The following is a 130,172-nucleotide window of genomic DNA, read 5'->3' on the forward strand; positions in this document are numbered from 1 at the left end:
GCGTGCGTGTCAACACTTGGTGGATGGTGTTGAGGCCAACATTGTGAGGATATGTTGGTGTGAGATCATGGAATAATTATACAGTGGTGTGACTTTGTTTCTGGATGTGGAATATGTATACAAATGGTGTGGATTGTATGCATTGGATTTTAGATTTGATTTATATTTGGCATGGAAATAACTATTTATAAGGTTTATTTCCTTGGTGCGGATATATATATATATTATGGATAAATATCTGTTTAATGATATTTCATTTTATCGTACTATGGTTGGTTTATATGTGCTAACCCTTGCATGTTTCCATGTGGTTTGGACTGTGATGATCTCACTATGTGGGGGAGCAGATCAGGTGTGAGGCTTGGGACAGCAAGAAGTCTACTGATAGCTGCTTTGAGAAGTAGCTAGGTTTAGAGCTTGACCAGCACCTAGGGTGTCTTATATGATGTTATTATGGGATTACTGTATAATTTTACTAAGACTGACTCTGATATAATTATGTTTGATATTATGAAGACAAATGTTTACACTCTAGCGTAGCTGGCTTTTGCTCTATTTTCTATATTATATATCATTTTATTTTAGTTGGTTATTTTGTGACGGCCTAGGGCGGGTCGTTACAAGTTTCGTACACCTATTAAATTCATTATGAGCTATGCCTCCTATTCTTATTGTAGGATCCAAAATTTTAAAATAGTTTGATTATTTTTATAAAAATTAATATATTTTTTTGTCTAATTATTAATTTTTTTATATATAAAAGAACTCTTATTAAAATGCATGTGTTGAGTTCAACAAGTAAGTTGAATTCATTTAATTGTTGTCTCTTGAAATAAAAAAGTCTCATTTTTTGTTTTTGAATTACAAAATCTTTACAAACACACATTAATTCAGTGTCTTATTAATTAATTTAAGGATAGTTGTAGAAAGAAATCGAAATTTAATATATATATATATATATATATATATATAGAGAGAGAGAGAGAAAAGTTTAAACGATATTGATGTAATTTTTATTAAGTGTTATACCGTTCAATAACTTTAAATTAAATGTGAATTTTGTAAATTCAACCGTTAGATTGAAAGTTCTTTACTCTTAGATTATATATACAAAATTTTATATTAATTCAAGATGATTTGATACTTCATTCTTATAAAACAAAATTGACGTAATATATTTATTTCAAAATATACTAAAATATGAATACTTTGATTACCCTCAAGTTGTTGTTCAATTTTAATAAAATTTGATATACACATATAAAGTGATATGAATTTTCAATCTAACAGTTAGATTTACAAAATTCACATTTAATTTAAAGTTATTGAGCAGTGTAACACTTAGTAAAAGTTACATCGGTATTGTTTGAACCCTTCTCATATATATATATTAATAAAAAAATTAACTTTTCTTGATATGTGTGAATTAATTATTTGAGCCTATAGTTATCAGTTATTCGAAGTTTCTCAGCAAAATTTATAAAATAAATGCAATAAAAAAAATTGTAAGCCAGGTAAACATGGGATTGACGTAAATGCGATTTTTAAATAGTCAATAACATTTATGTTCTCTATATGTATTTTTGCTTTTTAATTGACATTGGAGACCTTAATTTATTAGAATGCTTCTTCTAAACATATAAAAATTGGATGCATTAATCGTGCATTTAATGATTTCAGACGTTGTCATTAAAATTGCAAGCGTTGTTTTTATTCCTTTGGAGATGATAAATGATCAAAATTAAATAGATAAAAATTCTCATTCATGTATATATGTGCCGGACTAACTTTAACTATGGGATATACCGTCATATCTACTCTTGTTTTAGAGTGCGTTAAGAGCGTAGTGATTTCAAAGTTCGATGCCAATGTTTTTATCTCATTTTATTCGACCATAGAGAAATAATTAATAATCTTAAGATAAAATAGTCAATGATCTCCAAACTTGACATATTGTCATCATATTAGCGTATGATCTTAGAACAATCTTAATTTGTATATCTTTTAAATTTCAATCACGTGAATATAGTCACTTTTTTTTATTTAAATTTTTGTACACAACACATTAACATTTAACATTCTTATTCTTATTTTTCTCTTCTTTAAAATCTAAAACAACATTAATTACTATTTTTTTAGTTATCTCTTTATCTCTCCATGATTCTTAAATATTTTCCTGAAAAAATGATAATTGAGGTCATAAGAACAAATTAAAAAGTCTAGGAATGTGATTTAAAATGTATTTAGATATAAGTTAGAAATATTTTGGATTTTTTTAATTAAAAATAAATAGTATTTTTTAATTAAAAAATTCTGAAAAAAGTTATATTCAAACACGGTCTTGTATATAAAGCCAGCTCATCCGTCCTTCCCCTTACGTGTGCAATATGAGGATTTATTTTACTTTGCAGCGTATTCAACCCATTAAACATGCAACTCCGATCCACCTCTCTTTTTATTCATTCATCCAAGTACTTTTTGCAGCCACACTCATTTCCCTCAAAACTCCTTTCAAACATTTCTTCTCTCCCTTTCTCTCCTTGGACCCTCACTAGCTACCTTCTCTAGAACCATCAATTGTTAAGGGCGACACTTCCTTAATTTCTCACCACCACACAGCTACCACCCTTTTACGCGGCGAGATATCGCTACTTTATTTAATAATCGGTGCATACGTTTAAAGCCATCAGAGAATCAACCTAGTTTATTCATTTTCTCATTCAAAGCCTTAGACTTTTAGTCCACTCATAAACCTTACATTAGAAAGAACAAAAACCGAAGCATCCCTCCCCATAGTGTTTTGTAGCCATGGATTCCAATTCCAACCAAAACACCACATTATTCACAAATGTTGTTAACAACACTGGGAACATGGGAACATATGATCAACACAACAACACCATCATCCTCCATGATCACCATCATGATCACCGCCAAATTCCAATGGGTGTTAGTGTTAACGTTAACTACCCCCACCACATGCAACCCTCATCCTCGTCCAACGTGGCACCCTCTTCTTCAAGCAACAACTTTCTGAGCGACGTGTTAGGGATCCATTTCGAAGAGGAGGAAGAGGGTGAAGAAGAGTTAGGAGCCATGAAGGAAATGATGTACAAAATGGCAGCGATGCAACCCGTCGACATAGACCCCGCAAGCGTGAGAAAACCAAAGAGACGAAACGTGCGCATAAGCGAGGACCCTCAGAGCGTGGCTGCGAGACACAGGCGCGAGAGGATCAGCGAGAAGATCCGCATCCTCCAAAGACTCGTCCCTGGTGGAACCAAAATGGACACTGCTTCCATGCTCGATGAAGCCATTCGCTATGTCAAGTTCTTGAAGAGGCAAATTAGGTTGCTCCAATCACCACCGCCACCACACTCACAACTCTTACCAGTACCACCTTCAATTAATACTAGTGATTGCCCTTTTGCACCAATTTTATTCAACGATTCCTCCACCAGAGGCCTTGGCAATGACGCTGATTATTCGATCCGGTTTGAGCAATCATGAGGTAATTAATTACTAATTACTGATGGTTTTGTGGCTAAGTATTTATTAGAGTAATTAATAGGGTCGATATATATGTGCGTAATGTTTATGTAGGTTGATGATTATTAGTGTACATGAAAAAAAGTATAATAAGAAAAAAGGGGAAAGGATTCAAGTGTAAGAGGTTGGTGGAGTATTGTATATTCAGGGAAACGTAAGCAATTCTTTTGGCCAAACGTATCCTACCTTTTTTATTTATTTATTTTTTCTCTTTAACCGCATCATAATTTGGATGTTTGACTTTTTGGTTAAATTTCAAGATATTTTCGCAAGCTTTTGGTTTTGATAGTTGGAGATTACATATATGATTAAAATATAATATATAAATAAAAAAATTCTCATTTTATAAACATATAATAAAATTGAATTAAGTTTAATTATAATTATGACTAATTTTTGGTTCAAGATTTAGACATATGTAAAACTTTTTGCTTTTCTTCGACACTTAAAAAAAATTGCTAATTAATGAGACAGATTTTCCTCTCTAATACAATATGAGGTAGTGAGTTTATTAATTTCTCTTATACCTGTATTTATTCATACTGAATATCAGTGCCGTATTTGTATTCATGCAGCTAGCTAGCATAGCGTGTGAGGGGAAAGGTTGGTTAGGATATTGTTGACTAAACTGGCTGAGGAATAATCATAACGGTAGGGTTGGATTACGTACATATCCTTATTTGTAAGGTATATATATATAAAGAATGGAATAATGTATGTGCTGTTTGGGAGTTAGCAGGAAAGTTTGTTTGGTTTACTCCCTTCACTGAATAATTTAAACTGTGACGTGAGAAATTATTGAAATAATGGAACACCCATCTGTGCTCATAAATTCGCTTTCTCCTTTTCTCACTTTCTCCATATATGTTATCTTACTGCCCTTCCTCCCTCTCTCTCTCTCTTGCATATTTACACACCATGTTATATGAAAATCAGACTCATCATTGAGTTGATATTAGTTCACGATTTAAAGTTTCGATTGTGATTAAGCCACGGTACTGATGACGGTGAATTTGGCAACCTTCTTGTATCTTGTATTTAAGGTCCGAGGTTTGTGTACCCTACCAAAAATATCTTGATCTAAGTTGGTCACTTTGTTGAAAATTTATTTACTTAGTCTTCATAAGACTTGTTTGACTTAGGTAACCATCTACATACTAATTATGTCATAAAGTATCGATAGTGAATAATCATGTTGGTGTTTGATTGTTAGTCTCTTTTGAGCAAATTGTCTATTTCCTCTAGAACGACTATCTAAACCCTCCTTTGTATTAATTGGATTAATATTGCGTTCAAATACCTACATTGGAAGTTAGGTTGAGATCAATTTGATCAAGCATTGATAAGCATGTCGATATTTGACTGACATGTAATAGATGAGTTATCTTCATAAATACATAGGTTGACCAGTAAAATACAGAGTAAGTTACTATGAGATTTTTTGGGACTATTTCTAAAATCTTAAGATTAATTTACATGTTTATACAACCTAGAATTAGGATTGAGATGCAATAGGTTGCACTATTTTAAATGTTCTAGATTTAAATTGCCACAAGATTATTCTAAACAAAATCTTTCATACCAAAACACATATTATATGAAATAAAAAATAATAGACTTAAATACATTTTTAATTAGTCTTGATAAAATGAGTGATTTTTAATTTTAATTCATATAATTTTTAAAATTTTTTTTATCTTTCTAAAATTTGTAAAAATCTTTGTAAAATGAGCAAAAATTGGTTATAGTCCTTATATAATATATATATATATATATATATATATACTTTTATTTATACTTTTTTATATTTTTTATATTTTTATATTTATACTTTTTGTCCCTAAAATATATAAATAACATTTATTTTAAAGATTTATAAAAATTTTAAAAAGTATCATATACATTAAGTATGATATAGTTGTGGATACCACTTAGGATGATTAATTGACTTTTTAATATACACATAAGTAATTAAAAGTAATTACATGAAAGTAGGAACTAAAAAACATGATTTTAAATTTTAAAGAATTAAAAATAAATTTTTTTTTACAAAAACCAAAATCAAAACTTATACATTTTATAAAGATTAATATATATATATAGAAAGAAAGAGAGAGTCAAAATAATAATTAAAAATTAAATAATAATAATAAATTATAAGCCAACTTTTACAAATTTTCTCTTTATTATCATCTTTAGATATTGGATGGATAACGTACATAAAACAAAATCTACAAACAAATAACATGGATTGACAAAGTTTTTTTTTTAATAAACAAAATTTAAACCAATTCTTCATTATCAGTTTCATACTTTTATACCGACTTTCTGTATCTTTTCTTATCGGTGTAGGTATTATCATTCATGGATCGGTTTTTTCAAAAAACCGATCCAAACCAAACCGAACCGTTTTATAAAAGTGGATCGGTTAACCGATCTATTTTTTATAAAGTGGATCGGTTTGGTTTTTTTAAAATATAGATCGGTTTTTTTTTAAATTGGATCGGTTCGGTGCGGTGCAGTTATCCACTTTTTTACTCATATATGGATCAGTTTTTTTAGAAAACCAAACCGAACCGAACTGATCCACTTTGTAAAAATGGATCGGATAACTGAACCGGTTTTATAAAATGGTTCGGTTTGGATTTTTTTTCAAAATGGATCGGATTTTTCAATATGGATCGGATCGGTTATGGATCAGTTCGGATCAATTTGGATTTTTTGCACACCCTTAGACATCAACAAGGTTTTTAATAATATCTCGGATAGTGATTTTTATAAACAATGTATTAGTTTTTATTTTATTTTAAATGAAACTTATTATCTCGCCTTACTCGATATTTACATTATACTTTTACAAATCTTATTTAAAAATGGTGAGATTTTATAAATAACATACCAATTTTCTTTTTTTATTTATACTACACTTTTTTAACAATAAAACTCAAAAAAGATGTTTAGCGGTTATTTTAATTTATTATGATTAATGGGTATTTTAATTTAATCTATTTTTCAGATCTTGTATTTCTTTCCGCCGTTTGTGTTCATCGTTGGCAGACCTTGAACTAAGAAAATAATGTTTTTATTTATTTATTTATTCATAAGCATCGATACTTATTTAAGAGATTATGTTTATTTTTAAACAACTCAATATGTGATTTCACCAAACTCCTATTAATAGGAGTCGCTAATAAACAACTATTTTTGTTAATAAGATACCACATTAATTAGCACTTTACACTAGAAATTCCCTAGACTTTTGATCGAGTATTCAATGAAAATGTCAATCTATATACTTCAATTTTTTCAACATAAATTTATACATACAGATAACGTTTCCAGACTTTTCGTTGTTGAAATTTACGTCGACCAAATTCTTTAAATTTATTTTATTACACTAACAATTTATATTTAAAAATTAAATACAATACTACAAAAAATGTTATATATAGTGATATATAAAAAGTGTTATTATAGATACAATATATATATATATATATATATATATATATATATATTAACATATAGTTACATATAATTTTGGTATTGATTTTGAATGAGATTTAATAACATATTTTGTGTGTCATTATAGTCTATACTTTCACTTTTTAACAATAAATCAATATATATTATATTTATTGTATAAATAAAAATAATTTTTAGTGATACATATTGTATTACTATAAGATATATATCATTATATAACGATTTTTTTGTAATACAATAATTTTAATAAATAACTGAAATATTCCAGCTGTTTATTGTAAAACTGCAGGGATCCAAATTTATATATGTTTTGTTGGCATGTATGCAGAATTTATAATATTATAATTTAATCAATAATTTATATCTATATTTTTTTTCCAACTAAAACAAAAGACTAACGGAGGTAAAAAGAGAAAGTCTATATATTTATAATCTATAATATATATATATATATAAATCTATAATATATATAAAAATATAATATGATTTAAAATATATAGTTTTATTTGGACAATCTTACTTTTATAACAACTTTCAAGTATTTTTTTCGATATTTCTCTTTCACTATTTTTTATTTAATTTAATTTATATATATATATATATATTTTGTCTAACTAATTAATAATCACCTATATATATATATTTTTAAAATAAAACGTGTCTCTCCCTCACTAGTCTACAATAAAAGGGATAATCATTTTTTATGTACACAATTTATACCCAATTTTTACTCCTTAATCGCTATGTAAAATTCTATTATTTATAGCATAATGGTTTGGTCGAGTCTGAGAAAGCCCTATCGGGTTAAAGAGAAAATCCACCCCTCGTATTCAGAAAATTAACTTAATTTGTACACGTATATAACTCCTTTTTAAATTCTTGCTTTCATAATTAAACTGCGGAAGAGATCCCAAGTATATTATTCTACTCTTACAATAACAAATGCTTCACAGATATTATATATATCTTGTTTATAATATGATTTACCTCGAGAAAAGAACTTCTAGCTAAATATTTTAACTCAGGAGAGACTAATATTTATTAGAGAATGAGCTTGATGTAATGGGTAAGGATTCAAATCTTAGAAATAACTCTTCTGCTTGTGGGAATATGACCAACAATTCTATATCTTTTTATATCTAGATAAACACATTTATCTTATTTATTAAACCTTTAATTTATATAATTAAAAAGTCTCACTTCATTTTGTTGTGCACAATAAATTTACACACGTGTCTATATTAAAGTTAAACCATTATAAATTTGTTTTTAATTATCGATCTCAAACTAATAAAACTTATGTGTGTTATATAAATTTATGTTATTTTTTTTAAGATGCAAGACTTTATTTATATTTTAAATATTTTTGTTATATTTATGTTGCCTTATCGGTTATATAACTGATGTATAAATTCAACCACCCAACACAAAACGTGGATTATTTCATTACTAGAATTTCTCTTATTACATGCGACTTTTTTTGGGAATTTTTCATAAAAATTCGTAAAAAATGTTGTTTTTGCAAATTTTCTTGCAAAATTTTATCTGCAGGTAATACCTTCGTGGATAATATTTTTTTTGCGAATTTTAAAATTCATAGAAAATTTTCTTGCGAAATTTCTTGCAAAAAAAATTCGCAGGAAACTTTCTTGCGAATTTTTTCGCAAAAAATTTTGCAGGAATATTTTTCACAAAAAAATTAAAGAAATTACTATAAATTCTATCAATAATTTTTCAACTTTCAAATGCTCATAATGAATTCATCCGAAACATTTGTTTTCATGCTTCTAACATGTGATACATAATCTTTTAAATTCTAAGATTGTAGATTATAAGTCTAATACTCAACCATATAAATCAACTTATAAGGTAAGTGTTGCCCCAACTTATATACTTTTTAATTGCTTTATTTTCAATCGATTTGGGACTTGAATTTTTTTAAAATATTAACTTATAAATTTAAATATATTTTTTTATTTTTCCTGCGGATTAAAATTTGCAAGAAAATCCGCAGGAAAAGTTACTTGCAAAATTTTTCTACCATTTAGTAAACATTACTTGCGAATTTATTTTTACAAGAAAATCTGCAAAAAACAAAATAAAATTCTTACAATATTTTCTTCAAATTTTTACCATGGAATTTTTTTTTATGATTATTAAAATTGTAACAAAATTTATAAGAAATATCTGTAAATTATTTTTCGCAAATAAATTCGCAAAAAATTTATGCGAATATTTTTTTGTAGGAAAATTCGCAAAAACTTTCTGCGAATATTTTTTTACCAGAAAATTCGCAAAAAATTTCTGCGAATATTTTTTTTCAAGAAAATGACACTTTTCTAGTAGTGTTTGGAAACTGTCGTTATACAGAAAAATTAATCATTTTCTTTTCCTTATAATTTTTTTCCTTTTAATATATTTCCCTTGTGTAAAACCATCATGTGTTCTAATAAAAAAGCAATTATGTTTCCTTGTATTAAACTATCATGTTTTAAAGCATATTGTTTTCTTGTATTTCCTTATATATTAAACCATCATACGGAATAGACTGAAAGAATAATACTAATGATAAATATGTCTTAAAATTTGAGCTTAACTAATAACAATAACAAGAATAGTAAGCCTAAGGTAATAGCTTCTGCTCTTGGAAACTAAAATGCATTTAATTCCCATTTCCATATATCAGTAAAATGTATGACGTTGATCCATTTCATTATTATACTGAATCACATGGCCATGACATAGGCAATATATAGTTTGAGTCATTTACGCATTTTCAATTAATATGCTTCTATTAATTAGTACATAAATACAAAAGTGGCTGTTACGGGCTATCAGGTACTTCTTTTTGTTGATTGGGGCGCATGTGCTTCCTCTCTTTCAACTCGTGTATGTGTATAGAACTCTGTTTATTTCTTTCAACTTATTATCAATGGTTACTTTTTCAGAAATTAATATGATGAAGTGAATAATATACTCCGTATTTGTGTATTTAAAAAAACGCTTGATTAATGTTGGAAATATTTTAATGGAAGTAGAAAAGAAGTTTAAAGAATAAAAACATGAAAACCAACTTATCCACCTCCTTTCTTGAAAATAAAAAACATGATAATATGAAAGTTATTTTGTTTCTTAGAATGTTTTATGGATGAGAATAAATTTTTTAATCTTGTAACAAATAGAAAAACACATTTCCTCTCTCTATGTATATAGTAATATAAGTTGGGCTAAAATCTTATTTTGGTCTCTTATATTAATTGTTTGTTTCAATTTAGTCTCACTTTTATTTTTAGTTTCAATTTGGTCTCAAACTAATTAATTGGTTTCAATTTAGTTCTAAATTAATTAATTGGTTTCAATGTGGGACTTCCATCCAAATTATTTAAACGGAGTTAACTTTTGGCCACGTGGATGTCACGTAGATGCATACGTGGATGACAATTTTTTTGAAAATACCTGGACCCAGAACGGCCCGTTCTGAAACCAGAACAGGCCATTCTAAAACCAGAACGGGCCGTTCTAGTTGCACTTTTGGTGTGTTAGTTTTGCAACTGAAAGGGGCCGTTCCAGATGCAAAAATTAACACACCACCAGTGCAGCAGAACGGGCCGTTCTGGATTCAGAACGTCCCGTTCTAAAACTGAGAATATAATATTCTTGACTTAATTGTGTTTTTGATTGCTCAAGTATTATAATTATGCAATTTTGATCTCACAATTTTTAATTGAACAATTTTAATCTCTCACAATTTTAAAAGATTACAGTTATGTAATTTTAGTCTCACAATTTTTAATTGAACAATTTTAATCTCTCAAATATCATAATTGTGCAATTTTAGTCTTTCTCATTAAAAAATTAATAATTTTAAAATATTATAATATATATATATATATATATATATATAATGTTTTAAAACTATATAATTATTTGCTTATTTAAATTAACGTATATTATAATTTTTTTAATGTATCAAATGATATATTTATTATTACTAAATAAATAAAATTTATATATTATTAGTATTTTAATATTATTGATAAATTAATATCAATAATATTTTTACTATATTTATAAATAAACTAATAATTTGATAAATATATCTTAATATATATTAATATACTTTTACAAAAATATAAATATATAAGATCAGATATATATTTTTAATTAATATACTTATATTTTTGTAAAAGTATATTAATATATAACAAGTTATATTTATCAAATTATTATTTTATCTATAATAATATTAATAATATTATTGATATAATATCGAAAATTATAATATACGTTAATTTGAATAGATAAATAATTTTTTAATTTTAAAACATTATATATATATATATATATATATATTAAAATTATTAATTTTTAATGGGAGAAACTAAAATCGTACTATTATGATATTCGAGGGACTAAATTAAAAATTGAAGGACCAAAATCGCGCAATTGCAATTCTTTAAGGACTAAAATTACCCAATTAAAATCTTGGGGATCAAAACTGCACAATTGTAATACTTGAGGGATAAAAAATGCAATTAAACCAATATTCTTTATTAATTTTATTAAAAAATATAATAATTTTGAAAAATATTTTTTTATGGTAAAAATTTTAAAATTACTTATTTTTATAAAATACAATTATCTTATAAATAGAGTAATAATTTTTTCTTTTTCTCTTTCTGTTTGAAGAAATATTTAAGTACCACTTTATAATTTTTTACAACTTATTTAAAATTAGAGGAATAAAATGATAAAAATTAATAAGATAAACATAATAAAATAAAATATAAAAAAATATTAATATATTTATTTTATTAGATATAACAACATAATTAAAATATAATTAATAATATATATTTTATAAAATTATTAATATTTTATATATAAAAAAGGATGAAACCGGAACGGCCTGTTCTGAAACCGGAACAGGCCGTTCTGGTTGCACTTTTGGTGTGTTAATTTTGCACCTGGAACGGGCCATTCCGGATGCAAAATTAACGCACCAAAAGTGCAACCAGAACGGCCCGTTCCGAAATCGGAACGGGCCGTTCTGGGTCCAGGTGTTTTCAAAAAAATTGTCATCCACGTGGCATCCACGTATGCATCTATATGACATCCACGTGGCCAAAAGTTAACTCCGTTTAAATAATTTGGATGGAAGTCCCTCATTGAAACCAATTAATTAATTTGAGACTAAATTGAAACTAATTAATTAGTTTGGGACCAAATTGAAACCAAAAATAAAAGTGGGACTAAATTGAAATAAACAATTAATATAAGGGACCAAAATAAGATTTTAGCCTATAAGTTGAACCAAATATACTCTCAATATTTTAGGCTTAATACGTACTTAATGCCAATGTATAGAGTTTAAATTTTAGTTTACATATGAGAAGTTTGAGTTCGAAGTATAAAATCTTTGTCACATTTAGTATGTGTTTCTGCTTTCATTCTACATATGCATTTTGTTAGGGTGTTCCTACACAAGAAGTTCATGAACTATTCTTTCTTCATGAATATATTTTTGGAAGCTTGAATTTGTTAACTTTGTACCCTTATCACTCCTTATTTTCTTCATGTTCATATTAAATTGCCTCTTGACCATATTGCAAAAATATGAGTATATACAAAGTCTCAACTTTGTGTCTTGTTAGATAAACCCATCTTACTCTTGAATGGTCATCCACGATAGCGAGAAAATAATGTGATCTATTATGTAAAACACTTTTATACTTTCCCTTTAGATCACAATGTATAACATGAAAAAGTGTCTTAACTTTATTATTGCTAAGGTTAAAGGAAAGTTTACATTGTTTGGATTTATGACAAATGTCATGACATTCATCTTTATTTAAACTAAAACAACATTTAACCAAATCAAATTTTTTTGAAGATTTTGAAACGAGGGATGTCCCAATCTTGATTGTCAAAGACCAACCATGATTATCTGGACAATAGTGAAAGAAATGTTTTTTGTTAGTCCTCTGAGTATGTAAATCCCTTCACGCAAATCATCTAATCCAATCATCTTCTTTGTGGTCTAGTCCTACAATATGCAATGATTTTCATCATATATCAATGTGCAATTTGAATCATGTTCTAACTTATGCACAAAACTTAAAAATTATAGCTAAATTGAGGTACAAATAAAACATTTTTCAACTTGATATTTTTATCAAGATCAATACATCCCATGCTTTCTACTAAAAAAAAAAATTCCTTGCGGACACTATTACATAGAAAGGTTTGTCAATCTTGTGTACTACCTTCAAGAGTGAAAATAATGGTGTCATGTGGTGTGAAGTTCCACTATCCAACACCCATTCAATTTCTCTTAAATTTTGTATAATAATATGCCATGTTCATGTTAGGTTCTTTCTCCACCATACACAACATGCACCATAACTAGTGAATTCTTGGTGCATTGATTTGTGCAAAATGTTTCTCAAGATCGAACTAGATGCCCTTTACCATTAAAGTGTGTGAGATGCTACCATGCAAACTGTTAGGTCCCTTGTTTGAGGGGATGATTGTTGGAATACAAACAAGTCCCACATCGATAAAATAAGAGAAAAAATAATAACTTATAAAGCACACACATACTCCAATATGTTAGAGAGACCTTTTGGGTGATGACCAAAAGCAAAACCGTGAGGGCTTAGTCTCAAAGCAGACAATATTTCATCATTGTGGAGTATGCTTGTGTAATAACCTTATAAAAATAACCTCATAAAATATTCCCTCATATAAATAACATAAAATAACCCATTAGAGTCGCCTGGTTGGATGCGGTAACAACTCTGATAACTCATAACATATAATGTGATATATAAAGATAGATTCCACTACATGAAAGGTGTTAGGTCCCTTGTTTGAGGGGAGGATTGTTAGGATACAAACAAGTCTCACATCCACTACATGAAAGGTGTTAGGTCCCTTGTTTGAGGGGAGGATTGTTAGGATACAAACAAGTCCCACATCGATAAAATAAGAGAAAAAATAATAACTTATAAAGCACACACATACTCCAATGTTAGAGAGACCTTTTGGATGATGACCAAAAGCAAAACTGTGAGGGCTTAAGCTCAAAGCGGACAATATCTCATCATTGTGGAGTATGCTTATGTAATAACCTTATAAAAATAACCTCATAAAATATTCCTTCAGACAAACACCATAAAATAACTCTAACACAGACTTGGATCAACAACATTTATGACCTATGTCATTGCCATTGAGTTTGCCTTCTCCCAATTTGGGTAGCCCCCTAATTTGATCGTTGGTTTCTTGGTAGACCCATCTATGAATCCAAGCTTCATCTTTGCATGCAATGCAGTCTTCATCACACGAGCCCATGCCTTGTAGTTGGATCCTTTCAGAACTATTGCAACAAGAGGCGTCCTTGGTTGTCAAAGAACAAGGTAGAATACTGGATTTTGAGTGAGATTAGATGATTGTTTGTCATCATTGGAGGCACGATCCTTATCAATTTTATCCTGTAACTATCGACCTTCTTTGATGCTATAAAGAAATTCAATCTAATCATTTGATTTCTTGGATATCAATTACAATGATGAGATGTGTCGTAACCGGGATCACGACGGGATGACGCTAACATTTCTTTTCTAATGGAGTCGCCACCAATATTTTATTTCAAGGGAAAAACATTGGAAAACCCTTTAAAAGATAATCTTTAAAATTAAAGTTGGGTTCGGGAGTCGATTACGTGTAGGGAAGGTATTAGCACCCTACAACGCCCGTAAAAACAGTACCTTTAATTAATTGTGCAAAATTATATAAATTTATAAACATTTATTTTATTCCTCAAAAAGGTGTATACATATATATATATATATATATCTTTTTTTTTTTTAATATGAGAGATGTTTCTTTTGTATATTTTTTAATTAAAATAACATCATAAGGATTTAGGTTAGCAAATGACTAATCAATAAACCCTCCCAATAACATGAAAGATAGAACTGCTATTCAATCAAATGCTATTGATCTTTATTTGTTGATAATAAAAGATTTACATGATATTAAAGGGTAGAAATGCTACTCAATTAATATCATTAATCATAAAAATAATGTATACGTAAAGCAAAATTATGTTTATATTTTTATATTTTTATCTAAAGGAATAAATTTTGCATAAGGATTCAAGTTAGCAAATGGCTAATCAATAAATCCCTCCAATAACGTTAAAAATAGAAGTGTTACTTAATTAACGTTATTGTTTGCAACATATCTTCATTTTTTTTAAAAAGAACAAATTTGTTAAAGAGAGTTTAAGCTAGCAAATGACTAGTCATTAAACTCCTAGGACCTAATAATGTTAAAGATAAAAATGTTATTCACTTAACATTATTATTGGTCGTATATTAAATATTTTTATAAATAATAATCTTAAAGGAAAAAAATCATATTCACTATGTACAAACAATAAACAAAAATAAATAAATAAATAAACAAAAAATAAATGAAAAAATAAAATAAACAAATAAATAAAAGAAAGAAGAAAAAAAGAGTTAAGAAAAGAACGATACCAAATGAGATAAATCTTCGAATATGATGATCAAGAAGGTGCTTTTTGACTACTTTTCACACTACAGAGGTGTCTTACAGATCTCAAGAAATACAAAAGAGAGGGAGGAGAGAGAGAAAAAAAATTCGAGCTCTAAAGAGTACTGGACGAAATTTTTCGGGGCCTGAAAATTGTGCCCAACGCGTCTATTTATAGACCTCAGACCTGACCAGAACGGCCCGTTCCGAAATCGGAACGGGCCGTTCTGGATCATACCGTTACAAGCAAAATGTGACTCTGGAACGACCCGTTCTAAAATCAGAACGGGCCGTTCTAAACGTGCAACGGGCCGTTCTGAAATTTGGAACGGCCCGTTCCACGTAAGGAATTTTAGATCCTTTCAGTCACTTAGAACGGCCCGTTCCCATCTTAGAACGGCCCGTTCTAAATTAGGGTTGTTGTGTTTTTTTCTAGCGTGGAACTGCCCGTTCCGAATTTGGAACGGCCCGTTCTGGGTTACAAACTTTTGTTTTTTTTTCACTCTTTTTTTTTTTCAAACTGTCTTGTTGTCATAAGGTGTAGCCTACATACTTTGGGAGCTCCTCCTTTTCATAATAGATGTGCATTTCATTATTTTTGTGAGGCTGGATAAAATTTATTGTTCACAAGATGTCTTTTATAATTAGAAATAACTAAAATATAAACTATCCTAACAACAAAGCTAACAAACTATCCTAATTGAAAATATCTTTTCTGTTAATATAAAGCTAATATAAAACACAACAAATTATCCTAATAGAAATAAGTAATGAAATCCAATGTTATCAAAATTATCATCTATTAATTACTGAATCAAATCAAGTTAAACCAAGTTCAACTCGAATAAACTCATTTCTAGGTTAATTATGAATTTTATGATTTGTAGGGCTTCTTCAATAATTATTCATAATGCATCCAATTTCGGGTTCAAGGATCATCCTTGTTTGGCCTCTTAGTCCAAAAAGAAAAAAATGTACCTATTCAACATCAAAGTTATGATTAGGACATTTTTTTTAAAAAATAAAGATTTATACTTTTCCCATGCGTCGAGCAAGTCTTAACCTTTTTTATTTTTATTTTTTATTTTTATAATTATTATTAATGAAAGTTAGAGATTAATTGGCCTTTCCTATAGAGAAAGAGAGTGAGGGAAGGAGCAAGAGATGAATCGAGTAATCAATCCATCCTAGGTAGTAATGACTATATGCTGTTAAGTTTGGAGTCACTCCTTAGCATCATCCCTCGAAGTGAAGGGAAATAGCCTTATCTTAAAGTTCTTATCAAGTATGTCTTGAAACTTCACTATCTCACAATTCTCTAATAAGTTGATGTGAGTATTAGGATCAATGCAACTTCTTTTAAAATTTTTAGATTCTTCTGGAGAATAAGGACGGATCTTCCGCAGGGATATCTATCGTGATACAGTAACTTGAAACAATCATTAAACCTTTCCATAGTTTCTTTAGTTGGTCGACTATGACCTATGAATAATTGATCTCTCAAATAATTCACACACTTTCATTAGTGGAAGATGAATTATTTGCACAATATCCTTATCTACCTTTTGGCAGCACTAAGTAGCTTTTAGCCAAATAAGTGGGCAAGCGTTAAGTAAAACATGCAAATTAACCTATATAATGCCTAAATTATTTATCTACAATTGTATATAAAAGTTATATATATATATATATATATATATATATATATATATATATATATATATATATACCCACGAGATAAATTATAATTAAATAATAATATACTATTTTTTTTACTATTATGCACAGTATTTACTCTAAAAAAAATTATATTGAGTTATCAAGAAGATCAATAATAATCACGTCATTGAATAAGGTCTTCTCACTACAAGAAATGTTATATATAGTGACATACAAAAAATGTCACTATAGGTACAATATATGTAGGTATATGTCTATTTGATATATAGTTACACACAATTTTAGTGTTGATTTTGAATGAGATTTAACAACATATTTTGTGTGTCACTATAGTCTATACCCACACTTTTTAATAATATTCCAACATATATTATAGTTATTGTGTAGGTAAAAGTAATTTTAAGTGATATGTATAGTGTCATTATAGGGTATGTCACTATATGACAATTTTGTTGTAGTGTCTAACGGTGGGGATACTTTTTTCTTCTATTTATTTTCTCACTATTTTTATGGGATGTACTATTTATCCATTAACTCTAATGTTAGACATGAATTAAATTCCAATACTTAGCCATTTTGTATTTTAAATTATATTGTGCATTTTTTTATAGTAAAATGATATTTGACCATTAAAATCGGCCTAGTATAATAATTTTTGAGGTTGAAAAATAATTGCATAATAGTCCTTAAATCGACGAATAGTACCATTTACAATAGGGTTTAGATGCAAATATATGTAAAGATAATATTTAGGACACAATTTTTCTTGAAGGCAATTATACTGCATTTATTTATAGCATATGTATATAGTTTATAATCGTTGTGTTTATTTTTATTATTTTTAATTAAATAAAAGTCAGTCAACCCTTTTTAAATAATTTAATTATAACATTTATTTTTAAAATAATATCGTACTTTGCACGGAATAATTAACATACAGTTCTATTCAAATTCTATAAACGCTATATTTTTTTTATCTATAAAATGTTGTCCTTGTTATTTCAACTTTCCATCACTAAATTGACTCTAAAAGAAAGTGTTTTTAGTTAAACGTATTCAATGGCAATATTCTCAAGTTCTTATATAACAGTTAACATATGTTTTTTTATTGTTTGATATTCGAAGCTGCGTTTGTTAGATTACATCCAAAATGTTTTTTTTTTAATAATGAATAAATTGTGTACTAATATGAAACTGAAAATTTGTGCATGAGAAATATAATATATTAGTCCAGTCTCTTAAATAATTTTTAATATCTCGAAACATTAGTTCATGATTTTTGTCTAAGATACCCTAGTGCATTAAAAAATAATATATTAAAACACGTTTTTTTTTTTTTTGCAGTACTGAACTGATTTCGGAACTAAAAGAATGTTTAAATTTGTAAAAAAAAATTATAAGAGAAAGAGAATATTGCAAATTTTTAACATTTACTCAAATTTTGGTCATAAAAATAAATACGTTAAGAAAACTATTTAAATTAAATTCAAATAGACTAATACATTTATGTCCAATATATTATACCAAGAACATAACAAGATATATAGTAGCCAAACTCAACACCAGAGATATACCATGATTTGCATAACAAAGTGGAAGCTATACTCAAATGCATGCACCTACCAATCGAGATTATCTATAATCCCCATTGCCACATCACAGATATGCTTCAAACCATCTTCTCTACGAGCAAGATCAAGAGGATAAACCAAACCAGGATAGCGTTTGAAAGCGTTGTGACAAGCATTTGGGTAATCTTTGGCTGCAAGAATGTGCATGTAAGCATAGTCATAAGCCTCATTAGCCAAATCCTGCACCGAAGCTTGGAGTGCATCCCCAGCATAACTGTACTTATCTGCACACTCCTTGAGGACCCTTTTCAAGGTTGTGTTGTTGGTGGGGCTAAGAACCTTAGAAGACAAGTAGGAAGAAGTGGAGGTGGCATTTGTCATTCCAATCCCAATCATGATCATAGCTAGGCCCTTAGGGTCTGCGTTGGGGCTGGTTGGATCAGATTTGAGGGAAGAGAAGCATAGATTGTAGAACTTGGTGTTCTTGCAAGTTCTCTTGATCAAACTAGCATCTCCATTCACTAATGCACGTGGATGAGGGTGTGCTAGAAAGAGGAGAAATAGGAAGAAGATCTTAGAAGCCATTATAGAGTACAAGAGGGTGTTGGTGTGGTGTCCTGATGAGATATTTTGAGGCAAGGGGTGAAAACTGAAAGGGAAGGAGACACTTCAAAGCATATAGAAAAGTGGGGTAGGGGGACATGAGAGTCGACCTAATACTTTCATATTCGATTCTCATCAATATTAAAATAATGCTTGGCTAACAAAAATTATGTCTATGAACACATATTAGTTATTAATTGTTAATTTTGAAACATTGTATATATCACGTCAATGTAAAAAAGAAATATTGAAAAGTGGGGCAATAAAGTCAAGAAGCAGAGTTTTATGGTTCCTTTTCTTCTTAAGATCTCATTTAGATATGATTTGCCTTGTATTTCACATTACTTTATTCTTTAGGTTTGTAAGGGTCAAGGGGACATGAAATTATGGCAATATTTTATGTGGGGCTAGTAGAGGTATGTAGCATATAACAGATGTACACGGTTTGATCAAGTGTCACATGATAAACTCTGTTCATGAAAGAATCTCGCCTACTAGGACACTGTTTTTGGTTGTAAATATAATTTTTTTGGGGGCTAGCCTTAAGTTGTTTAAACGAGTTGGCTTTTTCCTCTTGTATTTACTACTCTGTGAGAGATTCAAGGGTTTATTTGGAAGGTAGAAAGTATGCTACTCATAATGTTTTCCTTGTCTGCTAGCAAACATTTGATAGGCTAGAGTCACGGGTCATAAACTAACAAGAATATAGACTCTCAATCCCATATAAGCATGGTCTGAAACCTTCCTGCTTTGGCAATTGGAAAATTTTGGACAGTCACAACAGTGCATTCGCCACTGGAAGAAACTTTTCCTTCTAATTATTGAGCTATTTTTACAGATGTAAAAAGTAACAAAGCTTTTGTTTGTTTGGTGTTAAAAACTGAACATAAAGCTATTGGACCCATGGAATTAGTTATTTGACTCACAAAAATAGCTGCTGATTGGCAAGCAAATAAGCTAAAAGTATGCATCATTAGTCCACAATTATAACTAGCTTTTTCGGAACCTTCGACCAAAAATATTTTATCATGACAGCTGGAAAATCTCAATTTCAAAAAACTTGAAAGTTCAATTTCCAATTCTGCAATAATATTTGCATAGAAAGCAGTAATCAAATCATAATAAGTAAGAATAGGATCGGATGAGATTTTTAATAGGCTTTTTCAACATAAAAATTATCAACTTCATAGAATATATACTTGCAGAAAAATACAACAATACGCGAGTAGCTTGTTTTAAACGCATGAGATTTACAAGATACAGTAACTTCCCTATGAAATTTAAAGCAACGCTTACACATGTTTTGTTACAGTGACCACAGCTACATACATGATCAAGTATATTTTATTTTATTTCAAACACGGTAGTTATTTTAAATAAATTTTATGCACTCATGCGGATTATGCAACGCAGGCTCTCTCCTTTAAGCATGTATTCAAAGGCTTTGTTGATTTCTGTGAAAGGTACTTCATGGGTGATAAATTTCTCCAGTTCAAGTTCCTGTTACATTTGAAAAGATTCAGAAGAAAACGAGTAAGCTTCCAAGTGAGGAGCAGTGGCAAAAGGTTGACATTAAATTTCAGGAGATAAAATTAAAGAAAAGAATAGGAAGTTTCCCAGCGATAAGCAAGGAAAATTTTTAAGTGTCTAATTCAAACAAAGTGCCATAATAAAAGCAACTTTTCACATAGAAATTGCTACCAACTTTGCAATTTTTCCTGCATGTTTTGACTAAAGAAACACTCTTAATTGTAGTCGAGCATTAACCACGATGACAAGATATGCATGAAAAAAAATTGGAATTACTGAGATTGATCAGGTGACAATGTGACTAGTAACATGCTGTCATGATTATGTTGGTTTTCAGTCAAATAAACCAAATTTCATACCCCTTACAATCTCATAATCTTGACTAAAGTGTGTGTATGCATATAAAATAAAAGTGAGTCACCAGTTCCAAATTCAAACATTATTCTCATTAATCATGTAACCGACTAACCTTGTTCATGTACATCTCCACCACTGATGGGAGGTCAGAACGTGGTTTATAGTTACCGAAGAAAGTACCCTTGAGAGTCTTTTCGTTCAAGACATTAATTGGATGAGTTTTGAAAGCATCATCTTTATTTGGCACACCAACAAGTACAGCAACACCCCATCCCTGTAAAGTTATTCAGAAGAAGTCAGAATGGGAATTGAAGAATTTTGCATCTGAAGACATGCATTGATGCACTGCAGTTATAATCATGGAAAACCAAATTACTAGAGAAGAATCATGTGGAACTTTACATCATGCACGCATTCAAATGCAGAGATCATAGCACTGACACTTCCAGTACACTCAACACTTCGGTCTACTCCCCCACCAGTCATTTCAGCAATCACCTGAAATGAATTGAACAATTCAAGTGAGTGTAAAAGCTATGTATAAATTCATGACTAGTCAGATAATATTACAGGTGAGACAAACCTCTTGAACTGGCTTGTCATAATCTTTTGGATTCACAAACTCAGTAACTCCAAACTTCTTAGCTGTAGACAAGAATAAGCACATTCAGAACATAACTAATGCAGAGCTATTAACAGATTTATCAGGATCGTCAATGGAAAGATGATTATGGTTGCTTAAGAACAACAAATTTGGATAAATAGCTTAATTAAGCATTTATTTGATATATTCTTATTACGTATGAATCCATCAAGCTTACTAGAATAAGCTAAAGGATCTTTTAGAAAGATTATTAGCAACTTTCATAAGTTCAAATAAACTCCTCCAAGTGCATATATATGTGTATGTATGCGTGCAAGGTTTTTAACTGTTTCCTTCACCTTCAGTAAATCTCTTAGAATTCAAGTCAACCCCAATTATCCTGGAAGCACCAGCAAGTCTAGCTCCCTCAGCAGCCTATAGAAAATGTAAAAGCAAAAAAAGTGAATAAGCAATAATAAATGCACCAAATTTTCATTTTATTTATGAAGAGACAACTCACAGCAAGACCAACGGCTCCCAATCCAAATACAGCCACTGATGAACCTTTGCTTGGTTTTGCAACATTCAATGTAGCACCAAGACCTTCAATATTAAAACCAATGACATTGTTAGTGTGTATGGATTATAGTTAGAAAGTTACGTTGAATTGTACTTAACTTTCAAAACTAATGGTAGAAAAAAAAAAAAAAAAAAAAAAAGGCAGTAGCCTTCTTGTTTTTTATTTTTTATTTTTGACACCGCCTTCTTGTTTTTTATTCAACTGCGGTTTCCTTGCAATTCACATTCAGCAAAATAGAAAAAAAAATTTGTCAAACATATAGATGTTGCGTTTGAGATTAGCTAACTGTGGTTACAAAATGCAAACCTGTAACCAAAAACAGTCTTAATTGAAAGAGAAATTCCTCAATTGACCAAAAAGAGCAGAATACAACCAACTATTCTAACCTGTTGAGATTCCACAGCTCAAAACACAAACTTTGTCAAGTGGTGCACCAGGGTTGATTTTGGCAACACAGCCGACATGGACTACAGTGTATTCACTGAAGGTGGAAGTTCCAACAAAGTGGTATATTGGTTGTCCATTGATTGAAAACCTCGACTTGCCATCATTCAGCATCACTCCACGGTCAGTGTTGATCCTTAGGAGGTCACACATGTTACTTTCCTCTGATTTGCAATGGTTACATTCCTTGCACTCCCCAGTGAAGACCGGAAGCACATGATCACCAGGCTTAAGATCTGTCACACCCTCACCAACACTTTCCACAATTCTGAAAGCAAAGAAGAAAACATAAGACTTATTATTACCTACATTGTACAATTAACATTGAAATCAAGAATCTGTTTCGATAAACTTCTCAAAAAGTAGTTTTAAGAGAGAAAATTAAGAAAAAAAATGAAATACGATTTCTATAAACTAAAATTGCAGAAACTTTCTCTGCTTAACTTTTTTAAAACCTTATTTTTAACTCATGCATCAATTAGTTTTAGTTTATGAAGAAGATTATCATAATTTTTCTTCCTATTTTTTTTTTCTTCTAGAAGTGCTTATGGAGAAACTTATTTAAACTCACTCTAAGAAATAAGTTTTTCAAATGGAAATTGTGCATACCCGCCTGCTTCATGACCAAATATCCTTGGAAATAAAGGTGTCTGTCCCTGCAAAATATTAAATTTGACAATTTCAGCATATGTTCAACTATGGTCTAGAGAACTAGTAGTAATTAGAAACTAGGAACATTGATTACCTTGGCTTCCCAGAAGTAGACATCAGTGTGACATAGTGAGGTGAACAAGATCTTGATACGAACCTCATTTGCCTGTGGTGGAGCCACCTCAACTTCCTCTATCACCAATGGCTTTCCAGCTTCCCATGCAACCGCAGCTGCCGAACATAACATTAAGTCAGCTTACGTATGGTCAAGATTCTAAGTTAAAATCGCATGACTTTTTTTAGTGATGGGATAACCCATTTTAAGTAACTTCTAATATGAGAGCACTACTATACTACTATCTAGCTATAAGAGACTAAAGAAGACTATTTAATCTAAGGTGAATGGTCATCAATCTCATCATCAAAAGTTACATAAAGGTCACATTATGTGAATTATGAAGAAGCAGATAAGGCCAATGCATGCAAATGAAGAAAGTTGATATTTGCATGGCTCAAGCCTATAAAGCGAAGACATAAAAGGGTATAGGCACAAAATCTGGATAAGCAATTGATGGGATACCTTAGTTGGACCCTTTATGCAGTAAAAAGAAAAAGAGCAACAAAAACATAAAGACTAAAACCGATGCAACAGTTACAATTAGCAAATACCTTTGCAGCGTATGACCTTTCCAGCAGTGGTTGAAACCATTTTCTTTGCTTTTGAACACCTTGATTGACTTTTTTATTTGTAATCACTCACACGAACACAAAAGTACTTTTCTCTTTTTGCTGTGAAGAAATGGGTTGGTTCCTGTGGAGTATATATAGTGCAACAATGAAGAAGATTTGTCATGTCCGAGGTTTAAAATTATCAAACTTGTACAAGTAAGAAAAACCATGGAATCCACTGGTTTTGGTTCCCTTCACTAACAACCCAAGCAGCGGCGCCTTCGGTCTTTCTAATTCCTAGTTTCTGGTTTCTGGTGATTGAGCTTTTTGCAACATGTTATATATAATAATAAAGCAAATTGCATATAGCGTACAACTTCCGAAATTTCAATTCTGCAGGCCTCAATTGAAAAAGTCAACCAGGTTGTCATGGGGCCTAACAGAATAACATAAACATTAGATCAAGTTGTACGGCCGAATGTTGTTAACTGAAGTTATAGTTGACTTTTACTATGCGAAAGATACAAAACTAAAGAAAATGTTTATTAGATACAGATAAGACAAAAACACAGATGAACACCCCAAAAAAAAAAAAACAAAATCTTTTATCAGTGGGCCAAGACCGGTCCAACACATTGTTATGCCTAAACAAATTTTAAAGTGTGTTTTTTTCAATATTAATAATAATATTTTTTTATTAAAAAATGAAAATATCTTAGAGACAGGCCTTAAAAAAAAAGAATTACATTTTTATATCTTTTAGATATAACCTTTTTAGAGTGAGTTTTTAAGAATACAAAAAATGATTTTTAAATTATGAGCCTTAGAAAAATTATATAAATATTAATATAAAATATCTTTTTAAAGAGAACCTAAAACAAGGACTTTTTTTGCATTATACTTGGATTGACCCTATTAGTTGTAGGTGAAAAAAATGAGGGAAAAAGATAAATACAAACAAAAAGAAAAAAATAAGAATAAAATAAGAATCGCTACAAGAAAAACATAAATTTTAGACTAGAGATAAAATCATAATAATAAATATAAATGAAAAATAATCCTCACCATGTATATAAGTTAATCCTGAACTTTGTGAGACACTATTATAGTAATCCTAACATGCAAAAAATGTCAAATTAATCCTTAGGTTTTCTTTTTGTTACCCATCTTAGTTTTTATTGTCACTCAAATGTTAACATTGTCAGTTAACTTACCAAAATGATAATGAAATACATATTAAAATAGTATTAAAGGATTATCCAAATAATTACAATTATTTTAATTTCTAACATATACACCTTATTAGTGAGACTTGAATCTAGATCCTTTATGTAGTTAAAACAACTTTAACCACTAAATTGCCATGTTCATTTAATCAATAACTTACAAATTTTATTTATATATAATATACGATGCATTAAATATAAATTTTATTCAAATTTCATTAAACCTCTAAAGTTTGAATCTCTTTATATATGATAAGTTGCATTTAAAAAAAAAAATATATCTTGAACTCATACATAATCAAATTATAAATATTAGGGTAATAGTATTTTCACTTTAGTTTATTACACTAATGATATTCAACAATTTTATATTACAAAAGGTAAAAATATATAAAGAAAAATGAAATTTTATTTATTTTATTTTTATTTTCAATTTTTTATTGATAATTATCAATATTTTATTGTATTTAATTTTACGAACCATAATGTTTGAATTGTCAAAGAAATCATAAGAAAATATTTGTTTGATTTTTTTTTTCACAATCTTAAAAATAGGATGATTTCAATTGGAACTTAGAAAGAATAAAAAATTATAATATTTGAGAAGTATAGTTGGTAATTAATTAGTGTTTATAAATATTAATATTTTTTTATTTTGATCTATTCTAATATTCACACCATTAAATAATAAATAAATTTATTTAAGTTGAATTAACGTGAGAAAGTTAATAATGAAATAAATATAATATTTTCTAATTAAGATAAAAAAGAAAGTCATGTTTAGAAAAGTAAAATTAGTTTTTTTTAACCTTACCTTTGGGCCTTCATAAACCAAATCAACAAGTAAATTAGAGTAACATTATTGACTTAAAATTCTATTTAAGTATTATAATAATTTTGATAATGGATCAATTGAGTATCTCTAAATGGAATTGTATTCAACCATCCACAACAAGTAAATAACCAAAAACATACAAATGGTTAACAATGTACCATTGTGTACCGACTGAGGGTTGTTTAGGCAAATGTTTTGGACACATCCTACATTTGTGTAGGCCTCAGATGATCAACTCCCATGGGGGATGTGACTTAACATAGAGACCATCACATAGGAGCATATCACCAATTATCTATCATAATTAACCAAAGAATAAGGCAAAGTTAACCGGACAAAATCATCATGTCATTTGAGTGATGGACTGGGATATACCCATTCTTTATTTGTCTTAGTGAAATCAAGGTTCAAAATTCAATGATGACCCATGAAAAATGTTAGAATAGAAATAATTCTTCTGGATCCCACTTAAAAATTATTTCTCACCCTTGATACAAAGAAATGACGAAGAAATTAATGAACGAGTATTCTCTCTCCAGTGATATTAATTTATAATAAACATTATTTTAAATAATATAACTATATTACAATTAATATTTATAATAAATAAATATCATTACATAATTATTTTTTATTTTAAAATTTCAAATTTATAGCTTACTGTCAAATTATTTTAAATTATAATTTATAATTAAATTTTAAATAAATTTTAAGTATTATTTACTCATAATAACAAATATTAATTTTATTCTAATATAATTTCTTTCCTTTCTATCCATTCAAACCATAACTACACAATAATATTTTTCTTTTATTTCTCACATATTTTCTTTAAACCAAACACACTAATCTGTACTTTATTTCTTACTTATTTCTACTCACCTATTTCTCTTTCCTTTAGTTCTTTCCACTTTATTTTTTACCTATTTCTTTCCTCACAACCAAACATAACCTTAATAATTATGATTATACTTAGATCCGTAAAAGAGTGTCTAATAATTGTCAAAACTCTTCAATCTTTATCTTTAGATTGATAATTATATTTGTAAAAGAAATTCTAATATTTAAGTTAATAAATGGTAAAATTGTTTATATATTCTCAAGAATAAACGTATTTTATAAAGGTAAAATATGTAAAAGTATAAATAAAAGAGAAAATGTTACTATTAATCATAAAATATTAAAAAAAAATTCAAAACTTTTAATAAAAGTGGAACATTACTATCTATTAGATTTGATCATGGAGTAATGCATGAGTCCCAGCATGTGGAGGACTATTCGGATTGCAAGATGCAACAAGAAAAATCGCTAATGAGATCCATTTGAGAAACACAAACAACAATCAAAATGACCTACAATAAGAACAACAAGAAGCAACACTGCAATCACTACTAAGATGAGATGATAGAAACTACTCTCAAAAGAAGAAAAGAACGAAACTGTTCTAAAAATTTTCCTACAGGTCTTTAATCTCCTTTAAAAAAAAGAAAAAAAGAAAAAAAGACAAATCAACAAAATCAAATATTTACTGACTCATTGGATGTCCACCGGTACCCTTTGTAATTGCCTTGAAATGTTTAATTCTATAATATAAATCATCACTCCATTTTTAGCAACAAGATACTTTATTCTTACTTCCTATTATTTTCACCACATTTTATTACTAATCCTCAAGTTTATCTTTTAATGAAAATATTATTATATTCCCATAAGCGCCGAACGCAATTCATTTTGAAATATTATTCTTTTGCCGTTGGGCTTTGCTAACAAATAACAAATGGAAAACATAGCCTGTTCATTTGTTGTTGAAAAATATATAAAAATCCAGAGGGAGTGTACTGTACACACTAATCTGGAAACAAACAATTTAAATACATTGGTGTTTGACGTTATTTCATTAGTGAATGTGGTGTGAGGATGTTGCTGAATGCTGATACTGTCGCCCCGAGAATTTGATAATATCAACATCTCAACTCATAATATCTATAATAGTTAACGTGTGTTTTTATCTTAGAATTCGAAAAATAAAATAAAATAGAAAAGGTTAAAGTTAAAATCTCTCAACTAACTTCTTAAAAGTTTTATTTAGTTTTCATCAATTATTTTTTTAAAAGTTTATTTTCTTAAAATCATATTTGACTTAACTTTCTTTTTAAGAAAAGAAGAAATAATCCAAAAGAAACATTACTTAAAGGCGTTACTAACTCTTAAAAAAGACTCGGGCAATTCCCAATATAAACATCTTTAGTAAACAATTAACACACTGCAGTTTTACACCTCATAGATGTGTCATTAACCAATTATTGAATTGATTTTTAACTACTTGTAGTTTTATTTTTATTTTTATCATTTGCTGCAAAATATCTAACAATTTTGTAAATGATTAACTTATAAAAAAAACTTTACTGATTATTTTTAATAAGATTCTTCTCTTAATTATTAACTTTCATTCACAATGTTGAATTTAAGACTTTAATAAAGAAATTTAAGCTTATTTTTACTCACACCAACTACACGGTGATTAACTATTTGCAATTATTTAGTTAATACAATAATTAATTTGAAAAAAAATAATTAGAAAACATTTGAAGTATAAGTATTTTGCACAATGAGACATATTTGCAACACATTCTCTACATAATTGTGATTTTCAAAAAAAAATAAAATTATTTATTATGTATTAAAAGGATATGTTACTAATATTTCTCTTCGTACAATTTTCTAATTATAAATTGTCACATATAATAAAATTATTTACTTTTATAATAGTTATTTTAATAGTCATTTAAGATTATTTTTAATTGACAATATAAAAGTCCTTAATTAAACTCTTTAAAAATAAACGATCACAGAATAATTAAACTCGCATGTTTGGAGTGATAATACAATGCCAAAGAGGAGTGGGTGCAGTACTTTCAGTGAGACGCATCGACTCATTGCAGAGCTGCAGAGGCAAAAGACCCTTGCAGACAGTTACACAAGGCATGGCAAAGAATCAAGAATGCAGACAAGACACTGCTCACAATCCTCAAATAAAAATGAGTAAGATGTGGGGCTAACTGCTATCTGTTGTGCAGAGTTGGTGATGAAAAAAGTGTTAGGACCATGTAGCTGAATGTGGGTCCAAAATGAACAGTTTGCACCTCAACTGCCCAAGTCCATTATGTTACGTAGCACATTATGTGCTAGAAACAATAGGAAGGTTCAGAGTGAGAATGCTGATGTGGCAGGCAGGATGTGAAGGAGTGTGTGACTTGTATGATGGGATTTGTTATATAGAAAATTTGGGAGAAGAGGGAGAGTATCCAATGGAATCAAATGGTTTGTTATAAGCACAGAAATTGGATTCTCTGAAGGAGCTTAGCTCCATGACAGTAGGAATATTCATTCCACTGTAATTCTTGTTTCCAGAAATAACACTGACCTAATTTTCCATAATTAAGTTGTTTTCTTCTTTAATTGTCACTGATATTTTGGTTCGTATCAAAACGCATGAAAAGGAAAGGCGGACAACAATATTAACCCTTCAATTTATCATTAAAGACTACGATCACAGAGTAACAATTATATAGAAACATTTGAGAAAATTGATAAATTTACAATTGTCTCGATAAAGTGTCCATGTGATAAATTACAATATTGGCAATGAATTTCAATTAACAGCTCAGGCTAAACCCTCAGAGCTCCATCTGTGGAAAAAAAAAAAGCTCGTTCACAAAATTGAATGATTATCAAGAACCTTCATCTTGTTCGAAAGTGTATCAATCTTCATATTGATAATATCCATTCCAAGTTGATATTCATGCTGATAAAGAGCTGTTGGCAAAGGGAGGGATAGCATCCTGATGGTGCAGCTTCCCAACGAAAAGGGTGGCATGAAATTTACAATGCAAATTAGATCAGAGGAGAAAAACAAAAGTAATTAGTTTGCCCCATTGTTGCTATTTCTGTGACATAATTGATGTTTGTATTCTTTTCCCAATAGATGTACCTGTCAACGGCAATTAAAGATAAATAAAGCATGCTGTCACATTACTCATCATTATCCCCATTACTCACCACAACCAAAACCAACATTACGATCACCGGAGTTGAATAGTTGAAGATGGAATATGATAAAATAACTACAAACCTGTAGATCAAATTTAGTTCTCTCAAAGAAAATGGCTTGCCATCAAAAGTTGTGGCTTTTCTTTCTCTTCTTCAATCACCCTTGAAGTTTCTTCCTTAATGTTTTCAATTTTTTTATCCCAGATATCATCTACTAGTTTCCAAGTTTCATCACTAACAATTTGCGTCTGCAGTAAAAAGAAGGAAAAATGAAATAGCACAAATCAGTTGTATGACAAATTGCGGCAGCCTATATTAAATAAGGTTTTGACACATACCTCTGTAGGACGAGGTGCACCAAAGGTTGAAAACCCAACATTGCCTGGTGCAAATGTAACCCTTCCAGGGAGACTGATCCCATGGATTCCCCATCGTCCAGCATAAACCAGTGCTCCATATTCATCAACTGGACTGACAGGAGGCTAAACAAGACCCAGGAAAAAAATAGAACCTCCAAAGATTATCATTTATTCAATCAAGAAGGATAATATTAAAAAAAAAAAAAAGGAAAAGGAAAAGTTCTGTGTACAGCCTACCATACTGAAAATATAAGTTTGTAACGCTTAAAAAATACAAAAATGACTTACAAGCACGCATATAACAACGTCAATGACAGACTACTGATAAAACAGGACAACACGCTCCACTTTAGTTTAAGATCTAACCTGAGCTACATGAGGAGCACTCTTATAAATGTCCCATATCTCCTCAGCTTGGATTTTTCCCTTTTCAAGCAAAATATCTGCAAAACAAGTAAGCATGTAGCAATTTAGCTGTGCACCTCTTGATGAAAAATTATCAATAAATGCTAATTTATTGTACAGTTAAACTTAAATCCTAAAAGCATGTCTTAATTATCATGAACTAATCTAAATAATTCCCAGAAGGGATAGTTCATTTGTTAACAAAAAACTCACAAGAGAACCTGACCTGTGATCGTCTCAACTGCTAAATGATATTCTTTTAGCACAGATGAGCACTTCTCAGTAGCATAACGCATATACTCATCTCGAAGCGCTTCAAGCTTCACTGCAAGCTGTAGAAAACTCTTCAACATAAGTTGTGACACAAGTATAACACTTCTCCAAAGGGAAAGAATATGTATTGAAGCACAAGCTGTTAGATCCAACACACATACATTGGGCACAAGATCACTGTAGCTTTTGTAATATGCTTTCCCAAAAGCAGTCATTCCTGTCTGCAGAATTAAAAGCTCTGCACGCCTTGAAGCTTCTAATGTTGCCTTTGCAGAGATCCAACACAAGTTGTCAATCCCAAACATCTCCTCCTCAATCACTCTTGCTACAAATAAATTTCAATAAGCAAAAAAGCTTAATAACCAAAGTAAAAATCTTAAATAATCATATATGTGATTAGCTAAATAAAGTTCTTTGCATTCTTCCGTTAAAGTGTATAAACAATACAAATTTAAGTTTACATCAAAGAACCTTGCCTCTGTCGGTTTTCATGACCAGAAAAATTTATTTTACATTGGAAGTTCACATGTTGAAATCCACTGCTAGGATCTTTTACAAGAAATGAAATGTTTAAAGAACGAAATTTAAATGACGAAAAACTCAAAAATCAAATTACTATCAGATTTCAAATAAGACTTTCCAAAATGACATGAAACTCAAACAACTTACGAGCACAAGCACGCACTATAGAGTTTACATAATCTGATTTCCTTGCAAAAACCTGGCCAGAAACTTCAGTATAACGCATATTTGGCTGGCTGCGGATAGAATTTATATCAGTCTGCAAAAAATAAACACAGTGACACAGTTGAAATAATCATATATCCACATTCCACACACACATGGAACTTGTTAAACAACATTGAGAACAGTGACCTCAACAAAAGGACGGTGAGGCTCGGGAAAATAACATGCAAGAACAGCAACAGCTGCTTCTCTGTATGCCAATCTCAGTTTCAATTCTTCAGGAATTTCAGTACTATCCTCTTGACCTGTTTCAAATGTTCCCTTTTGCTGCAAATCCATAAGATTTATCAGACAGTATAAAATTGCACCAATGATGATCGAAAATGTCATAAGAAATAATATTTTTGCCCAGCCAGAACGATGCTAAGAAACCACCAACCCTTTTTAATGCCTCAAGCAGCTCATCTCGCCCAATGTAGTCCAAATCCTTCCTGGCTGTCAAAATTCCAGCTTCATTCCTGTCATTTAATTCATGCTAACATCAGCCTATAATCATTTGACAGATTGGTAAAGCAAAATCCCCTGGAGATTACTTACAGTATATTTTGTAGCTCAGCCCCAGTAAAATCTTCTGTCTGTTCTGCAATTTCCTTAAGTAGAGTCTCCTTTTCCTCCTCAGAGCGAAAAAATTTATTCCTAGCATGCACCTAGTGTGCATCATAAAAAAATAAAAATAAAAAGAGAAGGGGAATTAAAGATGATGAAATACTGGAGGAAAACAGGATCTCAACAAATAACATTTGTGGGGGTAAAGTAAAATACCTTCAAAATGGCAAATCTTCCATCTTCTGATGGCAAACCAACTCTAATGATTTTGTCAAAACGACCCTTCCTCAATAAAGCAGGATCAAGAATATCCAATCTATTTGTGGCACCTATCACGAGCACCTGAAATTCAAAAACAGTATATCAAATAACATCTTTATGATCCCCAAACCAATTAAAAACTTACCTGTGCTGTAGAAACTTTGAATCCATCCATCTCAGTTAGTATCTGAAGTAAGCCCTGTTCCCTTTCAGCACCTCCCTATATAATGTAATTCCATAGGTTTCATTAGAAAGGACGAGAGAACTAGGAAGCAAGAAAAGAAAAAAGCCATGTCCTAGCCTAAAGAAAATAATGTACAGGTTCTGCAGGGAATGTTTATCAATAATATGCATGACATAAATTCATCAGGATAGCCCTAGACGACCAAGAAAAGGTCTTTAATTTGCATTGGATGAAATTCCAATTTCATTAAGTTGCTAGCTAATAAAATAAATTCGGTACCTTCTAAAACATGTCTACATTCAAAATCCACTGTACTCCAGCCAATATAAATGTCACAAATCTGAATGTGCAAGAATATGTAGTTTTCTTTTCTTTTTACTCATCATGCTGATGATCCCGAGAAGTTGGGGTTTATTACACTGTTAATAAACTGTAAATTTATTGAATAGTATTACTGTATTAGTTGTAACTGAGTCATAGGTTCTTGGTACTTATTAGCTGAACTAAGGAGATGGTTCCTCTTGTAATATATAGTACATAGTATAAATAGTACCTGTGTGGACTGATTAACTCAGGTTTACCTCAAACCCTCTTCTAATTCTACATGGAATCGATGGTTTAATGATTCTTTACAATGTTAATTCACTGTTGGTTTCAATGCTTTATTTCCATAGCATTTTACAACAATCATCATGTGCTCATAACCCAGTCAGGCACGACTGAATGGCATAGCCAAAAGGAAAAATCAACATCTAGTTGAAACAGCTCAAACCTTGCTCTTTCATTTCAAGATACCATTTCTCTGGGGCCATGCCATCCCTACTATATGCAATCTCATCAATTGTATGTCATCATCATCATCCAAAACCAGGTGCCTATGATTCTATTGTCCCCAAAGCAGGACCTCTATTCTCTTCCTCTCTACGTCTTCAGATGCACTTGTTTTGCCCATGTGGTAACTCCAGTAAGAAAAAATTGGTCATGAAATCCCCAGTGTCATTTCTCGGACAATCTCAATTGCAAAATGGCTACAAGTGCTACTATCAAGACCTCCTATATATATTGGATTTGCTATTATTAGCTTTTCTGAGACTTATCCTTTCTTCTCATGTACATCAGATATACATCATGACAATGATATTATGCTCTTGGTTGGTCACTCTTACTTTCAAATTAGTGCCACACTTGTCTCAACTCCTGTGCTGTTCACATTCATTTCACTGGAAACTACATCCACAACACTTGGTACCATCCATAAACCAAGCTGATCAAGTAATCATCCCTACTACTTCTGTGTAAAGTACATGGTCTTTTTAAAAGGGCATCCATTACAAGGGATTTGATACATTTATGTCTTTTATTCCTTCTAGTATGCTTTTTCTTCTTTTATTTTAACAAATATTCTATTCTTCTTTCCATTTGTATTCTCATTCTCTTTCCATTTGCATTCTCCTTCTCTGTCTTAATAAATTTCTTCTTTTGTCCAAAAAGATAAGCCTCAGGAAAATTGATAATATCTTATCGGCCATTAGAACTTCAACAATTTTAAGTTAATTCAAGCATTAATGTTAAAACAGAAACATAAAAGCTAAAGTAGTTTGCTTATTTTCCATAACTTTATAGATTTCGGAGTACAAAAAGCAGTGCAAAAGTAGTTCATATCTTACTCCGCCAATATCAGGTCCTCCACGCTTGCTACCAATAGCATCTATCTCATCTATAAAGATTATAGAAGGCGAAAATGATCTTGCATTTCCAAAAAGGTCTTTAACACGGGCTGCAGCAACCCCTACAAACATCTGGGGAGAAATGACAGATTAAATTAGCTAATTCCATTTAAATTTAAAGTTCCAAATTAATCAAGTAAAAACAAAAAATACAACAATCCTTATAAATGCAACATTGCACATTTCATGGGTACATGTCATTGTACATTCCATTCATTTAGACAAAAAGAATATTGTTGAAGCACATGGTGTAGATACAAATAGTTAGTACACTAATTAGTGACATTTATATCATTATCTGTGTGTACCTGTTTATTGATTGAAAGAGGAATAATGTAGATCCCATATTAATGATATGTTAAGGTCTCCTTTTAACCATGTTAAATTTTAGAATAAACACATTATGGTCTTCTAAAGACACAAGTGTCATTAATTTGGTCCTTAATAATAAATACATCAAAACAGACTTTTAATATCAATTTCTGCTACAGTCCAATTTGAAGGACCAATTTGATATAAAAATAGACAAGTAATGACCATTTTAACATATTATTATTAAAGAACCAAAACAAAAACATTGGCTTTTTGGAGGACTAAAATTAGTGTTTAATCTAAATTCTTATCTACAAGCCCATTCTTTGAAAAATTTAATGACTTTGGATTTAGATATTGAACAAAAAAATATTCCAAAATTCCAATTCTTTAAAACTTCTGTTCAATGCATATGAATTATGAACATGTTTGGAGAAGTGGCAGAACCTCTACAAAATCCGTGCCATTAGCTGCAAAAAAAGGCAACCCTGCTTCACCTGCAATGGCTTTAGCCAGTAGAGTTTTACCAGTTCCAGGAGGCCCATGAAGAAGTACCCCTTTTGGACAATAAATTCCTTTGTCTTGAAACTCCTCATCATTCTTTAAAATTCGGACAATCTCTTGTAGTTCTTTCTTTATATATTCCTGGCCAGCAAAATCATCAAATGTAACACCAGTTCTTTCTTCTGCTGATATAAATTTAGCCCTGAGGGGAAAGCATAATAATTAGATTCTGGGTGTAAAGAGATTGGTTGCCAAAATCTTTTTCTTTTCTTTTTATTTGAAGAAAGTGCACTTAAAAATTTCTACAATATTACTTAATCCATCGTCATGAACCATTCACCACAAAACCACATTTCTTATAATGTATAAGGTTTGCAAAACTATACGTGCACACACACACATATATATATATATATATAAGGGAGAGATCTACTTATTTCAAAGAGTAACTCTTAGTAGCGTTACTTTATTCAATAACTCATGGTTTATAATATATTAAATTTCAATGATCAAAGCATTAAATTAAAATTTCTCAATAAATAGATCAAGTCTACAATTTTTTGCAAAATTTGAAAACTATACAATACTTCGTCACATAAATTCAAATTAACATATATGTTTTTAAATATCATAAAGATGAAGCAAAGGCCCAAAACACAACAATATCAGCTACAGCAGTGTTCCATATATCCAGTGAAAAAGAAATAATAAACAAAAATGGTTAGACAAATCCAAGCTGGGGAGGCACAAGTTTTTGCCTCTATGTTTCCCATACAATATCTAAAAGAGATTTGGCAAGGAAAAATTCAATCCTTGAAAGTTTAATTGAAAAGTAGATCTTCTCTAAATAATTTATGCAATACAGTAGAACTAAAGCTGAGCTACATGTTTCCAGTCAAGCAGTTTCAAAGTATTTTGGATGTAAACAGTAAGTAGCTATGTTTTGCAGACTAATTCAAACATGGATATGATTTATGGAACAAACATAAAGTTGTAGATAATTTTCTGACAGCAACAGTAAGTAGCCTAGCTCCTCTTTAGCTACGAAAACTTAAAAGGCAAAGGGAATTGATGATAGATTCTACTAGAATTTCAATTTTTGAAAAAAAAGAAGGAAAATATGTGAATATCATATTTTCCTTCCCCACAATTTGATTCTAAATCTCTAATAACAAACTCCCTAACCCAAAAGCATTAGCTGACTGAATAAGGCCAAAGAATGAGGAATATTCTCTAGCAAATCTTAATTATAAGTTGAATGACATGTATCAACCAGCTAAAACTCATAATAAATGGCATAAATGAAATTCCCAACAACTCACAGCAAATATATGGAAAAATTCTCCACTTACCGACTCTGGCCTAGAGATCCAAGTGAACGACTTTTGAGCGGCTGCCTAGTTTGTTGGGTAGGAGTTCCCAAATCACAAGGTATCAACTTCGCATATATTGGTCTCATTAAATTATCAATCCACACATAAAAACCAACAGCCAGAGCAAGACGCATAGACCATATGACTGCAGTTGCAACAGTTGAGTATATTTCAGCAGGTACGGCATCCACATTAATGACATCAACATTTACAATTTGTTGATGTAGCTTTCTCCAAACATCATTCCAACAGTCAATTGGCATTCGATTAACTGGATGACGCCGAAAAATAATATCCTTAGGATTGCCTGCAGTTCCTGATGGTTTACCATTTTTGTAATATGGTAGAATAACTGCAGAAACATGGAAACGAATATTGAGCAAAACAACATTTCAAACACACTGACCATTTTACGTAGTTGAGCTGAAATCAATAGCATGGACCACAGTGAGAATACAATTTTTTTGTGAATTGCTGTCTAAGGAGAACATATTGTAAAATGGATAAAATGCCAAATAGCACATGCTTTCAGAAGTATACATTGCCCATCATGAAATTTATGTAACCATCAAACCCTCACAAAACAGTTTTATTAGTCTAAATAAATGAGACAAATGCTCTACAACAGTGAACCAACTCAATCTGTCAAAACTGTCACTAGAGCATTACAACAGTCAACAAAGAATTACATTCTCTCTTTCTCCTCCTCAAAACAAATACATTGCCACCAGAGCATTACTTTTACCCAGTTCTTGCCACTGCAGACACCAAAAGAAAAGTGCACATCAAGGAACAACTGATATTATTATGCCATTCTGGGGTTTATTTTGCTGACACCTCCTTTTCTACTTTTTTTTTTTTTTATAGGTGTAGAAATGGCAAAATCATATCCCCTCATCTTCATTACTTAATTCACAATAGATAGAGCTAGATTTTCTCAGCAGACAACGATGCATCATGCCCAAAAATGACAATAAACATAAAGTTAATTTCATCAACCAACTAACATGTGCAACCCAACATTAAGAACTTCACATAACGCAACAAAGCAAACTCAGAAGAGACAATAATGCAAAAATAATATAAACCGGAGTCTTCTCTATTCTCTTTCAGCTAAACTTCTAAAGTAAGCACCACATAATCCTCATTAACTATCATAAGATCCTCCTATAATATATCCGCATCAGCAAGCCAATAATCAACTAAATCCCACTAAACATCTTCCTAACAACTAGCCATCTAGTTTTGTTTCAAGCATAACATAGGCTCTGTTTGGATACACCTCTTCATAAACACTTATCAGAGAAGAAAATAAGAAGGTAAAATAAATTGAACTTCTCTCATAAGTTAAAATCAACTCATGCACTTAATTTTTATAAATGCTCTTTTATCTTAGTAAGTTTTCCAAAAGCCAAAGTATATAAAGTGATTTTTACTATTGAAAAAAAGTTTAATTCATTTTATCTTCTTATATTCTTCCCTTACCAGACCTTCTTTTTTTTTTGGTTCATCGAAATTTCAATGACTGCACCAGTAACTGAACTTAAGACCTTGTACATACTACTGCAATCTCCCACCAATAGACTGAACCCACTGGTTTTCCCTTAGGAGACCTTATAGATTAAGTTTATCCAAACATAACTATAGTCCATAAAGAAAAATCCCCACCTGATATTGTTTGACCGTAATTAGAGTACTCCATGAACTGGACATTATTGGAGTCAAGAAGCCTCACAAAATCACTGAAGTCTATCCTGTGTGAATTTTCAGGATCCCACTCAGTTCCCTTCAGCTTTCCACGCAAAGTCAACAAAGCTCTGCTCCATGAAGAAGCCATCACAAGCTGCCTCTCTAACTGCACGTTCGCCTTCTTGTCAAACTCTTCCAACTCACTCATCCGTTTCCTTTCAACCTCCTTCAGTTTCTGCACACAGTTCACTCTTCTCATCAACTCATGCGTGGAAAACAAACATTGCATTGCGCCAACGAAAAATACGCTACCAATTACCAAACAAAATATACTGAATTATCGGTTTCTAGAATATCATTAGATTATTCTCTTTTCCTTCATTTATTTACTTTTTTGACGAACCTCGAATAGTTGAACGGATTCGGCGTCTTGTTGTTGGTCTGGGCTGGGAGTGGTTGAGTCCGAAAGAGAATTGGAAGCTACGATTCTGAGTTTGCATCGGTTTTTGAAGTTGCGAGGGGGGAATGTGTACGTAGTGGTGAGAAAGCGAGGTGAAGAGTGGGGAAATTGGGGGAAAGAGGTTTTGGGAGGGAATAAGGGTTTTGGGATGGTGTTTGCGATTTGAGAATTCATGATGATAAAGAACAGAGAAAGAGTTTCAAGTTTTGGCTACGCTCGTCTCATCTCTTCTGTTTAGTAAACACTAAACAGTGTCCCAATAGCAGTGTGGTTAATGTTTATCACCTTCCTTTCTTGCATTTCAAGTTCATGTTGGGGGTTTAAGGAAAGAGAATAGTATTGATATTATTATCCTTTTTTCTACTTGTTTTTAGCATAAATAAATAAATTTAATTTGTCTAATAAATAACCTGGGAGAAAAATCTTATTTGATTGAAAAAAAATATAAAGAAACACAGTTAAAAGTATAAATGAAATTTTCAATTTTTTTCTTTTTGATTTTTATTTAAAAAATGTTAATTTCAGTTTTTATCTCATTCAAAATAAGTGTTTCTTTATAAATATGATGATATATATTTTAATGATGATTTTTTTTACGATAAAAAATTTACAATCTGAATATAAGATAATTATGTTATATTTAGATATAAGAGTTACTCAATATAACTTTAATGGTACGTTTGGTGAGAGAAAAACAATTAGAATGAGTGGAAATAGGGCATAGAAAAATATGATGAATGGAAATGGTGATATATAAAGGAAATTATTTTTTTAGAACATTTAGTTTAAGAGAATTAAAAAATGGGAAAGAATAAACAATTGAAGATGATTTTTTTTTTTGAAAATCGTTTCTGTCTAACAATTTAATAATTGGCAAAGAAAAAATAAAAAAATGTAGGATTCTAGCTTCTACAAAATGTGTCTCATAAGGATGAAAATTGTTAGTCCTATTTCATTCAAAAAGATAAATATTGAACTAAATACAAGTTTAATTGGTCAATTTAGTAGTAGAGAATTAAAATAATATGTATAAAATTTTAAGTTTGAATCATATTATTATTTTTATTATTTATATTTTTATGATAAAAAACACATTTACTCTCTTGTTATCTCAATCTTTCACCTTGATTTAATATTTGAATGCACTTAAGTAACTAGTCTCAATTTCTTGATAATAAATCCTATTATTATTAATAAGAGTTCTAATTTCTTAAATGATCTCACTAAGCACTCATACATTAAGTTCAAGATTCTCAAGAATACACAAAATTCATTAAAGTTTCATATCTATTCAGAGTGTAACTCCATTGAAGAATTCTAAGAACTCAAAAAATTATCTCTCACTAAGACACAAGAACAAAGAATTTTAAAAAAAAAATTGTTAAAATTCATACAAAATCTTCACAAAAAAAAAAAAAAAATGGTCTCAAAGCACATTTATAAGTTGAAAGATTCAAGTCATTCTTCAACATTGAGATTCCATCACTAGGTACAAACATATTTGAAAACCTCTCACTAGATGTTCATTTCATTATTGTACGTTTTTATAATTTAAAATGATTATGATAATTCTGTCAATTAGAAGTAATTATCAATTCCTCGTTAAGTATAAAAACACGAGATGTCTTATAATTTGGCGATGAGCTTGTGGCTTAGAAATTAAAGTATTTTCTCTATTTTTCTTCTTTTTTTTATCCATTTTGTAAGTATTTAAACAAAATGTAATTTCTAGCTATAATTAATACTTATAATACTTACTAAGTTATGCTAATTCTAATATTTGTGTGATATTGTTATTATTTTATTATCTGTTTTTAATTCCCTAGTTGGTTGACATCATGCAATAGTTGGGAAACCAAAATCAAGTAGCAATTTAATTAGAAACAAAGATAACATGTTTCAGCATGAATTTATCTCCAATAGTAATTATTCTCCCATTTGTTGCAAAAGTCTTTATGCCATTAGGGTGGGGCTCAATATCTCTATTTTTTGTCATGCATATACAGCAGACAAGGGTGCTAGTCATGTGGTAAGAAACACTTGTGTTGATAACCCATGGATTTTTACCAGTTTATCCACCACTTGTCCTAATTTTATGTGTGCAAATAGTATTCAAGAGAGTGCTCTAGTGTTTTGGATTCAACCCTAGTAATGTCCTATTAGCTCATCGTCGTCTTTTACATCATTCAATTTCGCTTCTATAAAGTGTTTACGCGATGTTTGTCTTTGCTCCATTTCCTCCTCCCTTACCTGAGCCACCTGGTTGATGATGCATAACCTTGCCACGTCTAGAACCATGACCTTTAGTTCTCACCCCCACCAATATAGGTAATCTACCCGTTGAAAACAAGAGTTAACATCGTGCCCGAGTCATTTACAAATTACAATGCATGAAAGGTCCTCTATCAACTACCAACATGTCATTGGCAGAGTAAAACTAAACTAAAATCCTTTATACAATACTTCAAAGTGAAATCATGATACTAGTGCTCAGAATGGAAAAGTTCAGAAGAAAAATTTTCATTCAGTCATGTTTACGGTAGAGATTAATTCAGAAAAATTGAAACATATTTTGACCTAATAATAACAAAGTAACTCATTTTTGAATGATATAAATAAAATCATTCTCGCCTCTTTTTATATCCTCGGCCTTACCTAGATACTAGTGTTCATAGTGAAATCATGATAAAATAAAATATATTATATCTATGAATTAAAATATAATGTCGTCGTACAAATCATGAACAATCTAACAATAAAGAAGTAATTCGTTTCTATTGTTTTATGAAGTAAGAAATGCTAAATAAAGAGAATTGTTGGCTAAGCTGCCAACACCATGTGTTTGTGATCAAGGGTATAGCTATAGGGCACAGACAAACCAAGATCGCCGGAAACGGCTAATTAGAATTACAGTTTATAAAACCCAATTTACATATTAACCGGTCCCTCCAAAAATTCTAGATTGAAACTGCAGTTTGTTTTGTCGTCATGTTATTTCCAGTTTGCTTCTAGAACCACATATACACTCAGGATATGGATTTTCATAGAAGGACTCTTCAGTCCTAAATCGTGCTCGGCCTTTAATTCCTGGTAGGGAACCGTGCCTTTTCCTTGGAGCTCCTTGCCTACGTATAATCATGAAAAATAAGTAAATTCTTCGATTTTGATAACTGGGAAAATGAAGTCAACCAAGGGGAAAAAACACGTATGCAGATTACATGGAAAGAATAATTACATATTAAAGGGAAAAATAGGTAATAGACTTCAATATAAGAAAAATGTAGTTTGTAACCAGTTTTAACTTCTAACCATCATGTCATCCGATAATTAGAAAATAAGGTCACTATCAGGAACCTAAGCGAGCGGAATCTAATGAAGGGCCTACCTGCATAAACATAAATTAAGGTTATGCAAGAAAGTAACCTGTTCTTGTGCATTCGCTGCACCATATGTGACAGTTCCTTTCCTTCTTCTAGCTCTCCAGTTCCCAACATATCAAAAATTCCAACAAGTCCTTTCCTGAAGATCAAATGAATAAGTAAAAGGGAGAGAGAGAGAGAGACAGAGAGATAATGAGGAACCAAAATTGGAAAAAGGTATTTTCTCTTGGTCATCCAGTATGTAAATTATCAGAAATTCAAGTATTTCTCTACAGAAACAAGTGAAATCCAGAATGAAACAGTAGATCATTCAAACTTTCAAGGCATATTAAACACCGTCATCGCATCTCGTTAGCATGGTGCACCAGTATGATACATATGAAAACATATTAAAAGATAATGGAAGAAACAGACACAACAATAACCACACCTTTTCTCACCATGTGGGATTAGCTACATGAATCAAATGACGCCATAATGTCTCTTGTGAATCATGTCTATGGATAATCATGAACCTTTAAATCCATCTTAGTGGTTTTTTCTTATATTTTTTGCTGTCTCTTTATTGATAGGATAACGTCCATCAGATCTACTGTATTTAGTTGAGCTTTCTACAGGTCTTCTTTACACATGCCTAAAGCTGAGATTCTATCATTTTTTTTATAATAAATACTACGCTGTTACTACCCAAATTGCTCTCCAATACATTCTCATTCCTAATCCCATTTTTTCTAGTATGCCCACTCATCAAATACAACATTCTCAACTATACTTCACCTCTACATGTAGAACCAATAATATTTATAGATTCAGCATTGAATCAACATAACTGGAAGGAAAGGAAAGGGAATGAAGGACCCCTATCAACTTTTATCACAATTCAAGTCGATAAGAAAACTTGAGGAAAAGCTAAATACAATTCTGGGACGATATTTTTCTCCTTTTTTGGATTAGTGATACAGTGATACTTAAATACAAAACATTGAAAGAAAAATTACACAACATTTTGGCAAGCATGGGAAATAGAAGAAAAGAAAGAAAACAAGACTAAATACCTAGAGGTGCTTCAAACGTATCAACAGCCCAGAAAAAAACTACTACTACTACAACTTCTTGAATTCAATACCTGTCTGGGTTGATTGTCTTGCGGTGACCTAAGAATCTGCGGTGTCCCTCAACTGCTCTTGCCATATTTCCTGAATATGACGGAACAAATACATCACTCTCTACACAGATTATGTAATCAAGTGCAGCAGTTTGAGATGCATGATTGGCGAAAGCTTTCAGCTCTTCAGGAGTTGCAAGGGATTCCTGTTATCATTTACCAATCAATTAATCAGGCTGTCATTGCACCTCACTAACAGATTATGCACTATTGGACTACTTGTTGACGCAGTTAGGCAAATAAAATGATTACAAACCTTAAAGATTAGATTAGGGAAGCGGGATGAGAGCTCTGAAAGATGAGCATTACCACCATAGATCTCTCCTGCTGCAATGTATATTGGTGTTGAAGGGGGATAGCCAAGAGCATGAAGAAAAATGCCCACCTCCTTTGGAGTCAGCGGACAAAATCCTCCAATTCTCTGTTCTGTTGAATTTATCTTTTTAACTTTCCAATAATTTGTGTTCTCCCTAGAAGAATTGGAACATTTTTTTAAGAGGATCAGTAAACTGATTAAATACTTATAGACACACTCATATATATATATATATATATATATATTATCTCTTTCAAACACATGGTAGCAGATACAGAATAAATATCCCCCCTCACCTCAAAATTCTAAGCTCTTCAGATTCAGCATCTGTCAGACCATATGCACAACCAGTAAAAGACAGCATATCTTTCTCATATCTCAGATGGAGAGCAATATATCTTCCTCCGCGTGATCTCAGACGATCCACCAACCTCTGTTTTGTAACCGTCATGTATGCTCAGAACCTAATTTAACAGGAAGCCCCATGTAGACATTCTTAAATGCATCAAAAGTGAAAAGGGCATCTCAAACCTGGGATCATATGCATCATTTTCTAGCATGATGTACAGAAATATTGGACTCAAAACTTTCAAGGTTTTCAACCTAACAACTTTGCAACATTCAAAATATTTTAAAAATTCAAGTTTATACTCTAATACTTCTAATACTATATCATAAAAGTGTCTATTGATATAAAAAATTTCCCACAAAATCTTAAAAACTAATATTTAATTTTTCATGCCTGTGTGCCATCAAGCAAATCCTCTTAAATCAAAACTTACCTATTTGTCCACTATTTCCCACAAATATGAAAATAACTTATTTTAGACATGAAAGCAATAATAGACCGGATCCTATCTCTCTCTTTCACCTTTTAAAGTCCAACCTATTGCCTTTATTTAGATTTTTTAGTTATTTAGGCACAAATTGAAAGGAAAATTCACATTCCATTTCAATTTGTATCCTTTCACATGCGTTTTCTTTCTCTTTTTTTTTTCCCTTTTTTTGCATTCTCTCTAAATTTCTTCATTAAGTATGCCACAATTTATTTGGTATTATAATTTAATAAAGAAAAAAATCACATGGAAATTGAAACAGTTATTGCCTCTTTAATCTCCAGTCCATTATTTTATCAGTTCCTAAATCATGATATGCTGTACACATAATATTTTTACTAGATTTAGGATGCTGGAAATTGCACCACCAAAAAAAAAAAGTCAAACCTTTCCTAAATTCTCTATAGGAGGAGAAAATCGAAGTGCATGATACATAGCACGGCATCTCAATCTCTGTATGTCCAGAGGAAGATCGTTGTTTGCAAGTCGAGAATCTGATTTTGCAACATGTATCACCTGGAAGTCCAAAACATTATTTGTTCAATACATTGACTATGAAATAAGATCCATAGCCAAAAAGTGAATTTTATTGATCATACAAACACAATGACAAATATGAAAATCACTTGCTGAGCATGAACCTATATTAGAAATCCCCTTCACTGAGAACTGAGAAGAGTTATTGAGTTTTTACACTCCCCCCACAAGTGAGCAATCAAAAACTTGTCAGCAGGAAATCTAATGGTCTTCAAAGCCTAAAACAAACATCTTTAAAAAAAATAGTAAAGGATGGGCATTCTATATCCTTCAAATATGATTGAACTCCCACATAAAATATGTAGCACAGCATTATCTAACTAAATATTTTCAATATATGACCCTTAAACCTCACCAAGGTTTTGTCCTGATTGCTTGGGTTGGGTATAACTGAATTCTTGTAATAACACTGCAATGCCCATATTCTTACTGATGACATTAAGCTGCCATCCTATTTTCTCCCCTTCCCCTTTTTTTCTTTAGGTTTTTGTATTGGCTATATTAAAAAAAGAAAGAAATTCAGTCATACTGCAACTTTCATAATTGGCCGTCTAGCACTATTCAGAATCAGATACAATAAAATTGAAGCACTAATATTATAAAGAAATTAGTTAGAGGTATTTCATTGGTCACTATCTGCAAGACTCCAGAATCAGTTATGGATATGGTTTGATACAATTAAGATTATCTTGATTTTTTAATTTTTATCCTGGTGTTCTATTTTATGATGATGTTCTATTTTCCATCTTTTGATGTTCCTGTTAAACTATATTGTGGTAAGTGGCAACGGAACATGGTTTGAGTACAAAGCAAATGCATTTTGACATTCAAGCCATAATTCACTCGTTTCTCTATAATCATAAGCCTGCATCTTGCATTTTGATCATTGGAAGTAACTTCTCCATTTTCTATTTCTCTGGTTAACAGCATTAAATACTTTCCCATTACAACTAATTTTACAGATTGCTAATTTGATATTAAGCAAAAAAGCTGTTAGTTCATAGAAAGTTTTACGATGAAACCTTCTGCAGAAAATGAAAACCACAAGAAGTTGAAGATCATATAGGAAAAGCTTGAGTACCTGATAGTCATTCCATAACCTGGACATCTCTTCATAGTAACCAACCCCAGACCAGGAAGTAAAGTGTTTCCTGGCTCGGGGGACTCCTTCCAAGTTTTTGGGAAGCTCCTTAACAATCCTGACATCGCCTTTCATGGATTCGATGAAGTGAAGTTCATCAAATATATCTGAAAATACACTGCACACATACCCAATAGGAAAAAAAATTGAAAAAGGATTCAAATACAATACATACTTAAAAATACAGTATAGCCAGTAATACCTTGAGTCTTTCCAGAATGAACGTTTATCCAATTGCGGTATGACTAAAGTTGCATTCATTATATGTGCCACGGCCACCATGTCTGATATCTATAAGAAAAAGGAATGATTACACACAATGAAAATATTATAAAAAAAATTAAGTAGAACCACAATTGGCTTCACACAAAGTGACTACCAATCGTAGAGAAGGTGCCATCAATGCAAACTGAAATCATTATCATAAGACAAAACAAAACTTGAACTGCATTTCACCATATCCAATTCATCATATTTAGCAAACACAATGAAACGATGAAATATTGCAGGAATGGGGAAAAAGTCAAAATGTTCAGAATTGCCAAAAGGAACCGAATAATGAAAAAAGACAAGAAAATAAACATTATATTTCCAGTATTCGATGACAAAAGACATAACTCAAAACCCTACAGATACAAGAAATTTAAAATAGTAACTTGTGTCCTGAAGTTTGAAACTGTAATTGGATGTAAATACTAAAACTTGACTATACATGCAGTTACAAGCATAAGAGCATGGATTTAGCTATTATATAGGAGTTACAGGACAGTTCAAGTGAGGAAGAAGTAACTTACACCAGTTCGCATTTGATTTAGTCCACCATTACTTCTCACAGTCAAATAGCGATCAAATCCGTGAGCAGCTGATGAGATAAAAGTGTGAAACATATTTAAGAGAAAGGGAGAGAGACAAGTATGCACAAGACAATGACAGAGACACTATGCAGTGGTTGACAAACAACCAATTATAGAAGTGGCAGAAAAAAACCTTAAATAAACAGTGTGGAACCAAGTGAAAGAAGAAAATTCAACAAACAGATTATTACAAGAATAGAAGTAAGCATCTGAAACCTTTGTATTTAGTAGTTGGCTTGACACATTGGTGTAAGCTATGATTGAACGGAGACTCCCAAAGTTGCTTATAGTGCACATGTAACTCTGGCACCTGTAGCAATATGCAACAAAATGCAGTAGTTCTTGAGTGTGAAAAAGGGAGAAAAAAAAAAAACAAAGTGAAGCCTGAACTCCCAGTGTGCTAGTTAATATAGATAGAACCAACAAGACTTGCTGATACCATTCCAAGAATAGAAATCAATACTCTTGAATATGTAAGCAAACAACTACTTGGCACACATTTTAGTACCTACAATACTTTTTTGAGAGAGAAAAAATATTGGAAGAATTGGATAAAGAAAAGAAAATGACTAGCATAGATGCCTATAAATTATCAAAACTATTAAATTCCACAACTGCAAAAATTCTCTTCTCTGCACAGAAAATTTCCACAGCAGACTGTTGTTCTTTCTCTCATTTGTTGGATGTAGAAATTCACTAGACAAAATAACGAATCCAGTTCAATTTATGCAAATCAGCATCTGATTTGGATCTCTAACAGTAAAGTGAATCAGATCAGAGGATCAATAAGGATTCAGGAAAACCAATAATTCCCTCCACATCCCTAACTCTGAATCAATTTAATTGAATTGAAAACAATGGAAAGAATAGACAAGGGAATAGCACGTACCTGATGAGGTTTAGATTGCTGAGAAAGCAAAGGGTATGGTGGATCTTCGTCAACACTAATGTTCCTCATGTAGAAAAAGAACACGAAGATGGAGAAAGCAAATATGAACATGATGTAGAAAGTGATAACACTGGGAGATAGCTTTCTAGCATGAAATCTACCAGTAAAGGGGCTGCTAGAGATGTATGAGCCTCTGCTCATCTCTGCCCTCACCTTTTTCTTTAACTAAAGTGATAAACCTGCATCTGTATGAATCAAGTCTTACAAGGTTATTACTGTTCAGTAAAAAAGAACAAATAAAAACTATATCATGCTTAAAAGTGATATGATCACTAATTGTCAATGATGAACTTTCCTAGTAATATGCAGGAGCAAATGATCATTTTGACCCCAATTATTACTGGTAGGTGTACATTATTCTTTAACTTATTAACCAATTAGCTATATTGATTCAACCATTAGCTCATCAATTTAAGTTGATGACCCAGCCAATGACATCTTAATTGTTGGTGTGACACTTTATGGTTGATAAGGAGTTATCTAGGGGTGCACACAAGGTTGTGGAAAAACAATGTTGAAACCAATCAAAACACTACAATTCTGTTAGGTTTGGTTTTGGAAATTTTCATGTTCAATATGAACTTAACCAATGGGAACAAAATCAGATTCGTCTGGATTTGTTTTTTGGCTTGCCTTTTTTTTTTTTTTTTTTGCAGATTTCATATAAACTAGAAGTGTGTGTTTGTGTATATGAAAAATTACAAAATAAAAGACATGAATTGTCTATTAAGACAAACACTCACATCTTGAAGGACATTAAAATGAGAAAATTAATCCATCAATATTCAAAAGCTCCATGACACTTGGTTAATGATTACTAAGAGTATTTCCACTATGAAGCCATCAAATTGAGAACACAAAGGCAAGACAAAAAGAAAAATAAGAGATAAGATATTTAGAAGAAATTTACTCTTGCCAAATTGCCAATAAATAACACAGGAATCTTACCATACTCATCAATCCTCACATTACAAGAAGAAAACAACAGCAATGGAGTAAATCCGTAAAAGAGATTAACACTTGCCCAACAAAATCACCAATCATCCTATCCTACATGCAGTCCCAAAACAGCAAAAACCTCAGCTACTTTTAATACTGATAAGCTAAACCAGTAACTAAGCATACATGGAACTCGCTCCATTGTCCACACCTGAACTCAAACACATAAACATCATTTGAACATGTCAAGACAGAGTGAGTTGCAGGGCTCATTTCATGATTCAGATTTTTTTTATTTTTTTTTATTTTTTACTTCATAAGAACAAAATCATACAGCAATAAAACATGAATCAAACAAATGCGGAACACCGAAACCAACAGCTTCATAAAGTAAAGAGCAACTACAAACGGATAAAATACAAATACATCCTGCACCATCCAATGATACTATAACGCCTCAAATCCATTACTTCAAATACGTATGTTCCCAAAAGGAACTACAAGAGAACATGTTTTAATTATTAGCAACAAGCGTATTTTCATCTCTGTAACACGCATAAATCGAGACACATTTACTCACCGATTGCGAATTGTCGGCAGTGGCAGAGATATTCCTCCTCTTATTTCGGTTGCTCTTTCTCCTGAAAAATAGAGAAAATCACTCATCAGTACAAAGAACACAATTAAATTGACAATGGAGCCATGCCACCGAATAAAGACGACGAAGAAATCACCTGTGCAGAAAAGTTGAGATGACCTAAACAAAGGTAATATAGGGTTTGGAGCTTGGAGTTTGCGGTTAGATTCACAAGTGAGGAGAAGTGAATTACGAATGAAATGAAATTGAACAAGGTCAGATAGATTCAGATCTGATTTTGAGCAGGGCGATGCAAAGAGATACAAAAGCAGAAAAACACTTGTAATAGGTAATTCTGATGTGATTGTCCATTTACGCTTATAACCCGTTTACTCCAACCCACGCGAATTTTGTGGAGTAGTTCGGTTCACATGGTTGAGTGGTTCGTGGTTTAAATCGGAAACATGGTTGCACCATACCGCGATTAATTAGTTGAATACCAGTGAAAGTGAGGGTGCCTCGACACAAAATAAAAAAAAAAATTTTTAAAAAAATTAAAATTAAGAAATTAAGAAAGTGTGTGGTTTAATTTTATAATAGTGGAATAGTTAAATAAATTAAATAAAGATAAAAAGGTAATTAAGTAAATAAGTTAAGGGATAAAAAGGGAATGTAAACACTAAATAAGATATCCTTTATTAATGTTATATTATTGTTATAGATATACAAATGATAAATTTTATTTTACATGTAGTTAATATAATTAAATTTAATTATATGTATAATATAATAATATATAGTTATCAATATGCCAACACGTCGTTGGTAAAGGTCTTCAATCCTATTTTATTTTTTAACGTACTTTGTCTTTATTTTTACATTTTTAAAAAATTTCTTAAAAGATTATTCATCCTTAAATTACTCTAAATCAATCATATAACTATTGAGTTATTAAGAGAAGAGCTATATCAAAAAATAAATGTATATTATTTGTTTAAGTAGTACAAATTTATTCATTTAGGTTATTCTTAACCGTATAGTCTCTCACTTGTACAATTTATAGATCCTCTCATTTTGATGTGTCTGAGATGTTACAAAAATATATAATTTTATGTTACAATATAAATCAATTATCATGAATCCAAAAATATAATTTATGTATTTAAAAATATCTACTTATTCAAAATTTAAATATAATTCATATACTCAAAAATATTTAAATACATAATTTATTTTAATTTTAGTTATATATAATAAACATTTAATTTATGCATCATACATACTAAAATACTAATTTATTATAAAAAAAATGGAAAGGAAGAAACACTACACATTCTAATTTAAATACAATTGTGTATCATAAATCCAAATTCTGTACAAATTATTATAATAGGATAAATTTATTTGATTTTATTGAAAAATAAACTTAATTAATCAACTATTTTATCTCTAACAGTTTTTTTTTCCTCAAAATTCAATATCAATTAAATATAACACAACTTATTTATTTTTAAATTCTACAAATACTTTTGTCCACTACCTAATGTATACTAGTTTCATACATTTTATGAATAGACTTATAACTTCATGAAATATTACAACTTTAATTTTATTAGTCAACTAGATGTCTTTTTAGGTATGGACTAATTATTTTCTAGTCATGCCTTGCTAAACTATTTTAACAATCATCATTTTTGGTTAGTTTGTCAAGGATAAGAGTAAAGACTTCTTGATTTCCAACTAGGTTAAGACATCTTTGAAAGAGGATGCTTAAGTATTAGCCTTCTTGAAGTTGGAGCATAAGGTTGTAGAGTGAGGTACCTATAGTGAGTGAGTTCCTTGAAATATTTCCTAAGGATATGTATAGTCTACCACCCAAGTGTGAGATGGAGTTAATCTTGCATAGACGTAGTAGCAAGAATCAAATCCATATTTATAGCACCTTATAGGATATCTCTTTGTAGAGTTAATTGAGCTTAAGAAGAAGTTAGAAGAGTTGTTAGAGAAACATTTTGTGAGACCTAGTGTATCAACTTGAGGAGCGTCAATCCTTTTAGTAACTAAAGAAGAAAGATGGGAATATAATTATTGTCAACTGAACAAGGTGACGATTAAGAACGAACATCCTTTGCCTAGAAAAGATGACCTTGTGGACTAGTTTGTGAGAGTTTGTGTGTTCGGTAAGATAGACCCTAGATTAGGTTATCACCCAAATAAAACCAATGTGAAAGTTGATGCCTTAAGAAATATTTGCATGTGTCAAACATGGTGGTTAGGGAAATGGATTTGATTGTAGAGTTTAGAGATATGAGTTTAGCATGCAAGATCACTCTTACTGGAGTGAGACTAGGTTTAATTTGTTGAGAGTAACGAGTGAGCTATTAGTTGAGATTAGAGAAGGTCAAAATATTGGCCAATTCTTGATTACTAGAGTAGAGGCTAAATAACAAGGAAAGGATGGTGAGTTTAATTGAGTTTACTCACTTCATCTTTGTCAACCTTAGGCTTATTTTATTTGATTTTTCTTAAATAAATTTATTTAATTAACTATTTTATAACTAACAATTTTTTCTAAAAAAATAAATGCCAATTAAATATAACAAAGTTTAATTATTTTTAAAATTTAATAGATAATTTTATCCACTAAATACTTAACCGCGTGCATTTACAGGGTAATTGTTTATGAATATATGTAAAAACATATAAATTTATACAACTTTTCATTAACATATTATACCTTCATGTAATGATACAACTTTTCATTAACTTTGAAAACTCTCGCAATAAATGTGGTTAATTCGATTATATGAATTCAATTTTCTCTTCTACCACAACACCAAAAATGATTTTTTGTGGCAATTTTTATGTTATTTAGTGACCATACAAATGATCATTAATATCTTTACCAGCAATTAGATTATGGTCGTTGTATTTGGGGTCGGTAAAACTATTAGCGACATTTAAAGTGAGTGTTGGTAAAGACCTTTTAAATGGCCGGGAAAAATAAAAACATTTAATGACAATTCTAGTGACAATTTTAATGGCCACTAAAAGTAATTTTGTTAAATAATAGATTCTTATATATGTAAAAAAAATTGTTTAAAAATACAATTGAATTTCATTAGATAAAATAATTTATTTTGATAGCTTATTAATACTCAATTAATTAAATTCAATTAAATAAAATTATTTTTAGTCCAAAACTAATCAGCTGAAAAGAGGAAGGCCAAGTTGTTAATGTCCATCTTCACTGTATTGGTAGTTATAACTACATTTTTTTCTGAACGATTCAGGGACATAAACACAACAAAAGATGGCAAGGATTTGAAGACAGGATTGTAATGACGCCCAGGAAAAGATGGCAAGCCCAATAAAACCCAACCAACCAACTTGTATTATCGAGAGGACCCAAATTGTGCAATAAACTTGTAATGACGAATGATTAATTGCTATTGAAAGGGACATACCTTCTTTCATGTTTTTTTTAAGTGTTCTTTTAACAAATTCGAACATTGTTTTTCATGTTGCTGGAGTAGGATTATGTACCATCCCAGATTTTTTTAAAAAAAAAATATGAATCCACTAAGTTGGGATAGACGAGGAGGACATAAAGCATTATCCTCATTGTGTCTCACTTTACCTAATCGGACTAGTATCACAATAAGTCTTGGTAAGAGTCCTAATGTTCCAACACAGTAACAAACTTCACCAAGCTGTTTTTGTGCTGAAGAGACAATTGCATACTGTTGAAAATATAACACAACCAAGAAGATATCCGAAGTGACATCTAAGCAAAATAGCAAGGTGCAAAAACATGCAGCAAACATCTAGAAATCTGCATGGTGGGAAAGAAAGTTGAACTATGCAATTTCTACCTTTCAAGAGAACAAGGAAAACTGCAGGTAGTTTCAATCAACAGGGACTTCAACATCCATTTTTAGATCAAATAATCACCATTCATGGATAAATTGGCAATTGCCTTTGCTGATAGTATGCGAACAGCTTCATCATTATCTTTTCTAGTAAGCTTGAGCAAGGAAGTGAGGTCATCAACTTGAACCATATTGGTTTTGTTAACCTCTACATATTATAATAAATCAAATTACTATACAAAAAAAATTAAATACTCAAAAGAGAAGCAACAAGATTTTTTTAAAACCTGTTTCCACTATAACAATTGGAATTTTAGTTGATTGTGATTCTACAAATCCAAACAAAAAGGTTGAGAAATTACAAGAAGACATGGGCCAAACCTGTTTTCACAGTTGCAGTAGATTTTGTAGGTAATTGTGATTCTACAAATCCAAAAAGACAAATATGTAAGCTATAAAATAGAAAAAAAAAATTTAGATAAGATTGAAACAATAAACAAAAAGCAGTAAAAAATTACCATGAGTACCAAAGGGCATATGTGGCATTTCTGGTGCTTTTTCCTGGCCAATATTAGTACCAAAGACCTAATTAAGACATAAGAAAATAAAATTTTTTACAATCAAAATTTGAAAAAAAAAATTGTTTAAAAGCATTTGAATCATACCTGTCCAAATGAGCTTCCATTGAACTTTTGAGGCATAGATAGCTCCATTGGAAAATGTTTATACATGAATTTTCTAATGAAAGATAGTTCTGAAAGTAACATATCTTGATTTTGTTTCATCAAATTCATTTCTTCATCATGTTTTTCCTTTAACATCCTCACCTCTTGCTCTAATCTTTGTACTACCTCATTAGATATATTATCAGCAAAAGTACTTCCTATGGAAGATTTAGAACCCCACAACAAAGAAGGTGTTGGACCAAGCCCTAAGCCACGAACATAGCCACTTCTTTCAGCCCCCAATACTTGGGAATACACATCTCCTTCCCAAGCAACACTACCAATAGGTTTTTCATTAGATGCTTCACTATTGTTCAATTTTTCTTGCATCACATCCTATGTAAGCAAGTTTGAAGTTATTGTATACTCACAATTAATATAAAAATATTCAAAATAATTCAAATGGCATATATAATATATAACAAGTATAAAAATTGCATAAAAAATCTAACCACTATTTTTGCAGACACTTCATCCAATGGTCTTCCATCTTTACGTTTCTTATGAGTTAATATAAAGATTTCTTCCCTTGTAGGCTCCATCCCATCTATGGCCTAATAGGATTAAGTTGATGTCAAATAAATTCTCAAGACAAATGTAACAATACTATAATTTGTAAATTATCCACAAATACCTTTTCAGCCATTAAGGTTCTAATACTTTTGGATCCTCCAGTGTGAGGCATCTTTTGCTTTGTCCTATTATTTATATTTGCCTGGCTACGCTTCTGTTATTAAAATACACAATAACATCATATAATATATTTATAAAAAAATAAAGAGAAATATAAACTATGTGTTGGTCTTTTCTAAAGTTGTTACCTTTCCTTTATCAGAAAGCCAATAAGAGACAAGACCAGTCCATTGGTCCCTTGGTATACGAGTTGGTCTACTTTTAATCAAGGCATCTCTAGTCTTATACCTTGTCATGTACTGTAGACCCCTAAAATTGTCCGGGTCGGAAATAAAGCTAGAAGGCTCTCAAAGACTGAAGGAAGATCAGCCAGAAGGACTCCTGGAAGGCCCTAGGAGGGTTCTCTGTAGGTCTAGAGGTCTTAGGATAGCAAAAATAAGAAAAGTGGGAGGAATGAAGCTCAATACGGCCTCCCAGAGGATCACTACGGCCGTATTGAGTATTTTGAACTGCAATACGGCCGCGGCGAACTCAGTACGCCCGTATTGAAGTCTTTGAACTTCAATACGGCCGTACTGAATTCAATACGGCCGTATTGAAGTTCAAAAACTTCAATACGCCCGTATTGACCCCAGGGGCCGTACTGCGCCTCATTCCTATAAATATGACGTCAATTTGACGTCATTTGACACTTTTACACTGAGTTTTAACCCTCTTCTTGAGGATTCTGGGTTTTTTTGAGCAGTGCTCTGCCTGGAAATCACTCGGAGAGTTGATCCGACGAAGTTTTTGAGTTCTGAGCATTTTGCTTGAGTCTCGAACTAAGTCGAAGGGAAATCCATCGGATTTCCAAAGTCAAAAATTTTATAGGAGGGAGCGAGCGGTCTTGTAGAGGGAGGGAACGCCAAAACGCTTCCCAATTTCTGTCAAGATATATAAGAAAGCACGCTTCAAAGGTTTATCTCTTTAAAGTCCCTTCTTTTACCGCTTTCTGTGTGTACATATTTAAACTGTCATCATGTAGATAGTTAATTTGTAATTGTTTAGAATAAATAGGGGTAATTTAGTAATTTCACACTATTATTTTTAGAAATAATCTGTCATAGGGAACCCGAAAGGGGCGCTGTGGGGTGCTAACACCTTCCCCACGCGTAACCGACTCCCTTACCCGACTCTGGTTGTAATGGCCGAAGTCGATTTTTGAATCGATTGCCTTAAACCTCTTTTTCCAATGTTTTGAGTAAAACATTGGTGGCGACTCCATGAACCCTTTTACTACGAAAACAACTAATCCATGGAGGGTCCCGCTTGGGATTAACATGGATTGGTGAGACATTTAATAAATAAATTGGATAAGATCGACAAGGTCTCAGTTTGAGAACAAGTCGTTCTAATAATCCAATACATTTTCAAAACTAAAATAAAAGCGAGCTCGACCGTCTTCGCGACCGCCGAGGCCCGTTTGGGCCGGTGGCGACACTCAGTAGTTTCAAAGGGTTGAGCAATTTGGTCCTAGGGGTGCATCTCAGACATGGGGGTTCAAACGCTCAGTAGTTTCAAAAGGGCTCAGCCCTGAAGTTACTTCACAATAAAGAATTCTCCAAATCACTCAGCCCTTTGGGAATGGCTCAATGGTTCCCTCTCTCTCTTCCATACTCTATTTTAATTTTCAACACATATATATATATAAGGATTTTGGGTAGGAAACAGAGGAGTAACACAGGGAGAAAAGAGCAAGAGTTGAAGAATGATTTCGAGGTCCAAGAGCTAGTTGGGAATGGGGGTTCTAAGGGTTCCTATCTTTTTCTATACCCATTATCTATGGTTTATAGATTGGTTTTCTTCATAATGAGGAGTTGATCTTCTTTTGTAGTTGGGATTAAATGTAATCATCAAACTCTTATGTATTCCTTTTGATCCATATATATATAATGATCTGTTATTTAGTATTAGTAATTTTGATTCTATTCTTAATGTTGAGATAAATTGATCACTTATTTTTTATCTTTGATTTGGATTTCGATTGGAAAACACTTTCTAAATCTAGTTTCGAATCAAATCACCTAATAGTTTCAAAGGCTAGGAATAGATTTGGAACTATTTGTTGAAACAATTCTTACTCATCATATAAGGTCTCCGACTTAATAAAGTGAGGAATCATTTATTAAGTTTGACTCCTTAGAATTTCAAAATTCAAGGAATTGATTTAGAATGAACTTAGTGAATTCAATGATATCGGATAATAGAAGTTAAACATGAAGGAATCATAGGAATGCATAAGAGTGAGATAGAAACTTAATCCCAACGACTTTACATATTGACATTTCTCTATTTTAGAAATTTTAAGTGTTTCTTAGTGTTTGAACCATCTTTGTTAATGAAAATTTCATGAATTAATTTATTGCAACTTTTACCTTAACAAGTATTAACAATAATCCGTTAAATCACAATTATCTTTCAAGTCCTTGAGGTTTGACAACCCTTACTTCCTTATATTATAGAGACTTGGTACGCTTGTCTCAAAATCTTAACAAGAACCCTGTCTCAGGTGTGAGTTATCTATGGGGTAGTGATAAGTGTATAATTAGTATGATGAAATATCAATTTGAGATACTTATCTAGCATAATTTTTGTATATACGTGATATAATTTTGGAAAATACACATGGAATCAAAGAAGGGCTCTTAAATTAAGTTATTACAAGGAGTGATGAGTCTTTTAATCAGATTTTTCTCTTATTTTGTAGCTTTTAAGGGCTGAGCACTTTCAAGCCAGAGAGCTTAGCAAGTGCAGCAGAGGAGAGGCGCTTAGCCGTCTCCAAGCACTGAGCAGTTTTGGCCTTGGAAGAATGAGTACTCTCTACCTCATAGGTGCTCAGCGGTTTTGAAGCGCTCAGCCCTTTTGGATTGCTTAAGAATGAAGGACTCTTTCAGGCGCTCAACGGATAAAAAGGGCTCAGCCCTTTGGATTACTTCATCTTCAATCTGCTCAGCCGTTTCCAAGCGCTGGGCGGTTCCTTCTCTTTCCTGCCTACTTTGTTTTTATTCCAGCAACTATAAAAGGGCAGAGGAGAGAGAAATTGAGTGACAGATGTTACACGAAGAGAAGAACAGAGACGGAGAAAGAAAACAGAGCACCTTGGAGCTCGTGGGAACGCATTTCTTGGGCTGATCTTTTTCTTCTACCTTTCCTCTTATTATTTTGTGCTTTCTTCTTCTATGGAGAGCTAAAGCTCTAGGGTTGGGATTAATGTAATCATCAAACTCCTTTGTATTCCTTTTTGATTCATATACATATTACATCTATTACTTAATGTCAGTGATTTGTATTCTATTCTTAATGCTTTGATAAACTGATCATTTATCTTTGATCTTGGATTTAGAATTTGGTTGGAAAGCATTTTCTAAATCTAGATTTGAAACAAATCACCTATTAGTTTTGAAAGCCAGGGATGGTTTTGAAATTAATAGTTGCAACAAGTTCTGATTCTTAATGCAAGACATTTAACTAAATGAAGTGAGGAATCATTCATTGAGTTAAATATCTTAGAATTTCTTATGCCAAGGCATTGGGTCTGGACGAATATAGAGAACTCAATGGCAATGAGTAATGGAATCATTTGCAAGAATCAATAGGAATACATAGAAGGGAGATTGATGAAATTTAATCCCAACTGTTCATCATATCTGTTTTCTTAAATTTAATCTGATTTTGGTTACTTAAGTTAAATCACTGCTCATATTAAATATTTGACATGTGTGAATACTCAAACTTTGAAATTACACGTAACAATTAGTATAATAGAAATCAAGATCTACTTCACAAGTCCTTAAGGATCAACAACCTTTTACTATATTACAGAAAATTAGGTGCGCTTGCTCAGAAAACCAACAGGTAGCAGGATTAACCTTCAATCCCGTTGTTTGTATTTGAATGCATATAGGATTAAACCCAAAATTAATTGTGTATGTACTATGAATCTATCATTCCCTTGCCTCTTAATTATGTTGTTATGATGTAATTATGTTTATGATTTGTGATATTGTCTCTATTTGTAAATCTTCATTGTTTGTGAATTCCCAATTTGTAATTTTGTTTCTCATCCATAGAATTGCCTATGAGTGTGAATCGATACGTGTATGTGGGTTTTCGGGAGAATCCTAATAATTAAAATACAAATCAAATTATTGGAGGAACAATTATGATTAGGTAACCCTTTTTCTAAAAATGAGTTTGTGAGAATTGTAGAACTTGATGTGAGTATAATTAATGAATTATGCAAAAGTTTCATTTATGATACCATGGCGGACGCCACTCGGGGGCCACTAAGCATGGGGTGTGACAAAAGAGCTTGGATCTTTGTGGCAATCGCACCAGGCGTGGGGAGGTACGCGTCAAGCATGAGAGTCAAAAAGTGCTCTCGGTGGTGTTAACATCGAGCATGATAGTTCTCATGTCAAGTGAGATCTCCATGAGACTCCCTGTCGTTAACTTGTTGGGCGGGGACAAACCACACAGGACATAATTCTTCTAAAGGCTTTTGACCTCGACTATGTCAAGCATAGGATAACCTATGTCGGCCCTACCCCATGCCTGAAACTACAATGTTTACACTTGTTTAGGAAATGTGAATAACTTTGATAGAAAAAATATTATGACCTAATTGAGTATGATAAGTCTATTAGATGTATTTGAGAATATTATAATGGAAGAGAAATTCAAGAGATGTGTTCTTTAGGACTTTTAAGCATGTTGAAAGAAAATTTTGAAACATCTTTATTGAGCTTCACTATTATATGATATATTTACTAATCATGGGTCCTTTATTTTTCATGTAAGTACTACAATACATGAAATTAAACTAAACTCAACAAAAAAATTGCAATCCCATTTATTGAAAGTTAAGTGACAATGACTCATAAAAGATACTTTCTAATGTAAGTTAAGAGTTCGATTGATGTCGTTAACAATAGTCTCAATATCCATTTTGACTTTTTAACAATCCTGCGTAGTACAATTCATATTCACCCTTCCAATGGTACGAAAATTCATTTTTCAGCATCTCCTCATCATTTAAAATATATTTGTAATCTTACAATAAACATTAATCAATTTAATCAATTCAAACACACTTAATATTACTATTGTCATTTGTTTGAAGAAATGGCCATATATTCCACGTTTTGGCAACTTAGATAAGGAGTAGAATATTAAAATTTGAGAGATTTGAAAACAATAAAACTTTTGCTCAAAAACTACTAATTAATAACTACAAGTTATATATATATCATACCTTAAGTCATGTATTGACCTGGCTTTTATACCCAGTAACAAACACAATTGCATCAAACTTCTTTTCTTCATTATTTTCAAAGGTGGCCTTGTTTTCCTCATTGTTTTCCTCGATTCTTGCTATAGAAGAAGAAATTACCTATTCAGAGTACAAATTAATGAGAAGAAAAATCTAGAAATAATCCCCATAATTAAAAAAAGTGACATAATGTAAAACTTTCTTAAAATAATATAAAGTTCAATAAGTTTATACTTTATCATGAGAAAATTTTGTTTTCGCTTATTCATAGCATTTTCAAGAATATTTTATTTTCAAAAATGTAAATATATATATATATATATATATATATATATATATATATATTCTCTTTTATTATATAAATGTAACGATTGCATGAATTAATGGTTATAACTTATAAGTACCTTAAGTGTTCCGTTCTTAATCTCTGCAATAGTTCCGACATCAATAACTGGAGACCTTCCGGTAACATCCTTAAGATAGAACGGTCCTTTTTTGGGATGATAAATTCCGTAATTAGATAGATCGCCATATTCTGTATTTGCCAAAAAAGGTAAAGATAGTGTCCACAATATTCACGGTAAATGCTTCAACAAACGATACCTGGATGGATCAATTTTTTGGTGAGGACATGAACCTACCAATTAAATTAATTACAAACATTTTTCATTTTATTCTAAAGGTAATTATTTAATCTATATATGGTATTTATAAAAAAAATTTAAGAAAATTACCGGGTTTCGAATAACAATAGAAGTTTTTGTACCAGAATCTTGGAGATCATAAGCAATCTCCATGCCAGAGTTTCCGCAACCAACTACCAAAACTTCTTTAGATTCATATTTTGAACCCGATTTGTAGTATTTGGAGTGCATTATCTCTCCTTCAAAGCTTCCTAGTCCTGGCACATTAGGAATATAGCCTTCACTGTAGAGAGGGTTCTTGAGTGTTCTTTGCTTCTATCCTCTACTTGATCATACTCTGCAGACTCAACAAAACGAGAGTAGAGAGGGTTTATGCTGAAAAGTGCAATGTATCATGTCTATGTATTGAAGAAAATTTGCTTTGCATAGGAATAATGTTGGGGCTGAGGGTGGGTGAGGCATGAGAGGCAAAGCTAGCCAAACGAAAGTTTACTCTATCATAAGTATTTTTTCTCCAAAGAGAGGCACTACAATTCTCTTAATTTCTCAAGTGTTACGTGAGAGATACACTTTTGTGATAAGCATGCTGAAATTGCAAGCCCACCAGGACCTCCCCTATAATTACCACTTTTGCCAATTCCTCCATTTTCTTGATCTATTTACTCACGATATTTCAAGCACCAGCACTGGCTTATTTCCAGACCAATAAATTTGGCTTGCGAACTTCATGTTATATATGTGTCGATGGTCGTTTACGTGCATGCAAGTGATGCAATGGTTTATGAACCAATGCCATTTTTCTTTTCTTCTTGTTCGTGCTTCATTATCTTAGAAAAAATACCATATATATGCGGACATATACGCATAGTTAATTTTAGGGATTGGTAAAATCAATGAATAACATGGTAACTATTAGCATTTGTACTTTAATTAGAGGTCAATGCATATAATTGAATTAATCTTCTTTTATATATTAACGCTTTACATGACCTTTTCTTTTTTGTAATTATTGAAGATTCATTTTATTCATCTTATATATTGATTATTTTTTTTTCAAAGTGACTTATTTTGCCTACATCAATACATCACCCCTCGATTGAATGAATCTTAGATTTTATCATTAATTTGTACACTACAACAAAAAATATCATTAACGACTATTATTTAGTGACAATAAGACAATTGCCTCTATATCATTTTTAATTAAAGTTTTTAGTGGCCAATAAAAATTAGTCGGTAAAAAACTTTATTTATAGTGACAATTTTTAAAAATTACCATTAATATTAATTTTTATTTTACATAAGACAAAGCTTATGGCCTCAACAACAAGCTAATGGGAGGATGTATCTACCCCCTACTTATTTTACAATGTCATTGGAGGAAAAGAAGTTGTTCTTTGAAGTACTTCAAAATGCTAAGTTTCCACATGGTTATGCATCTAACATCTCACGTTGCATTCGTAAACGAAACATTTCAGGGTTGAAAACTCATGATTGCCATGTGCTAATGCAAGAACTTCTTCCTCTAGCTTTGCGAGGAACAATAGATCAAAAGGTGAGTTCTGTTTTGATTGAACTGTGCACATTTTTTCGGGTGCTTTGCAGTAAAGTACTCAAAGTTGAAGATTTAAACTTACTTGAAGAAAAAATTGCATTAACACTATGTAATATGGAGAAACTCTTCCTCCCATCTTTTTTTACAATTATGGTACATTTGGTTATTCACTTGGCAACTGAAGCGAAAATCGCAGGGCCGGTACATTATTGATGGATGTACCCAATTGAAAGGTAGGAAGAATCACATCAAGTATTATTTTATAAAAAGTTTTAAATTGTAGGCTACTAACATTATTTTATGCCATAGGTACTTGTGTACTTTAAAATCATATGTTCGTAATCGTGCATGTCCAGAAGGTTCAATAGCAGAAGCATATCTTGCAAATGAGTGTTTGACATTTTGCTCTCGATATTTGGAAGGTGGATATTCAAGGTATTATTGGTCAAGAAAGAGTAAAAATGAGATTGAACATCAAGGTGATAAAGTAGAAAGTTGTCTTTTCCCTACCATTGGGCAACCATATGGTAAAGTAGAAGTATTTTTGTTGGATGATAAAACATGGTTGCAAGCGCATCGATATGTGCTCTTCAATTGTGAATCCAATATTGTTGAAAATTACAAAAAGTGAGTAGTATATATTTATCTTTGTTATATATATCTTTGTTTGATAACAATATTGATATAAGTTACTTGTGTAGTGACCACATAAATGAGATCAAAAGATCAAATCATAAGCGCCGCCTTACACAACATCAAGTTGATCATATCCATTTTAATTCATTTCATGATTGGTTCAAGGAGAAAGTAAGTAGTAATATTTAATTATTTATTAATGTAGATTAATTAATACGGATATTTATGTTTGTGTGTGTGTGTATATATATAAATACTACTTAATGGTTAGGTTAAGGAGTTGGAGCTTGTATTTGATGTCCAAAATGATCTATAAGCCCTTGCACAAGGTCCAAGTTACATTGCAAGAAGATTCAAAGCATTTGATATAAATAATGGGTATCGATTTCGAACAAAACAATATGAAGAGGGCATGAAGACCCAAAATAGTGGTGTCATGGTTGTTTCAAAGACACAGAGTTATGCAAGTACAAGTGATAATGCTCCGAAGTCCACATATATCACTTATTATGGTAGATTGAATGATATTGTGGAGTTGAATTACTTTGATGAATTTAAGGTTGTTTTATTTAGATGTGATTGGGTTGATGTAACCCAAGGTAGAGGAGTCAAGGAAGATGGGTTTGGTTTCACACTTGTGAACTTCTCACATTTAATACACTCTGGTGATCGGGAAAGTCATGAACCTTTTGTATTTGCAGGCCAAGCTCAACAAGTAATATTTGTTCAAGATCCTCATGATCATCAATGGTTTATTCCTAGACAAATAAAACCTCGAGACATTTTTGACATGGGACATAAAAGGAGTATAGTGTTTGAGTTATCAATGCATAATGATGTTGATGACTTGGCTTTGTTGGAAAAAATTTGTGACTTAGAACATGATAATAATGATTGGGTAAGAAATGGAGTTGATGGGACAATACTTGAAATAGGTGTACATTCTAACCTTCCTTCAAATGAGGTTGAAGACAAAAATAAAGAAGGGAGTGATAGTGAATCTGATAGTGATTCTGAATAATATAGGTATTACTATCATTATATATCTTTAAATTTTTATCCTTATATATTAATGTTATCATTTACTTTTTATTTTATCCATTCTTTAATTGATTATATGTTATTTAACATATTATTATCTTAATTTTTTATAGGTCACGTCTAATTGAAAAATAACTTTGGTTGTTGCAACATTCATTTTTGGCAAGTTATAAACAATAAAGGCAAGTTCATCATGCTACCTTTTTGGCAAGTCATATACATATCAATTTTGATATATACTAACTTTGTTCTTGTAAATCAAATATGGTTTATTGTTTATCATTTACAGGGAATACATTTTTATATCACAATGCCTAGAAAAAATAATCTTAGACTTGTAGATAGACATTATGATGAAGTGGAGCCTTATATAGAGCAATTAATGAACACCCCAAATTGTTGTGAACCCAAGTCAAATGGATTGAAAAATTCAGGTAGCATTGATGTTGAGCAAAATGATGAATCAGGTTGTAATGAATAATTGTTTTATAATATTATTTTTCTTTAGTTAAGCCATGACATTTAAATACTTTTATGTTAGGTTCTTTGGAGACAAGGAAGGTTCGTGGGCCTACTTTATTAAAAGATATATGGAATATGCCTCATGGGAAGACAATTGATGTCCAATTCAATAATCGTAACCAAGCCATAGGAAAAGAGGGTCGAAAGCTTGCTAGCTTTCTTGGCATTATAGCTAGAAATCCAAAATTAACACCTTTAAACATAGATGATTGGAGAAGTTTTGATCAAGATCAAAAAAAGAAATTGGTGGAGCTTGTGAGGGTATGAAATAACTATTCTCATTAGTTTTTAATATAATTTTATTTTATTTTATTTTTTGCTTGTTTTACATAACCTTGTAACTACTTCTGTGTTATTTATGTAGAGGAAATTCTCAATCGCCGCACGTGGTGAAGATTTTGTAAAAAAATCACTAGGGAAGAAATGGAAAAATTACAAATGTGAACTAAGGTGTATGTACATGTCGCCACCGGCCCGAAACGGGCTTTCGGCATTCGCGAAGGATGGTTGGACTCTTTTATTTGTTTAAAAATATGGATTGCTAGAATGACTTATTCTCAAACTGAGACCTTGTCAAACGAGCAATTTTATTAAAAGGCTCACCAATCCATGTTAATCCCAAGCGGGACCCTCCATGGATTAGCGGTTTTCATAAAAAGGAAGGGTTCATGAAGTCGCCACCAATGTTTTACTCAAAACATTGGAAAAAGAGGTTTAAGGCAATCGATTCAAAAATCGACTTCGGCCATTACAACCAGAGTCGGGTACGGAAGTCGGTTACGCGTGGGGAAGGTGTTAGCACCCCACAGCGCCCCTTTCGGGTTCCCTATGACAGATTATTTAAAAATAATAGTGCGAAATTACTAAATTACCCCTATTTATTCTAAGCAATTATAAATTAACTATCTACATGATGACAGTTTAAATATGTACACACAGAAAGCGGTAAAAGAAGGGACTTTAAAGAGATAAACCTTTGAAGCGTGCTTTCTTATATATCTTGACAGAAATTAGGAAGCGTTTTGGCGTTCCCTCCCTCTACAAGACCGCTCGCTGCCTCCTATAAAATTTTAACTATGGAAATCCGGAGGATTTCCCTTCGACTAGGTTCGAGACTCAAGCAAATGGCTCGTGACTCAAGAACTTCGTCGGATCAACTCTCCGAGTGATTTTTAGGCAGAGCACTGCTCAAAAAAACCCAGAATACTCAAGAAGAGGGTTAAAACTCAGTGTAAAAGTGTGGAATGACGTCCAATTGACGTCATATTTATAGGGATGAGGCGCAATACGGCCTCTGGGGGTCAATACGGTCCGTATTGAAGTTTTGAACTACAATACGGCCGTATTGAATTCAGTACGGCCGTATTGAAGTTCAAAAAACCTCAATACGGCCGTATTGAGTTCAGTGCAGCCGTATTGAAGTTCAGTGCAGCCGTATTGAGTTCAGTGCAGCCGTATTGAAGTTCAGAAACTTCAATACGGCCGTATTGAGTTCAGTGCGGCCGTATTGTAGTTTAAAATGTTCAATACAGCCGTACTGAACTTTTGGGAGGCCGTATTGGGCTTCATTCCCTCCACTTTCTTATTTTTTGCTACTCTAAGACCTCTAAACCTACGAATAATCATCCTAGGGTCTTCCAGGGTCTTCCAGGAGTCCTTCCGGCTGACTTTCCTTTGGTCTTCGAGAGTCTTCAAGCTTTATTTCCGACCCGGACAATTTTAGGGGTCTACACTGAGTTGTTTGGTTCTCTTGATCCATTGATGCTTGCAACCATGAAAGCGCTCAACCCTTTTAAAGGGCTAAGTTGTTTGGTTCCTGATTTCTTAAAATTCTTAACTTCCAAGACCTACAACACAAGGAACAAAACATCACTAATAAAAACCATCAACTCTCAACAAAATAACTTAATCACTATACAATAAGTGATACTATTAAGATGAATAAAAGTAAGGGATAAGTTGAAGATTTTCTATTAAAACCAAGATGAATAAGTGTTAACTTAAACATGAAATTCAAGTAAAATCCACATTTATTAGTTCTCACTCTCTGTTACCTTAATGGATGTTAAACTCCATATGTGAATATCCAAGGTCGTCTCAAATAGCCTCTAGTTCTTCCTCCTCGATGAGAAGTAAGAAGATCAAAACCCCCTAAAAGTAGAGCTTTTAGTGCTAAATATTTTTCTCGCACTCTAGACATTCTTTGGACGATCCAAACATTGAAAATAAAGAATAACATCTTATGAACTTACTATCCAAATTTAGTCTAATTCAACGACGAACAAATCTCTGATTACAATTAGAAAATCGTTGTCTAGTCTTATGTTTTGTTGTTGTTCTCTCTCAATGATGAGTCACACTCTTCTCTTTAGAATACAAAGATGCATATTAATGATGAGAGACAATCCTAGACTGTTAATAAATCCATAGGGAACACTAACCCATAACTCTCGTATAACCCATCAATAAAACATGTTGAATCTACCATAAGATATTCCTCTTTTAAAAACTCAATTATCTATAATAATTAACTAGAAAATATTTTTTTTATCACATAACACTCATAATTATAAAATAACCCAAGTAATTATTTAAAATTGTATAGATAAATACATAAGATAATATATCTTCAAATAAAATAATTTTGTAATCTTTATTTTTCTTATCTAAAAATATTTTTATCTATAAAATCTCTCAATTAATCAAAATCATAATATATAATCAAAATACGTTAAAATAAATAAAATAAATTTATATATAATAATTAATATAATATATAATTTCACAAACTTTTCTTTAATTAATAATAACAGTTATAAATATTTGAAAAACCTTTAATGTAATTATAAAATCTATTTGCCGAATGATGCGTCCAGACTAACAACTATAACTTTTGATCTAATGTTAAGTGCTTAATAGTCCCACCTCGTGTGTGTTCAAAATATTTATTTTATTTTAATCTAAGAATTGTTATTTTTATATTCTTATTTTAATAAGTATTGTCACATGAATCACACACACACACACACATATATATATATATATATATATATATATATAGTGGAGGGTTCAAACGATACTGGTGTAACTTTTACTAAGTGTTACACCGCTCAATAATTTTATATTAAATGAGAATTTTGTAAATCCAACCGTTAGATTAAAAATTCATATCACTTTATATATGTATATCAATTTTTTTTAAAATTGAACAACAACTTAAGGGTAATCAAAGTGTTCATATTTTAGTATATTTTTAAATAAATATATTACGTCAATTTTATTTTATTAGAATGAAGTATCAAATCATCTTGGATTAATATAAAATTTTGTATATATGATCTAAGAGTAAATAACTTTCAATCTAACGGTTGAATTTATAAAATTCTTATTTAATATAAAGTTATTGAGCGGCGTAATACTTAGTAAAAGTTACACCGATATCGTTTGAACTTTTCGTATATATATATATATATGTGTGTGTCGCATGTATTATCATTACAATATTGAGACACTTTTACTATTTTCGTAATTAACTTCTTTAGAAATTGATTGAATCTCATGTATATATAATTAAGTGAAGTAATAATTAAGTATTTGCGAAGAGTTTAGGACCATTCTTTCCATCTCGGAAAAGTTAAACCCATATTAAAGTAATCTTCTTAATTAAAATAAATAAATTTCTTATAGTCAGGTTAGTTTTTATGTTATATTTTACTTTTAATCTTGCCTTTTCACGTTTCTCAAATATCAACGAAAATAATAAAGCAATATTGTCAGTATTGAAATGTTTTCTTCAAGGCTAGTTTAATTTCTTATTATATACGTTATCCTTTAAAGTATTGTTTTTAAAGAATATATTCAATAACAATAAAAGATATAGTGCAAGTACGGCTAGAAGAGTGTAACCTTTTTAAAAAATCAAAGGAAAGATATAAAAATGTGCAAATAATTAAAAAATATATATATGGGATTCTATCGGTGGCGGTTTGCGAGCGATAATTCGAGACTCTCTTTTCAGAGAGTATTAAAAAAATTATTTACTTTATATATTTAGATAAATAAATAACATAGAAAATTTATTAAAAAAATTAATCACTAATTATTAATCAATGATATTGATGCTTCTACTTAAAAAAAAACTACTTATAATTTTGTAAAAAAGGTTACTAGAAAAATAAATCCACGATGTTTGTCATATAAAAAATGATTTATTATTAACTTATTTTATCTTATTTTTATCAGCATATGAAAATCTCTCTCAATATTAATTAATGTAATGTCATAAATACAGTTGACTTAAATTTTCTCGTTGTTACTTTATCTTTAATTTATTTATATTATCTAACATTTTATGTTTCAAAATCAAATCCTAAACATTCACTTGTTAGTGCAAGTAGGATAAAAAAATACATGCATTTATAAATAAAATTTGTCATAAATAATAAATGAATAATCTAAATAAATACATCCGAATAATAGATATTAATATTTTTTTTTATCTATTTATAAACAGGATGAGATAAGTATGATAGTATCTATATTCGTTAAATAATATTACTTAAATATTCATATTTTAATCTTATATTTTTATATTATTTTTAATTTTTTAAACAAATTATCATTAATTATATTCAAAAAATAATATCAGTTGTTTATATTCAATATTTCTATATACTTAACATCAAATATAAACTTACAGTTATTTATAATTTTTTAATTTTTAAATTAATTCATAAATATCCATGAATATCTACAAATATTTATAAAATTTGTAAATACCTACTAAATGGATACCCATGTAAGTATGAAACGGGTACAAGACAAATTTTTATCTGACAGAATAGATATAATTATTCTACTACCCGCTCCACAGAACACCATTGCCATCTTAGTTGGAAACTCTTTTAATTATGATCCATAACTATTATTAAAAAAATTGTTTTTTCATTATAAAGAGTTCTATTAAAATTTATTTATTTTATATCATGAAGACTATAAAATTCACATAGAACATACTTGGATCAAAGCCTAGAATGGCATTTAAGAACTTTTCTACTAAAAAATATTCTTAATTTTTAGTTGAAAAACTCTTAAAAATCCTTATAAACCGTATCCAAATTAATAGAGTCATTATAGAAATGACTATGTGAATTTAATTTACAAAAGTTTAAGGTCTATAAAATTAAGAAAAAATTCATATAAAAATATAATATAGATTAGTCATTTTCATCATCATACTAAAAGTATATATATAGTATATAATTATAAACTATACCATTAACTTAAGTATACAAGATCAAAAAATTTATTTGTTAATTGACACACATGACAAATTTGTTGATAAAAAATTATCAAAATTATAGTGTATATAACTTATGTATTTGGGTAGTTTGGTTTTGTTGTAATAGTCTTTGCTTTTGGATTAGGGTAATTAATTTGAGTCACTGATCACGTCGTTTCTTTGGTAATATCTTCTACTTTTGTCTCGAGTTAACTGTCTTAGGATCTCTTTTGAAATTGGTTTAGATAGAATCATGCTACGTAACATGAGTTGTTCTACTAGGACACCTAAGGAGAGCCACATTATCCAATTGATTGACATCTTCTAGCATTGGGGTTTGTTAATTGTAATATTGATGGTGTAGCTCTTGGTTATCTTAATCATTTGGCTAATAGGGGTATCTTTCGTGATCATCATGGTGCCTTCATCAATGGTTTCTCCTTAGGACCACTCTTCATGCAGAGCTCATTGTAGTCATGATGACAATTCATTGTAGTTATCTAATAATGAACATATTGTTCCTTGGGATCTTTGGAATAATTGATGTCATACTTTAACCATTGTTTCTAGAATGGGGTTTTATGCTTCCCATATTTTTCGAGAAAGGAATGTTTGTGTTGATACTTTAACTTCTTTTGATTTGTTGCATAGAGAGTCTTTTATTTGGTGGGATCCTCGTAGGTTTTATTAGAAGGTCTTTTTTTGTAACCGTAATGATTTGCCTTTTCTTCATTTTGCTTGATTTTCTTGTGAGTTTTTGGTTTAATCCCCCATATTTGTATCATTTTATCCTTTTTTAATATCATATGGATTTGCGACAAATCATTGCTAGACCTAAGAGTATTAAGGTTGTTGAGATGTTTAGTGTATATAGTGATGTTTGCTAGCCTTATCTTTATTTTAAAAAAATCTTATGAAATATGATTATATCCCATTAGTGGGTAAAAAACATTTCATACTTTTTTTTTTTTTTTTAATATTCAAGTTAGTAGAGGTAGTGAGCGGTTACTAATAATTTTTTTAAAACAGATTATAGAGACTTTTTTCATCTTTATATTAATTATTATTATTAATGATTAAAATTGTAATTAATAATGCCTACATCAAAATAAAAAATTTTCTTTTATATATAAGTATTGATATACTTTATGATGATTTTTTTTAAATAACTTTTAGTATGACGAAGAAAATGCTTAATTTATATTATATTGTTTATATCAATTTTCCCTTGATTCTATATACCTTATATTACAGTAAAATTCTCATAGTCATTTCTTCTAAACGCAGTCTTTTACAAAACATATTTAATCAATATAACAAGGAGTCATTCTTTGAATATCAGAAAAGCCAAACCCATATTAATAAAGTAATATTCTTAGTGACAAATAACTCCGGAAAAATGGAAATTTCTAAATAGTATATGTATTAGTAATTCTATAAATTAGTGTGGTCTCTTATCTTTTAGAAACATTGAAGAGTAGAATAAAAAGATCCATAATGGGTGAGGTGCAGGAAATAGGTGAGATGAAGAAGGACTTTACCAAAAATACCATTGGAAGGTCTGAAACCAAAGCCAGACTTGCCGTTTTGGAACTTGCCCACATAATGAGTGTCCCTATGTCCCTCATTACTGTCCTTAGATTTAAGGTACCCGAAGCCATAATGCAAGATGGTTCCAACACTCCCCTCACCGCCGCCGAAATCCTCTCCCGCATCCGTCCCCACGGCGGCGCCGACGCCGAGAACCTCCAGCGCCTCCTCCGGTTGCTGACCAGCTATGACATCTTCGATGAGCACTTGAGCAGCAGTGGCCAAAGGAAATACTCCCTCACTCATATCGGAAAATCTCTCGCCGACGATGACCAAGGTCTATCCTATGCATATTACATGCTCCAACACCACCAGGTTAGTTTTTGTTTTATTTTTTACTTTTTATCATGCCTTTTCATGTTTCTTATAACAACCAAAATAATACAGCAATATAATATTGTTAACGAATAACGAAAATATTAGAGCAATGTTAATTTGTACTGCATTCTTTACTGAAAACTCAATGTAATTGTTTATAAGATTTTTTTATATAAATAAACTAACCAATAATAAAAGATCATGAAGAGTATTTTATTTTATTTTGGACAGGAGTATTTTTAACTCTTTTTTTATTATTATTATAGAAACCTATCTATTTTATCAATTACCAATTCTGTTTATTAAGAGTCTAGCTAACCACTTTAATTTAATGGAAATTATCTTTTCAATCATGTTTTTTCTATTCAAACCTGCAACTCAAATTTTGCTTAAAAAATACAAACTCGTCACTCATATCAATAGCATCAAAATCATGAAAGATTTGTTTAGAAGAGTGTAATTACTTCTCAAAAACAAAAAAGAAGAGTGTAATTAATTATACACATTTAAGAAAAATGAATGATTTGAGAAAATGTAAGTAATTAATAATGGTGTTAACAACACATTTCGTTTTGACATAATCTGTTATTGATTAAAATTTATTTAAAATTATAAAATTATAAGTGAGACTTATTAAATATGTAGTATTTTTATATTTTTTTAATAAATTTAATATATAATAAAAAAGTGTGTTAAAAATATGTGGGTAATATTTTGAATAATTAACAATGAGATTTTATATTATTTGTCCGTAAAAATTTAAGCAGCCAACCGCTGTGGTTCGTCCACTTGGCAAGTTACAATTAATGACATGCACAAGTTTGAGTGAACTTGGATGCAACTATTCATGAACGGTTACCATAATCTTAAAAAGAGAGAAGAACAAAAAAATATCGTAGTTTTTGGCTAAATCCACGTACAGGATGCTATGATGCGAGCATGGCCATTGGTGGGGGAAGCAGTGGAGGATACAAGTGTGGAACCATTTGAAAAGATAAATGGCGAGGCACCAATAGATTACTACTCTAAGAGGCCAGATGAGGTGAACTTGTTTCATAAATCCTTGAGTGGGATGTGTGTACCCTTCATGAGGGAACTGCTTCAAGTTTATGACGGCTTCCAAGGAGTGGAAACCCTAGTTGATGTTGCTGGCAATAATGGAGTCACTCTTCGCATGATTATGGACAAATACCCTAACGTGCTCAAGGGCATCAACTTTGACCTCCCAGGAATGGTGGCTGCTGCACCGGAGATTCCAGGTATACCTATGCCACTAGCTATATAGATTTTGGAGGTTTAGATGCTTTTATAATCTCTGAAAATGTTACCATTTGTGATCTTAGTTTCTATAACAATTTAGTTATCTTAATTCTTGTATTTTATAAAATGTTTTAAGTTTAGTCTCATTGCATATGTTTGTAGTTTTTAAAGAGAGACTAAAATATAAATCGTTAATTTTGTTAATTAAATAGAAAGCTAAAAATATTTTTTTTATTTATAAAAATTAAAATAAATTTAAAGATCAAATGAAAATATATTCAGCCTTACTTTGAGTCATTGCTATTTTGGAACGCATGCGGTTGTATTGTCCAATTATTCAAAAGTAAAAAAAAAATTAACAACTCATATCATACCTAATTATTTTTATTTTTTTCATGTACGAATATAAAAAAATACACTTTTAATATATTATTAATTAATGTAGGCGTAACACATGTTGGTGGTAACGCGTTTGAATCTGTTCCCTCCGGAGGAGATGCTATCTTCGTCAAGGTGCCTTTCTCAATTCACATCTCGAAAATATATTTGAGCCAACTGTTGACAAGCTATGCCTAGCTAGTAAAAAAATAAAATAAAATGTATTATTTGAAAAATGAAAATTTTGATAAATGTTATTTTCTTTTAATTTAAAAAAATTAAAGCTTCAATCGCCGAATACTTTCATTTATTTAAAAAATGATTTTTAGGAGTAAAAGTCATTATTTCTTCTTCTTCTTCAATAATTACCTTATATGTTAGGAAGGTCTACAGTAGAAATTATTTATCTTTTACGGAAGATGATGAAAATGTGCCAAAGTAACGAAAAAAACTTGCATATAATTTTTTATTAATTTGGAAAAAAGCTTCATGTAGCAAGAGAAGTGTTGTGGACGAGTTTAATTTGGAGAAGAAAGGTGTTTAAGTTATGCAAGACATTATGAAGAGATAATTACTAGTATGATGAGAATTTGTTGCTCCTGTGCTCCTTGTATGTATTGCATTTTATAACTTGGGTTGTTAAGTCCGTGCATGTGAATCTCATTAATGTTTCAATGAACATAGGATATATTTCTTAACTAATGTAGAATATCACATCCTACGTTAATTAAATTGACGATCAATGTAGAATAAGATATTTTACATGGGATAAATAACATTTTATGTAGTAATATGTAATTTTTACACTAATGAAACAAGATGACAAAAATTGACAAAAATATTAGAAGTTATTTGTGAATATTGTAACATCTAAATTCAAAGACAAGTTATAATAATAATAATAAATCAAAGACAATAAGTTTTATCGTACTACTATATGTTATACTAATAAAAATATAAAAAAAAAAAAAACCAAAGACAATATGTAGCTGACCTTATTACCTAGTGAGTAAGACTTAATATTAATATAAATTTTCAAAATTTTAAGGCTCTATAGTCAATACTCCAAGATATTTCTACTACCCAAAAATCCAACTTCAACTGATGATCTATTGTAAAATTTAATACGAGAAATTTCAATACGTCAATGTGATATATATATTCTTTGTGTCTTGATTGAACTTGCAGTGGGCATTTTTAACATGGACAGACGAGGAATCCGCGCTAGTGTTTCAAAATTCTTATAAGGCACTTCCAAAGAACGGAAAAATGATTGTTTGCGAACCAGTGCTGCCAGAGCTTACAGATGAGAGTCACCGAACAAGAGCATTGCTTAGTGCTGACATATTCATAATGACAATGTATAGAACAAAGGGCAAGCACAGGACTGTACAACAATTTGAACAGCTTGGCATTGCTGCTGGTTTTTCTCATTTTCGTGCCTTCTATGTTGATGCTTATTTGGTTATACTTGAGTTTCACAAATGAGAAAGGTAAGCTTCCAAGTGTGATGTTATAATAATTATCTGCTGAAACCATGAATGGTGGGGAAAAATAATTAGGAACAATAGTATTCTGACATTTGTTGAGATTGTTCCTTGTGTCAATAAATCTTCCTCGTAATAAATTTGGAACTAGCTCGCTTCTTTTTCTTTTTAATTAAGTTGTACTCATATATATATATATATATATATATATATATATATATATATATATATATATATATATATATATATATTTATAATAATAAGTTGGAGTAGAAGGGTATCCCTACTCCAATTACATCAAATGTTGTTCATGAAAGCGCCGCTTCGTCTCTTCCAACCCCTGCACAACATTATATCTCTCCCAGTAGATCTAGTAAAAAAAAAAAAAAAAAAAGACAAACTAATCTTAAAAAATAAAAATAAAACAAACGACACAAACAAATAAGGAATGAAGAGTGGCAATATCATGCTTATGAAAATCGGATAGGTCGGTCGAATCGGTCTTAGCCAGTAAATTAAGGTCCTTATTATCCGCTTAGATTAGTTCATAAAACTGTTTTGCAATGAATGGTGTAGAACTAATCAAACTAGTTTGAATCATATTTTTAGTCTTTAAATTCTAATTTAAATATTTTTGATAAAAGTAAAATAAATATATATTTAATAAAAAATATATATTAGAACAAATTATTTTACTACTTTTCTTATAAATACAACTTATTCATTTATGTAAATTTGCAGTTTTTAATATCTTTATTTTTTATATATATAATTCATATTATATTAATTTAAAATTATTTATTACAGATATAAATTTGTTATTATTAACTGATATTGTTATATTTTATTAAAATTTAATCTTAAATATTATATTATATTTAATTTTAAAGTTCACGTATACATTTAAAAACTTATAAATAATATTTTTATTTAATTTTTAATTTAATAAAATTATAATATTATATTTATTTAATATTATTTTTTGTAATAATAATTATTTTATTAATATTAATTTGATTATTGTTTAACAATTGAACCATTAAATTTTGAATCAATGCTTAGACTTATTTAGTTTTTGTACCAACTTGATTGAGTTGGCAAAGTTTTATCAATTTCGTTCCAAAAAATAATGTTGATAAGTCACATCGACTTATCATAGTCACGTCATCTCTTGAGTCACCTCGTCACATCAGTCAAAAGGTAGATCATTCTCCAACTAACGAGATAAAGAGATAAGTAAGCGATCTTATCTTAACTAATAAAAATATCTGCATATGAAAGAAAAATCCTAATTCATTACAAAATACGTGTATTATATATACGAGACACTCATATCTACAAAAATTAACTTAAGTATTGGAGTCTCTTTTACAGGTACGTACCACTCCCAACTCAGAGTGACCAACTTGTGAAACAGAGGAGGCTTACCAATCTCATCAAAGAGGTCGTTCCTAGACCAATCTCAGATAAGAACAGTTTTAAAAACATTGGATGGCAATGTAAAGACAAAAATGTGAGAAAGGATGGTGGAGATGAGCACGCCGACGCTGAAGCTAATTAAAGACGAATGAGGTATGACATTGAAGGAGGCAGGAGGATGGAAGAGATAGAAGAAGTTGGTCAACAACAAAAGAAGACAAAGGTGTGTGAAAAGAACAATGAGTGAATCACATTTCTATGTTGTTGTAATTTTAACCAAGGTAAAATAGAACATCTACAGTGGTTAACGTAGAAATATTGGTCAGGTGGCATTCGACATAGAAAACTTCGTTAACATTTCAAAGATGTTATAGCACCGTTTTTTACGTCGGGTGCTAAAGAACTCGCATAGAATATGTCACATGGTATTGCACTAGGGTATGATCATGTTCATGTGTGAAAGAAGTTTTCACTTAGATAAATTTCACTATTTCGCCTGTGGCATGGAAAGCCATGAAGCTCCTCGTTGAACCTCCCGAGTCCTATCGTGGTGGCCATGGAGCTCTATCCCTCGTCAAGCCTCTTGTCGCGACAACCATGAAGCTCTGCTCAGGTCCTCAAGGAAGATGCAAAGAAGAAAGAGAAAGTTGGAGTGGCTCAAAATAATTTTGGGACTCACTCGCATGTTTTGCTTTTAAATTCTACATTCCAATATTAATTTCTTTGTTCTTTCTTGTTCTGATAGTGGCGATGGTAACTAACGACCTCCACCATAATTTAAAGTATTCATCTATTTTAGAATGGAAAATTAAAGAAATCAAAATGTAAAAACAAACTATTCTTTGGTTAATTTATTTTCTGTTTTAATAACTACAGTATTAGTTTTTTTTTCTTTTTTAATAACGTACACACACGTGTATATATATATATATATATATATATATATATATATATATATATATATATATATATATATATATATATATATATATATATATATATATATATATATATATATATATATATATATATGAGTTATAATTACACCGGTATAATTTTTATTAAGTATTACACTGCTTAATAATTTTATATTAATTGTAAATTTTGTAAATCCAATCGTTAGATTGAAAGTTCATATCACTTTATACGTATATATCAAATTTTGTTAAAATTGAACAAAAACTTAAAGGTAATCAAAGTGTTCATATTTTAGTATATTTTGAAATGAATATATTACGTCAATTTTGTTTTATAAAAATGAAGTATCAAATCATCTTGGTTTAATATAAAATTTTGTATATATGATCTAAGAGATATGAACTTTCAATCTAATGGTTGAATTTATAAAATTCGTATTTAATATAAAGTTATTGAAGGGTGTAATATTTGGTAAAAATTACACCGATATAATTATATATAATCCCCTTCATATATATATATATAGATAAACTAATAAGTTGGAGTACAAGGGTATCCCCACTCCAATTACATCAAATTGAGTGCAGTAAGAAAACACAGAATTTTACTTAAACTCATACAATGACATGGTATATATTTCTAGTGTAGTTTTAATTAATTCACAATCAACACCTATTTGATTAAGTCAATTACCTCGTGAAAATTTAAATATGTAGACTTGGAACATACTCATACTTGTTTCTTTTATTTATTAATATATATATATATATATATATATATATATATATATATATATATATATATAATTTAACGTTTTTAGATTGTTCATATAAATCTCATCTCAATTCAACCTAATTGATCAAATTAATTCAATGTTCTTTGAGTTGCAAATCAAATTTTAGTGTTAAAAATTAAGGATAATAAAGTAGTCATTAATTACTTACGATCAGTTAGCCATCATTTGGGTGCAAGTTGGATATTTTAGTCCAATAATCTATTAATCCACCAAGTTAAGTGGTGGGTTAGGGTGAGGTTGGTCTCCCAACCCGTTTAATCAGATATTATTTTTATTTATTTATTTATTTTATAACTTATAACGTCTTACTTTATATTGTGGTGTGATTTTATAATTAAAAAATTATCAGTATTTGTATTCTAATTTTTAAAAATTATTATAATTTTTAATTTATTGTTCAAAACTTATAATCTAGCTTGATTGAAAGAGAATTTTTTTTAGTAATTTGTAATATATATATATATATATATATATATATATATATATATATATATATACTTTTTGACTATGCAATCAACCCGTAGATGGAGTGACCACTAGGGTTAGCTTAGTGGTTGTGTGGGGAGGGGTTAGTTAGTTAGAAACATGAGGACTTAGGTTCAATCCTCATTGCGACCATCTTTGTAATCTTTCCTATCTTTACAAAAAAAAATAAAAAAATAACTCGTAGATAGAGCAAACCAATATTTTTTTATCCAACATTTAGCAAGAAAGCTAGTTCACCCCACTCTAGTTTTGTTGGTTTGGTGGCTAGTAAAATCAGGTTGATTTAGTCTATTTTACCACTTTGATTAAAAACATAACCTAACTCAACCTATCGATATATTTAAAATTTCAATTTATTATGTATTATAAAAAAAATACACATGTAAAACCACTACATACTCATAGTCAATATACTGCACTAGAGTTTCTTTGAATAATCAAACTCGCGCTTTTTCCTCTACCTACTTAGGGTTCTTTACCAATAGCCCACTCTCAAACTTGACATAGGTCAATTGCATATTATATTTGGTTATGTTGTAATATAATGACATAAATTTTTGTTTGTTGATCGGGTAATGTTATCAAATGATCTTGGCATGGGTTCCCTGCTCATTATATTGGGCAATATTCGTTGTATAGTGTTTACTGTACTGGCCCAGCCGAGTTGTCAACTTGTCCCTCACCAAGCTGCCTACTTGGCCAAAGGCCTACCAACTTGACCAAGACTTTGTCAAAGGCTTACCAGCCTGACCAAGCAGTAAATTCATTATTGCTGAGTTCCTCAGCTCGGCCATGAAACACGGACATCGAAATATCACATCGGCCCAAAAAGGCCACGTCATCAAATAGATAAAAATACAATCTTGTCACTGCACCGCAATCATAAGGTAAAATCCTAAAAATGCAAATGTGCTGATAGACAGTAAAAACCCTAATATCACCAAGGTACGTCTACTATATATATGAGACATATACACTATTAAGAACTAACTTTAGCATCAGAGTCTTTTTTGCAGGTACCACCCCCATCTTGGAGCGGACAACCTACGAACCAGTAGAGGCTCACCAATCTTATCAGAGAGATTGTCACCGATCCAATCTCAGGTGAGAACACTTACTGATTAAAAAATCTTTATAATGAGTTATGAGATTAATGGGAAGTGAGATTTTATTAGTTTTTAAGTGTACAAAATTAATTTGTGAAGTGTGACAACCAAAGTGCATAATGTCATAATATAGGGAAAAATTGACTTGAAAAAAGAAAATAAAAGTAATACACAACATAATATTCGAAAGAGGAAACAAGTGATATTGCATATATACAATAAAACTATTAGCAAGTCATGAAAATTATATATTAGAAAAATTACAATTTTCAAAAAAATTATTTTTTTAAAATTTTTCATACCTAATATCCAACAATTGGTATAGGTCGCGGATTGGTTTAATATTCTAGATATAGAAAAAAAAATACACAAATTCAATCAATCCAATCAAAATTATTTTAATCCATTTTGATAGCAAATTTGTGAAACTCAAACCAAACTGAACTATTAACACCTCTACTAAATGAGTTATATAATACAAAATCATAAAAGATTCCAACACTATGTATTCCTTTTCATTTGCCAATCCTGGATTTGATTAAAAATTATGTACTCCATTATTGTGTGTGGTAGAACTGTATTACACATAACATAGACACTACCTTTGCTATAAGGTAATTAAAAGACACATTGTAAAAAAAAATGCTATATAAATTCTATATCTTTCTTAAAATCACATGTAAGATTATGCTAGTGGGAGAAGGGTCTTTGACGTTGGTTATTTTGGGGTTCTACATTGATTATTGCGCTGATGTAGATGAAGACGACGTAAAAATAAATGGTATTGACGTCGCCATGTATATTCCAAGCCAAGCACAATTACGTCTCTTCCACACCCTGTGCCTCTCCCCTTGTTACTATGCTTCCTCCTTCGACCCCTCCCTCACAAACCAACCTTAAGCGCGCGTCCTGGTTGTGCCTCCTCTTCTAGTAGATCTGGGAGAAGAAACAATATATAACTATTTGTGTTTTGGGTGGATTGCTATTTATAGGAATATAATCTGTACATAATGATGAGTTTGCTGGATGAAAATAATAAAGAAGGGTCTTACTCTTACTAATAATGTGATATTGAGACTAAGTTTTAAGTTTAATAGATGTTTTATGTTGAAATTATATTAAGTTGTTTTGTTGTTAAAACTTATTTGATTTAAGATGTTTTTATTTCTTTTTTAAATAATGTTTTTATTGAATAACGATGTGAACCCTTTTACAAGTTTATGAGAAATATTATTATATTATTTTATTTTTTAAAATATTTGTTATATTTTATTTAAATTTTAAGAGGTAGAAGGTGTCACACATTCCACCAATTTAGGCATGTTGGGTGCTCAAGAACCCACATAGAATGTGACGTGGTATTGTGATATTTCACTAGTGTATGATCATGTGTGGAAGAACTTTTCATTTGGGTAGATCGAGATTTGACTTCGAAAGTGTTCTTACAAGAATCAGGTTTGTTCTTAGCTCTGGGAAATTACATCCTTCCTCTTCATCTCGGTCTTGCTCTTGTAAGGAATTGAATGAAGTTAGTCTCCAAGATTAGACTTCTCGGTTGATCTTCTCCTCGTGCACCTTGGATGTACCTGCAAAAAGGACTCCGATGATCAAGTTAGTTATCTGAATATCCCTCATGTTTATCATTATATCCTTACCTATTCTCTATGGTTATTCCTCAGGTAACTGCATAACTGCTTACGCGGTTATTTCCTTCTCGGCAGTTGAGCCGATTATCATAAATGACGTATTCAATGTCGTCAACATATTGAGTTATATTGCCCTTCTTTATGCCTAGTGTAACACATATAATCTTTACGTCAACTCAGCTCGGCATGTATTATCATCAACTTGCCCGAGCTATGATCTCGGTCAAGCCGTGCTATGAGCTCGGTTAAACTCGACTTTAAGTCAGGTTGGTACATAAGCCCCCCAAGCTCTGAATGATGGAAGAGTGAAAGAGTTGAGAAACGCAAAGAATATCTCGGCTAACTTCAAATATGAAAAGACGTTGTGAGGGGTAGTGACGTTACGGGTCTAACGACTCCACGTGTGAAGCATTAAAAGTGATAACGTTATGAACCCAAGAGCCTCAGTTTTGGGAACTGGGAAACGTGAGCGGGTGCGACACTCAATCATTACGATTGGGTTCTGCGCTTGTAACAATTAATATGCCCTAGCTATAGTCATAGCAAGGGTCACACTAATGAGCCACGACGCTTGGGCAAGAAACGAAAGGGTGTCGTTTCCTATATATATGCAAACAAGTGGTTCATGAGAAGAGGTTTTACTGCGATTGTGTTATTAAGCAGCGTTGGTCAAAACCGGAAAGGTTTATCACATAGCAAGAGCGAGCAATCAACAGGTACTCCATTCCACTTTCGGATTTTCTTTTTATTTTGTGAAGGGGGTAAAAAGGAGTGACACAGATGAAAAAGGTGAAAGGGGAAAAACTTAAGGGAATAGAGGCAAATGTGCGTAAAAGGGGAGGGAATAATAGAAAGGATTCACACCCCAAAATTTTAACGACTGGGTTTGAATGGGTATGGGGTGATGTAGGGACATACGAAAGCAAAATTAGGAGTGAAATGGAGGCGAGCGTTTTGTAACAAACTGAAATTTTGTCTACCGCCTTACCTAGAGTGTTTATCAATTGAACCTTGTACAACAGATGAACGCATCTTTTTTGAAGTGTCTACATCACCTCCATTCATATATATGTATCAGTGTTTATTCAAAGATTTGGGTGTGGTGATTCCTTTTACTCGTTTTGAATGTGAGTTCTTAAAGAAGATTAATGTCGCCTGTTGAGATTTTCGTTGAAACACTTTTGTTAATATTTGTAAATTCGTTTAATTCTATCAACGGTCTCAAACACGGCAAGTATATCGGCCGTTCAAGTAGTAAAAATATCGTATCCACAGGGATTAGAAGGTAAAATAAGCATTTATTGACTATTCGTGACTAAAGAATAATTCCAATTTATAGTTTGTCATGTAAATGTGAGATGAAGAGCATGACTATTGGAATGTTAAAACTATAAAAAGATTAGTTTTAGAATGGGAAAGAGTAGAAATGGGATAATGGTATTGTGAGGCTGTGGGGGTCAGATTTCACCAAACGTAACACTAATGTATCCTTAATCTCTTGTTAAATTCATTGCTTAGTCAACCCAATAGTTTACTCAAACCTAATCCCTTAGAGAAAGAGCCTAGGTGCGGATATTGAATATCAATCCCTTGAGTACCCAATACCTACACCCGCATTACGGGCTAGGGTTTAAGACTACTAATGGGTCAAGCTCTATCCCTAGATACAATCTCCACTAGGCATATGTTCCAGAACTAATTTCAAAGGTATTTCCCAATACTCAATGGAACCTTAAATCATGCAAAGGGTGATCAATCCAAAGCAAGCATTAAGCAAAGAAACAAACACAACAATGAATGAAACAGCAAATATATATATCATTGAAAACGTAAGGATTACAATAGAGTATGTTGGCTACATCTAACCCCACAAAATGGGTGAAACCACTCAACAAATAGGGCAAATACAAAATAGAGATGAAAGGAGGATGAAGAACCGAAGGAAAGATCCGCACACGGACGATCCCAAGCCCTGGGAATCCCTTCCGCAGCTCCTGGAGGCGCCCAATGTGAGAATGGAGGTTTCTCCCCCGAAAATGGCTTCAAATACGAGCCTGGGAGATCAGATTAGGGTTCCGCGCCCGGCGCACAATTCTTCGCGCCCGGCACAAGTTCTTCCAGAGAAGTCAAGCACTCTCTGTCTCAACACAAGCCCGGTGCAATTCCTTTTGCGCCCGGCTTAATTCCTTTTGCGCCCGACTCAATTCCTTTTGCGCCTGGCGCAATATAACTGGCAGAGATGAAATACTCTGTTTTTGTCACACCCAGCGCGGGTTATATTGAGCCCGGCGCAGAACCTCTTCTCTGCTCCTTAGCTTCTTAGGTTTCCAATCCTAAGAGTCTTCAATCCTCAAGTCCCTAGCTCAATACCTGCACAAAAAATGAGGTGTATTAAGGTATTGTTAGCTAAATTTGGGTTAGTTATATCTGCACACAAAAAGAACCAAAAAGAGAACAATTATATTGCAATGGTTCAGAGGATGACCGGAATTTGTTTAATAAGTCTCATCCAAAAAGAAGTAAAATTGAGACTTAACAACTCCCCCAAACTTAGAACCTTGCTTGTCCTCAAGCAAAAGGTAATTAATCTAGCAGATAACAAGCAATGCAAGTGAGTCAATTTCTACATCCTAGTTCACTTGTATCTTCTTTTTGCAAGCATGAACCTCAGATGAATTTCCAATCACAATTATTACAATAGAACATGACAAGGTGCAAACAAAGGTTTCAAAAGAGATCAAAGAGCTGAGAAGAGTAATGACTATCTGTGTATGCATCCTCACTAGGAAAATGTTTCTCTCTATGCACACTAGTGTATCAGGGTGAGTGTTTCTTTCTAGTCTACTACTCACGCCACATAATTCAACTTTGCTCTTCGTTTCCAAATGAAACCAGTGGTAAAACAAATGCAGACACTTATCATAAGGTCTTTATTAGGGCAATCTGGGTCAAGCAGGGTCAAGCGGTAGCAGTTTTATGGTTTTTCAAGGATTGAAGGTGCTATAGCTTAAGAGAGCAAATAAGATTTTACAATGATGTCCCTCTCCATACCCCATTACAACAATTTGGCACATGCCCTTTACCTGATCCAAGCCATTAGCCTTTATGAGATGCATATTTACATTTTTGCATCTTAATATTTTTGTTTTTGTTTTGCTTTGTTTTTCTCTTTTTTTTATTATTTTGTTTTGTAATGGCTGACCACATACTTTCTTCTTCCCAAAATTCCCCATTCTTCAACTCCCCCAAACTTATTTGATGTCATCAGTTTGCTCTCTTAACCAAAGCAAGGGTTATGGTTAATTTTTCATGGTTTGGGACAAGTGGAAGGTGTGGTGTTTAGGCTTAGAAAGGTATGGGTCAAGTGAAGAGTGGAGATATGACTTACAGTCCGATCTCATAGTGAGCTCTAGAATGCATACCACAGATACCACGATGGATCTCATCCATTACATATTTGGCTTGGTCCGTGTCTAAGCATTTGAGGAGAGGTATAGAGAAGCCTCGCTTGAACAATTCATCAGATTCAATCGTGAAGTGGCATGATTTGGTTTTAATTTTGGAAGCTTCCACCTTATTATCTGGTAAAATCCCTTCTTTAAGGTATCTCCAGATATCGGCCATCCAACCTTGATGATAAGGACTGTTAGCAAGGACTGTTGTAACTTGGCAGCTAGGAGCAACTATTGTTTCTTGGATGATGGTCTTATGTTGGCCAGGGCGTTTAGTGCTAGCAAGCTTTGATAACAGATCAGCTCTAGAATTTTGTGCTCTTGGAATGTGTTCTATTTGAAAAACATCAAAAAAGGACGTTAGACGAGATACTAGGAGGTTATACCTTTGAAGTTGGGGTTCTTTGGTTTGGTAACTTCCTCCTACTTACTCAGTGATCAACTTGGAATCAGTGCAACACTTTAATCTTCTAACTCCAATGTCTTTGGCCAGCGTTAAACCTGCTAACAAAGCTTCATATTCAGCTTGATTATTGGTAGCTTTGAAATCAAACTTGATGGCAAGTTCAAGCATCATTTCGTTTAGCCCTTCAAGAATAATTCCATCACTGCTACCTTTCACATTAGACAATCCATCCACATGCAACGTCCAGATTTGTTCATCTAAAGCTGGGACAGGAGTAAGCTCAGCAACGAAGTCAGCAAGACATTGGGCTTTTAGTGGTACTTGGCTTTCATACTTTATCCCATATCCAGATAGTTCAATTGACCAAGCTATTATCCATCCAACCAAGTCAGGTTTTCTGAGTATTTGCTTAATAGGATAATCCGTCTTAACAACAACTTGGTGACTCTAAAAATAGGGACGAAGTCGGCGAGACGAGACCACTAAAGCCAAAACTATTGTCTGATATCTTCTTTCGATTTCTTGCAGCACCCGGCTGATGAAATAAACAAGAGTTTGCTTTTTGTCGTTCTCTTATACGAGTGCTGCGCTGAGGGCGTTGTCGGCCACTGCAAGATATAATAGGAGATCAGCTCGGCAATCTGGTTTGGACAAAATAGGAGGAGTTGACAAGAACTGTTTGAACTCGGTAAAAGCTTGCTTGTATTGGTCGCTCCAATGGAATTCCTTTGGCTTCTTAAGTAAGTTGAAGATTGGCCTAGCCTTCTCTACCAACTTGGGAATGAAGCGAGATAATGAGGCAAGCCTTCCTGTCAACCTCTGCACTTCTTTGTGATTTTTGAGACTTCTCATGTTAATCAATGCTCGACACTTGTCGGGGTTTGCTTCATATCCTCTACAAGTGATCATGAATCCTAAAAATTTGCCTTCGTGGACTCCAAAGACACATTTTTCCAGATTTAACCTCATGTTATGTTTTCGGATTTGCTTGAAAATCTCCTGCAGATCATGGACGTGATTTTTGGTGGATTTTGTCTTAATAACCATATCATCAACATACACTTCCAGATTACGGCCAATCTAGTTTGTGAAGACCTTGTCCATGAGTCTTTGATAAGTAGCTCCTGCATTCTTGAGTCCAAAGGGCATAACATGGTAATAGAAATTGGCTTGCTCTATGATAAAAGCAGTGTGTTCTTCATCTGGAGGGTACATCAAGATTTGATTGTAACCTGAGTAGGTGTCCAAGAAACTGAGCATGGCATATCCAGAGGCTCCGTCAACTAATCTGTCAATACTGGGAAGTGGGTACGCGTCTTTTGGGCAGGCTTTGTTCAAATCAGTGTAATCAACACACATGCGCCATTTACCATTGGATTTTTTGACCATTACCACGTTGGCTAGCCAAGTGGTATATTTGATTTCTCTGATAAACCCTGCACTCAAGAGTTTTTTCGTTTCAGCCTTGACAGCTTCTCTCATTTCACCACCGATTTTCTGTTGTTTTTGAGATACAGGCCTTGCTTCTTTGTGAATGGCTAATCGGTGGCAAATGAAGTTGGGATCTATTCCAGGCATATCTGCACTACTCCATGCAAAGAGGTCAACATTTTTAGTAAGAATTGACATGATTTTACCTTGAAGATTAGTTGCAATATGTTTTCTAATCTTGGTACAATGATTCGGTTTCTTGCCAATCTAAAAATAAATTAAATCGTCAATAGGATCAGGTCGGTGGTCATGCATATCGACTCGAGGATCCAGGTCGGCTATCTCCTCTGTGCCGATATGAGCCACGATAGTAGAGGTTGACATCTCGAGTTGAAGATTGGTAGGTGTGATCTTCAAGCTTTCCGCATAGCATTTTCTTACTATCTGTTGGTTGGCTTTTACAGCTATTATATGGCCATTTGTGCCTGGGAACTTCATAGTTAAATAGGGTGTTGACACAATTGCTCCTAATTGATTTAATGTTGGCCTCCTAATAAGAATATTGTAAGAAGTGACGACATCGACCAACAGGTACTTCACCAAGATTCTCCTTGAATTTTGACCTGTGCCAAACGAAGTTAATAATTCAATGAAACCACGAGTATGGACTCACTCACCTGCGAACCCAACAAGAGGTTCGGAATATGGTTGAATCTTGCTGTGAGGAATGTCATGTTTCAGGAAGGTGGGCCAATACAACACATCAGCAGAGCTACCTTGGTCGATCAACATTTTTTGAACCTCCCAATTAGCAACCTTGACTGAGATGACCATAGGATCATCCTGGTTTAGGCTTATGCCTTCATAGTCGTCATCGGTGAAAACAATGGGAGTAGTTGGTGTGGCTGGCTTAGATTCCGAGTTGTGACAATTGTTGACATTTTGGACATTGCATAAATGTCGCTTCCTGGCGGAATTTGAACTTCCTCCTCCGGCAAATCCTCCAACAATGGTATTGATGAATCCGCGTATGTTATTTCCTTCTGAAGATTTGTCTATGTGTTGCGGGTCGGTACTATTTGTACTCGGCTTGTTTTCTTCTCGTGCATTTGCTTGATCATAATTGCTTTGTTCAGATCGGCCTGGGTAACCTTGATGTCGTCCTTGATATCGATTCGAATATGTACCTCGTCCTCTGCCACGTCCTCGGAAACCTCCTCGAGAAGCTTGGCCACGTTGGATATATTGCCCAAGTTGACCAGCTTGAATCAACTCTTCGATCCTGTCTTTGAGACTCCAACATTCTTCTGTTGTGTGTCCGTAATTCCTGTGATAGCGATAATGTTTGCTCTTGTCGGCATTGGCCGAGTTATATGCCGGGGGGGTAAGGAGATCAGATCTGCATGGTTAGCTTCCTCTAAAATGTTAACTCGAGGAGCATTAAGGGGTGTGTAAAAATCATACCTGGGACCTCGTGCTTGACGAGGTCTTTTAGATCTTTGATCGAAGTGACTTTTTTGCTTCTCCTTACTACTCGATTCTCCCTTGACAGTGAGGCCATCTCGAATATGGTTACAGAATTCAGCATGTTCTTCCATTTGGATGTATCCGGCCGCGCGTGCTCTAAGTTCGTCCATACTTGCTGGCTGGTGTCAGCAAAGGCTATCAACAAAGGGTCCGGGCTTGAGTGCCATAAGCATAGAATGGAGGGTGACTTCAGGATTAAGGTTACGGATTTTGATGGAAACGCTAGCAAAATGTTCCATAAAATGCCTCAAAGATTCATCGTCTTGTTGTCGCAGGTTGGACAACGCGGCCGAAGTAATGTGATGAGGTCTGCTAGTGGCATATTGGGCAGAGAAAAGGCGAACCAAGGTGTCAAAATTATCAACAGATCTGAGTGGTAGTTGTGTGTACCAACTAAGGGCAGCCCCTTTGAGTGAGGTTGGAAATACATGGCACATGATGGCGTCATCATTCGTGTAAAGGTTGATCTAGGTAACATATGCGTCGATGTGCTCGTCGGGATTAGTGGTTCCGTCGTATCGGTCAATGTTTAACGGTTTCCAAGCAGGTGGAAGAGGGACTTCCATGATTCCATCAACGAAGGGATGTCGTCGAGTGGAATGAGGATCATACATAGGACGACTGATGTGAGTGTGTTCAGATCGATGAGTCCGACTGGGTTTTGGAGGGTATGTAGGATTGGGAGAAGATTAATGCTCTTCTGCAGTAGGAGGAACATGGCTGGCGTGGTGAGTGTATGGTGGCGGTTGATTTTGCTGCCATTGGGCTCTGAACGCGACATGTACGACACGTAACTGTTGCAAGTCGGCTTCATGCTATTTACGAAGATTTTCCATCGCCGCCGTATGTTGTTGTTGCATCAATTCTATCTGTTCAAGTAACCGTCGCAGGGCCGAATTATCTTCCATATTTGGTGTGTTTGGACGCGGTATACTTGTCGCTCTGTTGGTTTGACTTCAGGTTGAAACCATAAGGGTGAAGGAGGAAAAGTTTTACCAGGCCCTCCTTCTAGTGCCAAATGTTCTTACAAGAATCAGGTTGGTTCTTAGCTCGGGGAAATTACATCCTTCCTCTTCATCTCGGTTTTGCTCTTGTAAGGAATTGAATGAAGTTAGTCTCCAAGATTAGACTTCTCGGTTGATCTTTTCCTCATGCACCTTGGATGTACCTGCAAAAAGGACTCCGACGATCAAGTTAGTTATCTGAATATCCCTCATGTTTATCATTATATCCTTACCTATTCTTTGTGGTTATTCCTCAGGTAACTGCATAACTGCTTACGCGGTTATTTCCTTCTCGGCAGTTGAGCCGATTATCATAAATGATGTATTCAATGTCATTAACATATTGAGATATATTGCCCTTCTTTATGCCTAGTGTAACACATATAATCTTTACGTCAACTCAGCTCGGCATGTATTATCATCAACTTGCCCGAGCTATGATCTCGGTCAAGCCGTGCTATGAGCTCGGTTAAACTCGGCTTTAAGTCAGGTTGGTACAGAAAGGATTTTATCAATAATTTTGGACACTTAATTTTGTGTCATTATTTCTCTATTTTTACTTCTGTGTCAATTATTTTTTCTCCTATCTCACATAATTTGATGACTTTGAATCAGCAAGTCCAACATAAAAATCTATGTGTTTGCTACAATACTGCAATTTGCTGTGAGTGAATCTATGTATTTGCTATTCTTTGACATTACAGTATTGAAATGTGGATTCAATGATACTATTGTACTTATCTCAATTGGCACTTCTTGTGCGCAATTGACTTTATTTAATAAAATTGTTGCTTTCCAAAAAAAAAAAGTCCAACATAAAAATGAATAAAAGAGAAACAAGCAAAAATGTTATTTTGCGTATGCTATTTTTATGTTTCCACACCCGTTGCTTTTATATTTTAGGTTTCTTCGTTCATCGCTTGTATGTTTTGGATCCTCACACTAGTATATGTTTTGTGTCGATTTTTCTACTATTTTTATCTTTTGGCTTGGTTCAATACACATTGCTTTTATGTTTTGAGTCTTTATACTTGTTACTTTTGTATTTAGGGCTCTTGCGCGCCTACTATCTTTATATTTCGAGTTCCTACTCTCTATCTTTCATATTGTTGGGTCTCTATATTTATTATCATAATTTTATTTTAGAATTCATAGATGTACTTATCTTTACAACAATAATTTGAAAACATAATTTTTTTTTTCATATTTATTATTTATATTTATAAGAAAACTCATTCTCAGCTTGAAATGTGTGTTGCATTTGACCATTTTCTTCTCCCAATTCTTGCCCTTTTTGCCACAATTATTTCTCACAATTTCCTTTCAAGTATGCTTTTTTAAACAAATCTTATCTATAAAAGAACTATCTTTTTGTGTCATTCAATTCTTCCTAGATACATGAATGTATAAATACATAAGTCATATTTCAAAGAATCTTGCAAGAAATTTATTCTAATTAAGTAATATCTCATCAAAGAATATTTTTAAAAATTTCTAAAAATCTCTTTAGAAATCTCTCTTAAAAATTTATCTTATACACTAATTGATTATATACATAAAGATAGTATCATTAGTCAAATAATTAAAGATAAATTTAATTTTACATGTTTGGACATTGTTAAGACAACATCCAAACTAATCACAAACATAAAATATTGTGACAAACTTAAAAGTGGAGGTAGTGTTTTTTACATCGATTTCATGTCAGGTAGAAAAAATAATTTTCGTTCTACAAGAGTATGATCAACATCAACAATTCTATAACCAATATAAAATTTTCATTTTAAGTAATATTAAATATTGTTACTTTAATAATGAATATTTATTGCAGAAAATTTTCGAACCACTAATTTCCTCAATCTATATCCATTGTTACCCCACTACATCTCACTGTTTAATGGTTATGGTAAAGATATAAACAATGTTAATCATCGAAATAAGTTGTTATGTAGCTATGGAGTGAATGAAAGATGAATTTAATGAGATGCATTCTTTTAGAACTTTTAAGCACATTGAAAGAAAATTTTGAAACATTTTATTCAACTTCACTATTATATGATGAATTTACATATCATGGGTCCTTTAGTTTTCATGTAGTACTACAATACATGAAATTAAAAATATATTCATCATAACTAATATATTGTAATCTCATTTATGAAAATTATGTGCAAGAGACTCGTAGGAAAGACACTTTCTAATGTAAGTTAAGAGTTTGATTGATATCATCGACAATAGCTTCAGCATCCATTTTAACTCCAAATAAACCTCTTTTTGACAGTCCTGTGCAATACAATCCATATTCACCTTTCCAGTGATTTGGAAATTCATTTTTTGGCATCCCCTCATCGTTTAGAATATATTTGTAATCCTGCAATATAAATTAACACCAATCAATTAATTAAAATCATTCTTAATTACTATATATTATCTTTTTGCTTGACTAAATGGGTAAATATATTCTTTACTATTTGGCAATGTAGATAAGGAGTGGAATATTAGAATTTGTTTAAGAGATTTGAAAAAAATAAAACTTTTGCTAAAAAATTACATATTAATAACTACAACTTATATATCTCATACCTTAAGTCACATATTAACTATGCTTCTATAGCCAGTAGCAAAAACGATCGCATCAAACTCTTTTGTTTCATTATTTCCAAAAATGACTTTCTTGTTCTCAATTCCCGCTATAGGAGAAGGAATTACCTGTTGAGAGTTCATAAGAAAAATCTTGAATTAGGAGATCCCAATACTAAAGTGAAATTTAATATTGTAATTAAAGAAAAGTTCCAATCTCAACTATTAATTATAAATTTTGCTTTGATTCAATTAAAAAATTTCTTAAGAATAATATATTTATATCGTCAATTATTAAGATAAAAAGTTGAAGAAATTTGTACTTAAATATCATCACTGAAAAAATGTTTTCGATTGCTGAGAAGGTATGCATTCTAAGAATCTTTTATTTTTAAAACTACATAACAATTGCATGCATGGTTGTGACTTGTGAGTACCTTAATTGCCCCATCCTTAATCTTTGCAATGGTTCCGACATCGATAACTGGAGACCTTCCAATAACACCCTTAAGATAGAATGGTCCCTTTTTGGGGCGATAAATTCCATACTCAGAGAGATCGCCATATTCCATGTCTGCCAAAAAGGTAACCATAGTGTCCACAACATCAACCGATAAATGCTTCAGCGCACACATACCTTGATGAATCAATTCTTTGGTGAGGACATGAACCTACAAATTATATTAATCATAAACATTTTAATTTTATGTAGAAGGAAATTAATCTATACTATATACGGGAATAAAATAAATAAATATTTTTTACCGGGTTTCGGATAACAATAGAAGTTCTTGCACCAAAATCTTGGAGATCATAAGCAATCTCCATGCCAGAGTTACCACAACCAACTACTAAAACCTCTTTGGATTCATATTTTGAACCTGATTTGTAGTATTTGGAGTGCACTATCTCTCCTTCAAAGCTTCCTAGTCCTGGCACATTAGGAATATAGCCTTCACTGTTTTCACCTGTGGCAATCACAAGAAACTTAGCCACGTAAACTTCCACCTTGTCTTCTTGAGTGTTCTTTGCTTCTACCCTCCACTTGTTCCCAACTTGATCGTACTTGGCAGACTCAACAAAACGAGAGTAAAGAGGGTTTATGTTGAAACGTGCAATGTATGTGTCTATGTATTGAAGAAAGTCTGCTTTGGATAGGAATGTTGGGGCTGAAGGTGGGTGAGGCATGAGAGGCAAAGAGCAAAACTCGCTAGCCAAATGAAGGTTTACTCTATCATAAGCATTTTTTCTCCAAAGAGAGACACTACAATCCTCTTTCTCAAGTATTATGTGAGAGATACACTTTTCTGATAGGCATGCTGAAATTGCAAGCCCACCAGGACCTCCACCCACAATTACCACTGTTGCTTCCTCCATTTTCTTAACTTTCTTGATCGATATTACTCACAATTACTTGTTTATGTTCAAAGGCTTCCAAAGTTTATATTATATACATTTGGCATTGCTAATTTGCGTGCAGTAGTTCATGAACCAAGGAAATTTTTTTGTTCCGGTGGGATTCATTATTTTAAATGAATTTCTATTTATGATTTACTAAAAAAAACCTACCATAAGGAGATACGTATAGTCAATGTTAAGGGTTGTAAAATTAATGAATAATATTAGCCTTTGGACTTTAGAGCTAAATGCATATAATTTAGTTAATCACATTTAATATATATATTAAAAATATTAAAAGTATACATGACCCTTTTTTATAATAATTGATTAAGTATCTTATATTGCATATTTTCTTAAAAATAACTTATTTTTCTTGCATTTGATATCTCGGTCAATGGAATGAATCTTATCATCATTAATCTTGACTACATACAGAACTATAGATGAATATTCATATAATTGAATTAATCTTATTTATATTTTGAAAAATGTTGTGTTTGATACAAAACCAGTGTTTTCTAAACAATGACCATGTTCTTTTGCTTTGTATAGAAATTAAATAAGACTCCTATTAATCATCTAATATTAAATATACTTTCTAGTAAAAATTTAATAAGATTCCTTATGTAGTATATTAAATTAGGATATATATATTTTCTAAGAAAGTGACTTATTTTTGTTGAAAAATATGAGGAAATGAAATATTAGAGACAACTTATTTAATGGATTGCAAATTTACGGTGGAAGTAAACTTAGGTATATTATTATGGCAATCACCTTTTATGATGGGTATTTTGGATATTTTTTGTTGATCAGGAATGTAATAGATCTTGATAACATAAAATGTTTGCACATTCTATATATGACGGATCAATATCTAACATAAAAAGTTCACTTTCTATGTTGTATGGTTAGTGTCTCTCATAGTAAGTGTAGGTCAAGATGAATATTAATACATTAACACCTATATTCTATGACGGGTATGCTATTACCTGTCATAGAAGGTGCACTTTCTATGTCAGAAAACGTTACATCCATCATAGAATGTGTAATTTTTTTAATATCCTATTCATTTTTTAAACTTTTCAAAACTTGCACAACAGAAATACATTTCAGATAGTTCAAAACAACATATTATTGTCCAATTCAATACAAGTATAAAATATAATATCTATTATTTAAATTAAAAATGTACAAATTAAACTACATAGCAAACTAATTAAGAGAGTTAACAAGAAAGTTAAATTTAACAATAATTGTCATTAATTAATAATAATGACAATTTGATGGAAAACTTGTTGGAGAATCCGGATTGATGTGAATCCTCTTCAAGTTCCTCCCTAGATCTTTGGCTCCTTGATTCTTCCTAAGCTTTGCTAAGGTCTCCAATGGAGGAGGAGACCTTAGAACCACCATGGTTTGGTGGAGAAATCTCCCAAGAGACGCCACTCCTTGATGAAGAGATAAGTCTCTTCAATTCTCACCACACTCTTCTAGTGAAGGGATAAGAGAATTGGATGAATATCAAAGAGGTTTAGGGACTTTTAGAAGAGAGAAATCTGAACAATTATTCAGAAATGAAATCTCAATATCTCCAAAATTGTTTTATAATGAAGGAAAAACGAAAATATAGGAGTAGGAAGCTTGGAGAGCAAGCTAGCCTTAACCGTGGTTCACTAGGAACCATGGTAAGGTCTAGCTAACCATCCATGGTCTAGAGGCTTGGAGAGCAAGCTACTCACTTAGCTTGCTTGGTAAGCAAGCTAAGGAGAAGCTTGTGCTTCAAGCTTCTAAGCTTGAGTGTGAACAAGCAATGTGAACACAAATCAAGGTGGGCGGCTCATGGACTTTATTTTACTCCAACCGGTTTTGAAAAAATGTTGATTTGGTTTAGTTAGATTCATCCAATGTGAATGAAACCTAGCTAAATCAAATCTATGAAAAATTAGGAGTAAAATGAGTCTAATATGTAAAATTTTGCCTAGGCCCATCTCTAGGTCCAATTGCTAGTAACACTCTCTAGCTTGCTAGTTACACTCTCTAGCTTACTAATGTCACTCCCAATCCTACTACTAGAAAACTAAGAAAAGAGTGTATTTCTAGATTAGGTTAAATGGAGTCAAAGTGTCCAAGTAACCTACCCTAGAAACAATATACAATAGCTAATAAAAAGAAATAAAGTGCCTCACAAATACAAAGGCAAAAATACACCTATACAAGTATATACTATATACAAGGTACAAGAAATCAAACTATACAATGTATGTACAATAGAGACTATGAGACTAAAAAGAGGAATCATACTCAATACTCATATTGAGCATAGGTCTAAGAAGCACCTCCTCTCTAGATGCCTCCTTTAGCCTCCTAACCATGGACCTAGTTAAAGGCCCAATGGTCTTCAAGTGTGAGCCTCCTTGGATCAACCTTCACCCTTCTTGGTCTTACCTCTTCCAAAGGGATCTTTGGGGATTAGATTTCCATCACAATTACTATAACATAATACAAATATTATCAAATAACAATGAATCTAAACTAAACTAGTCAATGTACAAAAAGAAAACTAAAAGAATTTAGAAAAACATAAATCAACCTTCAATTGCCTCAAGAAAAAAAAAAGTCCATCTTCTGTGGATATCTTTCATGTCTTCATAAGCAAATGGAGTTGAATTTTTGAATATCTACACAATTAATTCAAAATAGAGATAAGTTAAACATTAATTGATCATTAAACTTTTGCATAATCATTTAATGTAATTAATTTAATTTAAAAATATATTACCTTTCTCCATGACTTTGTAATGTTGTCAGTAATGATGGTGAGCATGTGCATTTATCATGTAATAGTCACACTTATGATTACCAACTTGACGTACTTACTATAATTTAGTGAATATAAAACATAAATAAATCATATTTAAAATATATTTTAATTGAACTTTGACTATACTATTTGGTTGATAGTTGACTTATTTTAGGGGCAATATATTGAGTCTTCTTCCTAACTTTCAAAGGAAGCCCCTACAATATCAAGCTTGCTTCCAAAGACTTATGAAAATAAATGATAAATAGAAAATAGTTAAAGAATACAATTTTTGTTTCATAAAATTATATATATATATTATAATAATTATTAATATTAATAGTCGCACTTATGATTACTAACTTGACGTGCTTACTATAATTTAGTGAATATAAAACATAAATAAATCATACGTAAAATATATTTTAATTGAACTTTGACTACTATATGGTTGATAGTTGACTTATTTTAGGGGCAATATATTGGAGCTTCTTCCTAACTTTCAAAGGAAGTCCCTGCAACATCAAGCTTGCTTCTAAAGACCTATAAAATGATAAATAGAAAATAGTTAAAGGATACAATTTTTATTTGTTTCATAAAATTATATATAATAATAATAATAATAATAATAATTGAGAACCCAATTAATATTAATAACTAGTTTATAAGTTTAAGATCTGTGTATGAGTGTACATCAATATACATAAGTATACATGAATTATTCTTTCAATAGAAAATGATTCAAAATTTCTCCTATATTTCTTTTAAAATTTAAATTTTAATAATATTGAGTAGATTTTAAAAATAATTTTATTTATTTTTAAAAATTAATTTTATTGACATAATTAATATTAATAATTTAAATAAGTTAATAGGTTAAATCAAACTTTAAAAAAGTTAGCTTAGACTTATAAATAAAATTTATGATAAATATTAATAGACCGAATTTAGACTAATTTTATATAACGAGTCTAAGCTATATATTTGAAATTTAGCCTAATTTAACATATTCACATCCCTAACTATCATTTGGTGGACATGAAGATCCCGAAATGCCCAAGTTTTTTCCAATGAGAACCCCTCATTGTTTAATACTGCCCTTATCCAACAAATGAGATAGGTCGCTACTATGCCACAAATTCTCCTAAATGTTGGGTCCATTGACGATGTGACATACTTTCCAGGATGACATAATGGTGGAGAATGTCGACAACAGTTTCACTGACAATCTTGATCAAGTTGGTTTCGGTGGACTTATGAAGAGCACAAATCGGGTATGGCATTTCATTTCTATCCTATTACAAGTTTTAGAAGACTCCCTCCTAGTATTAGTTTTGCACTTCATGTCGATGAAGTAGACACCAAGTTCTTGCGCATGTAATCTTGTTTTTCTGGTTGTTTTGTTTTATTTTTCTTCAATTACCAAAAAAAATGACAATGTAAAATACTTTCCAGGATGACATAATGGTGGAGAACGTCGACAGTAGTTACACTGGCAATCCTAATCAAGTTGGTTTCGGTGGACTTATGAAGAGCACAGACGGGGTATGGCATTTCATTTCTATCCCATTACAAGTTTTCGAAGACTCCCTCCTAGTATTAGTTTTGCGCTTCATGCCGATGAAGTAGACACCAGGTTCTTAGGCATGTAATCTTGTTTTTCTGGTTGTTTTGTTTTATTTTTCTTCAATTACCAAAAAAAAATGACAATATGACATACTTTCTAGGATGACATAATGGTGGAGAATGTCGACAACAATTACACTGGCAATCCTGATCAAGTTAGTTTCGATGGACTTATGAAGAGCACAAATGGGGTACGACATTTCATTTCTATCCCATTACAAGTTTTAGAAGACTCCCTCCTAGTATTAGTTTTGCGCTTCATGTGGATGAAGTAGACACTAGGTTCTTGCGCATGTAATCTTGTTTTTCTGGTTGTTTTGTTTTATTTTTCTTCAATTACCAAAAAAAATGACAATGTGACATGCTTTCCAGGATGACATAATGGTGGAGAATGTCGACAGTAGTTACACTAGTAATCATGATCAAGTTGGTTTCGGTGGAATTATGAAGAGCACAGATGGGGTATGACATTTCATTTCTATCCCATTACAAGTTTTAGAAGACTCCCTCCTAGTATTAGTTTTGCGCTTCATGTCGATGAAGTAGACACCAAGTTCTTGCGCATGTAATCTTGTTTTTCTGGTTGTTTTGTTTTATTTTTCTTCAATTACCCAAAAAAAAATGAGGGACTCAATTCCAAATTTATTATTAGGAGGAAGATTTATTCATATAATCATGGAGCAGTCTCATGATTTAATTTTTGCCCACCATTCATGGTGTTAGTAGACTTAATTAGTAACATCACATAGAGTTCAAAGGCTAGCTACTCCTCACTTGTGAAACTCGAGTATAGCAAAATAAGAATCAATATAGAAGGCACGAAATCGAGAAAAACCAGCAGAAAGACCAAGCTGTTTGAATTGTTGTTCAGTTCTATGCTTTCCCTTAGTTATGTACATTATCATTACGAATATGTCACCACTCAGTAATGCTCTTGTTCGGTGACTCTCGTCTATTAGCTCCGGTAGCACGGGTTCGCAAACTATTATTTTTCCCTCATCTGGAAGTGCCTTGTAACAATTCTGCAGCACTAGCTTAGATTCCTCGTCTGTCCATCCTAAAAATACCCACTGCATGTTCAATCAACACAAAAAATAATCGATATACGTGAATTAAATTAATTGGAAATTCCACTGATTTTAATTATGAAGACTTAAAAACCATTGTTAAGATGGTATTTGTAACGAGAAATTACAGTAAGAGAAAGGAAGAATAGAAGGCTGAAATCAAATTATTATTGAGTTAATGAAATATAAGAGGATGAGAGTATTTAAAGGGTTGTAATATTACAACTAACTGAAACATATATATCTCCTAAAATATGGGAGTAAGAAAATTAACTCTTAATTCACATTTGGTTTCCTTATACCTCCTTTCAAACTCAGTAGGTTTCTGATATACATTATAAGAAAGACGCAAATTTCCAACGAGAATAATCCGTCGGTAAATTATTATTCAACTTAATATATTTATTTATCTTAAATATAAGATATAAAATTCAAAAGATGTATTTATCCCTGTTTTATTTTCTAATTATTAACCATTAATAAAATACTAATTTAAAATCTTATCTAATTATATCATATTATGTTTATATCAAATTAAAAACCAGATATTAGTTATACAAAATTATTAAGATCATATTATAAATTATCAATAAGATTCAAGTTAAATAATTTAAAATAATTAATCTTTTAATTATATTATTAGCAAATAATTTATTCCAAAGCTAATCAATTTTTTCTATATTAATTATTAGTAAAATTTAATAACTTTTAATTTAATAGTTGAATCAATGAAATTCAACATGTACCATGAGTTATTGAGCGAAGTAACTTTACAAAGAGTTACTTTGTAAGTCATTTGATTCCTTTTCTCTCTCTCTCTCTCTATATATATATATATTTAAAATTTTATTGATCTTTTTTAATATATGATTGTCAATTATCGTCAAAAAATTATTACATTTTTTTGACAAATATAAATTAGTCAAAAATATTTCATGAGTAGTATAACTTTTCTTACGAATTTTTTTCATTAGAAATATAAGTTTTCTAATAGATTTATATCTGTCAGAAATTATCGACGAATAAATCCATTGGAAATTATCGATAGATATATCTGTTGGAAATATAAATTTTTTGACAGATTTGTATCCGTCAAAAATATAAATTCTTTGACAGATTTGTATTTGGCAGAAATTATCCGTCAGTAATATAACTTTTCCTACGAATTTTTTTTGTCAGTAAAATCTATCGAAAATATAAATTTTTTGACAGATTTATATCCGTCGATAATTTGCATTTTTCTTGTAGTGATACTTTGAGTTTGGGTCGCAAATCCAAAAAATAGTTGTTGTAGGAGCCTTTGTTAATAAATCTGCAATTTGAAATTTGGAAAGAATGTATTTTATTATCAATTTGCCTGTAGCAACTCTTTCTCTAATGAACCAAATATCCAATTCAAAATGTTTAATTTTTATTGTGAAGGACAGAATTAGCTATTAATAGCACTGCTCACATATTGTCACACCATACAATAGGTGTTCTTTTTAGAGGAATTTGTAGTTCATTGAGTAAGGATTGTATGTAGGAAATTTTTGCAGATAGGGATGCCAAACTGCTGAATTCTTCTTCTGTACTACTTTGGGATAGCACCTTTTGTTTATTAGGTTGCCATGAAATAATGTTTGATCCAAGATAGAGACAATAACATGTGGTTGATTTCATATTTGTTGGGTCTGCAGCCCAATCAAAGTCACTATATCCACTTATATCTAGAGGTTGTGAAGCTTTGAAATGAAGACCATAATCAAGTGTTCCTGCCAAATATCTTAAAACTCTTTTAGTAGATTTCCAGTGCTCCTCCAAGGGTTTGTGCATGAAATGGTAGAGCTTATTCATAGTGTAAGCTATATCTGGACGAGTGAAGAGACAATTGCATACTGTTGAAAATATAACACAACCAAGAAGATATCCGAAGTGACATCTAAGCAAAATAGCAAGGTGCAAAAACATGCAGCAAACATCTAGAAATCTGCATGGTGGGAAAGAAAGTTGAACTATGCAATTTCTACCTTTCAAGAGAACAAGGAAAACTGCAGGTAGTTTCAATCAACAGGGACTTCAACATCCATTTTTAGATCAAATAATCACCATTCATGGATAAATTGGCAATTGCCTTTGCTGATAGTATGCGAACAGCTTCATCATTATCTTTTCTAGTAAGCTTGAGCAAGGAAGTGAGGTCATCAACTTGAACCATATTGGTTTTGTTAACCTCTACATATTATAATAAATCAAATTACTATACAAAAAAAATTAAATACTCAAAAGAGAAGCAACAAGATTTTTTTAAAACCTGTTTCCACTATAACAATTGGAATTTTAGTTGATTGTGATTCTACAAATCCAAACAAAAAGGTTGAGAAATTACAAGAAGACATGGGCCAAACCTGTTTTCACAGTTGCAGTAGATTTTGTAGGTAATTGTGATTCTACAAATCCAAAAAGACAAATATGTAAGCTATAAAATAGAAAAAAAAAATTTAGATAAGATTGAAACAATAAACAAAAAGCAGTAAAAAATTACCATGAGTACCAAAGGGCATATGTGGCATTTCTGGTGCTTTTTCCTGGCCAATATTAGTACCAAAGACCTAATTAAGACATAAGAAAATAAAATTTTTTACAATCAAAATTTGAAAAAAAAAATTGTTTAAAAGCATTTGAATCATACCTGTCCAAATGAGCTTCCATTGAACTTTTGAGGCATAGATAGCTCCATTGGAAAATGTTTATACATGAATTTTCTAATGAAAGATAGTTCTGAAAGTAACATATCTTGATTTTGTTTCATCAAATTCATTTCTTCATCATGTTTTTCCTTTAACATCCTCACCTCTTGCTCTAATCTTTGTACTACCTCATTAGATATATTATCAGCAAAAGTACTTCCTATGGAAGATTTAGAACCCCACAACAAAGAAGGTGTTGGACCAAGCCCTAAGCCACGAACATAGCCACTTCTTTCAGCCCCCAATACTTGGGAATACACATCTCCTTCCCAAGCAACACTACCAATAGGTTTTTCATTAGATGCTTCACTATTGTTCAATTTTTCTTGCATCACATCCTATGTAAGCAAGTTTGAAGTTATTGTATACTCACAATTAATATAAAAATATTCAAAATAATTCAAATGGCATATATAATATATAACAAGTATAAAAATTGCATAAAAAATCTAACCACTATTTTTGCAGACACTTCATCCAATGGTCTTCCATCTTTACGTTTCTTATGAGTTAATATAAAGATTTCTTCCCTTGTAGGCTCCATCCCATCTATGGCCTAATAGGATTAAGTTGATGTCAAATAAATTCTCAAGACAAATGTAACAATACTATAATTTGTAAATTATCCACAAATACCTTTTCAGCCATTAAGGTTCTAATACTTTTGGATCCTCCAGTGTGAGGCATCTTTTGCTTTGTCCTATTATTTATATTTGCCTGGCTACGCTTCTGTTATTAAAATACACAATAACATCATATAATATATTTATAAAAAAATAAAGAGAAATATAAACTATGTGTTGGTCTTTTCTAAAGTTGTTACCTTTCCTTTATCAGAAAGCCAATAAGAGACAAGACCAGTCCATTGGTCCCTTGGTATACGAGTTGGTCTACTTTTAATCAAGGCATCTCTAGTCTTATACCTTGTCATGTACTGTAGACCCCTAAAATTGTCCGGGTCGGAAATAAAGCTAGAAGGCTCTCAAAGACTGAAGGAAGATCAGCCAGAAGGACTCCTGGAAGGCCCTAGGAGGGTTCTCTGTAGGTCTAGAGGTCTTAGGATAGCAAAAATAAGAAAAGTGGGAGGAATGAAGCTCAATACGGCCTCCCAGAGGATCACTACGGCCGTATTGAGTATTTTGAACTGCAATACGGCCGCGGCGAACTCAGTACGCCCGTATTGAAGTCTTTGAACTTCAATACGGCCGTACTGAATTCAATACGGCCGTATTGAAGTTCAAAAACTTCAATACGCCCGTATTGACCCCAGGGGCCGTACTGCGCCTCATTCCTATAAATATGACGTCAATTTGACGTCATTTGACACTTTTACACTGAGTTTTAACCCTCTTCTTGAGGATTCTGGGTTTTTTTGAGCAGTGCTCTGCCTGGAAATCACTCGGAGAGTTGATCCGACGAAGTTTTTGAGTTCTGAGCATTTTGCTTGAGTCTCGAACTAAGTCGAAGGGAAATCCATCGGATTTCCAAAGTCAAAAATTTTATAGGAGGGAGCGAGCGGTCTTGTAGAGGGAGGGAACGCCAAAACGCTTCCCAATTTCTGTCAAGATATATAAGAAAGCACGCTTCAAAGGTTTATCTCTTTAAAGTCCCTTCTTTTACCGCTTTCTGTGTGTACATATTTAAACTGTCATCATGTAGATAGTTAATTTGTAATTGTTTAGAATAAATAGGGGTAATTTAGTAATTTCACACTATTATTTTTAGAAATAATCTGTCATAGGGAACCCGAAAGGGGCGCTGTGGGGTGCTAACACCTTCCCCACGCGTAACCGACTCCCTTACCCGACTCTGGTTGTAATGGCCGAAGTCGATTTTTGAATCGATTGCCTTAAACCTCTTTTTCCAATGTTTTGAGTAAAACATTGGTGGCGACTCCATGAACCCTTTTACTACGAAAACAACTAATCCATGGAGGGTCCCGCTTGGGATTAACATGGATTGGTGAGACATTTAATAAATAAATTGGATAAGATCGACAAGGTCTCAGTTTGAGAACAAGTCGTTCTAATAATCCAATACATTTTCAAAACTAAAATAAAAGCGAGCTCGACCGTCTTCGCGACCGCCGAGGCCCGTTTGGGCCGGTGGCGACACTCAGTAGTTTCAAAGGGTTGAGCAATTTGGTCCTAGGGGTGCATCTCAGACATGGGGGTTCAAACGCTCAGTAGTTTCAAAAGGGCTCAGCCCTGAAGTTACTTCACAATAAAGAATTCTCCAAATCACTCAGCCCTTTGGGAATGGCTCAATGGTTCCCTCTCTCTCTTCCATACTCTATTTTAATTTTCAACACATATATATATATAAGGATTTTGGGTAGGAAACAGAGGAGTAACACAGGGAGAAAAGAGCAAGAGTTGAAGAATGATTTCGAGGTCCAAGAGCTAGTTGGGAATGGGGGTTCTAAGGGTTCCTATCTTTTTCTATACCCATTATCTATGGTTTATAGATTGGTTTTCTTCATAATGAGGAGTTGATCTTCTTTTGTAGTTGGGATTAAATGTAATCATCAAACTCTTATGTATTCCTTTTGATCCATATATATATAATGATCTGTTATTTAGTATTAGTAATTTTGATTCTATTCTTAATGTTGAGATAAATTGATCACTTATTTTTTATCTTTGATTTGGATTTCGATTGGAAAACACTTTCTAAATCTAGTTTCGAATCAAATCACCTAATAGTTTCAAAGGCTAGGAATAGATTTGGAACTATTTGTTGAAACAATTCTTACTCATCATATAAGGTCTCCGACTTAATAAAGTGAGGAATCATTTATTAAGTTTGACTCCTTAGAATTTCAAAATTCAAGGAATTGATTTAGAATGAACTTAGTGAATTCAATGATATCGGATAATAGAAGTTAAACATGAAGGAATCATAGGAATGCATAAGAGTGAGATAGAAACTTAATCCCAACGACTTTACATATTGACATTTCTCTATTTTAGAAATTTTAAGTGTTTCTTAGTGTTTGAACCATCTTTGTTAATGAAAATTTCATGAATTAATTTATTGCAACTTTTACCTTAACAAGTATTAACAATAATCCGTTAAATCACAATTATCTTTCAAGTCCTTGAGGTTTGACAACCCTTACTTCCTTATATTATAGAGACTTGGTACGCTTGTCTCAAAATCTTAACAAGAACCCTGTCTCAGGTGTGAGTTATCTATGGGGTAGTGATAAGTGTATAATTAGTATGATGAAATATCAATTTGAGATACTTATCTAGCATAATTTTTGTATATACGTGATATAATTTTGGAAAATACACATGGAATCAAAGAAGGGCTCTTAAATTAAGTTATTACAAGGAGTGATGAGTCTTTTAATCAGATTTTTCTCTTATTTTGTAGCTTTTAAGGGCTGAGCACTTTCAAGCCAGAGAGCTTAGCAAGTGCAGCAGAGGAGAGGCGCTTAGCCGTCTCCAAGCACTGAGCAGTTTTGGCCTTGGAAGAATGAGTACTCTCTACCTCATAGGTGCTCAGCGGTTTTGAAGCGCTCAGCCCTTTTGGATTGCTTAAGAATGAAGGACTCTTTCAGGCGCTCAACGGATAAAAAGGGCTCAGCCCTTTGGATTACTTCATCTTCAATCTGCTCAGCCGTTTCCAAGCGCTGGGCGGTTCCTTCTCTTTCCTGCCTACTTTGTTTTTATTCCAGCAACTATAAAAGGGCAGAGGAGAGAGAAATTGAGTGACAGATGTTACACGAAGAGAAGAACAGAGACGGAGAAAGAAAACAGAGCACCTTGGAGCTCGTGGGAACGCATTTCTTGGGCTGATCTTTTTCTTCTACCTTTCCTCTTATTATTTTGTGCTTTCTTCTTCTATGGAGAGCTAAAGCTCTAGGGTTGGGATTAATGTAATCATCAAACTCCTTTGTATTCCTTTTTGATTCATATACATATTACATCTATTACTTAATGTCAGTGATTTGTATTCTATTCTTAATGCTTTGATAAACTGATCATTTATCTTTGATCTTGGATTTAGAATTTGGTTGGAAAGCATTTTCTAAATCTAGATTTGAAACAAATCACCTATTAGTTTTGAAAGCCAGGGATGGTTTTGAAATTAATAGTTGCAACAAGTTCTGATTCTTAATGCAAGACATTTAACTAAATGAAGTGAGGAATCATTCATTGAGTTAAATATCTTAGAATTTCTTATGCCAAGGCATTGGGTCTGGACGAATATAGAGAACTCAATGGCAATGAGTAATGGAATCATTTGCAAGAATCAATAGGAATACATAGAAGGGAGATTGATGAAATTTAATCCCAACTGTTCATCATATCTGTTTTCTTAAATTTAATCTGATTTTGGTTACTTAAGTTAAATCACTGCTCATATTAAATATTTGACATGTGTGAATACTCAAACTTTGAAATTACACGTAACAATTAGTATAATAGAAATCAAGATCTACTTCACAAGTCCTTAAGGATCAACAACCTTTTACTATATTACAGAAAATTAGGTGCGCTTGCTCAGAAAACCAACAGGTAGCAGGATTAACCTTCAATCCCGTTGTTTGTATTTGAATGCATATAGGATTAAACCCAAAATTAATTGTGTATGTACTATGAATCTATCATTCCCTTGCCTCTTAATTATGTTGTTATGATGTAATTATGTTTATGATTTGTGATATTGTCTCTATTTGTAAATCTTCATTGTTTGTGAATTCCCAATTTGTAATTTTGTTTCTCATCCATAGAATTGCCTATGAGTGTGAATCGATACGTGTATGTGGGTTTTCGGGAGAATCCTAATAATTAAAATACAAATCAAATTATTGGAGGAACAATTATGATTAGGTAACCCTTTTTCTAAAAATGAGTTTGTGAGAATTGTAGAACTTGATGTGAGTATAATTAATGAATTATGCAAAAGTTTCATTTATGATACCATGGCGGACGCCACTCGGGGGCCACTAAGCATGGGGTGTGACAAAAGAGCTTGGATCTTTGTGGCAATCGCACCAGGCGTGGGGAGGTACGCGTCAAGCATGAGAGTCAAAAAGTGCTCTCGGTGGTGTTAACATCGAGCATGATAGTTCTCATGTCAAGTGAGATCTCCATGAGACTCCCTGTCGTTAACTTGTTGGGCGGGGACAAACCACACAGGACATAATTCTTCTAAAGGCTTTTGACCTCGACTATGTCAAGCATAGGATAACCTATGTCGGCCCTACCCCATGCCTGAAACTACAATGTTTACACTTGTTTAGGAAATGTGAATAACTTTGATAGAAAAAATATTATGACCTAATTGAGTATGATAAGTCTATTAGATGTATTTGAGAATATTATAATGGAAGAGAAATTCAAGAGATGTGTTCTTTAGGACTTTTAAGCATGTTGAAAGAAAATTTTGAAACATCTTTATTGAGCTTCACTATTATATGATATATTTACTAATCATGGGTCCTTTATTTTTCATGTAAGTACTACAATACATGAAATTAAACTAAACTCAACAAAAAAATTGCAATCCCATTTATTGAAAGTTAAGTGACAATGACTCATAAAAGATACTTTCTAATGTAAGTTAAGAGTTCGATTGATGTCGTTAACAATAGTCTCAATATCCATTTTGACTTTTTAACAATCCTGCGTAGTACAATTCATATTCACCCTTCCAATGGTACGAAAATTCATTTTTCAGCATCTCCTCATCATTTAAAATATATTTGTAATCTTACAATAAACATTAATCAATTTAATCAATTCAAACACACTTAATATTACTATTGTCATTTGTTTGAAGAAATGGCCATATATTCCACGTTTTGGCAACTTAGATAAGGAGTAGAATATTAAAATTTGAGAGATTTGAAAACAATAAAACTTTTGCTCAAAAACTACTAATTAATAACTACAAGTTATATATATATCATACCTTAAGTCATGTATTGACCTGGCTTTTATACCCAGTAACAAACACAATTGCATCAAACTTCTTTTCTTCATTATTTTCAAAGGTGGCCTTGTTTTCCTCATTGTTTTCCTCGATTCTTGCTATAGAAGAAGAAATTACCTATTCAGAGTACAAATTAATGAGAAGAAAAATCTAGAAATAATCCCCATAATTAAAAAAAGTGACATAATGTAAAACTTTCTTAAAATAATATAAAGTTCAATAAGTTTATACTTTATCATGAGAAAATTTTGTTTTCGCTTATTCATAGCATTTTCAAGAATATTTTATTTTCAAAAATGTAAATATATATATATATATATATATATATATATATATATATATTCTCTTTTATTATATAAATGTAACGATTGCATGAATTAATGGTTATAACTTATAAGTACCTTAAGTGTTCCGTTCTTAATCTCTGCAATAGTTCCGACATCAATAACTGGAGACCTTCCGGTAACATCCTTAAGATAGAACGGTCCTTTTTTGGGATGATAAATTCCGTAATTAGATAGATCGCCATATTCTGTATTTGCCAAAAAAGGTAAAGATAGTGTCCACAATATTCACGGTAAATGCTTCAACAAACGATACCTGGATGGATCAATTTTTTGGTGAGGACATGAACCTACCAATTAAATTAATTACAAACATTTTTCATTTTATTCTAAAGGTAATTATTTAATCTATATATGGTATTTATAAAAAAAATTTAAGAAAATTACCGGGTTTCGAATAACAATAGAAGTTTTTGTACCAGAATCTTGGAGATCATAAGCAATCTCCATGCCAGAGTTTCCGCAACCAACTACCAAAACTTCTTTAGATTCATATTTTGAACCCGATTTGTAGTATTTGGAGTGCATTATCTCTCCTTCAAAGCTTCCTAGTCCTGGCACATTAGGAATATAGCCTTCACTGTAGAGAGGGTTCTTGAGTGTTCTTTGCTTCTATCCTCTACTTGATCATACTCTGCAGACTCAACAAAACGAGAGTAGAGAGGGTTTATGCTGAAAAGTGCAATGTATCATGTCTATGTATTGAAGAAAATTTGCTTTGCATAGGAATAATGTTGGGGCTGAGGGTGGGTGAGGCATGAGAGGCAAAGCTAGCCAAACGAAAGTTTACTCTATCATAAGTATTTTTTCTCCAAAGAGAGGCACTACAATTCTCTTAATTTCTCAAGTGTTACGTGAGAGATACACTTTTGTGATAAGCATGCTGAAATTGCAAGCCCACCAGGACCTCCCCTATAATTACCACTTTTGCCAATTCCTCCATTTTCTTGATCTATTTACTCACGATATTTCAAGCACCAGCACTGGCTTATTTCCAGACCAATAAATTTGGCTTGCGAACTTCATGTTATATATGTGTCGATGGTCGTTTACGTGCATGCAAGTGATGCAATGGTTTATGAACCAATGCCATTTTTCTTTTCTTCTTGTTCGTGCTTCATTATCTTAGAAAAAATACCATATATATGCGGACATATACGCATAGTTAATTTTAGGGATTGGTAAAATCAATGAATAACATGGTAACTATTAGCATTTGTACTTTAATTAGAGGTCAATGCATATAATTGAATTAATCTTCTTTTATATATTAACGCTTTACATGACCTTTTCTTTTTTGTAATTATTGAAGATTCATTTTATTCATCTTATATATTGATTATTTTTTTTTCAAAGTGACTTATTTTGCCTACATCAATACATCACCCCTCGATTGAATGAATCTTAGATTTTATCATTAATTTGTACACTACAACAAAAAATATCATTAACGACTATTATTTAGTGACAATAAGACAATTGCCTCTATATCATTTTTAATTAAAGTTTTTAGTGGCCAATAAAAATTAGTCGGTAAAAAACTTTATTTATAGTGACAATTTTTAAAAATTACCATTAATATTAATTTTTATTTTACATAAGACAAAGCTTATGGCCTCAACAACAAGCTAATGGGAGGATGTATCTACCCCCTACTTATTTTACAATGTCATTGGAGGAAAAGAAGTTGTTCTTTGAAGTACTTCAAAATGCTAAGTTTCCACATGGTTATGCATCTAACATCTCACGTTGCATTCGTAAACGAAACATTTCAGGGTTGAAAACTCATGATTGCCATGTGCTAATGCAAGAACTTCTTCCTCTAGCTTTGCGAGGAACAATAGATCAAAAGGTGAGTTCTGTTTTGATTGAACTGTGCACATTTTTTCGGGTGCTTTGCAGTAAAGTACTCAAAGTTGAAGATTTAAACTTACTTGAAGAAAAAATTGCATTAACACTATGTAATATGGAGAAACTCTTCCTCCCATCTTTTTTTACAATTATGGTACATTTGGTTATTCACTTGGCAACTGAAGCGAAAATCGCAGGGCCGGTACATTATTGATGGATGTACCCAATTGAAAGGTAGGAAGAATCACATCAAGTATTATTTTATAAAAAGTTTTAAATTGTAGGCTACTAACATTATTTTATGCCATAGGTACTTGTGTACTTTAAAATCATATGTTCGTAATCGTGCATGTCCAGAAGGTTCAATAGCAGAAGCATATCTTGCAAATGAGTGTTTGACATTTTGCTCTCGATATTTGGAAGGTGGATATTCAAGGTATTATTGGTCAAGAAAGAGTAAAAATGAGATTGAACATCAAGGTGATAAAGTAGAAAGTTGTCTTTTCCCTACCATTGGGCAACCATATGGTAAAGTAGAAGTATTTTTGTTGGATGATAAAACATGGTTGCAAGCGCATCGATATGTGCTCTTCAATTGTGAATCCAATATTGTTGAAAATTACAAAAAGTGAGTAGTATATATTTATCTTTGTTATATATATCTTTGTTTGATAACAATATTGATATAAGTTACTTGTGTAGTGACCACATAAATGAGATCAAAAGATCAAATCATAAGCGCCGCCTTACACAACATCAAGTTGATCATATCCATTTTAATTCATTTCATGATTGGTTCAAGGAGAAAGTAAGTAGTAATATTTAATTATTTATTAATGTAGATTAATTAATACGGATATTTATGTTTGTGTGTGTGTGTATATATATAAATACTACTTAATGGTTAGGTTAAGGAGTTGGAGCTTGTATTTGATGTCCAAAATGATCTATAAGCCCTTGCACAAGGTCCAAGTTACATTGCAAGAAGATTCAAAGCATTTGATATAAATAATGGGTATCGATTTCGAACAAAACAATATGAAGAGGGCATGAAGACCCAAAATAGTGGTGTCATGGTTGTTTCAAAGACACAGAGTTATGCAAGTACAAGTGATAATGCTCCGAAGTCCACATATATCACTTATTATGGTAGATTGAATGATATTGTGGAGTTGAATTACTTTGATGAATTTAAGGTTGTTTTATTTAGATGTGATTGGGTTGATGTAACCCAAGGTAGAGGAGTCAAGGAAGATGGGTTTGGTTTCACACTTGTGAACTTCTCACATTTAATACACTCTGGTGATCGGGAAAGTCATGAACCTTTTGTATTTGCAGGCCAAGCTCAACAAGTAATATTTGTTCAAGATCCTCATGATCATCAATGGTTTATTCCTAGACAAATAAAACCTCGAGACATTTTTGACATGGGACATAAAAGGAGTATAGTGTTTGAGTTATCAATGCATAATGATGTTGATGACTTGGCTTTGTTGGAAAAAATTTGTGACTTAGAACATGATAATAATGATTGGGTAAGAAATGGAGTTGATGGGACAATACTTGAAATAGGTGTACATTCTAACCTTCCTTCAAATGAGGTTGAAGACAAAAATAAAGAAGGGAGTGATAGTGAATCTGATAGTGATTCTGAATAATATAGGTATTACTATCATTATATATCTTTAAATTTTTATCCTTATATATTAATGTTATCATTTACTTTTTATTTTATCCATTCTTTAATTGATTATATGTTATTTAACATATTATTATCTTAATTTTTTATAGGTCACGTCTAATTGAAAAATAACTTTGGTTGTTGCAACATTCATTTTTGGCAAGTTATAAACAATAAAGGCAAGTTCATCATGCTACCTTTTTGGCAAGTCATATACATATCAATTTTGATATATACTAACTTTGTTCTTGTAAATCAAATATGGTTTATTGTTTATCATTTACAGGGAATACATTTTTATATCACAATGCCTAGAAAAAATAATCTTAGACTTGTAGATAGACATTATGATGAAGTGGAGCCTTATATAGAGCAATTAATGAACACCCCAAATTGTTGTGAACCCAAGTCAAATGGATTGAAAAATTCAGGTAGCATTGATGTTGAGCAAAATGATGAATCAGGTTGTAATGAATAATTGTTTTATAATATTATTTTTCTTTAGTTAAGCCATGACATTTAAATACTTTTATGTTAGGTTCTTTGGAGACAAGGAAGGTTCGTGGGCCTACTTTATTAAAAGATATATGGAATATGCCTCATGGGAAGACAATTGATGTCCAATTCAATAATCGTAACCAAGCCATAGGAAAAGAGGGTCGAAAGCTTGCTAGCTTTCTTGGCATTATAGCTAGAAATCCAAAATTAACACCTTTAAACATAGATGATTGGAGAAGTTTTGATCAAGATCAAAAAAAGAAATTGGTGGAGCTTGTGAGGGTATGAAATAACTATTCTCATTAGTTTTTAATATAATTTTATTTTATTTTATTTTTTGCTTGTTTTACATAACCTTGTAACTACTTCTGTGTTATTTATGTAGAGGAAATTCTCAATCGCCGCACGTGGTGAAGATTTTGTAAAAAAATCACTAGGGAAGAAATGGAAAAATTACAAATGTGAACTAAGGTGTATGTACATGTCGCCACCGGCCCGAAACGGGCTTTCGGCATTCGCGAAGGATGGTTGGACTCTTTTATTTGTTTAAAAATATGGATTGCTAGAATGACTTATTCTCAAACTGAGACCTTGTCAAACGAGCAATTTTATTAAAAGGCTCACCAATCCATGTTAATCCCAAGCGGGACCCTCCATGGATTAGCGGTTTTCATAAAAAGGAAGGGTTCATGAAGTCGCCACCAATGTTTTACTCAAAACATTGGAAAAAGAGGTTTAAGGCAATCGATTCAAAAATCGACTTCGGCCATTACAACCAGAGTCGGGTACGGAAGTCGGTTACGCGTGGGGAAGGTGTTAGCACCCCACAGCGCCCCTTTCGGGTTCCCTATGACAGATTATTTAAAAATAATAGTGCGAAATTACTAAATTACCCCTATTTATTCTAAGCAATTATAAATTAACTATCTACATGATGACAGTTTAAATATGTACACACAGAAAGCGGTAAAAGAAGGGACTTTAAAGAGATAAACCTTTGAAGCGTGCTTTCTTATATATCTTGACAGAAATTAGGAAGCGTTTTGGCGTTCCCTCCCTCTACAAGACCGCTCGCTGCCTCCTATAAAATTTTAACTATGGAAATCCGGAGGATTTCCCTTCGACTAGGTTCGAGACTCAAGCAAATGGCTCGTGACTCAAGAACTTCGTCGGATCAACTCTCCGAGTGATTTTTAGGCAGAGCACTGCTCAAAAAAACCCAGAATACTCAAGAAGAGGGTTAAAACTCAGTGTAAAAGTGTGGAATGACGTCCAATTGACGTCATATTTATAGGGATGAGGCGCAATACGGCCTCTGGGGGTCAATACGGTCCGTATTGAAGTTTTGAACTACAATACGGCCGTATTGAATTCAGTACGGCCGTATTGAAGTTCAAAAAACCTCAATACGGCCGTATTGAGTTCAGTGCAGCCGTATTGAAGTTCAGTGCAGCCGTATTGAGTTCAGTGCAGCCGTATTGAAGTTCAGAAACTTCAATACGGCCGTATTGAGTTCAGTGCGGCCGTATTGTAGTTTAAAATGTTCAATACAGCCGTACTGAACTTTTGGGAGGCCGTATTGGGCTTCATTCCCTCCACTTTCTTATTTTTTGCTACTCTAAGACCTCTAAACCTACGAATAATCATCCTAGGGTCTTCCAGGGTCTTCCAGGAGTCCTTCCGGCTGACTTTCCTTTGGTCTTCGAGAGTCTTCAAGCTTTATTTCCGACCCGGACAATTTTAGGGGTCTACACTGAGTTGTTTGGTTCTCTTGATCCATTGATGCTTGCAACCATGAAAGCGCTCAACCCTTTTAAAGGGCTAAGTTGTTTGGTTCCTGATTTCTTAAAATTCTTAACTTCCAAGACCTACAACACAAGGAACAAAACATCACTAATAAAAACCATCAACTCTCAACAAAATAACTTAATCACTATACAATAAGTGATACTATTAAGATGAATAAAAGTAAGGGATAAGTTGAAGATTTTCTATTAAAACCAAGATGAATAAGTGTTAACTTAAACATGAAATTCAAGTAAAATCCACATTTATTAGTTCTCACTCTCTGTTACCTTAATGGATGTTAAACTCCATATGTGAATATCCAAGGTCGTCTCAAATAGCCTCTAGTTCTTCCTCCTCGATGAGAAGTAAGAAGATCAAAACCCCCTAAAAGTAGAGCTTTTAGTGCTAAATATTTTTCTCGCACTCTAGACATTCTTTGGACGATCCAAACATTGAAAATAAAGAATAACATCTTATGAACTTACTATCCAAATTTAGTCTAATTCAACGACGAACAAATCTCTGATTACAATTAGAAAATCGTTGTCTAGTCTTATGTTTTGTTGTTGTTCTCTCTCAATGATGAGTCACACTCTTCTCTTTAGAATACAAAGATGCATATTAATGATGAGAGACAATCCTAGACTGTTAATAAATCCATAGGGAACACTAACCCATAACTCTCGTATAACCCATCAATAAAACATGTTGAATCTACCATAAGATATTCCTCTTTTAAAAACTCAATTATCTATAATAATTAACTAGAAAATATTTTTTTTATCACATAACACTCATAATTATAAAATAACCCAAGTAATTATTTAAAATTGTATAGATAAATACATAAGATAATATATCTTCAAATAAAATAATTTTGTAATCTTTATTTTTCTTATCTAAAAATATTTTTATCTATAAAATCTCTCAATTAATCAAAATCATAATATATAATCAAAATACGTTAAAATAAATAAAATAAATTTATATATAATAATTAATATAATATATAATTTCACAAACTTTTCTTTAATTAATAATAACAGTTATAAATATTTGAAAAACCTTTAATGTAATTATAAAATCTATTTGCCGAATGATGCGTCCAGACTAACAACTATAACTTTTGATCTAATGTTAAGTGCTTAATAGTCCCACCTCGTGTGTGTTCAAAATATTTATTTTATTTTAATCTAAGAATTGTTATTTTTATATTCTTATTTTAATAAGTATTGTCACATGAATCACACACACACACACACATATATATATATATATATATATATATATATAGTGGAGGGTTCAAACGATACTGGTGTAACTTTTACTAAGTGTTACACCGCTCAATAATTTTATATTAAATGAGAATTTTGTAAATCCAACCGTTAGATTAAAAATTCATATCACTTTATATATGTATATCAATTTTTTTTAAAATTGAACAACAACTTAAGGGTAATCAAAGTGTTCATATTTTAGTATATTTTTAAATAAATATATTACGTCAATTTTATTTTATTAGAATGAAGTATCAAATCATCTTGGATTAATATAAAATTTTGTATATATGATCTAAGAGTAAATAACTTTCAATCTAACGGTTGAATTTATAAAATTCTTATTTAATATAAAGTTATTGAGCGGCGTAATACTTAGTAAAAGTTACACCGATATCGTTTGAACTTTTCGTATATATATATATATATGTGTGTGTCGCATGTATTATCATTACAATATTGAGACACTTTTACTATTTTCGTAATTAACTTCTTTAGAAATTGATTGAATCTCATGTATATATAATTAAGTGAAGTAATAATTAAGTATTTGCGAAGAGTTTAGGACCATTCTTTCCATCTCGGAAAAGTTAAACCCATATTAAAGTAATCTTCTTAATTAAAATAAATAAATTTCTTATAGTCAGGTTAGTTTTTATGTTATATTTTACTTTTAATCTTGCCTTTTCACGTTTCTCAAATATCAACGAAAATAATAAAGCAATATTGTCAGTATTGAAATGTTTTCTTCAAGGCTAGTTTAATTTCTTATTATATACGTTATCCTTTAAAGTATTGTTTTTAAAGAATATATTCAATAACAATAAAAGATATAGTGCAAGTACGGCTAGAAGAGTGTAACCTTTTTAAAAAATCAAAGGAAAGATATAAAAATGTGCAAATAATTAAAAAATATATATATGGGATTCTATCGGTGGCGGTTTGCGAGCGATAATTCGAGACTCTCTTTTCAGAGAGTATTAAAAAAATTATTTACTTTATATATTTAGATAAATAAATAACATAGAAAATTTATTAAAAAAATTAATCACTAATTATTAATCAATGATATTGATGCTTCTACTTAAAAAAAAACTACTTATAATTTTGTAAAAAAGGTTACTAGAAAAATAAATCCACGATGTTTGTCATATAAAAAATGATTTATTATTAACTTATTTTATCTTATTTTTATCAGCATATGAAAATCTCTCTCAATATTAATTAATGTAATGTCATAAATACAGTTGACTTAAATTTTCTCGTTGTTACTTTATCTTTAATTTATTTATATTATCTAACATTTTATGTTTCAAAATCAAATCCTAAACATTCACTTGTTAGTGCAAGTAGGATAAAAAAATACATGCATTTATAAATAAAATTTGTCATAAATAATAAATGAATAATCTAAATAAATACATCCGAATAATAGATATTAATATTTTTTTTTATCTATTTATAAACAGGATGAGATAAGTATGATAGTATCTATATTCGTTAAATAATATTACTTAAATATTCATATTTTAATCTTATATTTTTATATTATTTTTAATTTTTTAAACAAATTATCATTAATTATATTCAAAAAATAATATCAGTTGTTTATATTCAATATTTCTATATACTTAACATCAAATATAAACTTACAGTTATTTATAATTTTTTAATTTTTAAATTAATTCATAAATATCCATGAATATCTACAAATATTTATAAAATTTGTAAATACCTACTAAATGGATACCCATGTAAGTATGAAACGGGTACAAGACAAATTTTTATCTGACAGAATAGATATAATTATTCTACTACCCGCTCCACAGAACACCATTGCCATCTTAGTTGGAAACTCTTTTAATTATGATCCATAACTATTATTAAAAAAATTGTTTTTTCATTATAAAGAGTTCTATTAAAATTTATTTATTTTATATCATGAAGACTATAAAATTCACATAGAACATACTTGGATCAAAGCCTAGAATGGCATTTAAGAACTTTTCTACTAAAAAATATTCTTAATTTTTAGTTGAAAAACTCTTAAAAATCCTTATAAACCGTATCCAAATTAATAGAGTCATTATAGAAATGACTATGTGAATTTAATTTACAAAAGTTTAAGGTCTATAAAATTAAGAAAAAATTCATATAAAAATATAATATAGATTAGTCATTTTCATCATCATACTAAAAGTATATATATAGTATATAATTATAAACTATACCATTAACTTAAGTATACAAGATCAAAAAATTTATTTGTTAATTGACACACATGACAAATTTGTTGATAAAAAATTATCAAAATTATAGTGTATATAACTTATGTATTTGGGTAGTTTGGTTTTGTTGTAATAGTCTTTGCTTTTGGATTAGGGTAATTAATTTGAGTCACTGATCACGTCGTTTCTTTGGTAATATCTTCTACTTTTGTCTCGAGTTAACTGTCTTAGGATCTCTTTTGAAATTGGTTTAGATAGAATCATGCTACGTAACATGAGTTGTTCTACTAGGACACCTAAGGAGAGCCACATTATCCAATTGATTGACATCTTCTAGCATTGGGGTTTGTTAATTGTAATATTGATGGTGTAGCTCTTGGTTATCTTAATCATTTGGCTAATAGGGGTATCTTTCGTGATCATCATGGTGCCTTCATCAATGGTTTCTCCTTAGGACCACTCTTCATGCAGAGCTCATTGTAGTCATGATGACAATTCATTGTAGTTATCTAATAATGAACATATTGTTCCTTGGGATCTTTGGAATAATTGATGTCATACTTTAACCATTGTTTCTAGAATGGGGTTTTATGCTTCCCATATTTTTCGAGAAAGGAATGTTTGTGTTGATACTTTAACTTCTTTTGATTTGTTGCATAGAGAGTCTTTTATTTGGTGGGATCCTCGTAGGTTTTATTAGAAGGTCTTTTTTTGTAACCGTAATGATTTGCCTTTTCTTCATTTTGCTTGATTTTCTTGTGAGTTTTTGGTTTAATCCCCCATATTTGTATCATTTTATCCTTTTTTAATATCATATGGATTTGCGACAAATCATTGCTAGACCTAAGAGTATTAAGGTTGTTGAGATGTTTAGTGTATATAGTGATGTTTGCTAGCCTTATCTTTATTTTAAAAAAATCTTATGAAATATGATTATATCCCATTAGTGGGTAAAAAACATTTCATACTTTTTTTTTTTTTTTTAATATTCAAGTTAGTAGAGGTAGTGAGCGGTTACTAATAATTTTTTTAAAACAGATTATAGAGACTTTTTTCATCTTTATATTAATTATTATTATTAATGATTAAAATTGTAATTAATAATGCCTACATCAAAATAAAAAATTTTCTTTTATATATAAGTATTGATATACTTTATGATGATTTTTTTTAAATAACTTTTAGTATGACGAAGAAAATGCTTAATTTATATTATATTGTTTATATCAATTTTCCCTTGATTCTATATACCTTATATTACAGTAAAATTCTCATAGTCATTTCTTCTAAACGCAGTCTTTTACAAAACATATTTAATCAATATAACAAGGAGTCATTCTTTGAATATCAGAAAAGCCAAACCCATATTAATAAAGTAATATTCTTAGTGACAAATAACTCCGGAAAAATGGAAATTTCTAAATAGTATATGTATTAGTAATTCTATAAATTAGTGTGGTCTCTTATCTTTTAGAAACATTGAAGAGTAGAATAAAAAGATCCATAATGGGTGAGGTGCAGGAAATAGGTGAGATGAAGAAGGACTTTACCAAAAATACCATTGGAAGGTCTGAAACCAAAGCCAGACTTGCCGTTTTGGAACTTGCCCACATAATGAGTGTCCCTATGTCCCTCATTACTGTCCTTAGATTTAAGGTACCCGAAGCCATAATGCAAGATGGTTCCAACACTCCCCTCACCGCCGCCGAAATCCTCTCCCGCATCCGTCCCCACGGCGGCGCCGACGCCGAGAACCTCCAGCGCCTCCTCCGGTTGCTGACCAGCTATGACATCTTCGATGAGCACTTGAGCAGCAGTGGCCAAAGGAAATACTCCCTCACTCATATCGGAAAATCTCTCGCCGACGATGACCAAGGTCTATCCTATGCATATTACATGCTCCAACACCACCAGGTTAGTTTTTGTTTTATTTTTTACTTTTTATCATGCCTTTTCATGTTTCTTATAACAACCAAAATAATACAGCAATATAATATTGTTAACGAATAACGAAAATATTAGAGCAATGTTAATTTGTACTGCATTCTTTACTGAAAACTCAATGTAATTGTTTATAAGATTTTTTTATATAAATAAACTAACCAATAATAAAAGATCATGAAGAGTATTTTATTTTATTTTGGACAGGAGTATTTTTAACTCTTTTTTTATTATTATTATAGAAACCTATCTATTTTATCAATTACCAATTCTGTTTATTAAGAGTCTAGCTAACCACTTTAATTTAATGGAAATTATCTTTTCAATCATGTTTTTTCTATTCAAACCTGCAACTCAAATTTTGCTTAAAAAATACAAACTCGTCACTCATATCAATAGCATCAAAATCATGAAAGATTTGTTTAGAAGAGTGTAATTACTTCTCAAAAACAAAAAAGAAGAGTGTAATTAATTATACACATTTAAGAAAAATGAATGATTTGAGAAAATGTAAGTAATTAATAATGGTGTTAACAACACATTTCGTTTTGACATAATCTGTTATTGATTAAAATTTATTTAAAATTATAAAATTATAAGTGAGACTTATTAAATATGTAGTATTTTTATATTTTTTTAATAAATTTAATATATAATAAAAAAGTGTGTTAAAAATATGTGGGTAATATTTTGAATAATTAACAATGAGATTTTATATTATTTGTCCGTAAAAATTTAAGCAGCCAACCGCTGTGGTTCGTCCACTTGGCAAGTTACAATTAATGACATGCACAAGTTTGAGTGAACTTGGATGCAACTATTCATGAACGGTTACCATAATCTTAAAAAGAGAGAAGAACAAAAAAATATCGTAGTTTTTGGCTAAATCCACGTACAGGATGCTATGATGCGAGCATGGCCATTGGTGGGGGAAGCAGTGGAGGATACAAGTGTGGAACCATTTGAAAAGATAAATGGCGAGGCACCAATAGATTACTACTCTAAGAGGCCAGATGAGGTGAACTTGTTTCATAAATCCTTGAGTGGGATGTGTGTACCCTTCATGAGGGAACTGCTTCAAGTTTATGACGGCTTCCAAGGAGTGGAAACCCTAGTTGATGTTGCTGGCAATAATGGAGTCACTCTTCGCATGATTATGGACAAATACCCTAACGTGCTCAAGGGCATCAACTTTGACCTCCCAGGAATGGTGGCTGCTGCACCGGAGATTCCAGGTATACCTATGCCACTAGCTATATAGATTTTGGAGGTTTAGATGCTTTTATAATCTCTGAAAATGTTACCATTTGTGATCTTAGTTTCTATAACAATTTAGTTATCTTAATTCTTGTATTTTATAAAATGTTTTAAGTTTAGTCTCATTGCATATGTTTGTAGTTTTTAAAGAGAGACTAAAATATAAATCGTTAATTTTGTTAATTAAATAGAAAGCTAAAAATATTTTTTTTATTTATAAAAATTAAAATAAATTTAAAGATCAAATGAAAATATATTCAGCCTTACTTTGAGTCATTGCTATTTTGGAACGCATGCGGTTGTATTGTCCAATTATTCAAAAGTAAAAAAAAAATTAACAACTCATATCATACCTAATTATTTTTATTTTTTTCATGTACGAATATAAAAAAATACACTTTTAATATATTATTAATTAATGTAGGCGTAACACATGTTGGTGGTAACGCGTTTGAATCTGTTCCCTCCGGAGGAGATGCTATCTTCGTCAAGGTGCCTTTCTCAATTCACATCTCGAAAATATATTTGAGCCAACTGTTGACAAGCTATGCCTAGCTAGTAAAAAAATAAAATAAAATGTATTATTTGAAAAATGAAAATTTTGATAAATGTTATTTTCTTTTAATTTAAAAAAATTAAAGCTTCAATCGCCGAATACTTTCATTTATTTAAAAAATGATTTTTAGGAGTAAAAGTCATTATTTCTTCTTCTTCTTCAATAATTACCTTATATGTTAGGAAGGTCTACAGTAGAAATTATTTATCTTTTACGGAAGATGATGAAAATGTGCCAAAGTAACGAAAAAAACTTGCATATAATTTTTTATTAATTTGGAAAAAAGCTTCATGTAGCAAGAGAAGTGTTGTGGACGAGTTTAATTTGGAGAAGAAAGGTGTTTAAGTTATGCAAGACATTATGAAGAGATAATTACTAGTATGATGAGAATTTGTTGCTCCTGTGCTCCTTGTATGTATTGCATTTTATAACTTGGGTTGTTAAGTCCGTGCATGTGAATCTCATTAATGTTTCAATGAACATAGGATATATTTCTTAACTAATGTAGAATATCACATCCTACGTTAATTAAATTGACGATCAATGTAGAATAAGATATTTTACATGGGATAAATAACATTTTATGTAGTAATATGTAATTTTTACACTAATGAAACAAGATGACAAAAATTGACAAAAATATTAGAAGTTATTTGTGAATATTGTAACATCTAAATTCAAAGACAAGTTATAATAATAATAATAAATCAAAGACAATAAGTTTTATCGTACTACTATATGTTATACTAATAAAAATATAAAAAAAAAAAAAACCAAAGACAATATGTAGCTGACCTTATTACCTAGTGAGTAAGACTTAATATTAATATAAATTTTCAAAATTTTAAGGCTCTATAGTCAATACTCCAAGATATTTCTACTACCCAAAAATCCAACTTCAACTGATGATCTATTGTAAAATTTAATACGAGAAATTTCAATACGTCAATGTGATATATATATTCTTTGTGTCTTGATTGAACTTGCAGTGGGCATTTTTAACATGGACAGACGAGGAATCCGCGCTAGTGTTTCAAAATTCTTATAAGGCACTTCCAAAGAACGGAAAAATGATTGTTTGCGAACCAGTGCTGCCAGAGCTTACAGATGAGAGTCACCGAACAAGAGCATTGCTTAGTGCTGACATATTCATAATGACAATGTATAGAACAAAGGGCAAGCACAGGACTGTACAACAATTTGAACAGCTTGGCATTGCTGCTGGTTTTTCTCATTTTCGTGCCTTCTATGTTGATGCTTATTTGGTTATACTTGAGTTTCACAAATGAGAAAGGTAAGCTTCCAAGTGTGATGTTATAATAATTATCTGCTGAAACCATGAATGGTGGGGAAAAATAATTAGGAACAATAGTATTCTGACATTTGTTGAGATTGTTCCTTGTGTCAATAAATCTTCCTCGTAATAAATTTGGAACTAGCTCGCTTCTTTTTCTTTTTAATTAAGTTGTACTCATATATATATATATATATATATATATATATATATATATATATATATATATATATATATATATATATTTATAATAATAAGTTGGAGTAGAAGGGTATCCCTACTCCAATTACATCAAATGTTGTTCATGAAAGCGCCGCTTCGTCTCTTCCAACCCCTGCACAACATTATATCTCTCCCAGTAGATCTAGTAAAAAAAAAAAAAAAAAAAGACAAACTAATCTTAAAAAATAAAAATAAAACAAACGACACAAACAAATAAGGAATGAAGAGTGGCAATATCATGCTTATGAAAATCGGATAGGTCGGTCGAATCGGTCTTAGCCAGTAAATTAAGGTCCTTATTATCCGCTTAGATTAGTTCATAAAACTGTTTTGCAATGAATGGTGTAGAACTAATCAAACTAGTTTGAATCATATTTTTAGTCTTTAAATTCTAATTTAAATATTTTTGATAAAAGTAAAATAAATATATATTTAATAAAAAATATATATTAGAACAAATTATTTTACTACTTTTCTTATAAATACAACTTATTCATTTATGTAAATTTGCAGTTTTTAATATCTTTATTTTTTATATATATAATTCATATTATATTAATTTAAAATTATTTATTACAGATATAAATTTGTTATTATTAACTGATATTGTTATATTTTATTAAAATTTAATCTTAAATATTATATTATATTTAATTTTAAAGTTCACGTATACATTTAAAAACTTATAAATAATATTTTTATTTAATTTTTAATTTAATAAAATTATAATATTATATTTATTTAATATTATTTTTTGTAATAATAATTATTTTATTAATATTAATTTGATTATTGTTTAACAATTGAACCATTAAATTTTGAATCAATGCTTAGACTTATTTAGTTTTTGTACCAACTTGATTGAGTTGGCAAAGTTTTATCAATTTCGTTCCAAAAAATAATGTTGATAAGTCACATCGACTTATCATAGTCACGTCATCTCTTGAGTCACCTCGTCACATCAGTCAAAAGGTAGATCATTCTCCAACTAACGAGATAAAGAGATAAGTAAGCGATCTTATCTTAACTAATAAAAATATCTGCATATGAAAGAAAAATCCTAATTCATTACAAAATACGTGTATTATATATACGAGACACTCATATCTACAAAAATTAACTTAAGTATTGGAGTCTCTTTTACAGGTACGTACCACTCCCAACTCAGAGTGACCAACTTGTGAAACAGAGGAGGCTTACCAATCTCATCAAAGAGGTCGTTCCTAGACCAATCTCAGATAAGAACAGTTTTAAAAACATTGGATGGCAATGTAAAGACAAAAATGTGAGAAAGGATGGTGGAGATGAGCACGCCGACGCTGAAGCTAATTAAAGACGAATGAGGTATGACATTGAAGGAGGCAGGAGGATGGAAGAGATAGAAGAAGTTGGTCAACAACAAAAGAAGACAAAGGTGTGTGAAAAGAACAATGAGTGAATCACATTTCTATGTTGTTGTAATTTTAACCAAGGTAAAATAGAACATCTACAGTGGTTAACGTAGAAATATTGGTCAGGTGGCATTCGACATAGAAAACTTCGTTAACATTTCAAAGATGTTATAGCACCGTTTTTTACGTCGGGTGCTAAAGAACTCGCATAGAATATGTCACATGGTATTGCACTAGGGTATGATCATGTTCATGTGTGAAAGAAGTTTTCACTTAGATAAATTTCACTATTTCGCCTGTGGCATGGAAAGCCATGAAGCTCCTCGTTGAACCTCCCGAGTCCTATCGTGGTGGCCATGGAGCTCTATCCCTCGTCAAGCCTCTTGTCGCGACAACCATGAAGCTCTGCTCAGGTCCTCAAGGAAGATGCAAAGAAGAAAGAGAAAGTTGGAGTGGCTCAAAATAATTTTGGGACTCACTCGCATGTTTTGCTTTTAAATTCTACATTCCAATATTAATTTCTTTGTTCTTTCTTGTTCTGATAGTGGCGATGGTAACTAACGACCTCCACCATAATTTAAAGTATTCATCTATTTTAGAATGGAAAATTAAAGAAATCAAAATGTAAAAACAAACTATTCTTTGGTTAATTTATTTTCTGTTTTAATAACTACAGTATTAGTTTTTTTTTCTTTTTTAATAACGTACACACACGTGTATATATATATATATATATATATATATATATATATATATATATATATATATATATATATATATATATATATATATATATATATATATATATATATATATATATATATATATATATGAGTTATAATTACACCGGTATAATTTTTATTAAGTATTACACTGCTTAATAATTTTATATTAATTGTAAATTTTGTAAATCCAATCGTTAGATTGAAAGTTCATATCACTTTATACGTATATATCAAATTTTGTTAAAATTGAACAAAAACTTAAAGGTAATCAAAGTGTTCATATTTTAGTATATTTTGAAATGAATATATTACGTCAATTTTGTTTTATAAAAATGAAGTATCAAATCATCTTGGTTTAATATAAAATTTTGTATATATGATCTAAGAGATATGAACTTTCAATCTAATGGTTGAATTTATAAAATTCGTATTTAATATAAAGTTATTGAAGGGTGTAATATTTGGTAAAAATTACACCGATATAATTATATATAATCCCCTTCATATATATATATATAGATAAACTAATAAGTTGGAGTACAAGGGTATCCCCACTCCAATTACATCAAATTGAGTGCAGTAAGAAAACACAGAATTTTACTTAAACTCATACAATGACATGGTATATATTTCTAGTGTAGTTTTAATTAATTCACAATCAACACCTATTTGATTAAGTCAATTACCTCGTGAAAATTTAAATATGTAGACTTGGAACATACTCATACTTGTTTCTTTTATTTATTAATATATATATATATATATATATATATATATATATATATATATATATATATAATTTAACGTTTTTAGATTGTTCATATAAATCTCATCTCAATTCAACCTAATTGATCAAATTAATTCAATGTTCTTTGAGTTGCAAATCAAATTTTAGTGTTAAAAATTAAGGATAATAAAGTAGTCATTAATTACTTACGATCAGTTAGCCATCATTTGGGTGCAAGTTGGATATTTTAGTCCAATAATCTATTAATCCACCAAGTTAAGTGGTGGGTTAGGGTGAGGTTGGTCTCCCAACCCGTTTAATCAGATATTATTTTTATTTATTTATTTATTTTATAACTTATAACGTCTTACTTTATATTGTGGTGTGATTTTATAATTAAAAAATTATCAGTATTTGTATTCTAATTTTTAAAAATTATTATAATTTTTAATTTATTGTTCAAAACTTATAATCTAGCTTGATTGAAAGAGAATTTTTTTTAGTAATTTGTAATATATATATATATATATATATATATATATATATATATATATATATACTTTTTGACTATGCAATCAACCCGTAGATGGAGTGACCACTAGGGTTAGCTTAGTGGTTGTGTGGGGAGGGGTTAGTTAGTTAGAAACATGAGGACTTAGGTTCAATCCTCATTGCGACCATCTTTGTAATCTTTCCTATCTTTACAAAAAAAAATAAAAAAATAACTCGTAGATAGAGCAAACCAATATTTTTTTATCCAACATTTAGCAAGAAAGCTAGTTCACCCCACTCTAGTTTTGTTGGTTTGGTGGCTAGTAAAATCAGGTTGATTTAGTCTATTTTACCACTTTGATTAAAAACATAACCTAACTCAACCTATCGATATATTTAAAATTTCAATTTATTATGTATTATAAAAAAAATACACATGTAAAACCACTACATACTCATAGTCAATATACTGCACTAGAGTTTCTTTGAATAATCAAACTCGCGCTTTTTCCTCTACCTACTTAGGGTTCTTTACCAATAGCCCACTCTCAAACTTGACATAGGTCAATTGCATATTATATTTGGTTATGTTGTAATATAATGACATAAATTTTTGTTTGTTGATCGGGTAATGTTATCAAATGATCTTGGCATGGGTTCCCTGCTCATTATATTGGGCAATATTCGTTGTATAGTGTTTACTGTACTGGCCCAGCCGAGTTGTCAACTTGTCCCTCACCAAGCTGCCTACTTGGCCAAAGGCCTACCAACTTGACCAAGACTTTGTCAAAGGCTTACCAGCCTGACCAAGCAGTAAATTCATTATTGCTGAGTTCCTCAGCTCGGCCATGAAACACGGACATCGAAATATCACATCGGCCCAAAAAGGCCACGTCATCAAATAGATAAAAATACAATCTTGTCACTGCACCGCAATCATAAGGTAAAATCCTAAAAATGCAAATGTGCTGATAGACAGTAAAAACCCTAATATCACCAAGGTACGTCTACTATATATATGAGACATATACACTATTAAGAACTAACTTTAGCATCAGAGTCTTTTTTGCAGGTACCACCCCCATCTTGGAGCGGACAACCTACGAACCAGTAGAGGCTCACCAATCTTATCAGAGAGATTGTCACCGATCCAATCTCAGGTGAGAACACTTACTGATTAAAAAATCTTTATAATGAGTTATGAGATTAATGGGAAGTGAGATTTTATTAGTTTTTAAGTGTACAAAATTAATTTGTGAAGTGTGACAACCAAAGTGCATAATGTCATAATATAGGGAAAAATTGACTTGAAAAAAGAAAATAAAAGTAATACACAACATAATATTCGAAAGAGGAAACAAGTGATATTGCATATATACAATAAAACTATTAGCAAGTCATGAAAATTATATATTAGAAAAATTACAATTTTCAAAAAAATTATTTTTTTAAAATTTTTCATACCTAATATCCAACAATTGGTATAGGTCGCGGATTGGTTTAATATTCTAGATATAGAAAAAAAAATACACAAATTCAATCAATCCAATCAAAATTATTTTAATCCATTTTGATAGCAAATTTGTGAAACTCAAACCAAACTGAACTATTAACACCTCTACTAAATGAGTTATATAATACAAAATCATAAAAGATTCCAACACTATGTATTCCTTTTCATTTGCCAATCCTGGATTTGATTAAAAATTATGTACTCCATTATTGTGTGTGGTAGAACTGTATTACACATAACATAGACACTACCTTTGCTATAAGGTAATTAAAAGACACATTGTAAAAAAAAATGCTATATAAATTCTATATCTTTCTTAAAATCACATGTAAGATTATGCTAGTGGGAGAAGGGTCTTTGACGTTGGTTATTTTGGGGTTCTACATTGATTATTGCGCTGATGTAGATGAAGACGACGTAAAAATAAATGGTATTGACGTCGCCATGTATATTCCAAGCCAAGCACAATTACGTCTCTTCCACACCCTGTGCCTCTCCCCTTGTTACTATGCTTCCTCCTTCGACCCCTCCCTCACAAACCAACCTTAAGCGCGCGTCCTGGTTGTGCCTCCTCTTCTAGTAGATCTGGGAGAAGAAACAATATATAACTATTTGTGTTTTGGGTGGATTGCTATTTATAGGAATATAATCTGTACATAATGATGAGTTTGCTGGATGAAAATAATAAAGAAGGGTCTTACTCTTACTAATAATGTGATATTGAGACTAAGTTTTAAGTTTAATAGATGTTTTATGTTGAAATTATATTAAGTTGTTTTGTTGTTAAAACTTATTTGATTTAAGATGTTTTTATTTCTTTTTTAAATAATGTTTTTATTGAATAACGATGTGAACCCTTTTACAAGTTTATGAGAAATATTATTATATTATTTTATTTTTTAAAATATTTGTTATATTTTATTTAAATTTTAAGAGGTAGAAGGTGTCACACATTCCACCAATTTAGGCATGTTGGGTGCTCAAGAACCCACATAGAATGTGACGTGGTATTGTGATATTTCACTAGTGTATGATCATGTGTGGAAGAACTTTTCATTTGGGTAGATCGAGATTTGACTTCGAAAGTGTTCTTACAAGAATCAGGTTTGTTCTTAGCTCTGGGAAATTACATCCTTCCTCTTCATCTCGGTCTTGCTCTTGTAAGGAATTGAATGAAGTTAGTCTCCAAGATTAGACTTCTCGGTTGATCTTCTCCTCGTGCACCTTGGATGTACCTGCAAAAAGGACTCCGATGATCAAGTTAGTTATCTGAATATCCCTCATGTTTATCATTATATCCTTACCTATTCTCTATGGTTATTCCTCAGGTAACTGCATAACTGCTTACGCGGTTATTTCCTTCTCGGCAGTTGAGCCGATTATCATAAATGACGTATTCAATGTCGTCAACATATTGAGTTATATTGCCCTTCTTTATGCCTAGTGTAACACATATAATCTTTACGTCAACTCAGCTCGGCATGTATTATCATCAACTTGCCCGAGCTATGATCTCGGTCAAGCCGTGCTATGAGCTCGGTTAAACTCGACTTTAAGTCAGGTTGGTACATAAGCCCCCCAAGCTCTGAATGATGGAAGAGTGAAAGAGTTGAGAAACGCAAAGAATATCTCGGCTAACTTCAAATATGAAAAGACGTTGTGAGGGGTAGTGACGTTACGGGTCTAACGACTCCACGTGTGAAGCATTAAAAGTGATAACGTTATGAACCCAAGAGCCTCAGTTTTGGGAACTGGGAAACGTGAGCGGGTGCGACACTCAATCATTACGATTGGGTTCTGCGCTTGTAACAATTAATATGCCCTAGCTATAGTCATAGCAAGGGTCACACTAATGAGCCACGACGCTTGGGCAAGAAACGAAAGGGTGTCGTTTCCTATATATATGCAAACAAGTGGTTCATGAGAAGAGGTTTTACTGCGATTGTGTTATTAAGCAGCGTTGGTCAAAACCGGAAAGGTTTATCACATAGCAAGAGCGAGCAATCAACAGGTACTCCATTCCACTTTCGGATTTTCTTTTTATTTTGTGAAGGGGGTAAAAAGGAGTGACACAGATGAAAAAGGTGAAAGGGGAAAAACTTAAGGGAATAGAGGCAAATGTGCGTAAAAGGGGAGGGAATAATAGAAAGGATTCACACCCCAAAATTTTAACGACTGGGTTTGAATGGGTATGGGGTGATGTAGGGACATACGAAAGCAAAATTAGGAGTGAAATGGAGGCGAGCGTTTTGTAACAAACTGAAATTTTGTCTACCGCCTTACCTAGAGTGTTTATCAATTGAACCTTGTACAACAGATGAACGCATCTTTTTTGAAGTGTCTACATCACCTCCATTCATATATATGTATCAGTGTTTATTCAAAGATTTGGGTGTGGTGATTCCTTTTACTCGTTTTGAATGTGAGTTCTTAAAGAAGATTAATGTCGCCTGTTGAGATTTTCGTTGAAACACTTTTGTTAATATTTGTAAATTCGTTTAATTCTATCAACGGTCTCAAACACGGCAAGTATATCGGCCGTTCAAGTAGTAAAAATATCGTATCCACAGGGATTAGAAGGTAAAATAAGCATTTATTGACTATTCGTGACTAAAGAATAATTCCAATTTATAGTTTGTCATGTAAATGTGAGATGAAGAGCATGACTATTGGAATGTTAAAACTATAAAAAGATTAGTTTTAGAATGGGAAAGAGTAGAAATGGGATAATGGTATTGTGAGGCTGTGGGGGTCAGATTTCACCAAACGTAACACTAATGTATCCTTAATCTCTTGTTAAATTCATTGCTTAGTCAACCCAATAGTTTACTCAAACCTAATCCCTTAGAGAAAGAGCCTAGGTGCGGATATTGAA

General features: G+C 31.5%; 9 protein-coding genes and 2 pseudogenes across 10 annotated transcripts; 3 read left to right on the forward strand and 8 right to left on the reverse strand.

The window, feature by feature from the left end:
- The first annotated feature begins 1,983 nt into the window (after positions 1-1,983).
- Positions 1,984-4,903, forward strand: LOC109787659 (uncharacterized). Its single transcript, XM_020346196.3, has 2 exons — positions 1,984-3,511; positions 4,125-4,903. The coding sequence occupies exon 1, from the start codon at positions 2,809-2,811 to the stop codon at positions 3,508-3,510; it is 702 nt and encodes a 233-aa protein (XP_020201785.1). The 5' UTR covers positions 1,984-2,808; the 3' UTR covers position 3,511; positions 4,125-4,903.
- Positions 4,904-18,738: 13,835 nt separating this feature from the next.
- Positions 18,739-19,570, reverse strand: C/VIF2 (cell wall / vacuolar inhibitor of fructosidase 2). The gene has a single exon (XM_020346195.3). The coding sequence runs from the start codon at positions 19,434-19,436 to the stop codon at positions 18,900-18,902; it is 537 nt and encodes a 178-aa protein (XP_020201784.1). The 5' UTR covers positions 19,437-19,570; the 3' UTR covers positions 18,739-18,899.
- A 1,043-nt stretch (positions 19,571-20,613) lies between these two features.
- LOC109819368 (alcohol dehydrogenase) lies at positions 20,614-24,430 on the reverse strand. Its single transcript, XM_020385078.3, has 10 exons — positions 24,269-24,430; positions 23,694-23,830; positions 23,558-23,604; positions 22,891-23,216; positions 22,445-22,527; positions 22,284-22,359; positions 21,925-21,986; positions 21,744-21,839; positions 21,454-21,615; positions 20,614-20,954 (listed from the first exon to the last, which is right to left on the reverse strand). The coding sequence occupies exons 1-10, from the start codon at positions 24,306-24,308 to the stop codon at positions 20,838-20,840; spliced, it is 1,146 nt and encodes a 381-aa protein (XP_020240667.1). The 5' UTR covers positions 24,309-24,430; the 3' UTR covers positions 20,614-20,837.
- Positions 24,431-29,837: 5,407 nt separating this feature from the next.
- On the reverse strand, positions 29,838-39,517 carry EMB3144 (AAA-type ATPase family protein). The gene is made up of 17 exons (XM_020385079.3): positions 39,163-39,517; positions 38,739-38,994; positions 37,050-37,422; positions 35,641-35,899; positions 34,822-34,953; positions 33,116-33,190; positions 32,926-33,051; positions 32,701-32,810; positions 32,543-32,621; positions 32,293-32,430; positions 32,086-32,197; positions 31,578-31,741; positions 31,370-31,475; positions 31,105-31,181; positions 30,718-30,861; positions 30,462-30,627; positions 29,838-30,320 (listed from the first exon to the last, which is right to left on the reverse strand). Exons 1-16 carry the CDS (start codon positions 39,391-39,393, stop codon positions 30,484-30,486), a joined length of 2,526 nt encoding a protein of 841 aa, XP_020240668.1. The 5' UTR covers positions 39,394-39,517; the 3' UTR covers positions 29,838-30,320; positions 30,462-30,483.
- A 2,382-nt stretch (positions 39,518-41,899) lies between these two features.
- LOC109819362 (O-fucosyltransferase family protein) lies at positions 41,900-50,379 on the reverse strand. Its single transcript, XM_020385072.3, has 13 exons — positions 50,071-50,379; positions 49,917-49,977; positions 48,338-48,582; positions 47,665-47,758; positions 47,389-47,456; positions 46,797-46,885; positions 46,535-46,712; positions 45,304-45,432; positions 44,377-44,513; positions 44,021-44,234; positions 43,726-43,910; positions 42,643-42,738; positions 41,900-42,344 (listed from the first exon to the last, which is right to left on the reverse strand). Exons 3-13 carry the CDS (start codon positions 48,536-48,538, stop codon positions 42,206-42,208), a joined length of 1,530 nt encoding a protein of 509 aa, XP_020240661.1. The 5' UTR covers positions 48,539-48,582; positions 49,917-49,977; positions 50,071-50,379; the 3' UTR covers positions 41,900-42,205.
- Positions 50,380-60,057: 9,678 nt separating this feature from the next.
- LOC145949412 (putative indole-3-pyruvate monooxygenase YUCCA10) lies at positions 60,058-61,894 on the reverse strand (annotated as a pseudogene).
- Positions 61,895-71,586: 9,692 nt separating this feature from the next.
- Positions 71,587-75,338, forward strand: LOC145958904 (nicotinate N-methyltransferase 1-like). The gene is made up of 4 exons (XM_083076498.1): positions 71,587-72,038; positions 72,964-73,300; positions 73,747-73,814; positions 74,868-75,338. Exons 1-4 carry the CDS (start codon positions 71,631-71,633, stop codon positions 75,165-75,167), a joined length of 1,113 nt encoding a protein of 370 aa, XP_082932624.1. The 5' UTR covers positions 71,587-71,630; the 3' UTR covers positions 75,168-75,338.
- Positions 75,339-84,921: 9,583 nt separating this feature from the next.
- Positions 84,922-86,442, reverse strand: LOC145949413 (uncharacterized). Its single transcript, XM_083059374.1, has 3 exons — positions 85,975-86,442; positions 85,421-85,842; positions 84,922-85,309 (listed from the first exon to the last, which is right to left on the reverse strand). Exons 1-3 carry the CDS (start codon positions 86,440-86,442, stop codon positions 84,922-84,924), a joined length of 1,278 nt encoding a protein of 425 aa, XP_082915500.1.
- A 2,130-nt stretch (positions 86,443-88,572) lies between these two features.
- On the reverse strand, positions 88,573-93,941 carry LOC109816780 (putative indole-3-pyruvate monooxygenase YUCCA10). Of its 2 annotated transcripts, XM_083076371.1 has the most exons (4): positions 92,703-93,941; positions 92,375-92,608; positions 91,941-92,066; positions 91,639-91,728 (listed from the first exon to the last, which is right to left on the reverse strand). In XM_083076371.1, the coding sequence occupies exons 1-3, from the start codon at positions 93,312-93,314 to the stop codon at positions 91,947-91,949; spliced, it is 966 nt and encodes a 321-aa protein (XP_082932497.1). In that variant the 5' UTR covers positions 93,315-93,941; the 3' UTR covers positions 91,639-91,728; positions 91,941-91,946. The 2 variants fall into 2 exon arrangements, with proteins under 2 accessions (XP_082932496.1, XP_082932497.1); XM_083076370.1 differs by lacking the exon at positions 91,941-92,066 and having other exon boundaries at positions 88,573-91,728.
- Positions 93,942-107,112: 13,171 nt separating this feature from the next.
- On the reverse strand, positions 107,113-108,949 carry LOC109819367 (putative indole-3-pyruvate monooxygenase YUCCA10; annotated as a pseudogene).
- Positions 108,950-118,641: 9,692 nt separating this feature from the next.
- On the forward strand, positions 118,642-122,393 carry LOC109819366 (nicotinate N-methyltransferase 1). Its single transcript, XM_020385077.3, has 4 exons — positions 118,642-119,093; positions 120,019-120,355; positions 120,802-120,869; positions 121,923-122,393. Exons 1-4 carry the CDS (start codon positions 118,686-118,688, stop codon positions 122,220-122,222), a joined length of 1,113 nt encoding a protein of 370 aa, XP_020240666.1. The 5' UTR covers positions 118,642-118,685; the 3' UTR covers positions 122,223-122,393.
- Positions 122,394-130,172: the final 7,779 nt, after the last annotated feature.

The sequence above is a fragment of the Cajanus cajan genome, chromosome 6, assembly GCF_000230855.2.
Source record: "Cajanus cajan strain Asha chromosome 6, NIPB_CcT2T_4, whole genome shotgun sequence".
Classification (NCBI taxonomy): Eukaryota; Viridiplantae; Streptophyta; class Magnoliopsida; order Fabales; family Fabaceae; genus Cajanus; species Cajanus cajan.

Bases quoted from the DNA above. Each gene is read 5' to 3' on its own strand.
- LOC109787659 (XM_020346196.3), top strand. From the start codon at position 2,809: ATGGATTCCAATTCCAACCAAAACACCACATTATTCACAAATGTTGTT.
- C/VIF2 (XM_020346195.3), bottom strand. From the start codon at position 19,436: ATGGCTTCTAAGATCTTCTTCCTATTTCTCCTCTTTCTAGCACACCCT.
- LOC109819368 (XM_020385078.3), bottom strand. From the start codon at position 24,308: ATGGTTTCAACCACTGCTGGAAAGGTCATACGCTGCAAAG. The intron at 21,987-22,283 runs GTGAAGGAAACA...TCTTGTCTACAG, and splicing joins TTCTAAGAGATTTACTGAAG to CTAAGAAGTTTGGAGTTACT. The intron at 21,616-21,743 runs GTAAAGTTCCAC...ATAACTTTACAG, and splicing joins CATTTGAATGCGTGCATGAT to GGATGGGGTGTTGCTGTACT.
- EMB3144 (XM_020385079.3), bottom strand. From the start codon at position 39,393: ATGAATTCTCAAATCGCAAACACCATCCCAAAACCCTTATTCCCTCCC. The intron at 33,052-33,115 runs GTAAGTTTTTAA...TTTGAATTTCAG, and splicing joins TCAAAGTTTCTACAGCACAG to GTGCTCGTGATAGGTGCCAC. The intron at 32,198-32,292 runs GTCACTGTTCTC...TATTTTTTGCAG, and splicing joins CTCACCGTCCTTTTGTTGAG to ACTGATATAAATTCTATCCG.
- LOC109819362 (XM_020385072.3), bottom strand. From the start codon at position 48,538: ATGAGCAGAGGCTCATACATCTCTAGCAGCCCCTTTACTGGTAGATTT. The intron at 47,457-47,664 runs GTTTCAGATGCT...TTATCTCATCAG, and splicing joins GCCAACTACTAAATACAAAG to CTGCTCACGGATTTGATCGC. The intron at 44,235-44,376 runs GTGAGGGGGGAT...CAATTCTTCTAG, and splicing joins GAAGAGCTTAGAATTTTGAG to GGAGAACACAAATTATTGGA.
- LOC145958904 (XM_083076498.1), top strand. From the start codon at position 71,631: ATGGGTGAGGTGCAGGAAATAGGTGAGATGAAGAAGGACTTTACCAAA. The intron at 72,039-72,963 runs GTTAGTTTTTGT...ATCCACGTACAG, and splicing joins ACATGCTCCAACACCACCAG to GATGCTATGATGCGAGCATG. The intron at 73,301-73,746 runs GTATACCTATGC...TAATTAATGTAG, and splicing joins TGCTGCACCGGAGATTCCAG to GCGTAACACATGTTGGTGGT.
- LOC145949413 (XM_083059374.1), bottom strand. From the start codon at position 86,442: ATGGTTATTAAGACAAAATCCACCAAAAATCACGTCCATGATCTGCAG. The intron at 85,843-85,974 runs GTATAAGAGAAC...CCCTATTTTTAG, and splicing joins ACGCCCTCAGCGCAGCACTC to AGTCACCAAGTTGTTGTTAA. The intron at 85,310-85,420 runs GTAAGTAGGAGG...ACACATTCCAAG, and splicing joins GATTCCAAGTTGATCACTGA to AGCACAAAATTCTAGAGCTG.
- LOC109816780 (XM_083076370.1), bottom strand. From the start codon at position 93,314: ATGGAGGAAGCAACAGTGGTAATTGTGGGTGGAGGTCCTGGTGGGCTT. The intron at 92,609-92,702 runs GTAAAAAATATT...TATAATTTGTAG, and splicing joins CTATTGTTATCCGAAACCCG to GTTCATGTCCTCACCAAAGA. The intron at 91,729-92,374 runs GTACTCACAAGT...TTTATATTGCAG, and splicing joins TTAAGGATGGGGCAATTAAG to GATTACAAATATATTCTAAA.
- LOC109819366 (XM_020385077.3), top strand. From the start codon at position 118,686: ATGGGTGAGGTGCAGGAAATAGGTGAGATGAAGAAGGACTTTACCAAA. The intron at 119,094-120,018 runs GTTAGTTTTTGT...ATCCACGTACAG, and splicing joins ACATGCTCCAACACCACCAG to GATGCTATGATGCGAGCATG. The intron at 120,870-121,922 runs GTGCCTTTCTCA...TTGAACTTGCAG, and splicing joins GAGATGCTATCTTCGTCAAG to TGGGCATTTTTAACATGGAC.